The sequence below is a fragment of the Heteronotia binoei genome, chromosome 21, assembly GCF_032191835.1.
Source record: "Heteronotia binoei isolate CCM8104 ecotype False Entrance Well chromosome 21, APGP_CSIRO_Hbin_v1, whole genome shotgun sequence".
NCBI classification, from domain to species: domain Eukaryota; kingdom Metazoa; phylum Chordata; class Lepidosauria; order Squamata; family Gekkonidae; genus Heteronotia; species Heteronotia binoei.
Window position 1 is genome coordinate 78,285,467 of NC_083243.1, and position 144,179 is coordinate 78,429,645.

General features: G+C 43.0%; 5 protein-coding genes across 10 annotated transcripts; 3 read left to right on the forward strand and 2 right to left on the reverse strand.

Moving 5' to 3' along the window:
- The first annotated feature begins 3,714 nt into the window (after positions 1-3,714).
- GCHFR (GTP cyclohydrolase I feedback regulator) lies at positions 3,715-25,445 on the forward strand. Its single transcript, XM_060261353.1, has 3 exons — positions 3,715-3,862; positions 8,716-8,810; positions 24,046-25,445. Exons 1-3 carry the CDS (start codon positions 3,827-3,829, stop codon positions 24,224-24,226), a joined length of 312 nt encoding a protein of 103 aa, XP_060117336.1. The 5' UTR covers positions 3,715-3,826; the 3' UTR covers positions 24,227-25,445.
- Positions 25,446-26,142: 697 nt separating this feature from the next.
- On the reverse strand, positions 26,143-60,485 carry DNAJC17 (DnaJ heat shock protein family (Hsp40) member C17). The gene is made up of 11 exons (XM_060262894.1): positions 60,195-60,485; positions 52,586-52,655; positions 50,751-50,809; positions 45,974-46,061; positions 45,666-45,748; positions 45,258-45,354; positions 44,811-44,860; positions 43,938-44,015; positions 43,119-43,199; positions 42,492-42,614; positions 26,143-26,419 (listed from the first exon to the last, which is right to left on the reverse strand). Exons 1-11 carry the CDS (start codon positions 60,270-60,272, stop codon positions 26,300-26,302), a joined length of 927 nt encoding a protein of 308 aa, XP_060118877.1. The 5' UTR covers positions 60,273-60,485; the 3' UTR covers positions 26,143-26,299.
- C21H15orf62 (chromosome 21 C15orf62 homolog) lies at positions 37,581-38,634 on the forward strand. The gene has a single exon (XM_060262895.1). It carries the CDS (start codon positions 37,685-37,687, stop codon positions 38,207-38,209), a length of 525 nt encoding a protein of 174 aa, XP_060118878.1. The 5' UTR covers positions 37,581-37,684; the 3' UTR covers positions 38,210-38,634.
- ZFYVE19 (zinc finger FYVE-type containing 19) lies at positions 60,480-101,530 on the forward strand. Of its 6 annotated transcripts, none has more exons than XM_060262888.1 (13): positions 60,516-60,570; positions 60,720-60,956; positions 68,475-68,609; positions 72,583-72,704; positions 75,142-75,195; positions 76,033-76,193; positions 77,999-78,144; positions 79,211-79,319; positions 81,484-81,690; positions 82,400-82,479; positions 89,606-89,713; positions 99,382-99,536; positions 101,136-101,530. In XM_060262888.1, exons 3-13 carry the CDS (start codon positions 68,556-68,558, stop codon positions 101,206-101,208), a joined length of 1,269 nt encoding a protein of 422 aa, XP_060118871.1. In that variant the 5' UTR covers positions 60,516-60,570; positions 60,720-60,956; positions 68,475-68,555; the 3' UTR covers positions 101,209-101,530. The 6 variants fall into 6 exon arrangements, with proteins under 6 accessions (XP_060118872.1, XP_060118871.1, XP_060118874.1 ...); XM_060262891.1 differs by having other exon boundaries at positions 79,211-79,304; XM_060262889.1 differs by having other exon boundaries at positions 60,480-60,956.
- An 8,409-nt stretch (positions 101,531-109,939) lies between these two features.
- PPP1R14D (protein phosphatase 1 regulatory inhibitor subunit 14D) lies at positions 109,940-134,152 on the reverse strand. Its single transcript, XM_060262223.1, has 4 exons — positions 133,839-134,152; positions 119,960-120,058; positions 118,584-118,616; positions 109,940-110,717 (listed from the first exon to the last, which is right to left on the reverse strand). Exons 1-4 carry the CDS (start codon positions 134,079-134,081, stop codon positions 110,649-110,651), a joined length of 444 nt encoding a protein of 147 aa, XP_060118206.1. The 5' UTR covers positions 134,082-134,152; the 3' UTR covers positions 109,940-110,648.
- Positions 134,153-144,179: the final 10,027 nt, after the last annotated feature.

A 144,179-nucleotide genomic window follows, 5' to 3' on the forward strand; every position in this document is an offset into this window, starting at 1 on the left:
CCTATTCAGGAAGAGGCACATGGCATTCTACTTTTTATATGATTGCAATTATTTTTTAAAAAATAACATTGATTTTCTCCGATCATGCAGTATCATTACAAATCTGCAGCACTATTTTATTCAGAATAAAGTTTTAAGTGAATATGATACATTTTGAAAGGGCTCTTTCAAGAAAACTCTTAAACTTCCCTGTCACATTACATTAATGTAAACTGGTTATCTATAAAGATTTATTTATTTATACCCCACTTTTCTTCCCAATGGGCCCAAATTGGTTTAATTCTTTCACCTCTATCCTATTTTATCCTGTGAGATAGGTTACACTGAGATACTATGAACATATGAACCAACGGCACCCAGCAAGCTTCCATTGTAAGTTTAGAGAAAAATCTCCCTTCTCTCAACATGGGCCCTATCCAATCAGTAGATTTAAATATCTGCAGATGGGGCCACATCAATGATAATATCTTGTATGACTGTCAGTGGAAAAACTTATACATTGTAAAGGCATATAACTACTGCAAATAAATATTTTGTTACATTTTCAGAACTTACAACATTGTTTAGGCTAAGCAGAGCTATCTACTGGGAAATACAGTACTCTGATTAGCAAAATATTAGAGACAGATAGAGCAGAGACAGATGAAAAAGACCATTTTCTCACGTCTTCTATTTCAGTAGCATTTTTTTTTTTGGCCAGCAAAGTCATTTGGATTTTCTTATTACTGTCAGCTTTGCAACTACTTATCAAAGGTTTTGATGCTTCAAGCAGATAATAAGGTAATATCCATTGAACAAAGAAAATTACAATTTCTGGTTGCACTGGCTTATGTTTTCTAATGGTGCATGTTTTATACTTTAGTTTTTAATTGTGAGCTGCCTCAAGCAGGACTCTGATGAGGCAGCATAGATATATTCTAAACAAACAAATAAATCTTTTGTAACTTTTTCTCATTACTAAAAAAAAAAACACCCCCCCCCCCAATTTGTTGCTTGGATAATTATTATTCTCCAGTACAGGGGTGGCCAAACTGCAGCTTGAGAGCCACATGTGGCTCTTTCACACATATTGTGTGGCTTTGAAGCCCCCACTGCCCTTGAAAAGGCATTTGTCTCTTTAAGCCAAGCCAGCCAGTGGCTTGAAGAATGCATTTAAAGTTGCTTTCTTCCTACTTCTGTATTCCTCCTCCCATCTATTTGCCTTCTTTCCTTCTTGTGACTCTCAAAATCTGAGATTTATTGTTTGGGGCTCTTACATTAAGCAAGTTTGGCCACTCCTGCTCTAGTACATAGCCCCACCTCCTGGTTAAAAAGCAAAAAGACAGAGAGACTTTTGCATTTAATAACAAAGTGTTTAATTTATTGAAGATTCACAGTTCAATCCTATACAAAGTTACTAGTCTAAGCCCACTGAAATGAATGGGCCTATATCAGAGTAACTTTGCATGCATAGGATTCAAGCAAGTTACTTGAAAGATATATCATTGGTTCTGTGGCAGCCATGTCAGCCACAGTGACTTTCCTTGTCAGTCTTAACATTACAAACACGAGATGTTTAAATGACCTGCTAAGAACAGCTTTGAGAAGGAGTATCTTTGATTTTTGTAAATACAACCAGCAGGTCTTGGGACCTAAATGTTACTTAGAAGGCTGAAGCATTTGAGGTAGCATTTTTGAACCTACTAATTGTTCCACAATCCACATCAGCTACACAACAGACTTAGAGAGAACCAAACAAGCTCCAGAAAAGAGACAGCTCAAGGTCATTGGTTTGACCAAATAAGCCTCCTAAGGCCTATCGTCATCCTTCCCCACATAGTAGCTGATCAGATGTCTCCAAAAAGCCCACAAAGAAGGTATTAAGTCAACAGTCCTCCCCCATTCTTGTCCTCTAAAGTCTAACTGGTAATCAGAATAACCTGGAGTCTAGTGGCACCTTAAAGAATACCTGGACCATCAGGTGTAGATCAGAATAATTTCACCACATGCATTTGATGCACATATGTCAGGGGTGGCCAACGGTAGCTCTCCAGATGTTTTTTGTCTACAACTCCCATCAGCCCCAGCTATCAGCCATGCAGGGTGATGAAGTGGGCTCTAATCCACAGACACTTAAATTTTTTTTCTATCCATTTTTTCTATATTCTGCTCATTTTTAAAAATAAAAGTTTGGGGTATTTGTGGAAATCAAAAACACCACCTGTAGGCGCACAGGAAGAAAGCAGATTCATTTGGGCAATCCTCATTAGGAGCTCTTTAATGAAACAGCAGACCATCTGGACTGGGTGGCCAAACTTGCTTAGCGTAAGAGCCACATAGAATAAACATCAGATGTTTGAAAGTTGTAAGACAGGAAGGGATGGAGAGAGGCAAATAGATGGAGGGGAGGTCTGAAAAGAAAGCAACCTTTAACTTCAAATGTATTTTCCAAGCTGCTGGCTGGCTTGGTAAAGCGATTTAAAGAGAGAAATGCCTTCTCTAAGTTGGCTGACAGGGGGATGGGGGTTTAAAGAGCCACACAGATATGCGTTAAAGAGCTGCATGTGGCTCCCAAGCTGCAGTTTGGCCACCCCTGATCTGGACTGTTAGCCTAACCAAAGTGAAAATGTCAGCAGTGATTCACGAAAACTCATACCCTAACAAAAGACACGTTGAACAAAGCAGGAGTCATGTGGCACTTTTAAGACCAACCAAGTTTTATTCAGAATGTAAGCTTTCGTGTGCTCTCTAAGCAGACTTCATCAGACGAGGGGATCAGGTATTGTGGGCTGAAATACATGCAGTTTGTTGATTAAGAGAACAAACTGGCTGTGATCACATGGTGAAACAGTATGGCTTGGCCGTTTGGTCTGGATATCCATATTTCCTAGGAAATACATGTCCTTTTGTGATCTACCTAGATTTGCAGGAACACCAACTGGCAGGAAACTGTATTACCTTTTATGGCTATCCGGACCAAATGGCCAAGCCACAGTGTTTCACCATGTGATCACAGCCAGTTTGCCCTCTTAATTAACAAACTACATGTATTTCAACCCACAATACCTGATCCCCTCATCTGATGAAGTGTGCTTAGAGCGCACATGAAAGCTTACGTTCTGAATAAAATTTGGTTGGTCTTAAAGGTACAACTTGACCCCTGCTTTGTTCAACTGCTTCAGACCAACACGGCTGCCCACTTGGATCTATCTATTCTACATAAAAGACATGTTGTTAGTCTTTCGGTGCTAGCGGATTCTTGCTCTTTTCTACTGCCAAAAAAGCGCCGGGCGGTATTTCTTCTGAAACAGAGAGAAGAGATAGACTGCAGGCGGCGAGTTGAAATGCAGCAAGAGGCAAAATTAACACGGTGAGAAATGAATATCTTGTGAATTATGCCAAAGCCCAATCTAGCAGCTAAACTCCTGAACACAGTTTTAAAAACCACAACTTCATCTCAAGAATTCACGGGACTGTCAAAGTATAAGAAGTCCTGAGGCACAACAAAGTTTGAGCTCGGGGACTCCCTTCAGACCAACAAGTTTCGTCAAGGTAAAAGCTAGGCAGTAACTTTACTTCGGGCTATCCCACCGAGCCACAAACAGCGCTAGCCACGCGCGCAAACACTAACCTTACCTGCCCCCCGCGACGCCCTCCCGCCCCTACTGAACCCCCGGACGCCAATTCCACAGGAACACCGCCCTGAAGTAGCGCCATCGTGGATTGGCTGCTCCCGAAGAGGGCGTGGTCCTCGGTTTCAGGATGTCACGTGTGGACTGAGCTGGGAAGGCAGAGTGAGCTGCAACAGCGGCCACCTTGGGGACCCTAGCGGGCGCAGGTTGGAATCATGCCGTATGTCCTCATCAGTACTCAGATCCGCATGGTGAGCAGTGCCAGTCAGGGGAGCGTGGATTCACTAGCCTTGAACGCCAGGAAGGGATGGTGCTGAATATACTGTATGTATGCGTGCCCTAGTGGCTCAGGATGGCTGTTGTCGGAGCGCTGTTTTGGTAGAAAGGGTGCTTGGAAATATTTGGCCCGGTCTCCTAAAGCAAAACCTGCGTACTGTTTTTTTTCGTTGGCATGCATGCCCCCAAATACTTCACGCTGCCTGCTTGGTTCGTACCGAGAGTGGCGGGTTGGGAATTGGGGTTCCTGAAAAACGTTTTAAAATAAAATAGAAAGGACGCTGTGGTTTAAGGATTTTTTTTTTTTTGCGCGTTTAAACACAGCTGGATGTTTCCTGGTTTTCCTTCTTTTTTGGGGATTGCAGAGACAGCTGTGCAACAGCTGAGCTGATGCCTGCCTCAAATTCCATTCTGTGTACTTTAGTATGAACTCAAGTGCATCTCTCAGAGCAGCCAGAAACAGGTGGAAGGTGCTATGCATGTACTTTGGGGAAACAACTGGTGTATTTGGAAGTAAGGTGCAGTTTAAGATTTTCCCTTAGCCTGGCTGGTGTTTCTGTTTTGTTTTCAAGAAACTTCAGCAAAAGGCCAAAATTGCAGGAGGCAGCTATTTCTGTCAAAGGATATGAGAGCCTTCTGGGAGTTCTGTTTAGAGATAGAAGTGTAATATTTGATTGTTGAAAAAGCTTCTCATGTGTCAGCTCATGGTAACAACCCTGCGAGGTTGGACAGTATTCCATATTGCACAGGGGAGGCTTCTGTGGCCTGGTGAGTTTGGCAGAGGTAAGGATGGAGGCAGAGCTTTCCATTTCTAAGCCACTGCCCTCTTTTCAGAATGTGCAGTAGGAGGAGGTTTTCACTGCACTGTGCCCAGATGTGTGAGTCTGTTAGTGTATGTTGAAGAAACCAACAAAGTATACTTAGAGTAGCTTCATCTATTATGGTTTGGATCCCAAGCAAAGTGAGTGGAGGAAGACAACTTCCCTGTCTTCCCACCTATCGCTGCAGCTGTCTGTCTTTCCTCCTCATTGTACTGTTGCAGGTTAGTGGACCTGAAGAAACACTGTGGAGAGCAAAGTGAGAGGCGGGGAGGGAGTCCTGCAAAAAAATGTTGTGCCCCTCCACTGCAGGCAGAAAAGCTGTTCAGTAACAGGAGATGCTGTGCTGAGAGAAAGTCACCTAAGGATCCAAGCCTACAGTTTAGCGTGTACCATAACAAATGTAATATGGCCCACAACACATTTACCCCTAGGTGTAGCATATGAGTGCACATGCTAGGGAGCTGAGAGCAGCAGCAGCTCTCTATCTTGTGTACAGACTTTAGTAAAAGATTGTGGGAAATACCCCTTGTCTATCATATTAAGTGTGAACCATTCCTTAGACAGCAGCCAGATGACTCTTTGAGGGTTGCACCATGTCATGCTTGAAGACCCTGGTTCCTTCAGAATCCATGCACAATGTGTGCCAGGGCTTTAAAAAAAATCATTGTCTGCACCAATGTTCCCTCTGAGCTGTGGAGTCTTGTGAGCAAAAATTCTACTTTGTGAGCTACTGGTATTAAAGTTGTGAATGAGAGATTTGACTATTGCATAAATTAGTTTGCTCTGGGGCCATCCTTCCTGAGCTGGAGTGAAATGTGTGAGCTGGAGGCTAAGAAACCTGTGAGCTAGCTCACACTAACTCAGCCTAGGGAACACTGGTCTACTCTAAGCCTGTGCCAAGACAAGTTGGATTCCACAATCTATATAAATAATTCTAATTAAGCAACTGTTGATATATTTTTGCTTGTTTTACATCATTTCTCTAGTTTGTACAAGTTGTGGGGTTGGACAAGAAACTGAACAGAAGACCCATTTCCTGGCTTGCTGAAATAATACTTATATTTATGTCTGATGTCATAGTGCAGGAGCCCTTGACCTCTTTGAGCCTGTGGGCACCTTTGAAATTCTGACACAGGGAGGTGGGCACAATCACAAAATGACTGCCAAGAGAAGACCACAACTTGTCAGGGAGTGTTATATGTAATTCTTAAAGTAACAACTTGACATTTCAGGCAAAAGCTCTGTTTAACAGGATGCCTTTTTTTGGAGCCAATCAGAAACCCTGCTAAGCAAATGACTCACCTAGCCCCTCTCACTTTCAAAAAGTACTTGCCAGGCACCAGGAAAATTGTTGGTGGGCGCCACGGTGCCCTTGGGCACCATGTTGGGGACCCCCATGATTTGGAGTCAAAAGGTTGGGGGAAAGGCAAATGTGAAAGATAAGATTTGAAAAAAAGCTGAATTCTAAGCCAGGGTATTACTCTCTGCACTTCTTTGGAATTGTAGAATACAGACAGCCCTGTCTTTGATGGCACGTAAGGGTCAAGGCTGTATTGTTTGTTGGCTCATAGCCTCACAGTGCCATTCTAAGCAGTAGTCTCACCCTATAAGTTCATTGACTGTCAGAAATAACTGGCAGATAGGTCTTGCCTTCCCCATCCACAAGATCATAATGTGACCAGGAGACCAAAACCAAGACCTAGTGACTGTGTGTATGATTTTATTGAGTTCTGCAAATCAGCCACAACAGTGCCCTGTGCACACACAATCAGAATCCTGTTACATCACTCAGCCAAATGCTGATCCTCCTTCCAGTATAAGGAGCATTTTCCAGCACAGGAAGGCTCTGCATTTAGTTGCGACAGGATCTAACCCATGCTTTTGAAATGGATTTTTTTTTTGTCAGCTAATGGTCTGAAAATAAGAAAGCTAGCGGCTCTTTTAACATTTTCTTCTATATAATATAATTATGTTCCTGTTCATTGGTTTCTGCAACAACACATGATAGCTGTAGAATAACTATTGACAAAATACAATGGCACACTCACCCACCTGCTTTATATGAGCAGTCAACCTGGATGTGACAAAATCACACATGCTTAGATCTTCTGTATTGTTATTCTTTTTTATGCTGGCACAGGCAGCTAGAGGGGCAAAGAAGTGAAGGAGAAGCCGGCAGCTAGCTCTTGTAGCTGTTTTATATGCCAAGAACAGCATAATTCTGGGCAGACAAAGGCAGGGACTGTACTAATGCATTGCCCTGTAGACACATGACCTTTGAATCTAATGCAGTTTCCACCAGAGGGTCCTGTGCCAGACAGACCTGAGAATCAAGCTTTCCAAGAGGGATGACATAAATGCAAGGTCAGGAAAGAAAAGAAGGCATTGAGAACTGAGCAGTAAACCAAAGAGTAGTGATGGGGGAGAGATCTCAGCAAGGAGAAAATGCCAGTCATGTTGATCAATAGGCCTAGGACAGTGGCACAGAGAACCTAATTGTGCTGAAAATGCTAGCTCCCTTCTGAACAGAAATGGATGCTGTGTGTAATTTATTTTCACTTATTTGGTAAGGATGAGCTGAGTATGAACTGTAGTAAATGTTCCCATCGTGTCTTACACCTCTGGATGATAAGTATTAGATGACATCCTGTTTTAAATAGGGCTGTCACTCAAGATATTTTAATTCAGTAAATGTCAGTGGTTTAATCATTAATAGACTGATTACATGTGTACCAGTTTCTATATTAATAATGCCTAAATTTGTAACAAAACATAACTTTCTCCCAAAAAATGGTATGCCAAATCTGCCAGGAAAGAAAAACAAAACCCTTCTTTTAGGTGCAGCTATGTTGTTCCTGAGACTCGTTACCCTGCAGTCCTTTCAGCTAAGCACAGCAGTATTTTGATCCGTGGGTCAAGAACTGTTGCTTCCTTACAATTGATGAGAGTTCATGTGTTTTACAGTATTTTCTGACTGCAGAGTTAAAGGGTTTTTGAAAGCATCTCAGTGGTTTATAACTCACCCCTCAGCAATCAGACAGGCATTTTTTGTACATTATTTATTATTATTTTATTTATACATGGGAAGGGAGTTGGTAATTGTTTCTTTCAGACTGTGGGTGAGACAGAAATGACTTTTGGTGGTATGGGTAGACAGGTGAGCTAATTAAGTCTGATGTGACCTGCTGATCTTCATGGCAATTAACAGTGCAATCCTAAACAGAGTTTTGTCCACTGAATTCAGTGGGCTTAGAAAGGTTTAATTCTGTTTGGGATTGCACTGGCAGGCTCGTTTTTAAGGCTGCTTCAGCCTCTAGTTTCATAAGGTAATTCAGATCATTTAGGTGTTTTTTAAAAATCCATTACCACATTTCTCCTCAATGATGTTGGGAACAAAGCTTGTTAAGTAATGCAATAGGTTTAGGCAGGGAGGCATGTTGGTCTGAATCAGCAGAACAACGTTTGAGTTCAGTGGCACCTTTAAGACCAGCAAAATTTTATTCAAGGTGTAAGTTTTCATGTGCAAATGCACTCCTTCAGATACAGTGAAACAGAAGTCACCAGCCACTACATATAGGCAGAGGGTGAGGAGTGAGTTGCCAAGATGGGCTAAGTCAAGGCAAGATGAATAAATAATAGATACTTTTGGAATCTGTCTCTGATTCAGCCTGTAGGGGGAGCTCTTCTCTTGGCCTTCCTGAGCCATTCCAGAGATCTGCCTTCCGCCTTTGCTGTGTTCTAAAGGGGTGGTAAATGACTGCATTGGTCTCTCCTGTCCAGGTTAGACAGTGTGGTGCTGTCCAAATGCCCCTTGGAGTAGTCGCCTTTTCATGAAAATATATTGAAAGTTTTTGTGAATTTTCTTCAAGTGAAATGTGTCATTTGTTGTCAATTAAACATTTTTTTTCTTAAGTATTGTATATATTGTGCCTCTTAAATAAACTAAGCAGGTAGAATGAAAGATAATTTGTTTTTTCAGGAACAGAACTGATTTTTTTTCTTTGCAGGAGGTTGGACCCACAATGGTTGGTGATGAGCATTCTGATCCAAACTTGATGCTCTATCTAGGGGCCACTAAAAGAAACATGCTGGGGAACCATTTGTGAGTATATTTGTGGGGATTTTGATTCCCCTTCTTCCATCATTCCATCTTATCACTATTCAGTTTCTCCCCCTTATAACCAACTATGCTTCTCTCTTACTCCTACTGTTTTGACTAATATGCATGCCTTGCAGACAAACCAAAGAGTAATTTTCATGTGCATATTCATCATACCTGCAATAGCCAGTAAATCAGCTATCACAGATCAAACATCCACAGGGCAGACTTCCTATCTTTTGGTGTAATTCCTGTCAAAATACCTTATCTAAGCCCAGGCTAAGAACTTTTGGTAAGGGAGTGTTGCTACTAAACAAAGTTACAGAATACCAGAGAAAGACTGCTCTCACTCTACTTTTGGTAGGTGCAGGGCTGGCTCACCCATTAGGCAAACTAGGTGGTTGCCTAGGGCGCTGGGAGGAGGGGGCACCAAAATAGGCTTCTCCCCTCCTGGTGCCCATGACAACCGCCTAGTTTGCCCGCTTAGTTTGCCCCACCGCCACCTGCCTTTCCTCCCTCCCCAGCACTGCAGTGCAGCTGTGCTCCATCACCCCCCCTCCTCAGAGGCGTGCTGAGCTGCGCTGAGCAGAAGTTGGACCCTACTGGCTTTGATGTGGCCAGCACACCATCTAACACTTTGCTCCCCCTCACTTCCGGTTCCAGGAAGGAGGGAAGCGAAGCCTTCTCTCGCGTGGGCTTCAAAGTGTTAGATGACGCACCAGCTGCATCAAAGCCAGTAGGGTCCAGCATGGCTTGGCACACCTCTGAGGAGGAGGGGGGGGTGATGGAGCATGGCTCCATTGCAGTGCCGGGGAGGGAGGGAAGGCGGATGGCGGGGGGGGGGGGGGAGCCGAGCCTCATGTGTGGGGGGGGGGGCGGCGGCAGAGCATGGTGCTTCGTTGCGGCGCTGCAAGGGCCAGGGGGTAGCTGGAGGGGGCAGCAGACAGGAAGCTGCCTAGGGCGCTGTGCACCATCGGGTCAGCACTGGGTAGGTGCAACCAGTCCTTTCTGTCTATCCCAACAGCTCAGGAGGGAAAGGACAAGTCTCTTAGCTTTTCAGGGAGTTAACAAGAAAAGTCAGCCATTCACAGTAGGACTGCAGACTGAGTTTTCAAATGCAAAAGATTGCCTGGTAGGATGGTCAGTAGTCAAGGTTTATGGGAAAAGCCTTTGAGGTCAGTGAAGGCAAAAATCCACTAGATAAAAAACCATGAAGAGACAAAGTAACAAACTCCATGCTTATCTAGCTTAGCTAGTACAGTAAAGCAAAGTTCCAGGTTAACAGATGTAAATCCAAAGGCTGACACGTTCAGCAGCAAAGTGGCTCTTGTCTACAGAGACACATAGCCCACACAAGCAGCAACCAGGACCGCCCTGAGTCCGCTTGCGGAGAGGGCGGCATATAAGTCGAACGTAATAAATAAATAAATTCAAGATGTATACCAGGAGCAAAGTAACTACTTGGTAGAGAAGTCACTTTGAGCTAAGAAGCTACTGAATGGCAAACACTAACTGACTTTATGGCAAGGGTCTCAAATTGGCTAGAGGCCTGTTTAGCCAACCAGCAACCTGTGAAGTGATGTAACTCTCTGAATGTTGCTAGGCATGTGATATATGGGGTGATTGACCAAGTGGAGAAGAAAAAAACTTTCATTCCCACAGGTGAAAACTATAGCTCCTTCTCTTGGAATGTGTCAATTGACTATTTAGGGTAAGATGGTACTCCCTTCCACTTCACACAGGCATGGCTGCATGTTATCTTACTAGTAGGGTCATGCTAACTCTGGTGTCTAACCATCTCTGGGAATGTATGTATAGGCCTCACTGCAACCTGAACCAAAATTTTTTACACAGACAAAAATTTGCAAAGGAACAATTTCCTTTACAATTCAGTCCCACACTTTTAACCAAAAACTGTGCAATTACCTAGCGTAGAAAAGTGGCATATGTGCATATGAGAAGCAGGCCTTACCTTTCCTTGATTATGTTTGTTGAAGGAATATCCACTCCCCACCGCTATCCATCAAAAGTGATGTGTGAGGATCAGTACTGGAATAAGGCTCTGGACCTTTCATATTTTAAGACCTTTAAAATTTTGAACAAAATTTACCATTTCCCTCCTTCCTTAGTGCAGGCATCCTACAGGTTGAAGGTGAAAAAGGAAGTGAACTTTGCAATCTTCTTGGAGGGTCAGGATTTTAAAACAAGTAATGATGATGTGGTGGCCAGGTAATGGAGAGAGGTAGGGCAGGGTGTATACCACCGGGTACATTACAGGCCAAACAAGGTAAGACAAGAGCATTATATTAGAGAGAGAGAGAGAGAGAGAGACCTTTGCACTGCAGTTGCTGTGCAACCTTGATAACCACTGTGAATCCATATTTTTTTTCCAAATGCTGGGATGACATCTTTGGGTGAAGGAGTAAAAAAAGAATGCAATAGCTTGGGAAGCACATTAGACAGTCATAAATAAATGATTGAGTCAAGGTGGCACTTCCATAGAAAATGACCAGTGAGGAATCCTTACTATGGAATGGAATCTTTGTGATATTTCAGTGACTCATGATAATAGTTTGCACTGGTTGGATGGGAGATGAATAGCAAGCATAATTTAAAATTGCTTTCTAGGGAAGTCTTTTTTGTCTAAATTTAGATAAGAGTTATTTTCAGACCCTAATCCATTCTTCTGAGTGGAATGGCTGATAACAGATTATCTGTTATTTCTCCATACTTTAGCTGGTCTTATTGTACTTTGTTAGAGAAGGTCTTGGGATTTTTGACCCGTGAGATGTATTAAGCATTTTTTAAAAAAATATAGTTTGGGGTTTCCCCACCCAGTACAGGTCCTCACTAGCTTAGCATAACTAGTGAATGGTCTCTATATTTTTCCTGGCCCCTTGACTATACTGTTTGGTTTGCCATACCCTCCTACATAAAATAATCTGCTGTGACTTCGACAAACCGAATATCTGCCTGTGACTCTGTTGCCTCTGAAGAGTTGGGCTCTCAATGGGCTTGTGTTGGAATAAAATGTTAGTCTTTAAGATGTCCAGGACTCCAGTTTATTTTTGCTGCAACAGACTAACATGAATGATCTATTATTTTGTCTCCCATTAGTAGCATCCTCCTCCTCTCTCATATTTGCTCATGGCCTTGGTTTTCCCCGGAACCTTTCCTCTCCTTTGCTCCTCATATTCTGTCTTCTTCCAAATAAAATCTCTTCTCCGTTTACAACACTGTCCAAATCAGTCTCTTTCTGTCCATAGCCGTGGATAGCTCTGGTGCACCCTCTTGTATCACCATGCCCTCACTCCTAAGTCTTTTTTGGCCTTCCTGTGTCACACTTTAGTCCTCTCAATTCTGTCTGGAACTCTGCTGGTGCTAAAATAAGTCACCTCTCTTGTTGTTCAGGCCACGCGATGCCCCCCCTTTTAGCATTACACTGGCTTCTCTTCTTAGCATTATACTGGCTTCCCATCTTCTTTCACATCATCTCCTTCTGTTTAAAACTCTTCTTGGTTTTGCCCCCACCTTATATTTCTGCCCTTATCCCTTCTCAGGGTGTTTTCTCATCTAACAGTGCAATTTGAAGCAGAGTTACACCCTTCTAAGTCCATTTGTCGAAGGGTGTAGATAGATGGGTGTAATTCTTCTATGTAAGATGGCACAGTTAGCTATCTGCCTAAGATTCAAATGATACATCTTAGTCACACATGTAGCTTTTTCCTCCAAGCTTTTCACTTTCTTCAGCTAAAGATGCTTCCCCAGGATACAGTCTACAGGGGGAAACTGGGTGGGGCATTTTAATCCTTTCTTCTGCATCGTTTTTCCTCACTCAAAATGCCCCAACGACTAAGTATCACAGGAAGGGGAGGTGACCATGGAGGCTGCAACTCCAAACAGGACTACAGCTGCTAAGTGGTAGTGGAACTGAATGGGCTTGCAGGATGATGACATCACCTGCTGGCAACTGAATCCATGACACGTTCAGCATCTGTGCGCCTGCATAGAGCTGTTGCCATGACTCCAGCAGCTTTGTCGCCTCCTCCTGATGCATGTTGGTAAGGGCATCACTTCACCCACCATCTTCAGCAGTGCTCAGTCATGGTTGCTGGGATATTTTTGTCTGATACACTCTGCAAGCTGATGCTGTTAGAAGCTGCCTTTTCCCCTCCAAAACTTTCCTCATTAAGTAGTCTCGATTCAAGTATATGATATCACACAGTGTTCTTAATTAGGCACATTTTTTCCATCCTTTGGTTTTTAATTGTCACTGTTTCTAAGCAGGAAAAGAAATAATGTATTATACTGCATGACTGAATTCTGAAATTTGATGGGAAGCATCAAAATATCTTAAGATTTGCAAAATAAAAAACAGACAACTGGTTCCTTATCTCTCCTTCCAGGATTTGGCTACAGTGACCCATGCAATGGTCACTTCCAGATTAGATTACTGTAACTTTTTTTACATGGGTTTATCCTTGAATCTGATCCAGAAACTCCAGCTAGTGCAAAATGTGGTAGTGTGCCTGCTGATTGCAACATCTGTGTGGGCATGCATCAAGCCAATGCTACACCAATTGCACTGTCTACCAATCAAGTACTGGATCTGTTTCAGGGTGATGGTATTAACCTTTAAAGCCCTGAGCAGCCTGGGACCAACATATCTAAGGAACCATTTCTTCCCGTATGTTCCTCAGAGAGCCTTACGCTCTGCTGACAAACATCTGCTGGCTGTCCCTGGCTTGAAGGCCATCCACTTAGCCTCAACCAGAGTCAGGGCCTTTTCCATCCTGGCTCCTTCCTGGTGGAATATGCTCCTGCTGGGGGGTTAAGGCCCTGCGAGTCTTACTGCAGTTTTGCACAGCCTGTAAAATGGAGCTGTTCCACCAGGCCTTTGGTTGAGGCAGCAGACCCCAATCATCTGGCTTCCCTTGCTGAAAACTGTCCTATTACATCTGCCCATGCAAAAATATCTTGCTATCTTTCTGTTATGACTCTTGCTTGTTATCTAATAGCACTGCTGGAATTCTTATAAATAATGTATGTTTTGCCATCTTTTAAAATGCTGTTAAGTGATTTATTGTAATAATTGTTTTTTTTAACATTTATGTAGTAGTAGTAGTATCAGTAGTATCAACCTTTAATGGCATATATGTAAAATTTCCTGTTGTTACCCACCCTGAGCCCACTTGGGGGAGGGTGGGATATAAATCTAACAAAATAAATAAAATATCTAACCATGCTGTAAATGCCTTCAAGGTTTGCAGACTATTGACTAGGTAGAGAAAGCTCAGTTGCTCACATTCCTAGCAGATAATAATAATAATAATAATAATAATAATAATAATAATAATAATAACAACAACTTTATTTTTATATCCCGCCCTCCCCCGCCAAAGGCGGGCTCAGGGCGGCTCACAGACATGTGAGGCTTGTGTGCCTGGACTCCCAACAAGGAATTATTTCTGGGCTTGTTAGCAGAAATTTCACTTACCCTGTCAACAGCACTTGCACTTCTTTCTGGCTGATGTGTCTGTAAACATTTCATTTACTGTCCACCCCCATTTTACAGGGATGGGAGGTGTAGGGAGTGTTTTATTTCTTCTTACTGTGGAGAGAAACTATTAAATCCCCTCCCTTGGCAATTGAACAAGAGGAGGACAGGAGCAGGTAACAAAACAGCTGCTCTGAAATGCAGGAAGTTAACCGGGCCTTCTGTAGGCATGAAGTTCTGCATTGCAGTGTAATTAGCAAAAAGGAACAGGTTCAGAGACCAAAGTTAAGATAACACAACTGAAGGAGGCCCTTTTCATATAATGAATGTATCATAAAATGCAAACTTAGTCTTCAGGAAAAATTGAGCTGCACATACGGATTCCTTTTGTTTGCAGTGACGACGCCCTTTAGGTTGTAAAAGCAATCTAATACCTCTTTGATCTACCTGCTCAAGATTATCTGTGTTGATCTTTATTACCAAGCTCCGGGTGCATCTAGTGCTCAAGAAGATAATTGCTTAGGAAAACTTTTGCTTTGTTACTAAAATTGTTTCATTTAGTCTTGAATATGCCACCAGTCTTTCACTGTAAGCCTGAAAATCTTCAACCGTAATAAAGTTTTTAAATAGCCTCAGAAACTGCAAGTTACAATTTTTCTTAATGCAACTATAAAGAATGTTCAAAGAATTTCACCAGTCCTTAAGAATTTTGGAGTCAAGTTAGCGAGTATTATTTATAAATGTAGTGCCTTTCTAAATAGTTATGCCTCTGGTTGCTAACTGACCTGGAAAAAAAAGTCCTGCCCCTTTAATAGAGGCTTACATGGATGTTTATTTACCAGTGATATAATTTACCTCCATGCTATGAAGAGCTTTACCTGCCCATTTCCCATACATTAAGCCTTTTTTTAAAAGTAGAGGACACTTTCCCCCTAGATGGTTGGCAACCCTTTCCCCTGAGAAATGTGGAATTGTTATTTTTTAAAAATATATAAAACAGTTATGTGATTAAAACATCATTAGCATTACCTCCTTTCAGGTGTGAGATATGGACTGACAGAAAATGTCTGAAGCTGTGCAGTAGGATCACAATTGAACTGCATTTCAACCATTAGCTGATAGCTTCTTGCAGTACCTTCCTAAGCATAGTAGCACCCTTAACATCAATGGATTTAGAAGGGTGTAATTCTACTTTGGATGGCACTGTTTGTTACCTGGCTGTACTACCTCTCAGAAGTGCTAAGAGGAAGAAGAATCCCATTTGACTCTGATGTTACACAGTCTGTTCCAGTAATGATAGTTCAGATTCCAGATTCATTTTCAATTACATACTAAGAAAGGAACGGATTGTCCAGGAATGCCCTGTTCTGGCAGTGGCATGTTTCAGCTCATCATCTTGAGGACCAGCTGCTTTGTTAGGGAAAACTGGGATACTGGTTTCACATAAACTGAAGGGGAAATCTGGTGTGTGCATGGCTTTTTTTGAGCAGGAATGCGGTTCCAGCTGGATTGGCAACAGGAGCTGTGGCCTAATATGCAAATGCGTTCCTGCTGAGCTTTTTCTACATAAAAAGCCCTGGGTCTTTTGTACTGACCATTACTGGGAGGTAGTGAGATGGAGGGCAAGATGAGCAGCACTGTGATGGCATGTGGTTGCTGAATGTCTAGCAGCACCATGTGTGGCCAGAGATGTTCTTGACCTGTGAGTATCATGCCATGCTACTTGGTTTATGAAATGGTGTATTACATGAGCTGTGCTGCATGTTAGTAGTGGTCATGCCAACTCATAACATGTACAGATGAAGTCTCACCATTGGTCCATCTAGCCCATGCCTGCATTGCCCAGCAGTAGTTCTCTGAGATCTGAAGCAGGGTCTTTCCTGACCCTGCCTCCTGCTAATCTTTTGACCTTAAGATTTTTTCACCCTCCCCTTATCTTGTTGTTTGCTGAGCAGCCCCTTTTTCCTTTTCTTTGTTTTTCTCTCTAGCTGTCCCATCTAGGCCCTTGAATGTATTTTTAAAAATGCTGACCTAGCCTAGGGAACTGAAGGGAGAGACTAAAATCATTCTTATGTTCTGGTTTGAAAATGGCACACAAGAGGCTGATGGTAGTTCAAAAATAAAACATTTTATTAATTTTGAAAGGAAATGGTCAGGTATGAATAAAGTATAGGACTTAAGAGGTGAACAGATAACAGGAATGCTGTAACTGTATACAAATGAATGCCAGATAATTTGTCACAAACAAGTAACTTTCAGACTGGCCTTTAAAACTTGAGAGAGATTTCTTGGTAGTCTCTGCTTAAATACACAAGCATAAGCTTCTTTGTCTTTCAGACACTTAGGCTGGTGAAGGCAGGAACATCCAAACAAGTTCCAGTTTCCTTCCTTATCCACTAACTAGGGATCACTCCCTTCTTTTAGGACTTATTTCCCTCAGACTTGTTAGGGATGGGCTAAGTTTCTCACTTCCCTAACTTATGATCCTCTCTTTCAGACTGGAAAGGGATCACACACCCCTTTCTAGCAGCTGTTTCCCTCAGGCTTGAATGGGAATCCTTCTTGATCCTCTCATTCCCTTAGCCTTCTGTCCAGGTTAACTATCAGTTCCTAACTGTCACTCCTAACTCCCAACTGACACACTCAACTGGAGAATTTCATTTTAATTCCCTGTCATTCAGAGTTCTCAGACCAGGTTACAGCATTAACCATTTACTGTTTGTCACAGACCTCCTTCTAGTTCTGTGGTGCCTTAGGGAAAAGAAAGAGCCAGACCAGTGCAGGGTTACTAACCTCAAGGTGGGACATGGAGTTCTCCCAGTTCTCATCTCTGGATTACAACTCTCCTGAAGGAACTGGCAGCTTTATACAGTGGTCTCTATGGTATTACATTATCACTGAGCTCTCTGCCCTTCTCAAACTGCTCTTCCTGGACACTGCCCCCAAATCTCAAGGAATTTCCCAATTTGAAGTTGGTAACTCTAGGCTAGTGAGTTTGGGAAGAGAGATTATCCTTTACTGTAGGGGCTGCCACTTGCTGACCTTTGTTTTTTAAAATGAGAGCTAGTTCCAAATAATGAAATATATCCCAAGCTGCTCCCTACCCCAACCCTGGTATGTTACTAAGCTTTTGTTATTTCCAAGAACCAGAACATGGTCTAGGAAGAAAACCAGAAAGTAAGCTTTCAGATAAGCAGCACAAAGAGAAATCCTGTGAATTAAAAGCTTATTATTATTTTAAATCAAGCCTAGACCAGATCTTATTAAGACCTTGCTTTGGATCTTCTAAGGGGTACATGAGCTACTCAGCATCTGGCAACCTTCTGGAACCTTTGGAAAATTCCTGCTTTATTGAGTTGGCTAAAGTAAGAAGGAACATTTTAGTAGCAGAGTTACAGTTGAGAATCAATCTGGAGCCTTAATTTTATAATCTGTTATATTCCTAAATTGTTTATTACTTATTTGGCTTCTTCATTACACAGTGGGTATGTTTAAGTGCTTCTGTATATGACCCCTCCCCCCCAACTGCAGGTCTGGGGCAGAGGAAGCTTCTGCACAGAAGATCTCATAACCTAGCTCAGCCTCGGTCTCTTATTTCCAGTGGGCATGATAGCTCCATTTCTTAACCTTGTGGTTAACCACCTATCTCTCACAGTAGCTAAGAGGTCAAACCATTGTGTTTTACTCTATGATGTTACTCTTACTTTAAACTAATGACAGCTTAAATTGCAAATTCATTTTCATTACGTGCTGAAAAAGGATCACATTGGAGAGTAATGCCCTGTTCTGCAAGTGATACATTTCTGTTCATAACCTTAAAGACCAACTGCTCGGTAATTAAACTCTATTAATTCATGAAGATAGTTTCAGAGAGTAAACTATTGGTCTGCTGAAGAACAGTTAGATTTGAGTCCAGGAACACTTAAGACCAACAGAAGTTTCTGGCTATAAGCTTTCAAGAGTCAAAGCTCAGGAACTCCAGTCACCCTTCCCTCCCCCCCTCCCCGCCAAAAAAAATCAAGTAAAGATGATCTGTTTCTTATATCAGTTAGGTTTCCACTGGAAGAACATCAGTGTAATTGTAAGAGGTTTTAAACCCTGAGTTTTAAGAAATTGCAGGGGTGAATTTTATATTGAATGTGCTTTGCCAGGGGCAAACACCTGGATTAGCCTGATTTTTTTTTAATTATCACAGAACTGAGTTTTTGGCAGTATTCCAATACTCTACAGAGTATGATAAAGCCTAAAGTTCCACAATGAAGAATGAAATAACGGCAAAAAATGTGGAAAAATATCGAAAGAATCCTGAAAACACTTAACACTTCAACAATGTATATTCAATAGAAATTCAGCACTGTTACAATACAATTCGTTATACTTCTACAAAAGTTCATTCTATTCTACAAAAATTCATACAATGCTAATACAATGTGCAAAGACAGAATTAAAGTTCATACTAAGACTCTCAACTTGTGTGTGTCAATTTCTTGACTTTAAAGTGCTCATAGACATTCACCCGACTCTGCGGGAAGAATAAAATGCTAGTTCAGTCCGAATTTTGAATGCAGACAATTTAAATTCTGGAAATTCCTTCAATCTTGCATTTGTTAAATTGAAACTTTCATCAATTATGAAATTGTTGAAAATAGTGGGTCAAAATAAGCCTCGACAGTAAAGCTGCCTGTGATACTGTTTCAGATTCCTTTGTCTAAGAGACTGTTCCCACATTCCATCATCCAACGAAATGTTTCTTACAGCACTAGCTCTGGAGAAAACTCTCCACATTTTTTGCTGTTCCACATTTTTTGCTGTTATTTCATTCAGTATTCCAATACTGTCTGGAAATACTGTCTGATTTTCTACAGAAGGTAAATATTAATCTCTTATTCATTACTTCAGATGATAAACTTTGCTGCACATTGTATCTGCATGCGGCTTATGGAGGTTGTACTTCATGATCTTGAAGATAGCATAGGTCTGTAGAGATGGTGTAGTGCAGGGGTTCCCAATGTGGTGCCCGCTAACACCTTTCCAGGCACCTGCCAACTGTTTTTAGAAAGTCAATGAGACCAGGTAGGGCTTTTGCCCCCACAGGGCTTCTGATTGCCTATTAGAGATTTGATTGGCCGTACAGATTTTTAAAAAACATTGTTTGGGCAGTAGTTGCCACCATAGCACTAGGGTGCTCACAATGTGACTGGAAGTAAGATGTGGCAGCCGTTTTGTGGCTGGCTATACCTCCTGCAGAAGCTATTTTGTGGCAGCCATTTGTGACTGCATGCACCACACTGTGTCAGTATTCCAAAAAGCTTGGGGACCCCTGGTGTAATCATATTGCATGGAGATCTCCCCCTCCCCAGCATAATCACAAAGGCATTTTGAACACATGCACATGAAGCTGCTTTATGCTGGATGAGGCTTGTCAAGGTCAGTATTATCTACTCTGACACTGGCTTTCCAGGGTCTTAGGAGGAGTTCTTTCACATCTGTAGCCACAGAACTCTAGGACAGGAAGTTGTCAGATAGTAGAGCAAAGGACAAAGTTTCAAAGGTTGGATTATGCTGGCCCCGAAGGTAAAGGCAGAAAGGGAGCAGATGAAGCCAAAACCAGAGGGCGTACTGCAAATCTCACAAAGACTGGTGTGGCAGGTGTGGCCAGAGACCAGTAATGTGAAGTAGTTTTGAATGGCTGTAGCAGCCTCTAATGGGGGACATGGCATTCCTTAGAGTTACACGAGGCATGGGATCCAAGGGAGAGTGGCCTAAAACCTGGGGGGGGTGGGGTCTGGATGTTAGGGAGGGCAAGGGCAAACCTCGGATGGACAAGGGAAGGAGAAGGATGGCAGTGAAGGAACTCCCTGCTGAGGACAACTGAAGGAGGAAGCAAGGGAATAGGGTGAAGGGAAAGGCAATTTGTACATGGCCAGTGCTAATAAAAGCTTTAACTCTGCACTTGTGGTGTCCAGGCAAGTCTGTGCAGGAACCATGGGCTACCACTCCATCCCAAGTTTGCTGGGCGCCTTCCTACTGTAGGGTCCCCAGGTGCCAGTGAGCCTGCATACGGTATCACTTCCTACCTGATCCTTCTAACTGGAACTGGCAGAGGTTGAATCTGGGACCTTCTGTATACAAAGCAGGTGCTCTGTCACTGAGCCATGGCCTTTCTCCCCAAAGGCAGTGTGGTCAAACTCAATAAGGAACTCCAGTTCCTGTTTCCTGTGCTATCTATCTTAGGAGAAGAATGAAAAAGCCACAAGACTGGGAGCACAGCTGCTTAAGTACAAATGTTATCACACATGCTTGGCAAATTACATCATTAACATGTCCTGTTTTTGTTGTTCACTGATACCAAAGAATCTTTGTTAGACTTTTGAGCTGGATCCAGTGAAAAACTTATAGAGTTTTGTTCACAAGGACCCCCTCCCCCAGGTGTCATAAAGGTTTTTTGGAGACAGGCTGCTGAGGAAAGGGAAGGTGGGAAAATAACTGTTTTGTCACCTTCCTCTATGGACTTTTCCCCCAATGAAGCCAATCCTTTGACTTAGCCCTATTAAGACCAAACTTCACACTATGTAGAAGATTCATTGCTTGATTGCCAGCCTTTCCCCGCCTTCAAATTGAAATGCAGCCATAGAGAACATACCATAAGAGAAGCCATGTTGGATCATTCCAGTGGCCCATCCAGTCCAGCACTCTGTGTCACACAGTGGGCAAAACCCAGGTGCCATCAGGAGATCCACCAGCAGGACCAGAACTTGATAAGCCCTCCCAATGTTGCCCCCTAAGCACTAAGAATACAGAGCATCACTGCCCCAGACAGTGTTCCATCTATACCCTGTGGCTAATAGCCACCCATGAACCTCTGCTCCATGTGTTTCTATATTTCATGTTTGTTCTGTTGCTTCAGACCAAAATGGCTGCACCTGGCTCTCTCTGCTCCATATGTTCATCCAGTCCTCTCTTTGAGATGTCTATGCTTGTAGCTGCCAACACTTCCTGTGAATTACACGTTAAATTACTCTTTGGGTGAAGAAATACTGCTAATTAATTTAATTGAGTACCCATGAGTTCTGGTATTATGAGAAAGGGAGAAAAGCACTTCTGTCTTCTCTATCCCATGCATAATTTTGTAAACCACTATCATATCACCCCTCAATTATAATTTCTCCAAGCTAAAGAGCCTTAATCTCTAACCTTTCTTCCTAGGGAAGGTGTTCCATTCCCTTAATCATTTTAGTTGCTCTTTTCTGTACCTTTTCCAGTACTATATCTTAACCAGAACAGTATACAGTATTCCAAATGAAGCTGCACCATTGTGATGGTGGCTGATTTGTTTTCACTCCCCTTCCTAATACTCCCCAATACAGCATTTGCCTTTTCTTTTGTAGTTGCACACAGAGTTGACATCTTCAGTGAGTTATCTACTGTGAATCCAAGATCTCTATCCTGTGACCCCCCCCCCCACCGCCCCCCGTTTGGACTTCATCAACATATATTGATATCTAGGATTTTTGTCTCTAATGTGTATTACTTCACACTTCCCCATGCCAAACTTCATTTGCTATGTTGATGCCCACTCACCATCCTTGGCAGATCCCTCTGGAGCTCCTCTCAGTCAACCCTGGTTCTCACCACTCTGAACAACTTAGTGCCATCTGCAAACTTAGCCATTTCACTGCTTACTTCCAACTCCAAATCATTAATGAACCAGCTGGAATCATTAATGAACAAGTACTCCACTGCTTATCACCTTCCACTCTGAAAATTGCTCATTTACACGCACTCTGTTTCCTGTTAATTAACCAATTTTTAATCTGCAAGAAGACTGCAAGCAGTATCATCCTCTAACCTTTGATCTGGTTTGATTTGATAAGAAACTCCCAAGTTAAGCTTCCTTTTGGGCCCAATGTTTCCACCCATAACATTTCTGTAAGTGAGTCTACTTCACTCAGTCTCAGTTTTACTGGACTGTATACCTTCTTTGACATACAGAGAGACTCCACCTCCAACCTTTCTCTCCCTATCCTTCTGATATAATATATATCCAGGAATCACTGTATCCTACTGGTTATCCTCATCCCATCAAGTTTCTGAAATGCCCACAGCAGGGCTGGATTAACAATTAGGCCAACTAGTCACTGGCCTATGCCCCCCCATACCTTTAGGGGCTTTCCCCCCAGTTTTCCCCTGCTTGCAGCTCTCCCAGTCTGCCTGCACAGCCAGCAACTGAGCTGCTGTTTGCCTGACTTGCCTGTTGCAGCTGCTACTGCCGTCATTGCCAAGTTTGCCTCTCTCTGCCTCTCCCACAGTTTTGTCAAAGGGGCTTTTGAGAAGGTGCCTGCAGGCTGCAGTGGGGGTCATGGGCAGAGGGGCGGGCACCCTGACTCAGTGATAATTTGGGGCCCCAAGATTTTGACTGCCTGGAGACCTCCACAGCGTTTAATCTGGCACTGGCTAGTGTCTGTGTTCACCTTTTACACTAAGCATCCCAACTCCCCTTTTACCTCAGACACTTCTAGTATTTGCATATAAGCATCTATCATTCCCCAGACATGTTAGATCTGCAATCTTCCTCCTGTGGCCTCTAGACATTTTCAGGCAGTCAGTATTGTTTGTCATCCTCTTGGTGGCCAGTCCTAAACCACTTCCCCCTAGAACAGTAACAGCTACCCATTCATCTCTTAGAGATGAGTGAATGTATTCATGACAGCAGCAGTGTATGCATATATGTTCAACACTTCCAATATGTTATGTTTTCATGACCAATACACACACAAAAGAAGACACTTTATCTCTTAGCATTGCTGCCTTGAAGAATTTAGTAGCTTCTGCAGCTGCATCCCAGTTGAGCAGGAAGGTGGAGTTCTAATCATGGATTTCCTGTATTATGCATAGGTTGTCCTTTAGTTGTCATCCACAACTAACCTAATGTACACACAGCTGTATAAAAGACTAATGCTGGTCTTTTCACCCCTTTACAAACTGACCATATGATTTCAACCTGAGTTTGTGTCAGTTGTCATCCACAACTAACTTTATGTAAGTGTAACTGCATTAGTGCACATACTTCTTGCTTAGACTTTGCCTTCCTCTCTTTCCATTGTTGAAATTTACATTATAAGTTGTGGGGAGGATTTTTTTTTAAATTGTTCTTGCCTACAGTACTGCATAAAGCACCATGGTGCTGTGTTGGTAATAAGGATGATGAAACATGTCAAATGTGGACAATTAAATATCAAGATCGCTTGCACTTCTTTTCTAAAGATGAAAAGAGCATGGTATTTGGTTTCCTCAATAAATACAGTAATAACTGTTCATCTGCAAGGCCATATTCTCATTGTTAAAGCGCTAGCTTTTAAAAATGTAACTGAAGTGTTCATTTCAAAACACCACAAAATCCCAAACACTAGTGCTGGCTTTTTAACCCTTTGCAAAACAGACCATGTGACTCAATTAACAGCTGATTTTGTGTCCCGTCTAAAGCCTTGAAAATTTGGAATGGTAAAAATTCTACCTGGGCATAGGTAGGTTAGTATTACTCTTAATAACCCAGATCCATATAGCCAAGGCTGTTTACAATGCCTCTTTTCAGTTACTTTCTAATGTTCATAGCTTGAGTTGTTAGAACCTAAGGATGTCCCACAATCTGAATATGTTTCCTGTCATTGTGGCACTTGAGGTTCTTTTTGAGTTGTTTGTAGAACTTGCTCTTCTCACCTTTCTACATCTTGCTTACAACAGCTGGGAGTACTACGTTAATGATGCCCCCCGGATTGTCTTGGACAAGCTGGAGAAGCAAGGCTATCGAGTCATCAGCATGACAGGAGTGGGGCAGACACTGGTGTGGTGTCTCCACAAAGAAAGTACAGAGAATTCCAACATTCTTCCTGGCCAAGACATTGCTGTAAATCTCCCAGCATAAGACTGGCCTTGTTTCTCTGATGAGTGGTTATATGTTGTTTTCAGACATCATGAAGTAAAATCTAGTCAACATTCTACATTGTGAAAAATAGCCACTGGTACTACAAGCTCACTAAGGGAGGAATGGTGCTCCAGTTAGCTTCAAGGATTGGGAGACCAAAACTTTTCTAGAAAGGTGAATCCCTCTTGAGTATTAATTTGAATCCAATTGAGAACTGCTACTACTGAAATGTTTATCTTCTCTATTTGTTACTGTTGAACAAAATCACCCTGGCACATAGTTTGCTGCTTAAGTAACAGTTTTAAGCTGGAAAGGGCAAGCAAAATTAATTATAAGATGACCAAACCATTTCTGGGTAAGGAAAAAAATAGACTGCCACAAAGCAACACAGTTACTATTAAACACAGTGCTTTTTTTCTTGAAAGCAGACTAAACTTTTGCAATTCAAGTATGAATGTAGTTGGAGTTATGCAACTATGATGCGCCTTTTGAACCATCCACTGACAAGTATATTGCAAATATTTCACCGTGAGTTTTGTACCAGTTGCCTTTTCATTGCTGGGATTACTTAGAAAACTGTGCATACCAAATCATATTACCAAATACCAAGTCAGTGGTAATAATAGAAAAGACATCATCTACAACTTAATTTTCTGTGAAGAACCACTGGAACAAGCAGTTTAACTGATAAGAATAAAGAAATAACCCCTAAGAAATAAAGATTGGCAAAAGCAAAGTCTGCAGAAGTGGTGCACAAGTACCCTTGAAAACGGGGAAATTGCTAGAGTGCCAGAGAGCAGATCAAGATGGCTCTGTGCAGCCTTCTGTCTGCTTCAGAAAGCTGTACAGACATGAGAGTTCCCCATGGCATTAATGCTGTAGTGCTAAATCAGAAGTGTCACAAAGGTTCCTTTTGTTCAAAAGGGTACATTTGAGTCAACAATCAAAACTGCAGAGATTGTGGTAAAGACTGCACAACAGACACTGATATGTGGCTGAGTTCCTTCTGTGGCATGAATTTCCACAGTACTAGCTATTGTATGTCTGTAAGCAACAGGCTTTGGAAGTACAGGAAATGCACTGTTGAACCCTTTTGCAAAAACTTGTGAATATGCTGGAAGCTTTATTCAGAAACCATATTTTATTGTTGAACTCTTAACATAACATGCCTAGGCCAGAAATGAAAACTTTGTTAATAAATGCTGCATTTAAACCTTTATTTGTGAAGCTTTCTTTATTTCACAAAGTCCATTCCTGAATACTACTTGAAATTCTCTCTCACAGGAGTTTAGCAATGGAAATCTATCACCTTTATATGAAAGGTGTTAATATGAAAAAATTAAAAATGAATGGGGAGGGATGGTGGCTCAGTGGTAGAGCATCTGTTTGGTAAGCAGAAGGTCCAAGGTTCAATCTCCAACTAAAAAGGGTCCAGGTAATAGGTGTGAAAAACCTCAGCTTGAGACTCTGGAGAGCCACTGCCAGTCTGAGTAGACAATACTGACTTCGATGGACCAAGGGTCTGATTCAGTATAAAGCAGTTTTATATGTTTAATGTGGTAAGCATTTCTATAAGTCGCTGCACAGTTTAACTGCCAAGCAATCTCTGGCAGATCCCACATGACTAGAATTATGTATAAACTGGCTCACATTTTGTCACTGGGAGGCGGAATGTGGCTGACAAGGAACTGGACAAATAGATCTTTAGCCCAGGCAGACTACCTGTTGCCAGAGAGGGTTGGATCCTGGTGTATTCCTCTGGCACAAGGAACTTTCCTCTGGCACAAGGAAGCAGCTCTTATGATGGAGGAGATCATGCCAACACTGGTGGAATTGCCTTGTATGTGCCCTGAGCCTGCCTCGGCAGGGAGGGTGAGGTATAAATCGAATAAATAAATAGTAAGATCCAATCAATCTTAAAGCCGTATATCAAGATTTTTTATTTCCACACTAGATATATTAGCTTTACCAGTTTATTTACTCAAGAACACTATAACAGTTTTTTAAATGGGTATTTATTGACTTAATTTAAGCAGTCAGTGGAAGTGAAAAAGACTTCTGTTCTTCTCTATATTATGCACAAGACTCCTCATCTTCTTGTTTCATCTGCTCGATCAGTTTCTGTCTCTCAGCGGCTTGGCGCATCCGCATCATCACAAGACTTTCATAATCTCGCTCAGAAACCACAGAACCCTGACAAATAAATGACAGCAGTCAATATTTAGGTGGATTCACTGTTTGCATGTTTAGAAATCTTTTCTGGTAATACTCAAAAGGGGAGGGGGGAAGCCCCATCACAACAGCACACAAAGAAAGTGGCAACACTTCACACAGCAATGCGCAGAATCTAAAGGGTCAGCTCTAACTGCTACCTCATGACTTCTGCCAGTAAAATTTGTTCCACAGCATGCTAAGGATTCATTTCTTGACTAGTAAGCAGAACTAAAACAGTACAAGTGTAATCACTGATAATCTGAACTCTGTTAACCTAGTAGCAGTGAGCAGGCTGCATCCTTCATTTTCTGTTAATACTAAAGTGCTAGAAATCATGACGAATTGGTCTTTTTTAAAAAACAAAACACAAGTCACTTTGAACCATTTTCTATGACTTTTTAAAATATAAAAAGCCTAACACTTGAAACACCCAGATTCTTAACAGTGACTTGGATGAATGGAATAAATGGTCCTGTCAGGTTAAATGGTTGCATTCAAAAAATATGCAGAGTAGTGGAGTTCATTAGATATGTACTCTGTTTTGGTGCTCAAGAATGTGATGTAGAAAATATGTAATATCTTGAGAGGATCAGTTCCTGCCAGTGATCAGCTGTCCAAGTCCATAAAAATCATACAAATAAAACAATCAAACTTAAAACACTTTAAAATCAGATGGCGATAATCCCAGTTCAGACTGCTAGCTACTTTGCACGCAGGGGGAGGAGGCAAAATGCATCTAGAGAATGGAGAAGGGTGCCAGCTAAGATGGTAACCATCACTGTCCTCAACTGAAAGCCCGGCAGAACATCTCTGCCTTACAGGTCCTGTGGAAGTGCATAAGGTCCTGCAAGCAGGGCCGGCGCATGGGAGTAAGCCAAGTAGGTGGCCGCTTAGGGCGCCACTCCCTGTGCCTGCTGCCATCCGCCTCCCTGTGCCTGCTGCCATCCTGCACTTGCTGCCATCACAAGGGGGAGGGTGTGGCAGCAAGCATGCTCAGAGCCGGCTCTTAGTGCGCTCATTGCCTTTTAGACTGCTGAGGCTTCCCGAGGCTCAGGAGGCCTCTGCAAAGTCTGGGGAGGGGATGTGCAGCGAGTGTGCTGCCTTCCAGACTCTGCTGAGGCTTGGGGCATGGCAGTGATGTCATTATGACGTCATCGGGGCACACATGGAAATATCAATAGGGGGTGGAGTATTGGGGTTCGGCCTAGGGGCGCAGGCACCCCTAGCACCGGGCCTGACTGCAAGGCCATTATGAAATCCGGCAGAGAGTTCTTTAGGGCCAGAGGTCACCAGCAAATTGCTGTCTAAGGAGCATTGAGCTCTCCCAGGGACACAACGGTCCTGTAGGTACATTGGCCTCAAGGCCTTGTAGGTTAATACCAAAACCTTGAACTTGACTTGGTTGCTCCACTGTGAGCCAGTGTAGCTGGTGCAGCACAAGTTATAAATGTGCCATCTGTGGTGTTCCCACCACATTCTGGACCATTTGGAGCTTCCAAGTCAGTCTCAAGGATAAGCTGGTGTACAGTGAGTTACTGTAGTCTAGCCTGGAGGTGACCATTGCATGGATTACTATGGCGCAACAGGAAAGAGGCCAATTGCTAGACTTTGTGCAGATGAAAGAATGCCAGACTGGCAGTGTGCATGACTTGGGCCTCCATATTCAAGGAGGGATCTAAGATCACTCCCAAACTCTTAACAGATTGTGCTGGTGTCAGTGGTATCCCATCAAGAGTGGGCAACCTATCCCCCAATCCCAAAGGCACCTCCCCCTGCCACCACCGAAGCTCTGTCTTGGCTGGATTCCTATTCCATCTAACCAGCAGCCAAATTTTGTGAGGTGGTATCCAGGTGACCATCCAGTAACAGATACACCTGGGTGTCATCAGCATATTGATTGTGCCCAAGCCTGAACTTCCACACCAGCTGGGCAAGGGGGTACATACAGATGTTAAACAATACTAGGGAGAGTAGTGCCCCCTGAGAGACCCCACATATTAAGGCGTGTCTGGATGACAATGGAGAAAAAAATATTTGGAAAAGGAGCAGCAACAGCAGAAATGCCTTCTGAAGCTGTGCATGTAATGGGGGGAAAGCAAAGGTTACAGAGCATGAATCACTGTATCAGGACAGTTAAACTTCAGGAATAAGATCATTGTTCCTTAATGGGAAGTGAGGCAAAAGACTGATGGGAAACCACCTGTAGTAAATAACGTAGAAGCACAGTGGGAAAACAGTCTGTGCGCTAAGCAAGGCAACCATCTTTTTCTTCTCTTGAGGCCTACGCATAAACTGTCTGTATCTTATTGTCAAAAACTCAAGAATGCTGAAAGAAGCCTGGGTATTTGCCAGATCTCCAATTCCAAATTCAAGGCTTTCCTTTTTGAATCTGAGATGTCTGAGCCAAGAGAGAGATCTTGGGGTTGTGGTAGATAACTCACTGAAAATGTCAAGACAGTGTGCGTCTGCAATAAAAAAGGCCAACGCCATGCTGGGAATTATTAGGAAGGGAATTGAAAACAAATCAGCCAGTATCATAATGCCCCTGTATAAATCGATGGTGCGGTCTCATTTGGAGTACTGTGTGCAGTTCTGGTCGCCGCACCTCAAAAAGGATATTATAGCATTGGAGAAAGTCCAGAGAAGGGCAACTAGAATGATTAAAGGGCTGGAGCACTTTCCCTATGAAGAAAGGTTGAGACGCTTGGGACTCTTTAGCTTGGAGAAACGTCGACTGCGGGGTGACATGATCGAGGTTTACAAGATAATGCATGGGATGGAGAAAGTGGAGAAAGAATACTTTTCTCCCTTTCTCACAATACAAGAACTCGTGGGCATTCGATGAAATTGCTGAGCAGACAGGTTAAAACGGATAAAAGGAAGTACTTCTTCACCCAAAGGGTGATTAACATGTGGAATTCACTGCCACAGGAGGTGGTGGCGGCCACAAGTATAGCCACCTTCAAGAAGGGTTTAGATAAATATATGGAGCACAGGTCCATCAGTGGCTATTAGCCACAGTGTGTGTGTGTATATAAAATTTTTTGCCACTGTGTGACACAGAGTGTTGGACTTGATGGGCCGTTGGACTGATCCAACATGGCTTCTCTTATGTTCTTATGAAGTGCCATAGAACAGATAGTCATGGGAAGATAAAAGAAATAGGGATACAGCCACATGAAGCTAAAATTTTGTGAACATTGTTAGAATTAGTGACAGTCAGTGTATAATGGTTAGACTGTTGGATCGAGAAGACCCAGGTTCAAATCCCACTCTCCTATTAAGGACACTGGGTGATCTTGGCCCTTTCACTGTCTCCTAGCCTAATATAGCTCACAGGAATGTCAACATAAAACAGTGGAGGGAAGAATTATGTAGACTGCTCTGGGTTCCTTGAAGGATAAACATAATAATAATATAATAATAAAATTTTATTTATACCCCGCCCTCCCCGCCGGGGCAGGCTCAGGGCGGCTTACAGGGTGTGGCAAAAGCCATGTTAAACAATAAAACAATTATACATAGTAGTTGTCTTTTCAAATTGCTGGGGCCCACAGAGATGGTTTATTGGCAATTCAACAATCGAGCAAACAAAAAATTTTAAATACTTGGGGATCACTTTTAACCACAAGTTAAGCTGGGTTTCACATCGTAACAACACCATCAACTTGGCTAAGTGTTCAGCTGCTCAAATTAAACAGTTTTTCTTTGCAAGGGGCAACCAATTAGTTCCAGCAGCTATTAAAGTATTCAAAGCCAAAACGCTTGCCCAAATCCTCTATGGTATCCCTATATGGATCTCAGCTTTTACCAGGAAAGTGGAGGGCATTCAAGCCTCATTCTTTAGACAAATTCTTGGTTTGCCAAAATGTGTGTCCTACTTTGCTCTCTGCTCTGAAGTGGGTCAGTCTTTGGTGGAGACAAAAGCCTGGATTGCAGTGTTTAAATTCTGGCTCAAAATTCATTTTAGAACAGATCCCAACAGCCTTCTTGATTGTATGAAAAGAGACCCATATATTTCGTCCTGGACAGCAGTGCTTCTGTCTAAACTCAATCAATTGGGGTTAGAGGTAGATGATTTTTCTACCTCTGAAGAGTCATATATCTTCAGATGTATTAAACTGAGACTGTGGGAATTGGAGGAAACGAAATTACGGCCAACTCTCCCTTATACTTGCTCTCCAGCTTCCTTAGGTCTTTATGCTTTTTGTGGCAAAATGCCCAATTATCTATCAGACCTAACCACTCCAAGTCATCGCAGGGCATTTATGTTGGCCAGACTAAACGCGTTTCCCTCCAAAGTTTTACAAGGGAGATATCAGCGAGTCCCTTTAGCCGACAGACTTTGCTCCTGTGGAGCGAATACCCCTGACTCAATCCAGCATATATTGCTTGATTGTTCTTTTTACCATAACCTCCGTAAAGATTTATTTGGCAAGCTTTCTTTTTCTCCAGATTTGTCTATTCTGCCACCCTGTTATTATTTATTGAGTGATACTGAGGGGGTGGTTAGTGAGGCTGTGGCAAAATTTCTGGCTGACATCCTTAAATTTAATTCTGACCATGTTTGAATGTATCTGTAAGCTCGGTTTTATTTTGATTTTATCTCCAATGTTTAAATTTTTATATTCTGTGTATTTTTATCTGAATCTATTATGCCATTAAAGGTTTGGTATGGTATGGTAATTATACATTTCTATACCATTTAAAATTTACCATTAAGTTTAACATAATATAAAAGTCTAAAATCAATCTAAAATAATCTCATCTCATTGCTATCTCAGTTATTTTGATGTTAGTGATGCCATGATGTTTATTTCAGGTTCCATCTTGGAAGGCTAGCCAGAAGAGGGCGGTTTTGCAAGCCCTACGGAATTGGCTAATGTCCCGTAGGGCCCACACCTCTTCCAGCTGGTTCCACCATTGGGGTGCTTTTATAGAGAAGGCCTGTTCTCTAGTTATTTTTAGTTTGGCCTCCTTTGGCCCAGGTACTTCCAGAAGGTTTTGTGAGCTGGATCGCAGTGCTCTCTGGGGAACATATGGAGAGAGGCGGTCCCTAAGGTAAACAGGTCCTCGGCCATATAGGGCTTTAAAGGTAATAACCAGCACCTTGTAACGAACTCGGTAAACAACTGGCAGCCAATGCAGCTCCCGCAGCCCAGCCCACACATGTTCCCACCGAGGTAGGCCCAATAGCAGTCTGGCTGCTGCATTCTGCACTAGCTGCAGTTTCCGGGTTCAGCACAGGGGCAGCCCCATGTAGAGGGCATTACAGTAATCTAGCCTCGAGGTGACCGTTGCATGGATCACTGTTGCCAGGTCATTGCGCTCCAGGAAGGGAGCCAACTGCCTCGCCCGCCTAAGGTGGAAAAAGGCGGATTTGGCAGTGGCTGCTATCTGGGCCTCCATTGTCAAGGAAGACTCCAGTAGCACTCCCAAGCTCCTGACCCTGCGCGCTGGTATCAGTGATGCACCGTCAAAAGTTGGAAGGGAGATCCCTCCCTCCGGACCACCGCGCCCTAGACAAAGGACCTCTGTCTTTGCTGAGTTCAGCTTCAGCCCACTCGACCTGATCCAATCTGCCATGGCTTGCAGCGCCCGGTCCAAATTTATAGGAACATCGGCAGCCCGGCCGTCCATCAATAGATAGAGCTGGGTGTCATCCACGTACTGGTGACAACGCAGCCCATATCTCCGGGCAATCTGGGCAAGGGGGCGCATGTAGATGTTAAATAACATCGGGGAGAGAACTGCTCCCTGAGGCACCCCACAATTAAGTAGGTGCCACAATTAAGTAGGTGCTCCCCCCCAATTGCCACCCTTTGTCCCCGACCCTCCAGGAAAGAGGAAAGCCATTGCAAGGCTAGCCCCTGAATCCCTGCATCGGCGAGGCGGCGGGCCAGCAGCCGGTGGTCGACCATATCGAATGCGGCCGAAAGGTCTAACAGCAGCAATACTGCCACACCGCCTCGGTCCAGGTGTCGCCGGAGATCATCCATGAGGGCGACCAGAACCGTCTCTGTCCCATGGCCTGGGCGGAAGCCGGACTGGAATGGATCCAAAGTGGAAGCGTCATCCAGGAAGCTCTGTAACTGCAACGCCACAGCCCTCTCTGTAACCTTGCCCAAAAAGGGCAAGTTTGAGACTGGCCGGTAATGAGCCAATTCGGCCGGGTCTGATGTAGCTTTTTTCAGGAGGGGGCGGACCACTGCCTCCTTCAGAGGGGTTGGAACATGTATTAACAGAAACACATTAAAGCTGCAACAGATCTCTCATTATAGATGGAATTCATTACCACATGGAGATGACAGCCACCTTAAGCCAGCAAGGGCAGGTCTTTCAGTGGCTATGAGCCATTAAATCCAAAAGGAATCTTCATTTCAAAGGCGGTGCACTTTGAGTAGCAGATATTTGGGAGAAACAACAACCACCACTGATGGTCATTATCACATTCTGTTTGCTTCCATAGTCAGTCAGCTGGCTACTGCTAAAAACAAAAAGCTTACCTCAAGGAGTTTGATCTGATCCAGCAAGACATTTTCCATACTCTGTAAGATATGTAGTTCTTTGCCCTATGCCTTCACACCATTTGTGACATACCACATGAACAATGAAGTTGGGGTGCACTATGATGCACAGTACAGATTCCAAAGGGGTAGCTTTTGTAGAGTATGGCTCACTTCCCTGAAGCCTATCAGAGGAAGTGAGCTGTGACTCAAAAGCTCACCTTGAAACACAAGTTGTTAGTCTTTAAGGTGCCACTGAACTGTCATTTCATTCAGGGCAGATTACCTTGTGTCTTTAAAATGTGCAACAAAAAAAGTACTGTTCTCACTGTACTCTCACACAGATAGCTCTATGGTTTTACTCTGTTGTATCCAACTCCTATTTTCCACCAATAATGTTTACTTTTCTTGGAAAAGGGAGTGGAGGTAGGAAAGATTTTAACTTTGCTCCCTGAGCTGTTTAAGGATCCCTTGAACTCCTGAAACTGAATTATGGGCAATTCCATGGATAATCTGGAAAGTCCTGTCCTGAGAGCTGCACTCTGCTTGCAGTTCATTGGATGTGTAACATTAGTACTGAAGAGCTAACATAACTTCATGAGTCAACCACTGTGATCAAGTTTCATTATGGAATTCATATAGTTTAAAAGGGCTAGATAATAATTGAGAATATTGGTTATACTTTTTTGCTGGATAATAAGTGAATCTGTGCCCAGCAATCACTTTCCCAAGAATAGATGTATTTCCCAAGAACAGATACTTTCAGGAATAAGCATTGATCTTAACTTCTTAGCATGAGAAAGGCACAGTTATAATACTGGAACCAGATCTAGATGAATTCTGCAAGATGTAATTTGCCCTTGCTAGAGGAAATCAGTTTGATACTCTTGTGTTATACTAAGTTAACAGGCAGTATAAAGTGTATAATACAAGATCAATGACAAGCTTAATCAGTATTGCTTATGATGCCAGATGATACCTCATCCTTCCCCTAAGGAGCACAAGGCAGTGTTGCATCTCTCCCCCCCGCCCCACATCTTCATAATCCTTTGAAATAAAGAGCAACCATCAAGGTCAAGGGGGGATGTGAGGCTGATCTCCTTAGTTCTCATCCAACACACTCTCAACAAATATCACACTGGCTCTCATCCGATACTCCCTCTAAGCTGTGGAGTCTTGTGAGCAAAAATTCTACTTTGTGAGTGATTGAATTTAAAGTTGTGAGCTACTGAGTTTGCTCTGGGGCTGTTTTTCCTGAGCCAAGACAAAAATGTGTGAGCTAGAGGCTAAAAAACTGTGAGCTAGCTGACACTAACTCAGTTTAGAGAGAACACTGCTTTCATCATCAACATATTCAGGACAAGTAAATGCAAACTAATTATTTGCATGAGTTCAGGAGGAAACACATCACTGGACAAGGGACACACAGATTCACCTTAATACTCTACACATTGGGGCCAAGAATCCCAGCTACAAATACAAGTTGATGGGGTGTGAACTGGCAGAGACTGACCAAGAGAGAGATCTTGGGGTCGTGGTAGATAACTCACTGAAAATGTCAAGACAGTGTGCGTTTGCAATAAAAAAGGCCAACGCCATGCTGGGAATTATTAGGAAGGGAATTGAAAACAAATCAGCCAGTATCATAATGCCCCTGTATAAATCAATGGTGCGGTCTCATTTGGAGTACTGTGTGCAGTTCTGGTCACCGCACCTCAAAAAGGATATTATAGCATTGGAGAAAGTCCAGAAAAGGGCAACTAGAATGATTAAAGGGCTGGAGCACTTTCCCTATGAAGAAAGGTTGAGACGCTTGGGACTCTTTAGCTTGGAGAAACGTCGACTGCGGGGTGACATGATCGAGGTTTACAAGATAATGCATGGGATGGAGAAAGTAGAGAAAGAGGTACTTTTCTCCCTTTCTAACAATACAAGAACTCGTGGGCATTCGATGAAATTGCTGAGCAGACAGGTTAAAACGGATAAAAGGAAGTACTTCTTCACCCAAAGGGTGATTAACATGTGGAATTCACTGCCACAGGAATGTGGTGGTGGCCACAAGCATGGCCACCTTCAAGAGGGGTTTAGATAAAAATATGGAGCAGAGGTCCATCAGTGGCTATTAGCCACAGTGTGTGTGTGTGTGTGTCTATATATAAAATTTTTTTGGCCACTGTGTGACACAGAGTGTTGGACTGGATGGGCCATTGGCCTAATCCAACATGGCTTCTCTTATGTTCTCTATAGAATCTTGAAAAAAAAAAAGACTGCATGGAGGGCTCATTACATATAAAGGAGGAGGCTTTAATGCGTACACAAGAGACTGCACTAATTTACACCATCAGATGCACACACCTTTAAAAATGTTCAAAATAGTAACACAAGTCACAGTTATAGAATCCAAGTCTATATTTTAGATATCATGAGAAAGAAGAGGCAAAATTCAGCAGCCAAGTCAGTCACATTAAAATAGTAACATTCAACACAAGTGCAGTCCAATGATGGCTCTTTAGAGCTCTTAAGACATCGAGCCTACAAACATGCTGTCATGTTGCTTCATGGTGAGTCATGACTGCTAGAATTCTCTTATCACCTGACATGCTTCATTTCAACATTATGGAAAAAGAAATCTACCACTTCCAACTACAACTAAAAATTACATGAACTTACTTGAACTTGTTAGAAATAAACCCTACTAGGTATTATTCCCTATCTTTTTCCTCCTACAGTAGTCACTTTGAAGCATAATATGAAAAAAAGTTCAAATATCCCACAGAAGTCTAGCTTCTCCCGAGGCTCTGTAGCAAGGGTTGGTGTTTCACAGCTCTGCACACACCTACTTCCTGCAATCTCAGCAATTAACTAATAGTGTAAATCCCAGCCTCTGACGTGATTGAGTCAGCAAGGGCTTGGCATAGAACGCACACAAGGGAACTTCAGCCTGAAAAAAAACAACAACGAGGAACTGAGGAGAGACAAGTGGAGAGCAAAGAACAACGCTGAAGGAAAGGTGACCAAGAAGAGTGGAGGAGACACAGCCACTGTCCCAAGGCAGGAAGCCACTGACACCTGCACGCTGATTGTGCTTCCTTCACAAATCTACTCTTGGCTCCTTTTGTGGTCTACTATCTCACAGTAAGTAATAACCTCCACATTATTCTCTTTCTTCTAAGCTTCCTTAATATTTCAATGTATAAGGCTTTTGAGATTATCTTTGGGTAACAGGCCATTCTCTTAATGATGGGCCGATAGTGATCTGTTTACCACAGAATATTAAAATGTCCCCACTGCTGTTTAATGCTCTGGAAGAGGAATAAAACTGATTCATACAGCGACATAACAATGCCGATCTTCACTTATTTGATTTAACAGTCAGGCTCAACAATTCCTTTCTGTGTCAAAAGGATCAATACTGGTAAAAGTGGTCTAAAGGCCTAAACAGGGATGGGCAACTGCCAAGCCACTGCTTATAATCTACATTAAGTGGAACAGACAGGTGGAGTGAGAGGTCAAGCACTGGCAAATCAGTAGTGAGAAAGTCTGGAGGCAGTGAATATACAGATAAGGTAGGTTATGAGAGATGGTGCAGAGAAATTTGATCTTACGGAGAGACATTAAGAAAAGGAAATTACCTGATGAATAGAAAAAAGGAACAACAGAGGAGAAAAAGATGCCATGGGCAATATACATATGTGGGATAGATTTATGATCTGGTAGAAAACAGTGTGGAAGAAGGGGTGCCTTTCCCACTCAGCCATTTTACTGCACCAAAGGTCACTGAAATGCATTAAAGAAACTATGTAAAAGAAGAGAAAGGAAAACTGGCTGCAGGATTACAGAATTTGGGGTGATGGGTGTAGTTCCAGTGGATATGAAGATGGCTGGCAGCAGTGATAAAAATGATCTGCAGATATGACATAGGGATGGCGAGTAGTCACTAAGCTCACTCACCTCTTCGCATTCAGCAACTAAAATTGAACCCATCACTGTGATGGACTGGATCAGGGGTTTGGCAGCGAGTTAACCCCTTAAACCATGGTTGCTGCAGCAGTGTAAGGGTCAAGTATGAAACCTCTCCTCTCTGACTGTCCTATCCATTTATGTGTGTTGTTTAACTGTTGTATGTATGCATGTATTTCTAAAGCTAATTTTAATATTTCAAATTGTTTCCTGCCTTGGGAACTCTAAGTTGGGTAGAAAGGCAGCACAAAAATCGTTTAAACAAATAAACAAACAAACCCCATTCTGTGCATAGCAAACATTCATTCTGCTGTATCTCAGCAGGCTGGGATGACAGAGCCATGCACTTCCTTCTTTCAAATGCTTAAATTATGATTTATGTTCTAAAAACTATCACTGGCTTTAAGATTCATGGAAGTTGAGGCCCATTTTGTATGTATCTTCCAGCATTTGGAAGGGAGTGATGCATGCATACAGTGCTATCTTGGGAACCAAGATAGTTTACTAACCATACTTTGGAGGCTAGGAAGATTACCTTCAAACACATTCTAGTGTATTCATTACATAGTGACTCATTGAATAGAGCTGGCACCATGAGCCAGGATGTTCTTTTAGTGAAGCCAGTCTGTTGTTGCTGTTTTCCCCTTCTCTTCTCCAGGAACGGCTAAGAAAGGAGATGCTCCTGACTTTTAGAACCTCATGTCAGCCTGAGACCAAGGCGTGAGGCCTCCTTCACCCTGAGGTTGCCAGCCACCAGTCTTTTACTATTTCCCTCACCATGGACACTTGGCAGAGAGGATCCATCAGGTCCTCAGGCTTCTTCAAGCGTCTATCACTCCGGAGAAATAAGAAACTGGGCAGTCAAGTCCTTATCTTGAATCAGAACAGCCAAACGCTAGATTCTAATGGACAATACAACAAAAGGGAGCTCCTCAGAGACCTGAAAGGGCAGCCGAACTACTTGTCATGTCAGAGTGAACAAAACCTAGCCACCAAGATGCAGCCGCCTCCCAAACCACCGCGGCTGTACCTGGACACTGCCAGCTGCCCCAATATAATAGACCACACTGATTTGCCCTCAGCAGAAAATTCATTTCGAAGTCACTCCCATAAGGCCACTCAGACGCAGTCAGATCTTTTTTGCAAGAACCAAACTATGGACTGGTGCTACTCTGAAACCATCTCATGGCATGGCACACCTGATCCACTGGACTCTTTCTTTTCTTTCAAACTTGACTTGGGCCCCTCGCTCCTTGAAGACATTCTGCAGACACTCAAAACCAAAAACTTGCTATTGAATTAACTGCCGTTTTAGTGGTTCCAGCTGAAACCAAGGAATTAATAATCCTCCTGAACTACTGGTTCTCCTTCACTGTCAGTATACACCCAAAGACCATTCTAGGTGGACCATTCCCACTGAACCTTTTATAGTACACTAATCAGGAAAAAGCATAACCCTGTTTTGGGTATCACTGGAACTGCTGCCATTCCTCTCATATTTGCAATCATTTCTCCTTTCTGTCTCAGTCTGTTTCAGTCTGGTGTGCAGGGAATACACCTGTACCCTTGAGCCATTTCAGAGTCTAAAGCAAATATGCATGCGCAGGAAGAGTAGGTGGTTATGGCACAATGAGGAATTCACAGATTTGTTTGTTTGAACATCATCTCCACAACCTCAGCTAGATATATCTCAAAACCAAAACTCTGCCATAAAAGACTTGTTCAGAAGCAGAAAGAAGAGCCTTGAAATCAGAGGCAATTCAGAATATAAAGATTGTCCTTTATTCTAGTGCATATTTGTCTTCATCAGTACTAATTAATGGGTACATTAAAGCAACTGGAGATTCCCTGTAATTATTTCACTTTGTAGTCATCACAGGAGAAAGGAATTTTTAACAATTGCGTCTACAAGTCGTTTGTAAAAAAATGAGCAAGAGAATGTATATTCCTGTCCTTATTAAAACTATTCACTTGGTCTTTTTTGTGCTACCTTCAATCTCTATCAGCAGTGTGACTGGGGCAGCCTTGAATATTTAATCTGTCCCATGCAAGAGGCCTTGAAGGAAAGTAATACAGCTATTGCTCTACTATTCCCTTAAAGCAAGAGCCAGCCACACTGGTCCACAAGGCTTGCTTATTTGATCAGCTGGTTCCATGGCTATGTTGGAAGTTACTGATTTAGAGTTACCACCTTGAGCCGACCACTCTTGTTTACATGTACAGGGAACCCCAGCCACATACCTTTACTCACAGATCAGTCTCAGTAGAAAGCATGCTTGAATTGAATTTTGAACCCCACCCATTTTTGCATAGCTGAGATGATGATGTCATCTTTTAAGGCTAAAGCAAGCCAAGAGTTCCTAATTAACCTGCAACTCTTGCCCTTGAAGCAAAAAGGATAAACAAATTGGAGACAGAAGTCAAGGTTTATTTTATCAGATTAATAATTTGGCTGAGCAGTTTAACAGCAATGTTAAGCTTTCCTGGTATGGAACTGTACAGCAACACAACTTCTCAGCAAACATACCAAGTGATTCCTGCCTTAGTGGAGGAAAATGATAGCAATCTTATCAAGTTGTTAGATGCAACAAGCCAGAAGGTATTTGCTTTATTTGGATCTCTTCATCTTTGTAGAAAATGATTTTCATCTCATTCTTCTGACACAATATGCATCATAAAATACAAAATACAGAAGACGCTGCTGCATTTTCATAAACTGTAATTTTTTTGTGGATTAGATTGTTAATGGCTTTATTAATTGTAAACAATCTTGAAGACTGAGTAGCAGAAAAGTGGGATATCAGCATTTTAGAAGCATGCCAATCAATAATGCCACTGAATTTTACCTTCCAGAAGCACCAGGATTGCAGTATACACAAAACAGGGTGCATGTGTGCTTGCTGGGTGGACAGATGTTAACTAGAAAACTAATAATCACATGAAAAATACAAAACACAAAAACAATCCCAGGGCGGGTAGGACAAGATCTAGGGGTTTTGTACTTTGTAAATACTGTGGGCATATGAGGTGAATATTAAAATTTATAAATAGGTAAAATGGCATACAGCTTGAAGAGACTATGGAAGATAAGTTTGGTTAAGAGGGCAACGTGGAGAACAAGATCAAGTTACTAACACACAGTCCTAATTTCTGGCAACCAAAATCCATTTTGGGAATGTCAGTGGAAAGCAGTGAGGTGCTGAAGAGGAGGACTCTTCTACAGAAACAGGGTGGGGAGGGATCCATCACAGGCATGGAATACCTAAAGTGTTGGGCTGCACTGGAACAATTGTTCAAGTTGTTGGTCATAGGAAAAGGATCCAAAAGACAGTGCCCGCAGTCCACATATGATTCATGAGATACTCTTTTGACTGGTTAGGATTTTTGTGCAGAGGCCAGGATTTGAGAATTTACTTAAACAATCTACACTGTAATAAAACAATGGACTACAGTTTGGGTTCTGCAGGCAGGGCTGTAATTTTGAAGAATTGTGCGACACTAGAAGCTCCGAGAGTATTTGTTTCATTTGTATAATTTATACAGGTTTCAAAATGCAGTTTTTTTGGCTGTTAATTACACTTACTTTTTTAGTTCAGAATTCAGCAGATCATTTTGAGGTTTAAGTCAATCTCATCACTTTAGGCAACTAATGACACTTTTGAACATTTGGTATTGGCAGCACTCTTGTTTTCCCAACTGTTTTAGTTTTATCACCCTTGGGTGCTACTGGTTTCAAGAAAAAAACCAAGGGCTTCTGACCTGATTTTGCCTGAATGATGTATCCATCTAGATTACCTCTAGTTGGGAACACACTGAAACATCACTGTTGAATATACAAACTTGCTAGAAGTACTTCAGGAGGATGTTCTGTTTAGTTGCTGGAGGGTGTGAAGCAAAAAGCTTACTAGTGGATACCCTAATAGCTGGAGCACTCATGACAGAAGGGGCCAACCTGTGCCAGTCTGTTTGAGTACTGCAGCTCTCTCACTCCAAGTTATCACCCGAAACACAGCTCCCAGCTTGTTTTACCCTTCAGCTCAGACAAGCTAATCCTTTGCAGCAGGCCAACTACAGCCTCCCAGTAACAATAATTTGTTTTGGAAACAAGCCTAGTCTGAAGTCAAAGGTTTCTCAAGAAATAGTATGCAAAGCCAGAATACTAGGGTTAGCCTACAGAATCTAGAAGAGAGTCTAGATGGAAGGGTGTGTGTGTTATCTGTTGCTTTTCTAAAAAGGGGCTCAGAGAGACAGTGGCGACTGATATGGGCCAGTGACAGAAACCACTATTTTGTTAAGAAATTCTACCTTAGTTCAAAACAGTCTGCAGCTTCTGCTTGATTCCATCCAATTACACTCCTGTTCTCTACTATGCTTCAGGTATGAATACCTATAGTTGAGGCAGGAAAGATGCCCTTTGCTAAAAGAGCCCTAAGTGTACCTTTGACAGAACAGGAGCAGGCCCAAACAATACCCAGGGAGGGAGGGTTAAGAAGCAGCTTCTCAGGAATAATTATTTGGAATTAACCACAGAAAAACCTGCTGGCAAATGAAGGGAAGGAGCATATAACAGCTGCCAGAACACTTGCTTAATAACGACACAACTTCTATTTTGTCACCTACACAATGTTGGGAAAGGTTTCCAGGCCATGTGTAGAAAGAAGAGAACAGACTGTGTCCATGAGTCCTCTATGGGTTTGGGGTCTGTTTATGCAAAGAACAAAAAGAGCCATGTGTAGATGTGTGGCTGGGAGAAAGGTGGGGAGAACCTTCCACAGTCCTACTTATACAAGAACTCTCGCTTGACAGATATCATTCAGATCAATATTTTTAAATTCTGTTTGCCTAATTCCCACTTCCTCCACCACCCTCCCAGTTACATTTGTCCAGTGCGTTTCATTTGTGAACTCTTTAAAGAACACACGCATTTATTTTTCTTTCACAAATATTGTTAGCTGCCTAAAAAGGAAAGGCCAGAATAAACTGTCTGTTTACAAATGCTATTATAGAGGTACTACAAGCCAAATGTAGATGTGAAGAGGATACAACTAAGTTCTAAAAATATCCCCCCTCTTATAAGTGATGCGGTTTTAGACATATTTTCTCATTGGCTTGTTTTACACAGCAGACGTAGAAAGAGTCCAATGCATATACAGGTCCCCCTATGAATAGTGAGGCTTACTGTCAGTACAATGAGAACTTCCCTGGACAAAATACTTATACCACTAACTTCTTTTTCTGAAAAGACGTTAACGTACATCTCTTCCCAAGGCTTGTGTTTCTTCAGCTGCGCATCCAGTGACCCAACCATAATATGATAGACATTGCCACAGTCCCCCTCTACACATTTTAGTTAGTAATAATTTAGTTAGTGCCTCATTAAAGCATGTCTACACAAACTTACATCCAGATTTATATGTTTTAATTAAAACCAACTCACAAATTTTAAAAACCAACACTTTTCAATGTCACAGAGTTACTCAGTGAGCATCTACCACAGAGAACAGTAACATTTTGCTACTACCCATACTAGGTATAGTCAGAATAGATAGATCAAAAATTTAAGTAGGATCTTGCATTTCTCTTACCTCGGCTATCCGTGGATGGATGGTACCATCAGAAAACACTGTGCTGTTCTGTGGCTGGCCCTCTAGCCAGGAGATCTTTAGAGGATTGTTGATCAGGCCAACTTCATTCTTTACTGCCATCTCCTACCAAATAAACACAGTGTGCCATTGCAACCTCTTTTCCTTTCACTGATCCGTGCTCTCCAATCAAGCTCCAGGAAACAAAAAAATATCCAAAAGCCAAGAAATTAAATTGTTGAACTAGGTGAAACACAAAAGCCTTTTATTTCAAAACTTTTGCAGGGCCCTCCTTTCCAACTCCTGTCTGAAAGCTTGAACATAATGACTGGACTTAATACAACAACAGGAGGGACAAGGATGCACAACACAGACCCTCTTTTTGGTCCCATACCTCTCAGGAGGCTCCCCTGACCCAGGGTTTAGAAGGCTACAGTGGAAGGAGAACACAGCAAACTCCTGCTTTACAAGTTATGTTCCACTTGCATAATCATGTAGGATCTAAGCCGTTACATTCCACAGTTAACAAGCTAACCTAGCCTCTTTCCTACATATCAGTAGATACCTCCTACATTACCCCAACCACTCTGGTGCACCAAGAAATCATTAGTCTTTAGTCAAAACACTTACAGCAGCTTTCACTGTGGCAAATTCCACAACTGCACTCCCGGTCTTCTTGCTTGAGATCACTAAATTCAGAACTTCACCATACTGTCAGACGTCAAGAAAAGTACAATCAGATATAGATCTAGGGGAGAAAGTTCTAAACTGTGAAAACCAAAGTTCTTGCTGAAGTTTACATAAAGTACACATAGCAAAAGTACTGTAACAGGATCAGGGACAATACTGGAATGGAAAGTACTAATCATATTTTTCTTGAAAGAATCTTAGATCCTTTCACAGATATTACTACAATGGTCAGTGACACAAAAGAGATCACTGTTAAAAAAGAATTAAAATACAGCACAGCTATTAAAAGCCCCACATACCATACATCACTCTTCTCATAGGTCCACTCAAGATCATGGCAAACAACACATTATATTAGAATTCAGTCTAGTTCTCAATTATTTTTCAGCAAAAACAAAAACATTTATTCTCAGAGATGAACAAAGGTCTATCCAATCTGCCTACTGGTTGTTTAGGACATTTTAGCAATCACAAAGGAAGTGATCATTTACGGTAAGTCACTCTACTTAGAAGCCATTTAGGAACCTTTCTACAAGAATATTAGCTATAGGAAGCCACTATAGGAATTATAGGAACTATAGCTATAGAAATTTCTAATGGTGCTCCTCCTTATTAAAAACAAGGAATGAAAGGACGTATAACAACCGAAGTGGGAGCCATATAGCTTTGTTTGTGCAGAAATTGACATCACGCTTCTTTGCTTAATCACACAGTATATTAGGCAAAATCAAAAAAAGATATAACAATGTGGAACAAGACCTTCTGTAAGATTTGCAGAAGAACTTCTTTTGAATAGCCTCCTTTTGTCTCATCTTCTTTCTTGCACTTCCATCGTAGCTGAGGGGGGGGGGAGGGGAGTTTACATGATTAGTTTTGCCCACTCCAATACACCAGATCTAGCATCCAGCAGAATCTTTCAATTGTTTTGACACCTATGTTATTATATAAAAGACTATATATTCAGATGTCATTGTACAAAATGATCCACAAAGTAACCTGGACGAATTATTAGGGACTGTGGTCTACTCTATAGAGTTTGCTGTAAATTGAATCCTACTATGTAGTCCTGCATAATTTAACATGTCATGTTAACATTCATACTTTGCTTCAGTTGTTTTTTTTTAATTTCTGGTTTGTTCTAAAACTCAAATCCTATTTCATTGTTTACTGAATATCTTAACCAGTTGATTGCATTGACTCTGTGTAATCTGCCTTGAGCCCCAGTGAGAAAGGCAGACTATCAATAATGTAAATAAAATAAATAAACATTTTTGTAAATATACTGAAGGGGTTATCTATGTGCAGATAAACAGATACAAGCCTAGGAAAGACTTCACATTTCAGAACATCTGAAAATTACTACATACATCAAGTAGCATCTGCAACCTGTCAATATCCCAAGTCACTGACACTTAATGTCTAATTACCTTCATCCTAGTGCCTAGATTCTAGATTAAAGTGCAAGGAACACATTAAGGTGAGGTAAGTGACAACTCCAGTAAGCAGCGAGGATGCCAGAGGCAGTCCAGCTTTCTGGGAGGCTGGAGGCGATTCACGTGGCTTCTACTGATGAAAGATAAGTTATAGTTGGCTCATCTCTCTTCATAGCTCAAGTTTTTTTGAATGTCTTACTTTGAGCTTGGGGGTTCCTTTGCCTTTCTCTCCATACACATCTTGTTTGCCTCAAAAAAGAAGAAAACAAAAGGAAAACTTCAGTGTCAACTATTCCAAAGCTAAACCACAACCTCCATTTTAGAAAATTAAAACATTCAAATAGTTGTGTTCTGGATCGCCACACTTTGATTTAATCCCACTGAACATTCATTAATCCTCAACACCCGCCTCTTCTGAAAGGGGATACAAAGATTCAAGAGGGGTGTCAACTGCCAGATGTTACACAGGGAATCAAGGGCACAGCCTGGAAAAAATTTCTGACTTGAAGCTTCACAGTAAGAAAGACAAGAAATGAGTGATTTTTCTATAAGAGTATGTGTAACAACAAGCTTCTTTGAGCATCAGATAAGACCACGTTCCAATCCCAGACAAACAGAACATACAGAGGTTCTTGTCTGGCTTTACCTTGTAGTCGCTGCTCTCTCTCAAGTTGAATTTGCTCCTGGATGAGTTTTTGCTGCTCCTCCAATTGGCGGGATCCCTCTTCACGTAGCCGCAGGATCTGGGAAGAGAGGCAGAAGGCAAAAATGGTGGCTATGTTGCCCCCAAAATGACTAACTTTTTTCAATGAAGACTATTTATAGCAATAAGGGAAATGGTTGTGAAAGCTAAGTGACTCAGCATTCTTTCTCTTCAACCGCTAAATCCCTTTATGCTGCCTCTTCACATAGCCTGAAGCCCACAGAGCCCCAGCTTCTTTTATTCCATATATCTTATCATTGGCTTTCTGCTCATCAACTGGGCTGTATACACAAATGTTTCCATACCCATTTCTACCTTAATAGAATATTGTACTTGGCATGCCAGTTTTACCTCTTCTTCCAATGTCCTGGTTATTCGGATCTCCTCCTCCTTGCTAACTTGGGTCTGGGCTTGTCTTTCCCGGGCTTCAAGGTCTGGAAAAAAAAATCACACAAACTCAGCAAAACCAAAAACAGTCCAAATTTCTGCTAATAGCAGGGGCATTTCACAGAATCTGTTGCATGTAACTCTTACCATCTCAATTTATGTAAAAAAAGGAATTTTAATGGAATTTATGGAAAAGTTATGATTTATAAAACTCAATGGGGGGGAGTAACAGCAATTTGGTCTTTACTCCTCATGTAGTCTCCATAACATACCAAGCTTGACTTTTTTTCTCCTTTCATCAAGTTTTTGAGTCCTTTCAGCTGCCTGTTTTTTTGCTTTTCTCACTTTATCGTATGCTGCCTGTTGAAATAACAAAAAGACCAAAAATAAATAATATATGAGAAATGGTAAAATCAAACAAAGGAATTCTTCTAGCTGGCATTCAAAACCTGTGCATATTTAACACTAAGAGGATACTGGCTTGCTTTTTTCTACTCCCAAGAATCTCAGTCTTGGTATCTGGAGTGGGGGAAGGAAAGGTAGTCCAAGGAGACATTAGGGCTTGCATCCTAAACCCATTCAAGTGGAATAAGTACCACTGAAATGCAGCTTATTGCCAGGTAAGCTTTATTTTTTTTGGGGGGGGGGCTGCATTGTTTATTAGATAGGAAGCATAGCAATACTTTGCATACTGCAAAATGAGATGTGATAAAAATGGTTTGAAATACTTTCAATACAGCTGGCTCAATTGTGGATCACTATAGACAGCATGTAGGACTGGTCAGAGATGAGGAATAACTAAGTTATCAACTAAATTAATTATTAAAATTATTTGATTTAACTGTTGACAACAGTTGTACGATTTTAATTAAATATGGCATGACTCAGATTCAAAGAATGGATGTGCACATGCTCATAACAGCTCTGGTTGATCCTTCTCCAACAGCCATTCCTACTATAGTTTGAGCCAGTTTGGTGTAGTGGTTAAGTGTAAGGACTCTTATCTGGGAGAACTGAGTTTGATTCCCCACTCCTCCACTTGCACCTGCTGGAATGGCCTTGGGTTAGCCATAGCTCTGGCAGAGGTTGTCCTTGAAAGTGCAGCTGCTGTGAGAGCCCTCTCAGCCCCACCCACCTCACAGGGTGTCTGTTGTGGGGGAGAAGATATAGGAGATTGTAAACCGCTCTGAGTCTCTGATTCAGAGAGAAGGGCAGGGTATAAATCTGCAATTCTTCTATAGAAGAAACAAAGTTACTGAAAAAATCATAGTATAGAGTTGGAAGAGACCTCCAGGGTCATCTAAATGTTCAACCTCCTTTGGGTTTCCAAGTGTTAAGAGGTTTTGTGTGTGTTTGTGTGTGTGTTTTAGTGAAGGATTTTTTTTTTAAACCAAGGAAGTTTTACCTAAGGAAAACAATGAGTGAAACACAAAACCAACAAGATCCCAAAACGAAGAAATCTGTTTGATAACAAATCTTTCTGGCACCAATTATTATCCCTATTTAATCATTCTGCTGTTTAGTAATGATGTCTGTTAATTTTTTAGCCATTCTTTTATAAAATCAGCTTCTGAAACAGAATTGTCTAGCATGCCCCATGTTAACAAAGATCCCTCATCTGCAAGCACTCCCTGGCTTGTAGAGGTATGCAAATGAATTTTCTCTTGCTATGACGGCAAGTAGGGAGTGTCATTATAATCAAAGCCAAGCAGTTTCTATGCACATGCTGGAAAAGTGAAAGTAACAGAACTGCCAGGTAGATCATCTAAGTGACAGAAGGTGGCTGGTTGCCAGATTGCATCAGCCTGGACAATGTCAGCATGACTCGGCAGCAAGCTGATTGGTTACCTGGGTGGATGGTGTGTATAAATGTACAAAGACACTTTACTGTGTGTGGGATATGTATGGTGGAGTTGCAACGGAGCATTCTGTCGGTTTGGAGAGTGGAGGTGTAAATAAATTGTATATAGTGGTTTTATCACTGCTGTGTGCAAGCCTTCATTCTTTGCGTCACTAAAGACCACCCTCACTAAGCACAGGTGCATCAACAGGGTTATGGGCCCAGCACGCTTCCGCTGTGCCTGTAAGCTCTGAGAGAGGTGGTGAAGAAGGACGCTGAGGTGCTCCAGAAGCTGTCTTGGAGGAGACGACCAGCAGTGGCTGAACGTCGGCGGCTGAGCAGGATGGCTACAGCAGCAGCTACTGTGCTGGTGGATAAACTGACTACCACCAACTATAATACCTGGTCGTTGAGGCTTGAGCATTTCCTGAAGCGAGAGGGGCTATGGGACTGTGTGTCTGCTCCTCCCGAGGATCCCACGCCAGCAGAGACTGTTCAGGACCAGAAGGCTCTTGCCACAATCATCTTGAGTGTGTCTGACGACCAGCTGGTGCATGTTCGAGGGCACCAGAAAGCGAAGGAGGCTTTGGAAGCCCTCAAGGCCGTGTATGTCCAGAAATCAGCAGGCTCGCTGATATCTCTAACTCGGAAGCTGTACAGGAAACGAATGCTGGCCGGGGAGTCAATGAGGGACCACCTTGACGGTATGTCTGTGTGTTTCCAGGCGTTAGAACATTGGGGGAAACCTGTGCCTGATGAGGACAAAGTCTATTTAATTCTCAGCTCTCTTCATGAGAGATTTGACATGCTTTTAATGGCATTTGAGGGCCAGGATTCACATAAGCTGACTTTGCCATATATAACGGGAAAGCTCCTGGCTGAAGACCAGAGGCGGCTGGAATGCAAAGAGCAGGGTGAATGCGACTGCCGGGAGAAGCAGAAGCCTGGGGGAGTCGTTTCCAGCTGGCAGGCAGAGCTAGAGGAGAGAGCTTTACAAGTAAAAAAGAAAAGATGTTACGTCTGCAACCAAGCCGGGCACCTGCGGAGGAGTTGTCCCCAGCAGAGGAGAGGCTGGCAGCCGTCTTCAAGGACACAGCAAGCAACACTAGTGAGAACTGGCTCAGGGCTACAGAGTGTGCTGTGGATTAAAGACTCTGGAGAAACGCAGATGTTTTGCTGCAAGGAGGAGCTGTTGCAGGACACCAAGCTGGCCAGTCAAAAAACTGTAAGCCTAGCTGACGGCCGGGAGGCTGACGTGCTTTGCCAAGGCACGGTGCATTTTCTGGGACTAAACTATACCTTTGATAATGTACTTTGTGTGCCAGCTTTGGAGACGAGCCTGCTAAGCGTCTCAATATTAGCAACAGCTGGTTTCACGGTATCTTTTGATGTTAATGGCTGTAAGATACTGAAAAAAGGTAAACTGTTGGCAAAGGGTGTGTTAAAGGAAAATGTTTGTGTGTTAGAGCAGACGGTGGGAAAGGCACAGACAGTGTAGAATAAGCAACCCCACAGTAGGTGCATTCATCGATTGCACAGATGTCTGGGACACGCAAGCTACAATACCATTAATAAAACACTGGCTATATTGCAAGGGAATAAGGTTGATAAATGTGATGTGTTCCTAGATTGCAATATATGCAAAGAGGCAAACTCTAAAGCGTTTCCAGTAGCTAAAAAGAGTGACCAGGTGTCAGTAAGACCACTTCAATTAGTGCATGCAGATGTAGTGGGGCCGTATGCACATGCTGGAAAAGTGAAAGTAACAGAACTGCCAGGTAGATCATCTAAGTGACAGAAGGTGGCTGGTTGCCAGATTGCATCAGCCTGGACAATGTCAGCATGACTCCGTAGCAAGCTGATTGGTTACCTATGTACAAAGATACTTTACTGTGTGTGGGATATGTATGGTGGAGTTGCAGCGGAGCATTCTGTCGGTTTGGAGAGTGGAGGTGTAAATAAATTGTATATAGTGGTTTTATCACTGCTGTGTGCAAGCCTTCATTCTTTGCGTCACTACAGACCACCCTCACTAAGCACAGGTGCATCAACAGGGAGAGCCTGTACCTTCAATTCAATATTATAGGGAGGTATTTTTTCACTGTATGCCCTATGCAATGGCTCTTAAAAGCAGTTCTTAAAAACCTGCTCTGACTGAAATACTGACATGACGGGCTATTGGGACCACAGAGGAACTACTAGAAGCACAACAGAAAACCTCTCTCCATGTAAAAATTCCAAAGCAACTAGACCAATATATGTCAACACTCTATATTCAGTATAAATTCAAAATTCAATATAAATAGTGTGTCCATACAAATAATGAGAAATCATACAAAAACATCATCATCCATGACAAGCCACTTTCATTCCTACTGACTCTATGGTGAACAATGTCCACAATAATTGATGGTCTTAGCTGAAGTCCGACTCTCATAAAAACCGGCCCTTAAGTTGTTTTGAGGCTTAAAGCTCTTCTTCCAAGGACCATCTGTTGTCTGCATACTGTACAGTAGGTAAATGGTGTCAAGGTACACCTTCCAATATTCTGTATGTCTCAATTCATTTTGCCTTTTTCATTCATTCATAATGCATTATGCTGAAATATCTCTACTAATTTCATTCACATCTGATTTGAAGCAATTCATTCACATTGAACGAAGCAGTTTGGAGAACAGATGTGAATGAAATTAGTAGAGATACTGGTCCCTGGAAGAAGAGCTTTAAGCCTCAAAACAATTTAAGGACTGGTTTTTATGAGTGTCGGACTTCAGCTATGACCATCAATTATTGTGGACGTTGCTCACCATAGAGTCAGTAGGAATGAAAGTGGCTTGTTGTGGATAATGATGTTTTTGTATGATTTCTCATTATTTGTATGGACACACTATATTCAGTATAAATTTAAAATTCAATATAAATAGAGTGTTGACATATATTGGTCTAGTTGCTTTGGAATTTTTACATGGAGAGAGGTTTTCTGTTGTGCCTGACTGAAATATTGTCAGTAGCACAGTTTGGTTGCTACACAAGTGAGACATGGCATTATTCAGAATGGACTTTGTCTCTAAGGAAAAGAGAACATTTCTACTCAAAAACAAGAATAGCTGGTAACAACTTGTAAACCCCTTCCGGTCCACAACTTAGTAGCTGGAAGAAGGGCCTTATGTGCAGTACAATTCTTATTGTTGTGAAACAGAACAACTCACCCTTGCTGCTGCATCTGTTAGAACTGCCAATGCCTGAGACAACTGATGAAAGAGCTCAGCTGGGAAAAAGAAAATTAAGTCATTAAATACTACTGTGTAGGAAAGCTCATCTAATTCCAGATTATGCAAATGAAACAGAAAACTCCCTTTGCTACTGGATTCTCCCTTTGGAAAAAATTTCATAGAGCTACTTTTTATGACGTCTTCCAGACAGCCTCATTTGCTGCATTCTGGATGCCTTTGTTAATCGGATTATTTCAGAGCTTCCTGACACCTGTTGCTTATCCCTTGCTGAGCCAGTTTTCTCTTGGGCCTTCCCCAATGTTTCTGAAACTCCTTTGTGTCAATGTTTTCCTCTGATACACATCAACAACAGATTTCTGTCTCTCTGAAAAATCTACACTGTTTCAACTGACTTGAGTCAGCACTCCCCCCGCTTCCACACCTCAGCTCCATTTTGTGGAACTCAGGAGCAGCTACACAGCTACCCCTTTTGAATGACTACAAAAGAAGAGAAATAAGTTGTCATTTCCATTCTAATGTCATTGTATGTCATTCCCAATTTCTAATCCAAAGGAAAGATGGTATTTTTTTGATGTACCGGGAAGGCACAGCCTGGATACATAGCATGGAAATTATATATTTAAAAAGTAAATCCATCAACCTTTGGAGAATACAATTAGGCAGTGACACGGATGGGGGGATGAGGTTGCCACAACATAACAGCACCTGGATTGGAAATTGACCCCACTGATGAGTGAGGATCAAGATCTGCAGAGGCAAGCCAGGTCGCAGCCTTGGGAAGAAGGGAGGTTTAAAGGTGGGGATGGAAGATAGCAAATATGGTTTGTCTGTTATTCTGGAAAGGAAGCCCAACTGATGGAAATTCATTTGGGTCTGTGAGGAATTTGAAACATGTTTGTTCTCCTTCCTCCAGACATGCAAAGCCCCTCTTCCCAGGGCTCTGCATCCAACCCCAGACACTGCTCTTGGTCTCTTTTTCTGTCTTTCTTCCTCTCTATGGGCACTGGAATCAGTCAAACTCATCATTGCCCACAGAGGGAAGGGAGAAGCATTCTGCACCAGCACACAAGCTATTTTTAAAAATTTGCATTCCAGTTAAATAGCACTACAGTGCACACATGCCTGCATATACACACAAATGCTCTGAGTCGAAGAAAATGTGCACAGGAAAACAGGAAACAAACACAGGGAAAGGGTGGGGGGGGGGAAGCTGTATGGATGCCACAGTTACAGTGTGCTATGTTGGGAGCTGACCAGAAAACCACAGGCCAGTGTTACAGCCAATTTATCATCTGCTACAAAGAAAAGAATCAAACCACACACTACAATTTAAATATCTCTTTAAAGAGCAGTGCTTGCACCTTATTGCAACAAAAACGCTTAAAGTACGCATAAGAAAATAAGAAGACCCTGCTGGATCAGAACACCGAGGGTCCATCTAGTCCAGCATCCTGTCTCATAAAGTAGTCAACCAAATCCTTTGAAGAGCTGACAATAGGGCATCAAAGCCAAGGCCTTCCCCTGATGTTGCCTCCCTCTTCAAAGTACGAATGACTTCTAGATCATAAATCAGAAATGAAAGCAAATTAAGAAGCTCTCTTGGGACAAATTAATCTCACATATAATCCTATGGAAGCTGCCAAATGGGCTTCTGAAATGCTCTCTACAATGTATGTCTTTTCCTTTCTAATGCAACTGCCTATAAATAAATGCACAGAAACTGCCATGCTGTCGTAGACAAATCTATATACTCCTAGTGGCCACACATGAGAAAAACAGGAAATGATACACACTTTATGCACTGCTCATACCTGCTTTGGGATTATCTGGATTTTTATCCGGATGGCAAGTCAATGCCTTCTGTCTGTAGGCTTTCTTAATCTGTAGAAGACAGAACCAAGATTTAACAAAGTGAACAGGAGACTGAGGCAGCATTCAAAATAATGTACACAAGAAAATGTCAACAAAGGAATCAGAAAAGGTTTGAAACACTTGTAAGACTGGCAACATAGTAAATGGGAACGTATAGCTAATACAGGAACATCTTTTAATTTATAATAGCAGCATTAAATTTTTGCCGCAGCAAACTGCAATGCAGTTGGGACCAAAACATTTCTTAGATTTTAACATCTGAGGCAAAACAGAAATAAGATGAAAAGGTCTTCACTACCAGATACAGGCAGCTATGGGAAACAGTCTTGGCAAAACACAGATAGACATGTTGTGACTGAGGGCCATTTCACATGACATAAGTAAACAGAAAGGATATGGAAAACAAACTGTGTCCCTAAACACTCAGTGAACAAATGCCAGGTGAGCCGGAACTGGTCAGGGCTCTCTAGTGCATTTCCCCAATTATTTTTATAAGAAAGACAGCATATGTAGTGGTTTTAGTTGGACAAGGAACTGGGAGACCCATCTTGGAATCCCCACTCTACCATAGGAACTTGGTACATGCCCTTAGACCCATAACATACTATCAGACTGACCTACCACAAGGGGTTGTTGTGAGGATAAAATGGAGAAGGGAAAAATGTTGTAAGCCACTGTGGGTCCCCACTGCAGAGAAAGGCTGGGTTAAAAGGAAATAAACAAAACAGGAAGATGTGCCTGCTCTTAATGCTTTAGAGGATTGCAGAAGTGCACATAGGCATGATTGCTGGATGCAGCATCACATCCTTGATTGCTCAAAACACAGTAATTAAAGAGAGATGACATTTTACTCGACAAAGTTAACACTTTGACAGCTACTGAATAATATGCACAAACCAAAGAGGAACAAGAATAGAAAGGCAGTAAAACATAGACCAAAACTGCACAATTTCATGTAGGTTTGGAACATAGATGTCATTTCTTCATCGGAGATTTCTGCTGATTTTGCATTTTGAAAAATCAAAAGTTCTAATCTATCAACCAGTTTTCATAAATGGCTAGTCAGATGTCCCTAAACAAGGCAAGAAGTCAAAAGTTCTTACCCACTGTATGTCCCCAGCTTCTGGTAGAGTTATTTTGACCCTGAACAGAGTACCCTTTTAGTAAATTATCCTGGAGGTTAATTAATCTCTCTCTCTCGGCTTGGCTTCACGAACGAAGATTTAAGAAGGGTGCAATAGTCCACGTCTGCTGCAGGCTCGCTGGTGGCTGACAAGACCAGTGTGGGACAGGCAGGTCCGGCCACTTCTTTAAAGTTACTGAATTGTATTGGGCAACAGCACAATACTGAATATTTTGCCTGAAATAGTACTTTCTTTTGTCTGTTATGAATGTACCATCTCTCAGTTTCATTAGGTAATTCTGAGCTCTAGTAATATCAGTGTGGGGGGAATCATCCGTTCTCTTCAAACCATACATAGCTTAACAAATGTCCACACACATCTTTACCATATATAAGTTTACAAGCATCCATGATTATTTGGGTTTTCCTTTCCTTCTCTGCCAGCATTAAGAAATTCATTTTGAGACAGAACCATATGCACTGTTTCACATATGGTTGCACTACAGTTTTCTCTAAAAGCACCAGATTATTGGACGTTTTTATTCTCAAACAAATTGTCAAGTTTGCCTTTTTCATTGCCACTGTACACTGACATGACATTTTAAGTTACCACACCTCCAAGAGCTTTCCTGGGTAATCATAGCCATTTCGGATTGAATCAGTGTCTATGCAATGACAGTGCGTTTTGCCACAACTTGCATCACTACTCTGATCATTCATGAATAGGTTAATAAGAACCAATTCTACTAAAGATCCTTTAGGGAATTCACGGCTTACTTTTTCTGCTGAAAGACTGTCCATTAACTGTCTACCATTCTGTGGTGGTGATGGAAAGTGACATCAAGTTCCAGCTGACTTATGGAGACCCCATAGTTTTTTTTTTTCAAAGCAAGAGACATTCAGAGGTTGTTTACCATTGCCTGCCTCTCTATAATGACCCTAGTCTTCCTTGGTGGCCTCCTATCCAAATAACAACTAGGGGAAACACTGCTTGTTTCTGAGATCTGACATGATTGGGCTTGCCTGGACCATCCAGGTCAGGATTCTACCACTCTACTTCTTCTCTTTACCTATCAATGTAAACTTTTGGTGAGGGACTTTTCAAAAGCTTTCTAGCAGTCCAAATATATTATGTCTATTAGATCTCCTCTAGTTATATGCTTGTTGAAAATGGCCAATTTAACTAAATGCCACATTGGGAAATCAGGAAAGACACAATCCTTTTATAAGAATCACTCTGGAAGTTTAATTTTATCCTGTATTATGAGGCAAAGCTCACCAGCTTCAGCCATCTAAATGTTCTAATAAACTAGAGTCCATTCCCTGAAGGAATTCTGGAATTATGCGACTGTTATCCTTTCTGTCCTCAAAGATTCTGCACTGCATTGGAGTTATGCTCCTCCTTTTTCTAGCCCATACCAGTCCAGGCAGGCAAGTCCAGGGAATCTAGAATGTAGATACTACAGCAATTCACTTATCACCAGTGCTTTTTTCCCAGCTGGACAACTGAAGGCATCAGCTCAGATCATTTTTAGGGGCAGAAAAAAATCATGCGAGCACAAAGCCAAACATTTATGATTAAGTTATAATTCTATAGAAAGAAGTTTTAACTTCATCTAGCTTTAAAGAACCCTCTCCATACCAGCCTGTCTGCTGATGAGCCTCTGCATATTTCAGAGAAGAATTCTGGGAAATGCTCAAAGGTCCTGACTCAGGCTGTCCACCCATAATGGTCCTCCAGTTGAGGAATTCCAGAGTGCCCTGATGCACGGCTCAGAAACCACTGTGCCACCCTGCTACAGATGTGCAGTCTTTCCTCTGAAACTCTTGCTGGTCTCTAAGGTGCTACTGGATTATAATCAAACTGCACTACTGCAGACCAACATGGCTACCATCTGAAACTATCCCCCTCTTTCATGCTGATGGACCAACTGATTTCACATTCTTGCCAGATCTACAAGGCAATATGTCTTTATAAACAAATTATAAATTATGTAGTTAAGAGATCTGAATACCTAAAATAATTAAGAAAAATATGAAACATGAAGTCATTTCATTTTGTTAATGGTAATACTCTTTAGTAGGAAATAGCTGTTGTATGTAAGAAAACAAAGAACTTATTCTGAGATGGGAAGTTAAATATTCTGCTTTTGGCTAGAAACACATGGCATTGGTGCATCACCTAGTGGGCAAAAGGAAATAGCAAACACTTAATTTGTAAACCTATTTAAATCAGTGCTTCTGGAAAATACTTGCTGTTTAGTGCTATTTGATTAAAATGTTTCATGTACATTTTTTGATAGGTTTTACAACAGGCTTTCAAACACACATTTGCCGAGTAACTGTACAAGTAAAAACTTCCTCCTCCTGACAAAGCAGGGAATCTTTATAGTCCCGAAAAAGCTACTTTATTAAAGTCCCAAAAAAGCTACTATGCTACAATTATTTTTATTAAAAGGCAGTTTTACAACCACCACCACTACCTATACAAAGTAGGACAGCAATTAGCTCCATATCACAGGAAGAGGGGTACTAAGGCTCAGAAAATAAGTTCCCCACTCAATGCACAGCAGCCAAGAAGGTCAGAACGCCTGCTCCGGCTGCAACGCCACTGAGGATGTTCTCTGCAGCTGAGAACGAAACGTCTGGAAGGAAAACTTTCTCCAGTAGAACACGGCACTTGAGCCCGAAAGATTCTACAAACCCTAAAGAAAATAAGTTGTTTGCCAAAAGCCACCTACTGTTGAAGTCTGAGATTTGACATTTATTTATTTAGAAAATTGTATGCTGCCTCTCCAGGAACCTTCCCGGGGGCTTACAAAATAAAAATAATAAAGACAAAGCACCCCACAAAATATATTAATTAAAATTCAGCTTTACAAACCCAGCCTAGCAAAAAAAAATTATTTAGTTATGATATTTCTATGCCACCTTTCCAAGAGTTCTGCTCGAGGTGGCTTACTATTATTCATCACAACATAATATATAAGCCATTAAACAAGCAGCATAAACACTATCCATTATTTTATTTAGTAAACACAAGCAGAATATTAAAAAGGTGGTACAATAAAAATCCTGGAGAAAAATATATGTTTTGGCCTGGCACCGAAAAGAAAGTAAAGTAGGCCCTACGTGAGCCTCATTGGGGAAGGCATTCTGGAAGCAAGGTGCCACCACAGAAAACGCCCTGACTTTGGTCGCCATTTGCCTCACCTCTGAAGACAGGGGCACCAAGAGGCAGATCTTAACTGATGAGTTGGATAGTATGGGAGAAGATGGCTTCAGGTACTCCAGCTCCAAGCTATTTAGTGTGTTAAAGGTAAGAACCTGTGCTTTGAATTGAGCCTGGGTAACTAATGTAGATCTTTCAGCACAGGGGTAATATGATCCCTGGTTGCAGCATTTTGGACCAACTAAAATTTCTGAATTGTTTTCAAAGGCAGCCCCACATAGAGTACTTTACAGTAGTCTAACTTGGATCCAATGAGAGTATGGAGCATTGTAGCCAGATAATGTTTTTTTAATGAACTGGCATAGCTGCTGAAGCAGCTGCAGCTGATAAAAGGTGCTACATGCCATGGAGGAGACCTGAGTCTCCAATCATAAACCAGGATAGCATAAACCCTCAAGCTATGAACCTATTTGGGGGAGTGCATTCTCCTCCAAAACACAGTCTTAGAGCAGCTTCTCCATTAACCAACAGCACTTCAGTCTTGTCTGGATTTTCAGTTTATTCAACCTCATCCATCTCATTACCGTTCCCAGACACCTACTCCAGACTTCCATAGGCCCCCCTGGCTTAGCTGCTAAGGAGAAACAGAGCTGAGTCTCAGCCAGATATTGGTGACACTTCTCTCCAAATCATAACACTGACAGCTTAAAATAAGTTTCCAAACTAAAATAGTGTTAATAGATCAACCTCTTAATAAAAAGCCTCAGTGAACAGAAACATTTTGGCTTGGGGCCCAGAAGAAAACCATGTAGGCACCACCACAAACAGAAGGAACAAAAACATATCAAGTGGGGACACTGCCAAAAATTTAACCCTTACATACTACCCACATAAGTATAAAAACAAAATAGTCATGATTCTGTTTTTGTTGCCAGATCCATCCCTTGTACAACTCTTGACCATAATGAGTTTAATCTAGATACAGCACTTTTCTTTTCTGTAAGCTGTCTTTCTCTGTGCACTTGCCTGCTCAGGAACACATTAGCCTCATGCAGACCAAATGAAATCTAGCAATAATCAACACACAATATAGGATTGTGCCTACTGGCACCACTCCATACCACAACAAACTGACTGGATCTTCTGCACAGATCGTACATATATATAGTTTATCTGCACAGTAAATGACCTGACTAATCAGTGCATGGCATCTGGGAGGCAGCAAGAAGGTCTAAGATCCTGTCCATAAATATTGCCCTGACGTGAGCTCATTATTATTGGGTTCATGTCATCTGCACAAGGCAGGACTACTATGGCATCAGAAAAATAGATTCTCTATAAGTGGCAAGTTCTTTTATTTTCATTTAAGACAAAAATATATTTATTTTTATTTCATTCAATTTATACCCCACCCTTCCTGCAAAGCAGGCTCAGGACAGGTTCCATCAAAAGATTAAACATTAAAACAACACTAAAATTCACAGTACAAAACCAGCTAAAATACAGACTTAAAAATACTGCCTCAACAGTTATGATCAATCAAGTCCCAAGGTTCATCAGATCCCAAGATCACTGGAGAGGGGGAGGCCTAACAGAGGGCAATGTCCATTGCCTCAGCTGAAGGTCCAGCAGAAGAGCTTTGTTTTGTAGGCCCTGTGGAATGGCAACAGGTCCACACAGGGCCCTGATCTCCAAAGGAAGCTCATTCTACCAAGCATGGGCCAGGGCTGAAGAAGCATTTGCAAAAATATAACTACAACCTAAATTTCTAGCCAGGTTTGGCACTCCAGTCAATTGCCTATGATTAAATATTCCATGAAAACAAGAAAGCCACTGGCCAGTCACTGCTTATCATTTCATGATGGCATTATTTATTAGCAAAGGCAGGAGTCCCAGGGCTGCTGCTTGTCCCCAACCCTGCAGCTGTCAAGAGCAAACTTAACAGTATAGCAATGCTTCTGCTACTATAATTGCAGGTATTATCAAACAGACTTTTGCTGTCTATCAACTGCTGCTTTGGGGCTAACTGGCCTGTTTTCTTTTTTCTGCTCTTTTCTACTTTCGTTTTTAAATGTTGCAACTATAGGCTGTCCCTGGTGTTTCAAGATAAAATTACTTTCCACTTAACTGTTTACATTTGTAAAAAATTTACCTAGCTTTATGAAGTTACAATAATGTACTTGAAAATCATTGCTTCATAACAGTTATGCTAACTGCAAAAATAAAGTATCAAACATGACACCAAAGCATCTTTTTTTTGTCCTAATGTATGAATGTTTAAGATAATAAAAAAAATTACTGACCAAATGTTCAAACTAGTTATGTTATTGCTACAGAAAGCATGGACAGAAAAGACAAGTTAAAAATCTAAAAAGTCAAAAGCTAAACATAAGTTTAAAATATAGATTTTGCAGACTTGGAAGAAAAAAATTACAAGTTTTGTTAATATTTATTGAGAGTGTAATTTGAGCTGAGGTATCCTAATTGAATTTTCAGTTCTTGAAATACACAAAACAATGGAAAGATTCTGGTGATGTACAAAGTGTCTTTTTTTCATTACTATGTAACCATCAGTCCCTTTGGGTAGCTGGTGGGGGGGATTTTTTTTTTTACGAAGTTCCTTTAACCAACAGTGTAAGATAGAAGGGAAGTGTCTCCTGAATCAATTTCTTCCAAAGAACAACTTAAGTATTACAGTCGGGCAGTTATATAAAACAGAAGTCCAATGGTGCATTAAAGACTAAAAACTTCAAAGAAGCTGTGTGCTTCAGTTGCTGCTGGAGATGAGTCTCCTGATTCAAAACCCTTTGGGCCTTAACAAACGGATTTCTGCCATCTGTGAAGTCTCCTTTTATAACCATTCCTTTAATAGAAACGATATTGTTTTTATTGGGACTTTCACTCCGGCTGCGGTTGCCAACTTCAGGTTGGGAAATACCTGGAAATTTTGGGGCGGAGGAAGGGGGGGCGGAGTTTGGGGAAAGATATAGTTCTACATAGTCCATCTTTGGAAGCTGCCATTTTCTTCACCGGAACTGATCTCTGTAGCCTGGAAATCACCTGCAATTCCGGGAGATCTTCAATCCCCATCTGGAGACTGGCAGCACCCCTGCGCATTACTCTAGCTGAACCCAAATCCAGTAACGTGGGAATCCCGAGTTTAAACATTCAGGGCCTCCAAAGCCAGCCCTCTTCCCCACTTAAGATCCGCACAGCGCTAAGAAATAAGACCCCGGCCAACGGCCTTCCTGACCTCTTTATCCACCGCCTTCTCACCAACGCCCAACAACGCGTACAAATCCAGCTCCAGCAGTTCTTTATCCACCGCCATTTCTCCTCACGGTCGCTTTCTTCTCCGCAGGTTAAACACACTTATCTCCAGGCCGGACACCACTATCTCTCCCAGCACTTTTTCACAGAGCCTTTCACTTCCCGTGGGCTGACGGGAAGTGTAGTCTTTCCCCCTGCAAATTTACGCTCGCTCTACACAACTGTTTTCTTGCGTGAACTACAATTTCCGCCATGCCGCGGTAAACCTGATGCCGGATTTCTTGAGCAGGGTGGGGGTACAAATAACAAATATTCCCAGCACACACCGCGCAAGGGAGAAAAGAAAGTTGTTGGGAAAGGTAGTTTTCTATGGTAAAGTAATTCTAGTAGGGAACGAGATGTGCTATAGAGCGGTGCTGCCATTGACACAGTAAATATTATCGGACGATTAAAGAGGATAGCAAAGTTTCCTTCTTGCTGACCTAATTCGCGTTCCCTTAATTTACAGTGTCAAAAGCTTGCCTTGTGCAGGAGGAGAGATTGTTTCGCCGGCAGTGGTTGTGCACTGACACCATTGTAATGATGATTGTCTCAACTGCGTGAGCACTTTGACGTTTGATTTCCAGAATCCAGATTGTGACCCCCAAACTGTCGAGTGTACGTTATTATTTGGCTCGTCTGTAGTAAGAAAAGTGGAGATTGGTGCAAGGGATTGGTCTTCAACTGGCGCCCAGTTCAACCAAGGGTAAGTCGTAGGAGTGGCATGGCCCTCGTCCCATTTGTTTCTTAGAAAAAAGAGAGAGGTGGGGGTGCGGAGGTAGCCTTGGACGTTAAAAGTCGAATATATTTATGATAAAATTTAAAACTGAATCCTCTGTTGAGAATAGCAGGATTTAAAGGGCTGAGGAATTTTTTACAGTGAGTGGAGCTGGAGTTGGGAAGGCTGAATAATAATAATAATAATTTATTTGTAAATTGCCCAATCCTTGCTACTCAATTTAAATTTGGTTCTATTTTACACAGTCCTAATTTACACAGGCTGGAGTTGATAGAATGAATAATGAATTATGCCAATTCATATTTCAGGTGGGAGATTCTAGCTTTGAATTCATTTTTAGTAAAACACATACACACACAACACTGAATCTGAAATCAGAAAACTAGCTTAGAAGGGAGAAAGTTTCTGCTATGCTAGCTTTCTGTTTGTAGGAAATGTTTAACTTACGGAGTTTCGGAATCTGACTCTTGTTCTGCTGTAGGAGTGCAGTTTATTTACGGGAAAAGGGTAAAAGTCGGATCTACACGGATCTTCATGAATTCATATGATTTTTACATTGAAATGAAATAAAACCAGTATTATTCTGTAGATCCTGTCTTAGGCTATAGGCAGGACTACAAAAATCATACCTCCATGAATTCGTGGCGCCTCAGCAGTGCAAAAATAGGGTTCTAAAGCACGGATCCTCATGAATTCATATGATTTTTATGGTGCAATGAAATCAAACCAACATCATGTTGTAGATCCTCTCTTAGACTATAGGCAGCACCAGAAAAATCATGCCTCCACTAATTTGTGGCACCACAGCACTGAAAAAACATGTTTCCAAACCACGGATCCTCATGGATCCACATGATTTTTGCTTTGGATCCCCCCAGCCTCACCATCTATTATTATATGTCCATGGGCAGAGTTTGCACCACAGAAATTGTGGATCCACAGCTTGGTGGCAGCACCAGGGACAAAAAATTGGTTTTGGACCATGGATCCACATGATCTTTCCTTTGGATCCCCCCAAGCCCTCCATCCAGTCACATATCATGTCCATGGGCAGAGTTTGCACCGTAGAAATCTACACTCCAGCTCCAACCCCGGTCCCCCCAGCCACAGAACCTCCATCTTTGAGTGGTTCAGTTTCAACCTCCTCTGCTTCAGTGAGCCCACCATGGCCTCCAAACCCACAGCCAAGGATGACGGGATTGAGGCCAATTGGTCACCGAACAGCAAATACAGCTGAGTGTCATCTGCATAGTGATGACACCCTATTTATTTATTTATTTATTTAATGTTTTATATCCCGCCCTTCCTACCAAGTGGCTCAGGGCGGCTTACAACATAGGATTCCACATAAATAGGGTTTAAGCATTTAAACAATTTAAACAATTAAAATAATTAAACATTTAAAACATTTAAAACAATAAAACATTAGAAGCAGCAGAAGTCTAATAAAACCACACTTAGTATCTTGTGCCGGTTAGTTATAGACCAGCCGGAAGAGGGTTGTCTTACAGGCCCTGCGGAACTGAGCAAGGTCCCGCAGGGCCCTCACCAGGAAGGGGCCATAGCAGAAAAGGCCCGGTCCCTGGTAGACTTTAGACGGGCTTCTTTTGGCCCGGGGATAACAAGGAGGTTTTGAGTTCCCGATCTCAGTACTCTCTGGGGAACATGTGGGGAGAGACAGTCCTTCAGGTAGGCAGGTCCTAGGCCATATAGGGCTTTAAAGGTAATAACCAGCACCTTGTACCGGACTCGGTGAGTTATTGGCAGCCAGTGCAGATCGCGGAGCCCCGGCCGGATGTGCTCCCTTCTTGGGAGCCCTAACAGCCGGGCCGCAGCATTCTGCACTAGCTGCAACTTCCGAGTTCGACACAAAGGCAGCCCCATGTAGAGAGCATTGCAGTAGTCCAACCTCGAGGTGACCGTGGCATGGATCACTGTTGCTAAATCGTCACGCTCCAGGAAGGGAGCCAACTGCTTTGCCTGCCTAAGATGAAAAACTCCATACCAGCTGGGCAAGGGGAGAGGAGTGCCCCTTGAGGAACCCAACAAACCAGGGGGTGTCATGAGGACACATCCTCTCCTTGCACCACCCTTTGTCCTTGTCCGTGGAGAAAAGAGGAGAGCCATTGTAAGGCCAAGCCACGTATTCCCATGTCATCAAGGTGGTGAGTCAACAGATCATAGTCGGCTGTATCAAACTTGGCAGGGAGGGCAGGATATAAATAAAAATCTATTATTATTATTATTAAACACTGCTGTGAGATCCAATAATAACAGCAGTGCCAACCTGCCTTGATCCAGCTGCATTCAGAGGTCATCTGATTAGAGCAACCAGAACAATCTCAGTCCTGTGACCAGGGTGGAAACCCAACTGGAATGGATCTAGCACCGATGTGTCCTCCAGGAAGCCCTGGAGCTGCTCAGCTACTGCTCTCAGTTACCTTTCCCAGAAATGATAGATTTGATACTGAGTGGTAACTGGCCAGATCCACAGGATCTAACGATGGCTTCTTTAAGAATGGCATAAGCACTGCTTCTTTTAGGCCCTCTGGAAACATCCCAGTTTCTAGGGACAGGTTGATAATTTCCTTCATGGCCCTGGATCCTCATATCACCAGCCCTAACCAGCCACAAGCGACATGGGTCTAGTAAGCAAGTGGTAGGTCTAACAGCTCCCAGGACCCTGTCAACATCAGCAGAAGAGAGCAAGTTGAAAGAGCCACATACTGAACCCAAAGATGGCCAAGGGGCCTCCAGTTCATTCACTGTATCGAAATTGGCAGGTAGTCATTGCAGAGCAACAAGACTTTATCCGTGAAAAAGCTCATGAACGCCTCAGAACGAATAGCCAAATTATTTCCTCTCTTTGAGCCTCTAGTTGTGAGGGATCATAGTGACCAAATTATTTTAAACATTTGAGCTTGGTGTGAGTAGGCCTGCCAAGTTCCCATGGGGAGCGGGGGATCCCCCGGCCTGGAAGGCCCCAACATGACCACAGGAAGCAGGTTGCTGGAGGGATCCCTGCACCCAAAGAACCCTGTCATCATGTGCTGTCCCTGGCATGATGTCATCACCCAGAAGTTATGTCATCACGCCGGAAACATTGCGCTAGGGACGCTCTAGGAGTCGCAGCAAAAACTATAGCGCCATAGTGTTTTACCACAAATTCTAGAGCGTTTCCATTGTGACTCTTTCTGGTTTCTGGCTGTGACTCTTTTAACTTGTTCTATGGTACCATAGAGTTTTACCACAACTTCTAGAGCGTCCCCAGCGCAACGCCCCCAGCCAATGATGTCACTGCCAGCGGCGGAGTGGATGCAATGGAGGCTGAATAGAACTCCCTCTTCGCAGCCTTAACTGCCATCTATTAGGACTTCACCAACATCCTGAGTTGTTCAAGCTGACTCGTCACAAGTACGCTGTCAAGCTCGCTCTAGTTGTCGGTGCTCCTGTTTCATCCCCTGGATTTCCTCTGTATACCAGGAGGATGATTTTGCACAGGAGCACAGAGAACATCGGGGTGCAATCTCTTCCATGGCTTCAGTGAGATGGGAATTCCAGTCCCCTACCAGCTCATTTAAGGAGGTGCATGAGGGTTGTGGATCCTGCAGAGTGTTCTGGAACCCAATAGGGTCCATAAGTCTCCGCAGGCAAGCAAAAACCGGCTCGTCACTCAGACAGGGAAGAGCGGAAATGTCCAGCCAGGCCTTCAAAACCAAATAGTTCGACCATGGCACATCTTTCTTTGAGACTAGGTCGACATTCAACCCCATACTAAAGATCAAATCCAATGTGTGGAATGCCTGGTGTGTGGCCCGAGATGATTTTTTTGAGTCCCAGTGCTGCCATGGAAGACATTAGTTCCGTAGCCTGAACAGAAGTGGCAGGCTTGTCTGCATGGACATTGAAATCTCCCAAGATCAATAGCTGTGGGAACTCCAAGGCCCACCCGGCCACCATCTCCAGCAGGCTCAGAAGGCCATTCGCTGGTGAGCTAGGCAGTTGGTACACCACACAGATGGCCAGAATCACCTCTGACTCCCACACCAGGCCAGCACATTCAATTCCAGTGATTTTCGGGATGGAGAGTGGTTGGAAGGAAAAAACCTCATGGATGAGCAAAGCCACCTGCACCCTGTATTCGAATTGTTTTCTATGGCCCCGGAAGGTAGGACCAGAACCAGTGGGTTGAAATTAAATCAAAAGAGTTTCCGGCTCAACATTAGGAAGAACTTCCTGACCGTTAGAGCGATTCCTCAGTGGAACAGGCTTTCTTGGGAGGTAGGCTAAGGGAAGGCCTGGATATAAATTTGATAAAATAAGTTTTTCAAAGTTTGCCTTTCTGAAGTCCAACCTATAAGTCTGACTACATATAGCTTTTCCCTTCTCTAAGACTGTAAATTCCAAAATCACATGGTCACTACTGCCCAGGGTGTCCATTATTTCCACTTCTTCAATCCATTCTTCCTTGTTGGTGAGAATCAAGTCCAAGATAGCAGATCCCCTTGTTTCTTTCTTCACTTTCCAGAAAAGGAAGTTGTCAGCACGACAAGTCAGGAATCTATTTGACTTTTCATTTTTAGCAGAGTTGGACTTCCAACAGATGTCTGGGTAACTGAAATCTCCCATGATCACTGTGTCCCTTCTCTTGGAGAACTTTGCAATCTGTTGTAGGAGTATCTCATTCAAGTCCTCTGCCTGGCTTGGTGGTCTATAGCAGACCCCCACCATAATATCACTGTTTTTTTCTTACTCCTTTTATTTTTACCCAGAGACTCTCAACTGAGCTACCATGTTCAGATTCACATATTTCCTCACAAGTATATACCTCCTTCGCATATAATGCTACGTCTCTGCCCTTTCTCATTTGTTTGTCCCTTTTAAATAAGTTGTACCCCTGAATCCTAATATTCCAGTTGTGAGTGTCATCCCACCAAGTTTCAGTAAGGCCTATTATGTCAAAGTCTCCTTCCTGTATTAGGTCTTCCAATTCCTCCTGTTGTTTCCCATACTCTGTGCATTAGTGTAGAGACATCGGAATCCATGTTATATGCATCCCGAGGGTTTATTTTCCATACAAACCTGCAAGTTCACATCATCTAGTGTATGTGCCACTCTCTGCAAATCTTTAATGTTCTTATCCCCAGTTTCTGGCATCATACGAGGCTTTGAATTATTGTCTCGCTCCCCCATACAATTTAGTTTAAAGCCCTCCTTATTAGGTTAGCAAGGCTGTTACCAAACACCCTTTTCCCTACCGTCGTAACGTGCAAACCATCTCCTGATTGATGACCCTGGAGGTCCCTTTCAATTCAATGATTCTAATAGCCCAATTTGATTAATAAAAGAATAATATAAAGATAATCCAATCAATCAATCAATCAATCAATCAATCGAAATCCATAATGTAATCAAGAGGTATTTAATTAATTAATTCACTATCTCCTATACAGAATTAAAATACAATTTGGGGGGCCACTATGTGATTTAATGGTGTATTTCTTCTGAACCAGTGCAAACATCATAAGGATCCATAAGGATTCATGGTCTGGAACCATGCATTTGTTCCATGGTGTTGTTGTTAAGCCATAGAGCAAGCTATGCCCATGGACATCATATCTTATGATGTGTTTTATGGTATGTTTGGGTGACTGAATGCAAAGACTTTGAGGATCCAAGAGGATCTGTGCTTCAGTACCATCTTTTGGCAGCATGGTGTTATCATGAACTCTTGGATCCGAGACATTTCTGATGTAAACCATGACCATCGTCATATGTAATATGATGGGGGTATTGGGGTCATCCAACGCAAAAACTCCAAAGATCAATGAGAATCCATGGTAAAACATGTTTTTACAGCATGGCTTCTCAAAGAAAGTGTGGATGTATGATTTCTGTGGCGCAAGTTGTGCCATGGATATGATACGATATTTGATGGTGATGTTGTGGTGACTCCAAGTAAAACCCCAGAGGATCCATCGGGATCCATGTTTCAAAACCATATTTTGGCTCCATGTTGACAAGAAGCTGTGGATCCACGAATTATATGGTGCAAACTCTGCCCATGGACATGATATGTGACTGGATGGTGAGCTTGGGGTGATGCAAAGCAAAACTCATGAGGATCCATGAGAAAACATGCTTCAAAACCATGGTTTGGCTCACTGGTGTTGCCACAAAGCCATCCATCCGTGATTTCTGTGGTGCAAGCTGTGCGACGGCCCAAAGCAAAAATCATTAGGTCTGGTCTGGAACCATTTTTTTGGGACAAGGTGCTGCCATGAAGTCGTAGATCCATGATCTCTGTGGTGCAAACTCTGTCCATAAACAGGATTTGTGATTTGATGGTAATGCTAGGGTGACCCAAAGCAAATATCATGAGGATCCATGGTTCAGAACCTTGTTTTTGCTCTGTGGTTTTGCCACATGGATCCATGATTTCTGTTGTGTGAGCTCTGCCCATGGACATTATATCTGATTTGATTGTGAATTTGGCTGGACCCAAAGCAGAAATCATGAGGAACCAGCAGGATCCGTGGTCCAAAAACAAGTTTTTGGTCCTTGGTACTGCCATGAAGCCGTGGATCCACGATTTCTCTGGTGCAAACTCTGCCCATGGACATGATATGTGACTGGATGGTGATCTTGGGGGAATCCAAGGCAAAAATCATGTGGATCCAAGAGGATCCATGGTCCAAAACCAAGTTTTTGTCCCTGGCACTGCCATGAAGCCATGGATCCACGATTCCTGTGGTGCAAACTCTGCTCATGGACATGATAAAAGAATAGATGGTGAGACATATAGTCCACACTTCATTTCCTTTAATTTGTGAACCAACTATTCTGATCTGTGGTACTGTAAGTTTCTTGTCATTGTTACACATCTACTAAATTGCTTCTCAATTTAGAAAAAAAGTGTTTTGAAGGTAAGATGATCCACTGCAGGCCTCCCTAAAGCACTTGGTATAGGGCAGCATAAGTAGCAGATTGCCTTCAAAGTGCTCTCCTGAAGAGGGAAATGGGCAGCTCCCTTCCTCTTACAATCCTTTACACTGCAGGTGACTGTGTCTTGCCACCCATTATTTATGATGGAAACTAATGGAGCAATGCATTACCCAGAGATCTGTCAGGAGTTTGCTATCTTCTGAAAGGGAGTGTTTTAGGGGAAATTCAAACTGTAGCCTAAGACTATGGCTTTGGGGAGAATCAAACGTGTTTTCCTTTAAACTAGGGAGGCTCTACAAGATAAAGTGTAAGGTCCCTTGAAAAAGGATCTTCATAATGTCTTCAAATGGCATAAGTCATTAATTCATTAAATCAATACTAACTACTGCTGTTATTGAAGATGCTTTTATTCAAAACAAAGAAAAGATAATCAATCTCTCATTTGATTGAATGAGCCTAAAGTTGTAGTTTTCAGAGAAAGTGATCTGTCTCCAGTGTTTCTCAATTGTACATCTTTTACTGTTCATCCCATCTCTGAAGGACGAAGAAAACTTGGGTAGCTGTGTACTGTCAGAAAAGGATTAGGTGTCTCCAACTGTCTATGCTTCCACATCTGTAACAATGGATAGTAGATGTTATGGCTGTGCATCTAAGTTTACTGTCTTCAAGAAACGGGCAAGTTTTTCTGCATTTAAAATAATTTCTGTATCAGCAATATAGCCATCAAAATCGACTTCACATTTGATTTGAGATGTTGAATTTACTGTTCTCATCTGAAAATGGTCCGTTGAAGCCTACACCATTGTTTGTGAATGGGTCTCTGTTTAGAAAGCCATTTGTTTTCATTAATATTCATGATTTTAGACATTATAGAACTCCACTGCCTCCCCTGTTATCATTGATTTCCTGGAGGAAGGTGAATCTTGAACTAGTCATTTCCCTGTTTATGTTGCTGTAATAATAATAATATATTGGTGCTCATGATTTGAATGCACATCCTCTGTTCTAAAGCCTATGAGCTCTAATGCTTTGTTGGGAAATGTTACCCAGGTTATGATTAGAAGAAGAAGAACTGCAGATTTATACCCCGCCCTTCTCTCTGAATCAGAGACTTAGAGTGGTTTACAATTTCCTTTATCTTCTTCCCCCACAACAGACACCCTGTGAGGTGGGTGGGGCTGAGAGGGTTCTCACAGCAGCTACCCTTTCAAGGACAACTTCTGCTATAGCTATGACTGACCTAAGGCCATTCCAGCTGGTGCAAGTGGAGGAGTGGGGAATCAAACCCAGTTCTCCCAGATAAGAGTCCACATACTTAACCACCACACCAACCTGGCAAAGAGGGCATATGGGACAGCAGCATTGCTGAAGATCAACAGATATAGGTCTAGTCAGTGCCTAGATGGGAAACCTCTTGGGAATCCTAAGCAGCCTTGGGTTCCACAAAGGAAGAAAGGCAAGATATAAATGCAGTAATAGCTCAGGGCCCCTCAATTTTGTTGAACCTGTGGACACTTCTGAAATCTTGAAACAGGCAGTAAGTGGTACCACAAAATGGCTGCCATGCAGAGTGTGACCACTCACACAATGGCTGCCAAAAGGACTTGGTCTGATCTCAACTCTTCTGAAGTACTTTTTACAAAACTAATATTTTATTGCAGGGATGGCCAAACTGCAGCTCAGGAGCCACATGCGGCTCTTTCACACATATTGTATGGTTTTCAAAGCCCCCACTGCCCTGTTGGCTGGCTTGGAAAAGACATTTGTCTCTTTAAATCACTTCTCCAAGATTGCAATTAAAGCTAAAGTTGCTTTCTTTCCACCTCTCCTCCCCTCATCTCCTCCCTCCCTCCTCTCAAACACCTGACATTTATTCTATGTGGCTCTTAGGTTAAGCAAGTTTGCCCACCCCTGCTTTATTGCTTTTCCATGAAAGATATAAAAATAAATCAAGCAGTCATACAGTACACATTATAAGATCTAAATGCAAGAAATTACAACACAGATGAACAAAACAAAAGGAAATTAAATATCTCAGTAATATAATAATACAGAAATATAGAAATATCAAATAAAAATTAGATTTTAAGTTTTACCAGAGACATAGTTCATCAAATAGTTTAGGGATTTCTTGCTGAGTTACTAAATATTCCAAAATAGGAAACCAGATTGAAGTAAAGTTAGAGGTTGAAATGTGTTTGTCGGAGTGGGTTAGATTATCTGTTAGTTTAGCTAGAAGTGGAAGAATGCCATGATTGGCTCTTTGGCCTGGGAACAAATGGGTTCCAGGAAACATTGGCAGGAACCATGCCTAGGGTTGCCAGGTCTGGGTTGGGAAATACCTGGAGATTTTTGAGTGGAACCTGGGGAGGGCAGAGTTTGGAGAGGGGAGGGACATCAGCAGGGTCTTAATACCATAGAGTCCACCCTCCAAAGTAGCCATTTTCTATAGGGGAATTGATTAGCCAGAGAGCCAGTTTGGTGTAGTGGTTAAGTGAGTGGACTCTTATCTGGGAGAACCGGGTTTGATTCCCCACTCCTCCACTTGCACCTGCTGGCATGGCTTTGGGTCAGCCATAGCTCTGGCAGAGGTTGTCCTTGAAAGGGCAGCTGCTGTGAGAGCCCTCTCCAGCCCCACCCTCCTCCCAGGGTGTCTGTTGTGGGGGAGGAAGGTAAAGGAGATTGTGAGCCTCTCTGAGACTCTTCGGAGTGGAGGGCGGGATATAAATCCAATTATGGTCATCTGGAGATCCATTGTAATAGAAGGGTATCTCCAGATGCCACCTGGTGGTTGGCAACCCTATGGCACCAATAGGCTCTGAATGGGGAGCAGTAATTTACATAGATGATAAATTGCATAGAAATCGCACATATACTGTTATAGGTTCTGTAGACTAGGAAAGATGAAATACAGATTTCTTTGAAAAAAGACTTTATTGGATTGTGTATAAGAGTGATAAAATTCTGTGCACACTAAAACTGATTATTTTTAATCATCATAGTGGGGAAAACATTAAAAAAGATGGACTGGTTTAGGACTGCATTAAGTCCCTCCATCACAGCCCATCTTATGAATTTGTTTGTTTGCAAATTTGAGAACGTGTTTGGGAGCTCTTGAATGCTTCTTCACTATATACTAATGTTGCAGGACATTAAGAACATAAGAGAAGCCATGTTGGATCAGACCAATGGCCCATCCAGACCAACACTCTGTGTCACCAAAAAAACCAAATGCCATCAGGAGGTCCACCAGTGGGGCTAGGACATTAATTTATACATTGCTAAATGAAGAATTACTTAGAACAGAGCTTTCAACTATGATGAACTTTAAGATATTCTTTTGCATAATTTTAAAGGAAGAAATTCACTTTACTCTTCCATGAAGGGGTGGAGGAGAGGAAAGACTTTTTCATGAGGGTCAGCAGCTTGAGAGATCTAAGTTGATGAGTGATCAACACATTTTGTACTCCAAAACTGAAGAATTTTAGGATCTCACTGAAGTTCTCCGTTAACAGATTTCATTAACAAAAGCTAGTGTAATAATACCATTTTTTTTTAAAAAAATCCTCTTTTTGGGTCATGTATCTTGCAAATATCTTATTTTGCTTATATATGGAAAACTCAGAATTCAGTGTGTGTTTATGGTGTCTTAAACCATCATTTAGTCTAACAGACTTTTGGGAACTAGAGCTCGCACAACAGATGAAATTGGCTGTGTTTAGTCTTTTAGGTGCCGCCAGAACTCTACTGGGTTGTGGCTGCAGCAAACTAACATGACTACCCCTTTTCAATGTATGTTTGGCACAGGTTGGTATGCGGGGCTTTTTTTGTAGCAGGAAGTCTTTGCATATTAGGCCACACCCCCTGATGCAACCAATCCTCCAAGAGCTTACAGGGCTCTTAGTACAGGGCCTGCTGTAAGCTCCAGGTAGGGTTGCCAACCCCCAGGTAGGGGCAGGGGATCCTCCGGTTTGGAGACCCTCCCCCCGCTTCAGGGTCAGCAGAAAGCGGGGGGGGGGGATGAGGGAAATGTCTGCTGGGAACTCTATTATTTTCTAGGGAGATTTATTCCCATAGAAAATAATGGAGAATTGATCCGCAGGTATCTGGGGCTCTGGGGGGCTGTTTTTTGAGGTAGAGACACCAAATTTTCAGTATAGCATCTAGTGCCTCTCCCCAAAATACCCACCAAGTTTCAAAAAGTTTGGACCAGGGGGTCCAATTTTATGAGCCCCCAAAGAAGATGCCCCTATCCTTCATTATTTCCTATGGAAGGAAGGCATTGAAAAGGTGTGCCATCCCTTTAAATGTGATGGCCAGAACTCCCTTTGGAGTTCAATTATGCTTGTCACAGCCTTGATCTTGGCTCCACCCCTAATGTCTCCTGGCTCCAACCCCAAAGTCTCCTGGCTCCACCCCCAAAGTCCCCAGGTATTTCTTAAATTGGACTTGGCAACCCTAGCTCCAGGAGGATTGGCTACATCAATTTGCAAAGGACTTCCTGCTACAAAAAAATGCCCTGTTGGTATGGAAGCATTTTCTTTGTGATTCATGCTCAAAAATTGACAATAATGATTTTTCAGCATTTGTACACCCAGCTTTTAAGGAGGCTTGCTTCCTTTGTTTCCCCCTTTTCTGCCTCTCTCAGTTTGGATGCAAGAATTGTGGCCGAGCATTCTGTTCTGGCTGCCTTGGATTCAGTGCAAATGTTCCCCGTTGTGGAAACACTCAACAGAAGGTGTGCAAGCAATGCCACAAGGAATTAACCAGGTGAGAACACAGCTGTGGCTCAGACTGATTTGTCTGTACAGGTTTCTTTTCCTTCATGTCCTTTGTTAAGGTATAGGAACTGGCTTATGTGAATTGGCCTATGTGGTGCTAGCTGGATAAAAAGACATTTGTTCCTTCTGTAACTGCAAACAAACAAAAGAGCAGCTTTATTCCATTTTACTGCATTTTATGTAGGCTGCTTCTTGGTGTCTGTAAGAATGTAAATTTTTAAAAAACTTACTGTTAAAAAGCACAATTAAGAAACTTATTTTAAAAAAGCAGTAATCACTGAGCATATGAAAAGTACATAAATATATCCAGAACTAAAAATACATGAAGATGTTTCAGATATTAAGCAGGTGCAGTAAAAGAGCATTACACAGACCTAGGCTTGGGTGAAAACATAGCTCTTGAAACAAAAATGATAGAGATCAATTTAAAACTCTAGAAAAATATGCAGCTAAGCTGCAAAATTCTATAACCAGACCAGTTCCCACAGCACAGAGCTTCAGAGAGAAAAGCCTGATGGTCTGGTTCAGTTTTTGTCATATGAGAGAACAGTTGGAGGCTTTCATCTAACCCATGAGGGACCAAAGCCATCAGTCTCAAAATCTATTCTGCCTCTTTTTCCAGTAGCACTTTATCCTAGAGGCATTCTCATCTGAAAATAGCCCAAAATTTAAAGTCCATTGGACCCATGCCTATGCTCTAGAAAGTACTGAGTCAAAGGGGTACTTGTTCTTTCTAAAGATGAATATTACATTGTTTTCTGCAATACATATTTTTCTCAAGGTCTTGTCAACTTCCAGCTTTTCAAAAGCTCAGCTAACATAATATACTACCCCAGACCTATTGTGCACATGGGCATCTTTATTATTATTATTATTATTATTATTATTATTATTATTATTATTATTATTATTATTATTATTATTATTATTATTTTACTTATTTATTTATTTGATTTATATCCCGCCCTCCCTTCCAAGGCAGGATCGGGGCAGAATGCTGGTACAGGGTTGACCTTTGTTTAGGGTTTGGCCTTTTTTTGCTCTGTCTTTAGTATGGCTATCTTCTCCTGTACTTCTTCAACTGCATATTTTCTGGACAATGCTGCTGTTGTCTGGAAAGACTCTCAGATGTAGTAACTTAAACCAAGTATCACACAGCCAGAAGCTACAAACTAGTCTTCTGAGGCTCAAGTATAAATGCAGTCAATATTCTTTGCACTTAAGGTGACTATATTAGACTTCTAATGAATTGTAGTTCTTAGAATGATCAGGTGGAGAGAAAAGTGAATCTGGGAGTCCCAAATTGTTCACATCTTGTCTCCCCACAATGAACAAATATACCTCTTCTGAGTTTGTTACATTTCAGCAGCAGGCAGGAGATGGTGGGTGATTTCCACTTCTCCCTCTCTGGGGAAGTTACAGTTCTGGGAAACTCATGGGGAACTCACTGCCCCTCAATAAATAAGTTACCCTCTGCCAGGTTCAAGGCTCCATGTCAGGGCTAGGCTCTGGGTGATTTCCCACCCCCACACACACCTTTCTGTGCTAATTACTGGCACTAGGGGACATGTAAAATTGCTGTAGTTGCGTAGCAGTGCTACTATGACATTATAGAGATAAAACTGGTGATATAATGGATAGGTGGAGGATGGGGAATGTTCCTTACATTCTATTTGTTAATCCTTCCTTTGCAGTCCCCTATTGCTCTTTATTCTTAATAGTCAGATCTGCACAATATAACAGACATAGTGCAATCGTGTTGTTCTACATTAATTTTTTTTTAAAAACAGCATATTTAGAAAAGTCTAAGTACAGCTGTCCCTTCCCCTGCAGTTGTGACTTCTCAATGAAACTGAGATTTTTAAGAAGCAAAAAATCCTAGTAAACAGGGAGGAAAGGGCAAGGAGATGGTCCTTTTTACTGAAACCGAAAATGTGCTCTCCATTCTGGACACAACGAAAAGAATACCCTAGCAATGTGATGCAGGGAAAATCTCCCCCCCCCCCCCCTAGGTTTTAGTAAAGGATTCCTTTTAGAGAAAAAAATGAGCTGCCCGCAGCCAGGGCATGAATGCAGGACAATGTCTTGCAGAAACAAAAAACTGCATAAGTTGTGTGGCTGAAATGAGGAAAGTGTTCCATGTGAAAGCAACCCTGGACAGCTTTCTGCGTGGAGGAAGGGGTGAATTTGTTCATTTTATATGATGGAAGATTCAGTCATATGATCCTGTTACCCTTAGTCTGAAGGGCACATTTAAGAAGCGGTTCACCATGTGATCTGTTGTTTGTGAGGGCTAGACTTGAAAATATCGTACTGCTGTTTTCAGGGCTTCTAAGAAGACTGAAGACAAAGACAAGATATTTCCTGCCACTGTAAAGAAAACATTCCATATTCTGCCCTTGTGACCTTTCTGATTTGTTTTTTAGTGGACCACCTCAGTCCAATGCAGCTAAATGGTCCCCACCAGAGAACTATAAAAAGTGAGTCCAAGTTGGCTTAATTCCATATCCTTGTGTGTGTGTATATCTGTGTCCCTACCTCAATGTTCTGTGTCTGTTTAGATCAGATTGAAACCAATAGTTCTGACCATTAAACCACTGACTATAAAACCATCTATTGGCAGCAGAATTCCTAACATACAGTACAAGGAAAAGATTCAGAAAGCTTTCAGAGTCTGATCTACAGACTCTGCTAAAGTAGCAGAAGTAGCTGCTGAAGTAGCAGTTCTCATTTCATAATGGATTAGCCATGTTTCCTGGCCCCAAAACATATTGAAGCTCAAGAAAAATAGTTTTCCATGTAATAGCTGGCTAAAGTGCATGTCTCTTACGTTCAGTTTTCATGTCCATTACTTTATTACTCAACATGATTCCAGCTGAACGGTTGGGCCAATTTAGAAAAGATGACTGTGAGGTATTGGTGATATGAAAACTCTGCTCTGGTGTTTGATCTGTGATTGTTAACTCATGCCTATAAGCCCTAATTTGAAGCTGCAGTCATTGAGTTATCAGGTTTTAGAAGACTGATGGGCTTTTAGAATTCTGCTTCAGGTCTCCTGCTCTAACATATACCACTGTAGTTAATAGGTAGTCTAGGCCTACAGAGATGCAAGTTTAAATCCCTACTTTGCCATGAAACTCACAAGGTGATTTTGGGACAATCACACTTTCTCAGCCTAATCTTTCTGATAGGCTTTTATTGTGAGAACAAAATGAGAAAGGATAAATGCATGTATACCACCCTGAGCTCCTTGGAGTAAGGACGGGATGAAGATGTGATGGAAGAGCAGAAAGCTTATGCTGGTGTTCTTTTTGCAGGCGTGTAGCTGCCCTTGAAGCCAAGCAGAACCAGCCGCAGGGCCCTCAGAAGGGCTTGGTGAAATCCCAAAGTCAAATGGACTCCAGGTATCGAGGGCTATCCAAAGAGGATCGAGCTCTAGCAGAGAGACTGGAGAGGCTTAAGAGGGAATCAAAATCCAGTGAGTCTAGTTATACTTCCTTCCTGCCAGACATTACGGTATATTAAACAGAGTTCAAAATATGAAAGTGGGCTGTTTGATGAGTTCCCAGCATTGTTTCTATACATGAACAAGAAGAAAAGTTGGTAGTTGTGGTCAGCCCCAGTGTACATTCTTGAAAAAACATTAGAATATGGAATAGGACCAGGGTTTGGACTCAACCTTATTCTTGGTTCAGTGAGTAAATCTCAGGTGCACAAACAAATGATGGGACTCCAGCAGGGCCTCATGCAGAACAAGGTCTCTCTTCCAGGACCTGTGATGTGAGACCCTTCTTTTCCTGCTTCCTTTGCTGCTGCAGGGGGCTCAGTTTGATCCGTTTGTTTGAAGGTGCTGAAGGAAAGAAGCCAGAGAGAAACAGCCTTCTATCTTCAGGCCCTAATTCATGGGTCCCCAACACCCTGCCAAGACCTTTCTTGGTACCCAGCAAAAGTTTTTAGGAAGTGGCTGCTGTCAAGTCGGCTGATTCAATAACGAGACCTTCTTGATAAAAAGTTTCTAGTTTATTGATATCATTGTTCTCGACTACTCAGAGAGATGGAAAGACTGAAGACCATACAGTACAGTGTAATCATATAAGGTATACTTCAAAGGGATTCTTTAGGGAGGGGGTACTATGCAGGGCACATTCACACATTGATGTTACAAATTCGTTCTCAGGCCTGTTGGCCTTGGGCGAGAAACCTCCCCCGGTGCCCAGCCTGAGAAGGCACCATAATCTCTTTCACATATTCCCATTTCAAAGCAGAACTACATAACAAAGGAAGGGAGGGGGGAAAGGAGAGCTCGAGCTAGCAGCATTGGCATACAGTGTGGCTTTTACCCAGAATGCTTCCCCCTGAACCAGAGATGGAATACAGACTTGACCAGAGTTGAAGCAGACTTGACAGCTGTGGGCAGGCAGGGCTCTTACTCAGAAAGACTTCTGTTTGGTTACTGGAAATCTGGTTGGCTGCACAGTTTAAAGTAAAATTGTTTCAGCAGCAGCAGCTGCCACCACAGTGTTGTTTATATTCTCTCTCATTCCTCGAATGTATTTTGAAAAGTACCCCTCTTCTCCTCTGCACTTGTCGGTGGCTCTGCCCCTGCAACAGCCATTTTGTGGCTGGCTTTACTTCACGCGGCGGTGTTTTGTGGTATCAGAATTTCAAGGGTGCTCCAAAAGATTGGGGATCCCTGCCCTGATTCAAGCTTGAGTGTTTACCAGCTTGCATTAGGAAAACTAGCAGAAGTGTCAAAATTCATCAAGGATTATGAATTCAGAATTCATCGATTATGGGAAGCATTCTTTTCTTGTCTTTCCCTTAAAGCTAGTTCTTAGCCTTCAGGTTGCAGAGGCTTAGCTTGCTTGTTGTGTAGGCAGTCTGTTGAAATGTGAATTCTGCTATCTGAATGATGGAAAAGAGTTATTCATAATACTTAAGCTCCCTCTGCTGTTCACCGAAAAGCTTGCAAAGTTAGCAAGTTTTTTGGTGATCAGCAGGGGGAACTTAAGCATTCTGAATAACTCTGCCTTGCAAATTGTTGTCCAGTTCTCTGGCATCATTCAGACAGCAGAACTCAGATATGAGAGTATGGAACACACAGAGACATGGGCATGGAGATGAATGTCCGATGCCAGTATGCCATATGGTTTTCAGTATCCTTGAGCTCTGTTCGTTCTGGGTACGTATTGCATTAAGATTTATTGTGTAAGAATGAAAGCAAATGAAGAGACATAGTTCATTTTGGTCATTGTTAATAAACCGCTTTGCTCTTCAATGCAGAGTCCATTCCCTCACAGTCTGAAATAGAGTCCAGGCTGGCAGCCTTGAAAGATGACCCTGTGAAACCCATTCCGTCCACCCAAGAGATGGAGGACCGTCTGGCAGCCTTGCAAGACAGACCTCATCCCTCTGCAGCTCCCAGGCCAGTAAGATCCTCCTCCTTTTGTAAATAATTAGCAGAGACTGTTTCCTAGTGGCAACAAAAGACTAGGGATAGCTGTCACTTCTTTTTCATAGATCCAGGAGTTGGATCTTGTGTCACAGCTTGCAGAAGCATCTTCTTGGCAGAGGGGAAGGCAGAGAAGGATCTTTCCCTGCCTTTCCCATCCTCAGGGCAACTCAGTGTTGCTTTGAAAACCCTCTCTGAGGATCTGGAGAACCTTGCAAATCTAAACACACTGTAGTGAATGGGGTGCTGCAACAATAAGGTGGAATCAGGAAAAATCATCTCCTCCTGCTTCTATGGGTGTCAGCAGAAGAAGAGAAAAGAGGCTGTTTTATCAGATTTCCTTTTGTTACTTCAGTACTATATGCCATGGTACATTTTGTTTGCAATGCTCTCCCAATGATCAGAAGGGAAAGATCCATTCTGCCCATCTTCTTTTACAAACCTTCCGTTAGATCCAATCCCATCTTTTTCAAACTTTTATTCCTTAGAAATACCTTCATAGTCTCCTGGGTGACGACTTCTACTGCAAAATACATGTCATAATGTGGATTCCTTACTTAGGTGAAAGCAATGTCTACTTTGTCTCTAGAGCAAAAAACATCTTTGAGACTTGAGGAAAAGATATTAGTAAAACTTGTAGCTTGTTTTGTGCTCTTCTGATAAAATACCTTACTGAGGTTATGACAATAACTCACAATATAAGAATCTTGTGGTATTTTTCCTTTCTGCCATGGGCTCTCAGTTTAGACCTTTTTCCTCCCCTTCCACCTGCCCCTAAAGATTAGGCACCCACAGGATGTTGTGGAGAATTATTGCTTTACTCTGTAAGCCAGTTTACAGACTCTCTAAGGACCAAACTAGGCAATACTGGATCCTTGAGTCCACTATGGGGATGCAGCACCAGTTTAGAGCTCATTTTTTTTAACTTTTCAAAATGCTTGGTGTTGTTCACTGTCTGATAACTGTAGCCTTAACTCTTGACTGTGGCTCACTGGATGCCTTTTATTGCTCATCTAACTCTGTATCTCTCTCACTCTTGCCAGGGTTACCAGGACACTCTTGCCAGGACACAAGTTGAGCAGTCAGATGACTTGCTTAACCAGATGGCTGAAGAAGTTACTATAGATCAGAGTTCAGGTGTTCTACCTCAAGGTTCTTATTCTGTTTCATTTTGCCTCAGTCTCATCGTGTAATGACTTCTACAATACTATAACTTCCACAATTTTTTAAAAAAGAGAACTTACTTTTTATCACACCAACCAAATGTTGCAGTAAAGTTTCAGAGAATCCTAAAGACAAGGCAGATATAATGTTTAAAGAGCAGTCTTCACTTGTGGTATGAGCTTGACTTCACAATTTGAGTGACAAATGTAAAAAAGGTTAAGGTAGTCCCCCTGTGCAAGCACTGAGTTGTTACCAACCCATGGGGTGACATCATATCATGATGTTTTCTTGGCAGACTTTTTGTTATGAGGTGATTTGCCATTGCCTTCCCTGGTCATCTACACTTTACCCCCAGCAAGCTGGGTACTCATTTTACTGACCTCAGAAGGATGAAAGGCTGAGTTAACCTTGAGCCGGCTACCTGAACCCAGCTTCCTCAGGGATCGAACTCAGGTCGTGAGCAGAGCTTGGACTGCAGTACTGCAGCTTTACCGCCCTGTGCCATGTGACAAGTGTACATTTCAATAATTCACTCATTCATCCTTTGGCAGGGAGGGGCTGTTTATTTTTATTACTTGTTACAAAGTGGCACATGTACATTTATAATCTTATCCCTTATCTTTTTTTTTAAGTAACATTTTAAATATAGTTGCAGAACTGTTGCCAGGATTTAACCTAGTCACGCATGAAGGAGTCCATGTACCTTTTACCATCCATTTCCTTATGTGAGTCAGTCCTGCACTGGGGTTGAGAGACCATGGAGAAGTGGTAGTGTGACCGCCAAGTGGTTTTGGATGTTTAAGGAAGTCAGCTTGAGGAAATGCAAAGGTGCTTCACATTTAGGTTTGATTTATTGCAAGGAAGAGTAGAACCACAGCACAGTGGCTGCTGCTTCCACAGCCAGAACCATGCAAAAAAAGTTTGCTGTAGAAGCTGGAAATGCTGGTTGAAGGAATCTCAGATTGCCATCATGACTGTGCAGCTTTTGTTATATTAAGTGCCCTGTACTTTCTTCCTTAATTCCCTGTGTAGTAAGATCAGCGCAGTAACACTTTCCTTAATTCTGTGTTAACATATTTCGTATGCTGATCGACAGTGCTTGAATGCCCACCAGTTAGACTCAGATCATGTTCTCTAATCGCAAATGAGGAATGGATTTTTTTTATGATTGGTCCAACTGTTCCTGAGCACATTCATGGCTGTCGGACAGGCTGTTTCACTGTATTTCTTCCAGGTAGTGTTAATAGAATATAATTGACTGTTCCTACAGCAGTGGCCACCATTTCCCCTGCCATGCCATCAGAAGGCTTTTGGGAGATTAAAAGAAAATCAGTAATTCTTATTGTGATCTAGCTTCCTAAGAGCATATTGCCATGGTCATTTTTTTTACAAAGTCTCTAACTCCTTCCATTGCAGTTATAAGGGGAGTGGTGCAGGCATCACATTATATCTCTGCAATAGCAGGGGTTAGGGACTTCAAATACAATTTATGGTGACCCTGTGGAGTTTTCAAGGTAAGAGATGTTCAGAGGTTGTTTGCCATTGCCTACTTCTGTGTAATGACCCTGCTGTGTCTTGGTGGTCTCCCATCCAAATACTAACCAGGTCCGAACCTTTTTAGCTTCCAAGATCTGAAAAGATCAAGCTAGCCTGGGCTATCCAGGTCAGGGCACAAGAGTAATTACTGATTTAAAAACCTCCAGAATCCTTCTGGTGTCATGGCAGACAAAAACCCAGGGAAAACAGTGGATCACTGAGTGGAGGTAGCCCCAAATTATATAAATCAGTTTATCTAAGTAGTCTTTAGTTAATGGCAGCCAGCCTGCTTGGATTAGTAACACTTTGTACAAATACAGGGTTTTTTTTGGGGGGGGGAACAGTGTACACCTGTTCAGCAGGTATTTGAGTTTTTTATTGCAGTTGATTAGACCTGATGATTGGCTCACATCTGATAATCTCATCTGAAGATGGAAGTTGGACTGCCGAACATGTTCAACACAAAATTTGTGGCATCCCTAGCTCTGATAAACATTTTGTCTCATCCTTGATGGACTTACAGATAAATGTTGCACTGAAATTCTAGGAGATATTAACATCTGTGATGTGTCTTTATCATGCATGTGTGAATTCACTCTAAGTTTCTGCTCTCCAGAAATCGACACACAGAATTTGAATGACTTAAATCGAACTGATGGGATCACCAGCATTGCTGATCTGGATCCTAAACAATTGGAAGAGGAAAAGAATAGACTTCTAACAGAGGCTGCTGCTGAGCTGAGGGAGGAGAACACCAGGCAGGAGAAGATTCTAGAAGTGGCCAAGCGATTGGCCATACTCAGAGGCCAAGACCCTGAGCAAGGTATGCAAGACTGTTCTTAGGAACAGAGACTTATTTCTTTGGGAAAAGTTAATCTTTATTTACTGACTAATGGGAATTAGTCCAAGATGCAAAACAAGAACATGACTGTTCCTTGTTCCCAGGATTGTGGTTATTTAGAAGCAAATAATAAAAATGAGTGGAGTGCTCAAGGCACAGTGGTAATGTAAGAACTCTTATTATTCATGGTTTTCTCAAGCAAAACCATGAAAACACTATTCTTTCTTCTAGCCTCAAGACAAATTCAAGACAAGCTTTTGTCTTCTGTTATTAATTCATCAATCCTCTTCTTTCTGGGCCAGCTACTCCTTTTCTCTAAAATACATATAATATCCCTTCAGGAAAGTTCATGTGTTTTGTTGAAATTTTTCACAGTGTGGAGATAAGCATTGGTCAGCCACTAATGTTAGCATGGCAAGCTGTAAGATGAAGGCACACTTACAGTAACCCCTTGAAAAACTGTCATCCTGGTACCAACAGCAAACCTTGCCTACCCCAACAGTGGGAGATTCAGTTTCTTGACACATCTGCAAGGACTAGAAAAAGACTGATCAGGTATAAAAACTGCTCAACCCCTTTAGGTAGAATCTGCTTAAGCACGGTGTCTCTGAAAACATGGAATGATGAGAATCTGATTTTTATATATCTGTATCTTCACTGGATTGTCAATTTCATAATCTTTCTTTTATAGTTACTCTGAATGACTACAAACTCCCTGACAGTGATGAAGAAATGGAAGAGGAGGAGGCCATTCAAAGAGTTTTGAAACAGGTCTATAGTACTTGCCAGCCATTACTTTTGTGGTATTGCTGCAGTTGATTCCTCTCTAATGTACCTGGTTAAAACAAGCAACTGAGGGTTTCATCACATCTGGGTTACCTTTATGATAATTCTGTCTGTGGAGCGTGCTCTCAGAGATTTCCCCAGAATGATCCATAAGTCTTGCAGTATTTTAAAATTTATTTTAGCTTGACAGAAGGAAGGAGAAAACTCTTAAAATCTTGTTGATGCTTTAGTGTTCATCAGCACTTTTTGTAATATTGCTCAGTGTAAGATAATAATAATAATAATAAACTTTTATTTATATCCCGCCCTCCCCGCCAAGGCAGGCTCAGAGTGGCTAACAAGACATGATGGATAACCATCATAGTGGATAACCATCATAGTAGAAAAGAGCAAGAGTCCAGTAGTACCTGAGAGACTAACACAATATGTGGCAGGGTAGGAACTTTCGTGAGTCTCTGCTCACTTCTTCAGATGAAGAATATTCAGAATTTCAGATGAAGAATTTCCCGAGAATGCATGATCTTCTTCGTGGTCTCTGTGCAGTCACACACATGGGTTTTCCTGCTGGAACGAACCCGACCTCGGAGAATTCAAAGCTAGCCTTAAGCGTTATTTTTGGCGCGCACTTCCTCCCGCCCTGGGGAGCAGGCATCCACTGCGCATGCCTGGAGCGGGGGGAAGGCGCTCCACCCACCAGTTTCTTTCCGACCGCCGCCCGGGATAGTCCTTCCTCGTTGCGTCTCCTCTCAACTAGCCTCCTCAACCGTTTTTTCCTACCGCTACCGCTAACGTTTTTTCTTCACTTTTCTGCTCCGCTTACTTCTGTCTGGTATAGTATAAAAAAAAAAAAAGAGTTCTTTATATATCCTCCTTTTCCCTTTATCTCTCCCCTTTTCCTTCTTCCCCCCCTTCCCCCCGGGCGTATGGAAGGAAAAGAAGTTAAAATCACTTTTAAAAAGTGTATCCATTGTGGGACTAAGATCCCCTCCTCAGACGGCCACGCTTTGTGCTTGATTTGCCTGGGTGAAACTCACAGGATTGACGCTTGTGCTCACTGTGCCCAGTTCGGCAAACAAGCTAGAAAGAACCGCGCCGCCAGATTGAACAGTCACCTACTGACGAAATCTCTGCGTCCGGCTATGTCTCAATCTTCTGATCCTCAGAAGTCACCACCTTCCCACACACCTCAGAGGGTCGGTACGGCCCAGGCAGCTTCTGTGGCTCTGACTCCCAGGAAGCTTAAGCCCTCAAAACACCCGAAGAAGCACCACGATTCCAAGAAAAAACATGGTGACTCGACGGGAAAAGAGAAATCTTCTTCGCCACACCAGTCGGCTTCGGATGCGAAAGCCGCCTTAGCGGTCTCTTCACTCCGAGTGCTCACGGCTCCAACGCCGCCTCCAGTCCTGACTCCGGTAGATGCTATCGAATCCGAGGTCATCCGGATTGGCTCTCGTTCGCCTTCGATACAGGAATTTCTGCCGGAGGAGCTTTTGGCGAAGGAACCTACTCAGCCATCTTCACAGCTACAACAACAGCAACAGCTTCTCCAACAGCAGCAACTACAAAACCAGCTCGACCTTGATTCCTTCCGGGACGTTACTGTCCCTCGTACCTACAAGGACGCTATGGTGTCTCCCCTCCGCTTCGACTCTCCACGCCATCGAGACCACGCACCCGATAGGCGTCACGGAAGATCACTCTCTAGGGACAGACATCTTGCGTCCCCCATCAACAGGGACAGAATGAAGCACCGGTACCAGACATCCCCATACCGGGAGAAGACCACACGATACCGTGAGCGATCCTTCAGTAGAGACGAAGGGAGTCGGTACCATAGCAGATCACGCTCTCCATCCCGATGCTCCTACCCGCGCTATACACCGTCAAGATCCCCTTCTATAGAATCTTACCGCACCCGTAGGCACCGTGACCCACGGTACCAGGATGTGGGACATCGAGAACGGTACCACGACCGGTATCAACGACATGACTCGACCAGGTACCAACAACAGGACCCGGCACGGTACCAACAGCAGAAGGACTTGGGCCGATACCAACCACAGGATTCAGCACGGTACCAACAACAGCACAGCCCAGCACGGTACCAACAACAGCAAAGTCCAGCACGGTACCAACAACAGCAAAGTCCAGCACGGTACCAACGCCACCTGTCATCCCGCTCTGAACATGCAGTATCGCCTTGCCATCGGGTTCCAGTCTCTCCTACGCCGTCAACATCTAAGCAAACTAAACCGCCCTTACCACCGGATCCAGAGGACCCACGGGACGAAGACGAGTCGGACCTTGAGGCTTCAGACTCTTCACAGTCCTTATCTCAGCCGGCCTCCCCAGCCTCCGACATAGTCAAGCCTGCAGATCTCTCTCCATCAGAAGGGGCCAAGTCCTATTTGGACCTCATAACCGACATGGCCACAGCTTTGAACATTAAGTTAACCACCGACCTTCCTAAGGTTACCGACGTCGTCCACGATCTGATCAATGCAGACCTACCTGCTACCTTATCATTGCCCATGCTTCCGGTCCATCTAGAGGCACTAAAGGAGGCTTGGGATAAGCCAGCCTCTATACCACCAACGTCCAAACGTGTTGAGTCACTGTACAAAATTCACGCTCCAGAGTCAAAAATTTTATTTAATCATCCAGCACCTAACTCTATGATTGTGCATTTGTCGTCAAAAACTAAGCAAACACGCCACCCTGTACCACCAGAGAAAGAGGGGCGTAAATTGGATACACTAGGGAGAAAGCTTTATTCAATCTCCACAGCATCAGCAAAAATTAATAATTACATGGCTCATTTTGCGGCATATGCACACAATATTGCAGCACAACTCACCACTCTGGTGCCATCGCTACCTGAAACATCACAACGACAGGCCACCAAACTGCTAAGAGAGCTCAATCGTCTTAGCAAGCAACAAATCAACACTGTTCGCCACTCAGTTGGATGCACATCCAGATCGATGGCGACTGCAATAGCTCTTAGGAGACACGCCTGGCTTCGCTCGTCCTCCTTACAACAGGACATTAAGTACAAGATAGAAGAACTCCCATTTGATGGGCAGGGCCTATTTAATGCCACCACGGATGACATCCTTACCACCGTGGATGACAGTAGGAAAAGAGCGAAGCGACTGGGGGTAACCCAACAGCAACCTCAAGGCAACAGGCAGAGACCTTGGAAAACCCCCTTCTACAAGCGCACTAGATCTCCAAAGCAATCTGATTACTGGAGAAGGAGGGCACCCCCTGCAAAGCAGCCCTTCCAGCAACGCCAAAGACCGCAACCTTCAAAAAAGACCACTCCTCCAAACAAGCAGTCTCTTTGACTTCACCCCCTCCACTCCCAGACTCCTCCCCTTCCTACCGACGTGGCAGTCCATAACATCGGACTCTTGGGTACTGCAAATTGTGAAGAAGGGCTACTTCATAGAGTTCACTTCACAACCAAAGAACTCGCACTTCATCGTAACCCCCCCCCCCCTCACAGGCTCTACAAGATGAAATCGACATCCTTCTGGCCAAACAGGCCATAGAGCCAATCCCCCCCAATACCATCGCACGGGGTTCTACTCAAGGTACTTTCTGGTGCCGAAGAGAGACGGGGGTCAGCGCCCAATCCTGGACTTACGCAGACTGAACAAATACATACGTCCCACAAAATTCCGCATGATTACCCTACAGTCCACACTGCCACTCATTCCCAAGGACGCATGGATGGCGCTGATAGACCTGCAGGACGCGTACTTCCACATTACCATCAACAGCTGCCACAGAAGATTCCTGAGGTTCGCCATAGGGGATGCCCACTACCAATTCCGGGCACTTCCCTTCGGCCTCTCAACCGCCCCAAGGGTCTTCACAAAATGTATGGCAGTGGTAGCAGCGTTCCTCCGTCAACGGGGCATAGCCCTTTACCCCTATATAGACGATTGGTTGATGGTGGGAACCTCGGAAGAGCAGCTCAGGGAACACATCCAAATAACCCTTCACCTCCTCGCTACTCTAGGGTTGCAGGTCAACCAGCAAAAGTCTCAACTCTCCCCCTCGCAGACAATACAATTCATCGGGGCATATTTATCCACCACAGACCATATGGCATACTTACCCATAGACAGGGTTACGAATATCCAAACCCTGGCCAACAATATAATCTCCCATCCGACACAGACAGCTCTCGTGTTTCAGCGCATGCTGGGTCTGATGGCAGCAACAACCGCCGCTCTCTCATATGCTCGGCTCCACATGCGGCCTCTACAACTGTGGTTTGTCAGAACCTTTCACCCACAGAGGCAATCACAACGGACGCTACTTTCAGTTCCCAACCACATTCTGCCGTCCCTACAGTGGTGGACAAACCAGCACAATCTTCTACTAGGAATGCCATTCCTGAAACAATCACCTTCAACTGTTGTCACCACAGATGCGTCGAGGTGGGGGTGGGGAGCTCACCTCGATTCTCTGATGGTCCAAGGTCAGTGGACAGCGAACGAAAAGCTCCTGCATATCAACTGTCTCGAGCTCCTTGCTGTTCACAGGTCACTGAAATCCTTCCTGCCATCTCTGCACGGTCGCCACATACAAATAACATCAGACAATGTGGCGACTGTGTTTTATATCAATCGGCAAGGAGGGACTGCGTCCTCCCGTCTCTGCAAGATGGCACTACGCTTGTGGCATTGGAGCATCGCTCACAAAATCCATCTGACTGCAGTGCACCTACCAGGGGTGCAGAATACGCAAGCAGATACTCTGAGCAGGATGTCAGTAAACGATCACGAATGGTCAATCAACAGGAACTATCTCCTCCCTGTCTTCACTATGTTTGGTGCCCCAACCATAGATGTCTTTGCGTCCCCGGACAACGCTCAATGCGACATTTTCTACATGAGAGGCCCCCCATCCTCCCTGTCACCGGGGGATGCGTTCCTACAAACGTGGAACGGCCCACTTCATTTCCTTTTCCCACCGATTCCGCTCATAACAAGAACAATTCAAAAGTTGCAGTTGGACCACACGAACTGTATCTTGATCACTCCCTGGTGGCCGCGCCAGGTGTGGTTCACCACTCTACTCCTCCTATCGAACAAGACTTATCACTGCTTCCCGCAGGTACAGGATCTTCTGTCACAACAGAAGGGCAGGGTCCTACACCACAATCCCTCAGTCCTCAAATTAACGGCTTGGAGGATCAGTTTTTAGGCTTTCCTGACGACGTCAGACACATCCTTTTAAACGCCAGGAATCCTTCTACTAGGAAATCCTACACAGCTAAATGGAAACGCTTTACCCAATATGCCATGCGCAATAATTTCCACCCTGCGTCCTCCTCCATCTCGCAGATCCTTACTTATACCGTCTCTCTCTCGGAATCTGGTCTCACTTACTCCTCACTTAAGGTGCATCTGGCAGCCATCTCTGCCTTCCACCAGAGCATAGAGGGCCGTACAGTATTCGCACATCCTGTTACAAAATCTTTCTTGAAGGGAATTCTCCACCTTAAACCTCCGACTAGGCAACTCTACCCTACATGGAGTCTATCTGTCGTGCTCAGTCAATTGATGAAGCCCCCCTTCGAACCGATGGCGTCTATCCCCTTGCACCTTTTATCGTGGAAAACAGCCCTGCTAGTTGCACTCACCTCAGCTAAAAGAGCCAGTGACATTTGCGCTTTCCGATCTGATCCGCCCTACACTGTCTTTCATCATGACAGAGTGGTTCTGAGGCCGGACCCAACTTTCTTACCTAAAGTGGTGTCACCCTTCCACCTCCAAAGTGTAACCACTTTGCCATCCTTTTTTCAACATCCCTCGGATTCGGGACAGAAATCCCTCCATAACCTCGACGTGCGTCGGGCCCTTGCCTTCTATTTGGACAGGACTGCTGCATTCCGCAAAGATACCGCATTGTTTGTTTCCTACGGAACCCACAAGAAGGGACAAAAACTCTCTATACAGAGACTGTCTAAGTGGCTGGTTGAAGCTATATCACTTTGTTACAAGTTAGCTAAACAACCAGTTCCAGAACCTCTAAGGGGACATTCTACTAGGGCACTAGCCACATCCTCCGCCTTTGCAAGGGGCATACCCGTTGAAGACATCTGTGCAGCAGCAGTATGGTCTTCATCGTCCACCTTCGCCACGCATTATGCCATGGACATTCATGCAAGGCGAGATGCTTCCTTCGGGCAAGCCGTACTCCGCTCCATCTTCAACTGAGCTGCCATGCTCTCCAATGGTAAGTGGGAGTACCTTACTGATCTGTTATGTATAACCTAACTTCTGAAATTTTTTCTTTCAGAAACAGCACCCACCTCCGTGCAGGTTAGCTCATCAGTCACCCATGTGTGGGACTGCACAGAGACCACGAAGAAGATAAACAGGTTGCTTACCTGTAACTTATGATCTTCGAGTGGTCATCTGTGCAGTCACACACGCCCACCCATCCGTCCCCGCTGCTGTTTCTGTGATTCTACATCCCTTAGACTCTGTGGCACTTAACAGCGGCTGGAAAGAAACTGGTGGGTGGAGCGCCTTCCCCCCGCTCCAGGCATGCGCAGTGGATGCCTGCTCCCCAGGGCGGGAGGAAGTGCGCGCCAAAAATAACGCTTAAGGCTAGCTTTGAATTCTCCGAGGTCGGGTTCGTTCCAGCAGGAAAACCCATGTGTGTGACTGCACAGATGACCACTCGAAGATCATAAGTTACAGGTAAGCAACCTGTTTTTTTTTAAAGCTTCACATACAGACTTCAAACAAAGTCCCCCAACAATAAATGATCCTTTCTACTTCTCTGATACTAGAACATTCAGGTGCCAGACTTGAAACATTGAATAGTAAAGGAAATGTATATTTCACACCAGCCTGGCCTGATTAAGACTGATGGTGTTGTTATCTATCAATGGCCTTATCTATCTTGAAACTAATAGAAGCATCAAATAACCTCAACTGCAACTGTTTACATTATCTTAGCTTGTTGCAAGTCTGCTTGCTAAATGAAAGATTAAGGAAGTAAAAGAAAGTTATTTTTAAAAGGGGACTTTTATATGAAAAAAGTCTCGTTTCCAAAGCTTTTTCTTATTTACTATCAGCTTACTGAGGAGGCAGCTCTGGATGAAGCAAGTGGCTTCAATATTACCCCAGATCGATCCACCCAGACAGAAACTGCACAGCAGAAAAAAGTCAAGAAGCCCAAACAGGTGAGCAGCTGGTCTAAGCTTCTGTGGGGCATCTGCAACTCTTACACCTGTGATTTTCTTTGAGTTTAGCTGAGTACATTAAGCACTATCCCAGTGATGCCCCAGTGGGGCACCCATAGACACCATGGTACCTGCTAGTAATTTCCTGGTGGCCATTTGCTTCATCAATGAAGTCTTGAATTTCTTCCATTTAACTGAAGCAGGCGGTGCTTCAGAAAACCCAGAAGGTATTACCTTTGTGCTTGCATGGATCACCCATTCAGAAATGGCTGCCTGCATTGTAGAGGGATGCTTGGCTTGCAGCCTCCCAAGAGTTTTTGATTGTCCTTGTCACCCAATGGCAGCTATGATGTGGCAGTGTGCTCCTCATTCTCAAAAGTGCATAAACTCTGCATTCTCAAAATTGCAAAATTATCTACAGGCTGAACAAGACTGGGGACCCTTGCATTATCCCTTTGTATCTGTTGACCTTGCATTCCAATTGCAGCGAGTTCAAAAACAATCTGTTGATCTAACTGTTAGGCTGAGGACCAAACTATGTATTGAACAGGAGATGTCTGATGTGGAGGGGAGTGTGGGATTGAGAGAGAGGTTGCCCCTTACCCTGATGCTGTTTTCCTGATCATAATAGTTCCTGTGAAGTTGCTGTTAGCTGTACTGGGGCAAAAAAAGACAACTGCAATATTGGTGTGTGTTTGCCTTACCTCCACTCACAGAAACTTACAGTTCATGGATGATTGCCTTCATTTCCTTCAGTCTTTTGTAACTTGTGCCTTGGAAGCATCAGCAGAGTTTCTCAGGGTTGTCTAGCAACCCCCAGAGTGGTCACCAAGATCTCAGTGGCATTTAAAGAAGCTCACACTGCTTCTGGTGTTTTCAGGAGTTCAGACCTAGCTGCTTTATTTTTAAATTTTTTTTTACACTTTGATTTTTTCCGCAAATCTGGGGAATTCCCCAGTCTTGTAGAAAAATACTTCCTGTATGTATGTGGCTTTATTTTATCAATGTTTTGATCAATGTTTTGTTTTATTTTTACTGTTTTTATTATAACAGAACAACACATCAACAAAATAACATACAATACAACAAAACATATAGTGGAGTTAAAGAATACACATCTTATTCCATTCTACCTATTCTCGTATACTTTTGACCAATCATATAATGGTTTTCAAGTTTCTTTCCATTTTTGTAGGTTCCCTTCTTTCAACTTAGTTGTTAAAAAATCCATTTTAGCAGCTTCATACAATTTTTGAAGGAATTCCTCCCTTTCTGGTATCTGTTGGGTTTTCCAGTGTCTAGCATATACCAGTCTTGCTACAGTTACAACATGTAATACAATTTTTAAAATTACTTTGGGCATATTGTTCAGACACATATTCAACAGATATAATTCAGGTGAATGCAGGATATTTGTTTTAAATACTTTTTGAATCCATACATTTATCTGCCCCCAATATTTCTTAGCCTTATCACACTGCCACCAAATGTGGTACAAAGTTCTTTTTACATTTCCAGCATTTATTGGTTGTGTTAGGATATATTTTAGCTAGCTTCTCTGGTGTAAAGTACCATCAATATAAAGATTTTCTTTAAATAATGAAGATTTTGTTAACTGTAAATTTTCTCTCCATATTTTCTCCCACTACCAGTTCTGTTATGTCCAGTATCTTGCATCCACCTTATCCAACTTTCTTTAACTATCTCATCTTGCTTTTTAATCTCCAACAACCAATTATAGATTTTTGTAATCAATTTCTCTTCATTTCCTAAGGTTATATTATCAAATTCATTCATCTTTTAACAAATCCAATTTCTTTATCACTTTTATATTTAGATTTAATTTTGTCCACCAATCTAGCTGTACATTTTCTTCTAATTTTAAATTTCCTCTGTCATCTAATAAAAATTCATCCCATTGAAATAGATTTGGATCTACCGAGGCTTCCACTGGCGATAGCCATTTAGGAGTATAATTATAAATCTGTGGTTTTATTCCCGTCCAAATTTTATATATTGATTTTCTAATTTCATTTCTAAAAAATATGCTATTTTTTTAGGTGCTTGGTACCATATGTAAGAATGCCATCCTCTAGTAAGACCTGCTCCTTCCAATACCAGTAATCTTTTATCCTACAACAACAACCAATCTTTTGCCCACATAAGAATACACGCTTTATAATATGTTTGCCACTCTGGTAACGCAAAACCACCTCTTTGTTTGCTATTTTGCAAGATCTTCAATTTGATCCGTTTATTTTGCCATATAAATTTGGTTATGATCTTATTTAACTACTGGAAAAAAAAATTACAGGCAATACAATTGGGATCATTTGAAATAGAAATAAAATTCTAGGTAGTACATTTATTTTAACTGATGCTATTCTTCATAATAATGAAAATTGTAGGTCTTACCATCTCTCTAAATCTGTTTTTATTTCTTTCAAGATTTTATCATAGTTATCATTTTTCAGGGTTTTCAATTCCATTATAAAATAAATTCCCAAATATTTTGCCCTTTTTTAATATCCAAATCCAGATTTTCCCTCTAATTCAATAATTTGCTCTTTTGTCATATTTTTTGCTAGGAATTTAGTTTTTTGGGAATTCATTTTAAAACCTGTTACATCTCCAAATTATTTCAACCTTTCCTTTAACTTATCAATTGAGCTAGCTGAATCTTCTAATATAAACAGCAAGTCATTAGCAAAAGCTTGTACTTTAAAAACGTCACCCTTTATCTTTGTTCCTCTGGTCTCTTGGTCTTCTCGGATCGAATTAATAAAAAATTCTAGTGTCAAAACAAAAGAGTATTGGGGAAAGTGGACATCCTTGTCTTGTACCTTGTTCTATAGCTATGAATTCTGAGACTTCTCCGTTAATATTAATTCTAGCTTTTTGGTTAGAGTAAATAGCTTTCCCCAAGCTTCTGAAATAGTTTCCACATCCAATGGCCTCTAGACATTTTAAAATAAAATCTCAGTTTACGTTATCAACTGCTTTTTCTGCATCTAACATAATACACGCGATTTGTTTCTCTGGATGTTCCCGATAAAACGCCAAAATATTCAAAATAGTTCTTATATTTTGTCTCATCTGCCTTTTAGGAATAAAACATGTTTGATCTTCATGTATCACCTCTGAGATGACTTTCTTCAATCTGGATGCCAAGATGATAGCAAAAGTTTTATAGTCTGAGTTCAGAAGGGATATTGGTCTATAATTCCTAACGTCTGTTGGTTCAGATCCCTCTTTGTAAATCAATGAAATTAATGCTTCATTCCATGAATCTGGGACCTTGGATGTGTATTTTATCCCCTCTATCACTTTTTTATATGGAATCAGTAACACTTCTTCAAAACACTTAAAAAATTCCGCTGGCAATCCATCTGGCCCTGGGGTTTTATTCTTCTGTATTCTTATCGTGTTCCACTATTTCTTGTATTGTTATGGGGCTATCTAAGATTTTTTGTTGTTCTCTCGATATTTGGTTAATACTAGCTCATTTGATATATTCTTCTTGTTATGATTCTAATTTCCCTTGTTTTTTTATAGAGTTTTTGGTAAAAGTTTCTAATAATTTCTTCAGTTTGTTCCCTTTCTGTTACCTCCTCCAGGTTTTCATTTTTCAGAGACCTTATTATTTTCTTTTCTCTTTCCTTCCTCAATCTGTATGCCAACCATCTACTAACTTTATTGGCGTTTTCAAAAAAGTTTGGACCATTTCAATTTTTTCTCCAATTCCTCATTCAGCAGTAGATTTATCTGATGTAGTATATTTTGAATTTTCATTTTAATTTCTTTTGTATTCTCTTTTTGTATTTTCTCCTGTATATTGAATTTTTCTATTAATTGGTTATAAGTTTTTATTCTTTCTCCTTGAAGTATATCTAATTGCAGTTCCCCTAAAAAAGGCCTTAAAGGCATCCCATATTATTTAGATAGCGGTATCTTTTTCCAAATTTTGGTTAAAAAACATTTTTATTTTTATTTTTGGCTTCTTCCACAAATACTTCTTCTTTTAAAATCTGAAGGTTTAGGGTCCATCGAGAACTTTTTCTCAAGTTTTGAAATGAAATCTGTAATGGGTTATGGTCTGCAAATGTCTTCGGTAGTATAGCTGTTTCTTCCAATAGCAGTGCCAAAGAGGTTGAGATCCAACATGTCTATTCTGGACCAAGAGTCATGTACAACTAAATGATAGGTAAAATCTCTGTCCATAGAGATGGACTCCATCTCTATGGACCAAATGATAGGTTTGAGGATTTTTCATTCTCCAAGCATCTATTAAACTTAGTTCGTCTGCCATCTTAAAAAAAGTTGGCTACGCGATTTTTTAGAATTCTTTTTCCCAGATTTCTTATTCTTTTCTACATCAAAGACTGCATTATAATCGCCAATGATACAATGATTTTGATATTCGAACTCGGTAATTTTCTGATGAATGATCTTATAAAATTCTTCTTACTTTTCATTTGGGGCATATATGTTCCCCAGTAAAATTTTTCTCCCATTATGTTCTATTTCTATCAACAATATCCTACTGTTATCATTATATAACAGTCTTGATTCTATCTGTTCTTTGATGTATATCACAACCCCCCTCTTTCTCTTATGATCTGCAGATACGTACAGTTGACCTAGCTTTTTATTTTGGAGGTATTTTATATCTTTTTTTTATGTGTGTCTCCTGTAAACATATTATGTCAGATCTTAATTTTTTCAGTTGTAGGAAAATCTTACTCCTTTTTTGTGGTGTGTTTAATCCATTAACATTTACTGAAGTAATTTGTAGTCCTGTTTTGTCCATTATTTCATCAATATCTATGATCTTCCCTTGTTCTTTCTGTGTCTGCAATCTTGTCTTCATTCTCTCTCTCTTTTTTCTTTTGGGGGGTTTCTTCTCTGTCTCTATTTGGGCTCCCTTCTTTTTCTTCTTGACCTTCTTCCACCTCTGATTCTTGACTATCCTCTTCTTCTATATATCTACACCAAAATTCTTGTATCTTTGCCAGTAAAGTAATATTAAAATTTTTACTTTGAAATATAAAATAAATACCCTCTAGAGCCAACCATCTGAATTGGATAGACTTTTCAATTAACCAATATGTCATTTTTTTATAACCACTTCTTCTCTGTCTTATACTCCAGGGTATTTCTTTTAAGATTTTTATTTTATTGTCTTCCCATTTTAAATCAATTTCTCTAATAGCTTTCAAGATTGTTTCACAAGTTAAAACTTTCATAAATTTCACATGAATTTCTCTTGGTAGATTAAATTTTTTAGTATAAGTTGAGGCAACTCTTTTGACCCAATCTATCTCTTGTCTTACATCTTTTACTATTTCCTCTTTGCCCAATGTCAATATGTCATTAATTTTACTATATATATCTTTTCCCCTCTCTTCTGGCAAATTTTGAATTCTTAGAATATATGCTGCTTTATCCATTTCCAGTTTGGCCATCCTGTCCTCAATATCTAAACATTTGGCCTTATACTCTTGTAATGTGACATCCATTACAGCCACTTTTTCATCCAATATATCCACCTTTGCTGACAATTTATGTGTTTGTTGGCTATTAATTAACAATTGCTGCTGGAATTCATCAACTTTTTCATTTGTCTTTCTGATTTCCTCTTTAAGTTCTAGTTTAATCTCTTCCAGACCCTCCTGGTTTTGCTTAAAGCCTGTCTTCATTATATTCTGCAATTTCTCTATTGCGTCCTGATTTAGTGTGGTTGCTATTGATTTACTCACTCCTGGTGAGGTACCCTGAACTGAATTTTTAATTTTAGTATCCACCTTTCCCCCTTCTTCTCCCTGTTATCTTCACAAATTGTCCAAAGCCCAGTAAATTCCCCTTATACCACTATCAATGTCTAGAAATACTTAACTCTTGTTTACTTGTCACCTCTAAGTTATACTTCACTTAAATTATTTCACTCTATCCAGTTATATATCTTTACTTTAAGCTAGATTAAATTAATTTCATTATTTCAATTAATTAGTAAATATTAATAAAATACTATCCAGTCAATTTCTTACTTGCTTTCTAATAGTCAGTGTTTGTTTGCTTCCTCCACACCAGTAAGTACTGTACAGAGCATCCCCAACCGTTCTATCTTGTTGCTCTTTCTTTCTTTCTTTCTTTCTTTCTTTCTTTCTTTCTTTCTTTCTTTCTTTCTTTCTTTCTTTCTTTCTTTCTTTCTTTCTTTCTTTCTTTCTTTCTTTCTTTCTTTCTTTCTTCTTCTTCCTTCTTCTTCCCACAAGCCTTTGCAACTCAATTCCAGAAGCTATCTCCCAGCGCCATTTTAAACCACCTCAGCTCCGTCAATCTCACCATTCACAGTTATAATGTCAAGGTCTATTGTTTCTCGGGGATCAGGTTTCCACTCCCAAAGCGACGCTCCAATCTCCCACCCCTTTCTTCAAGAAAGAGGCAGCTGCGACGACACGAAAAACCACCTCTTCCCCCTTTATCTCTCCAGCTAGCTCCTCTTCGAAGTAGCCTCCTACTCTCTCTCTCAGTTTCTTTGTGTCTCTCTTCTTTTCCCTCCTTTTACTATCATCTGGTTCTTCCCTCTCATTTTAATTATTATCTCTGTCCATTCGATCCGTTCTCTCACCAAGTTCTCTCCCCCAGCTCCTGCTCCCGATCTCTCTTTCTTTCCTCTTTCCTTCTCTCTCTCTTCCGCCACGCTCAATCTCCCACCAACATCAATATCCCGTCTTCTTATTTCTTTTTTCTCAACCTCCCCAGCTCATGTCCTTACTCTTTTCCGCTGTTCCACTTACTTTGCAAACTCTTTATCTGCTTAAATCTGTATTCTTTCACCGTCTTCACTCACTGCCCTCCACCATCGCTCCTCTCTGCTCCACGCCGCTTCCACTCTAGTCAAGTCCAGTAAGTCTAGTTTTATTTTTCTTCTACTTAACAATTCTTCTCCTGTTAAGAACATAAGAACATAAGAGAAGCCAGGTTAGATCAGGCCAGTGGCCCATCCAGTCCAACACTCTGTGTCACACAGTAGCCAAAAAAAATTATATATATATATATACACATACACACACACACATACACATATACACACTGTGGCTAATAGCCACTGATGGACCTCTGCTCCATATTTTTATCTAACCCCCTCTTGAAGGTGGCTATGCTTGTGGCCGCCACCACCTCCTGTGGCAGTGAATTCCACATGTTAATCACCCTTTGGGTGAAGAAGTACTTCCTTTTATCCGTTTTAACCTGTCTGCTCAGCAATTTCATCAAATGCCCACGAGTTCTTGTATTGTGAGAAAGGGAGAAAAGTACTTCTTTCTCTACTTTCTCCATCCCATGCATTATCTTGTAAACCTCTATCATGTCACCCCGCAGTCGACGTTTCTCCAAGCTAAAGAGCCCCAAGCGTTTCAACCTTTCTTCATAGGGAAAGTGTTCCAGCCCTTTAATCATTCTAGTTGCCCTTTTCTGGACTTTCTCCAATGCTATAATATCCTTTTTGAGGTGCGGTGACCAGAACTGCACACAGTACTCCAAATGAGACTGCACCATCGATTTATACAGGGGCATTATGTCACATGCGCCCTTCCAGCTGTGGCCCTTCCTGGACAGAAAAGAGCTTTCCACTATAGTATGTGCCCTAGTGACGTCTAGATTAGGTTACTGCAATGTGCTGTAAGTGGGGCTTCTCCTGAAGCCTGTCTGGAAGCTGCGGTTGGTACAGAATGCTGTGGCCAGAGTGTCAACTGGAGTGGGTCATAGGGAATGTATCATTCCAATTTTGTCTCATCTACACTGGTTTCCAGTTTGCTTCTCAACCCAACTTGGGACCAACATACCATGAGGACCACCTTCTCCCATATGAACCTATCTGTTCTCTCTGGTCATCCTTGGAAACCCTGCTTTGGTTGCTTCCACCCTCTGAGACTAGATGAATGGTGACTCAAGAAAGGGCTTTCTCAGGCATATTATGCATGGATGTTTTCCCCTTGCTTTCATCATGCATGTCCATCACGTTTTCTTTCTCTGAGCCACATGGACCTTCTGCAAACCACCCAACTTAAGAATCACTTGGGATTGATTCATTTAGAGGACAGAGTGCAATACACAGGACAGACTTTTAAAGAAAACTGCCAAGATCACAATCAGCATGCAGGATCAAATTAGAGAATCACAGAGAATATTGCAAGGAAGGGCAAAAAATTAGTGTTGCTCTGCATCTGTGCTAGTGCATCAGCAAAAATACACTCAATTTTTTTCAGTTTAATGGCATGAGACTAAAAAAGCTCTCCAGAGTGTCTGCTAGAGGACTCCTCCCCATACAAATTGCAGCCCTGTGCCAAGTGTAGTGGAGTTGCTGACGACTTTACACACACATGTTGCCAGTTATGACAGCTTGCAATGCCAGTGTCAGTGGGTTCTACTATGCATTCTTGTACACTCAACATGTTTCCCTATATTATGAGATCCTATGACTCTCCTATTTTTCACAGTGGCCAGTAACACAGCAGAGAATCCTCTAGTGCTTGGCAATATGGAAAACATGGCTTCATAGCTACTTATCAGTTTTTTTAAAATCTGGTCAGTTTCAGCATCAGGTTTTTCCGCCTTTGCTTGCCTGCCTTTCTGTTCCCTTTAATTCAACAAATTAACGCTAAAATGCACGTGCAAAACCTGAACCAGGAGGATGGGGTTTGCTGGATGTTACTGTGCAGCTGCAATAGGGCAATTGTGTAAATTAATAAAAAACTTTGGATACCACCCCCCACATTTTATTTATTTATTTATTATTATTATTATTATTATTATTATTATTATTATTATTATTATTATTATTATTATTATTATTATTATTATTATTTGTATCCCGCCCTTCCCACAAAGATGGCTCAGGGCGGACAAAGATCGCAAGTAATGTTCCACCCTGATTTAGAAAAGTGCATTGTTTTAATTGTAGCTGCAGAATAAATTCACTGGAAGAAAAAGAATGGTGTCTAAGGCAGGCACAGAATCTGAAGTCAAGATTAAAGGCTTACTGCTCTGAAAATCTGCAGTAAGATGTGCATGCATAATAGGCCTCAGTCAAGGTACCAAAACTTTGGAGCTCCCTCCCCTGGGAAATTTGTCTGTATCCTTCTATCCATGTCTTTGGCCAGCATGTTGAAGACTTTTGTTCTGTTTGGCATGCTCCCAGTAATGGTTACTAGTCCTTCTTCCTGGTTCTGTTTGTGTTTTTACTGAATTGTTTTATATGTTAAAATGTTGTTTTTAATTATTCAGATGTTTTTCAACAAATACAAATCAGTTCAACAAATCAGTTCAACAAACCCATACACAAGAGAGTTCCACAGGATCACTGAGGGAATGCCAAAGAAAAGGGAAAAGTCTTCACCCTCTGGGAGAAGACAGTAATGGTGGGGAGATAAATATCTCTCCCTGGGGAGAAAACAACATACTTTTGTTGTCAAAGCTGAGAAGGCCTGTTCTCTGGTTGTCATCCATCTAACCTCAGGTGGCAGAGATATCTGAAGCAGGACCTCCAACAATGACCATGAGGGTCGGAGAGGTTCATAGCCATGCTTATTTTCCACAGCTTCTCTTTGAGGTAAGAAGGCACTCTTCTTTGTCTGTGATCGTCTTGTATTTGTCTTCCCCACCATTAGGCACAAGCTTCAACATCAACTAAAGCCCCCTTCTTGCCTGCTAAAGCAGTAGACAGTGAGGAGGAAGAGTTACCCTGGTGCTGCATCTGCAATGGAGATGCCACCCTGCGCTGCCATGGCTGCGATGATGACCTCTATTGCCAGCGATGCTTCCGGTAAGTGCAACAAAATTCAGCCTTATTTGCTGTGAATTTAGGGTGAGCTTCCAATGAAGTTGTAGGAAGAAGAGTTGGAAGTAGTCATGATATGTAAGGATGTCACTGAGTAAAGTATCTAGCATCATTAGTAAACTATATAACATGACTGCTACAAACTCTGTTTGCTTTTGATATTAATTTATAGTTCACCCTTTAAAAAAATCTTTAACTGATTTTTTAGAAATGGGCTAATGATGTAAATATATATCATTTAGATTTCATAATTATGGTCTTAGAATCTGGAGCTGCTTCTGAACAACAGTATGAAAACATGCCCTTAAAACAGCAGCAGCAGCAGGTGGCATAGGGATGAGTGGGAAAGGCAGCCACACACACCATTCCTATGCCATTTACTCTGCTGCCATCCATCCTGTCATACCTGCATGTTGTGCAGGGTCCCTCTACAGCCCACAAAACCACTTTTCTACCCTTTAAAAGTAAAGGTAGTCTCCTGTGCAAGCACTGAGTTGTTACTGACCCATGGGATTTGCCATTGCCTTCCCCAGTCATCTACATCTTACCCCCAGCAAGCTGAGTACTCATTTTACCGAAGGATGGAAGGCTGAGTCAACCTTGAACTGGCTACTTGAACTCAACTTCTGCTGGGATCGAACTCAGGTCGTGAGCAGAGTTTGGACTGCAGTAGTACAGCTTACCACTCTGCACCACAGGGCTTTTCTTTTTTCCCAGCTGTGCTGTGTTGCTATAGCATTCTACCTTCAAAACAGCAGAACTAAATGCTATGTTTCCTTTGTGTTTTCATCCATTTAGAGGCTGTGTACAACTTTGTAAAGAAAAAGGCCCTTTGAAGAGTCTTTAAGGAGGGATAAAAGTGGTGCTTATTTTTGCCATTTTGAAGGTGATCTTAGCTCCACCACCTCTCTGGTGATGGCTACGGGGTTCAGTTCTACCTGCAGCCCACCCGGCTGTTTCTCTTTTACTTCAGAGAAAATAAAGTTTATGTTTTCTTTGGGGTGAAGGGAGAAGGAAACAGGAGTCAGATGAGTTGTCTCTATGCTCCCCTTTATGCTGAGGCTTGCGGGGGGAGGTGAGGGAAGAAGCCGGTTTGGAAGCAGCCTTGATGCAGCATTGGAATGGCAACAAGATTAGACCCCCACCTGTAAAAAAGAAAGAGTACTGGGCATAATTCAGTGGAAGATTTTCCTGTGTACATCCTTTTGACATGGGTGGAAACCATGGGTACATATTTGTAGTGTCTGTACATTTCAGTGGGGCTTGCTTAGGAGGAGATTGTACCTTTGATGATGCCACCCCCTCCTGCAGTGGCACAATCCAGCTGTGATGGCATCCTGACCACTGCTACTTTTTCTCAGAGTTGAAGCCCTCCTTGTTTGTCAGCTGCACCCATCGGAGTGAAAATTTTCCTCTTAATTATTCAAAGTTTGTAAGACCTTGTGTTTCAGATGGACGAGGAGCTTATATAGTTCCTTTACAACATTTTCTTTGGGCTTTGGCTGGGTGAGCTATTGTGGACTGTTATGATTGGCCTGATCTCTTTTTAATTAAGAGCGTCTGCACTTCCTGTTTGGCTTTCAGGGAAGGCCATGATGAGTTTGATCAGAAGGAGCACCGAACTTCAAGTTTTCACCCTCCTCAGAAGAAAAAATGACAGTGTAGAAGGTGAGAAGAGAAAGGGATATCAAAGGAGTGAAGGAAGAATTGCTGTTGAAGTGGAACATGTCCAGGATGGGTGGACATTGCAGACTCAGCTGTTAGCTCTCTGGACAATGCAGTGCTGACAAGTCCAGAGTGAAAGCACTTGTCCCTGACGAACTCAAGGCTGCCACTGTGGAGCTTAATGATACACAACATCTGTCCACAGGTAGTTTTGTAAGTAAATCTATAATGCTAGAGAGGTGAAGAATATTATGTTTTTAAAAGTTAGTTGTGTTGCACAAAGTGACTCTGTAGCGGGATGAGATGTACAACAAGAATGTTGCATAGGTAATAAATTATATGCAAGAAAAAAGTGTGATGAATTTTCTTTTGAGAATGGATGATAATCACTGTAGTATTCTAGAATCTGAGAATTTAATACCGTACCACTCATCTCAAATGCAATCCTAAACCTTGTTCACCGTTTTCAACCCACTGACATTTCAAAAGCATGCCACTCTGTTTAAGATTACACAGTAAATCTTAACTCTTTACTGTGAGGCAACAGACTCTGTGACATCCTAGGCTGAAGTCCTTCATTGATGGAGGTAACTGTGCTGCTGATCTTGTAACAGCTGGATTTGTGTCTGCAGTTTTGCCACAAGGTTTCTCATTAGAGTAGGCAAGCTAGGAGGAACAGATGAGTACCCGGATCTTCTCTCTCTTACTCTGGCTTTCCCCCCAGTCCAAAAACAAATTCTTTCATGGATGAAGCTTCCTTCAAGATTGGCAAAAGAAAATACTATCCTATACAATGCATTCTTAAACTATGGGATTTGTTAGAATTGAGATGGCCACTAGCTCAAATGGCTTTGAAAGGGAACTATGCAAGGCAATCGAGGATAGATTTATATACAGGGATTTTTAAAATCCTGCTTTTATTCCCAATGAAGACCCAGAACAGATTACAAAAATACAATTTAAATGAACAAACAGGAAAAAATGTCCTATAAACTACATTATAAACTCATGATGCTGCCTTTTAGTGACTCAGGCCTCTGATCTCTCCAAGTCAACATTGTCTCCTCTGACTGACAGTGGCTTTCTCAGGTCAGGATTTTTTTTACTTTGTCATTTGCTTGATCCTTCCAACTGGAGATTCTAGGGAATGAAGCTATGGCCTTCTGCATGTGGATCAAATACTTGATCACTGAATCATGTGGCCCCCTCCTCAAGCTGTCATCCTGGACTGTCCCTGAATCCACTGGGCCAGCTTATTCCACAGTGATTATTAGACATGACAGCAAAATACAACCACTGTAGTTAGAGGTAGTCTCAGATTACCAGATGCATGGCTCCTGCAAAAGAGGATAGCTATCTCTACCTTGCTTGCTAAAGGCCCTTTTGATAGTGTAGAGCCAGTGGCCACCATTGGGTATTGTACTATTGCCTTCCAAGTTTAAATCCTCAGCTGTGTTTGCACAGCTTTATTTGAAGCACAATCAGTTTCCATCAGAATAAAGGTTTTGCTTCTTAGGGTGTGCCTGGACATGGTGGATTTTATTTAGCACCTAGTATGAAATGGAAGCTGCAAGAAATGGAGGCAGGGACATTTCTTCTCCCACTAAGAATACTGCATGACATGACTTACACTGTTCCTGGAAAATATGTGCATGGTAAACAGGTATGAGCTAAGCAGGGTTAGCATGATGGCATGTATGAAGAAATGATGTGTTATGACGTTATAGGTTTTCACATGTTGTAGGTTTTCAGTGGCTATTGGCCATTGGTGACATGCCACCATAGTGGAAGACACAGAACCACCAGACAATGAAGAGTTACTACTAAACACATTTTCTGACAAGCCATACTATTGGGACTTGAGCTTTACTAAAACCAGTTAAAATGGTACTGACTCTTCTGGGATAGAAAGTCAAGTTGCTGCAGATGAAATATGTTTGACTTGGCTAAAAAAGCAAAACTAATAGTTACTATTTTATCTTGGATTCTCAGCTAGCTTTGGGAATGAAAATGTTTCTCAGCCTCTGTTACCCATTTGCAAAATAGGCCTGTTAGTTCAGCCCAGATGATCCTCTTTCTATGACTGAAACACAGGTGTGAGTATGCTTTCCCTGCTATGCATAGCCGAAATGTGTAGGGTTGCCAGCTCTGGGTTGGGAAATACCTGGAAATTTGGGGGCTGGGGCCTCAGGGCGATAGGCTTTGGGGCATAATGCCATTTTCCCTTGGTGAACTTATCTCTGTTTCCTGGAGATCAGTTGTAATAGCAGGAGATTTCTCTCCAGCCACCACCTGGAGGTTAGTAGCCCTACTAATGTGTAATCTGGGTGCTCCACTTGCACTGCTGTGCACATGGCTCCTGCTTCTGATGTTTCATTAAATCCTTGATAGAGTGGGATGGGAAGAAGATAATCCATTGGGAAAGCTAGAACTTTCCTGTCATCAACGGCTGTCAAGAGAAGCAAGACAAACATTCTAAACACTTTCTGCTATTTCATTTTCATTTACACTATTAATGGCTTTGACCATCTGTCCCAAAAACATCAGAACAGGATCTCCATAATGCCTTTTATTAGAACCAACTAAGTAACACACAACAGTGTGCAAACTATCAAGTTCACTAGAATGCTTCTTTAGGCTAGGTATTATATAAAAAAAAATCCAAATTACAAAAATGTATATTTGTAGTATCTGATCATGTAATGTCAGCTCACAAAGTAAGTCCAGTGTGTAGCTTGCAGATATAACCATTTTTACTGCTAAGTTTGGAGTTGGTACTTCTAGACTGCTCCGCTCTGTTTTAGCCCTATTTGCTCCAAAATGATAATATGCTTGACACCACATTTATTCTTTTGTGGTTGTTTCTATAACCTGTTTTTCAAGTTTTATTTTTAACTATTATGTGCCTTGCCCCTTAGCTAAAAGCTTTTTTCAGGTCAATCTTTGTGCATAGTCTCATTTTTGACTGTACTCTGATAAGGAAGGGGAGGAGATGAACTAACAGAATTGCAGAACTCTCAACGCAGAGGCAGGTTTTATTAACAAGGTTTCCAGACTCCAGAAAAATGCACACAATACTAAAACTTGCCACCTTGAACTAAATAAAAATTAATACAGAAAGTTTACATTGCAATTCATTTCAGTTATTTAGCTTTATATTTTCTCCTTATTACTTTGAACATTTCTATGTCAACGTTCTATGTCTTTATGTTATTTGCTTGATCACTTGGTATACTATAGCATTGTAAAAGGAGTGCATGCTGGGCACGATAAGGAAGGTGACCCAAGCATTTCTATAAAACCAAGTTTAGCACAGTATTTGGCTAGCTCAGGCTTTTTCCACAACTGTAAAACAAGAGGTGGTCTTTGTAACACCTGTAACTACTGCATCAGTACAGTATGTGTTTGATTTACCCTTGCCAACCATTTTTCTCAGGTAGTATTGTAACGCAGTATATGTAGCCGCATTGTTCTCCTTTACCCTGCAGGCTGTATTTCACTTGCTGGTAACCCAATGATTTTTTTCTACAATTATTTTGCTGATGAAGAGAGAAAAAAGTGAACTAGATATCCTGAGACCTGCATTTGTGTATCAGAGTGAAAGACAGCACAATCCACCAGACCAAGAATGTGATCATGAACTTCTTGAATCTCTATCAATACTTGCTTTGTGATTTTGGGCAAGTCTTTACAATGCAAGGAGATACTTAATATTAAGTGAGGTTCAGGGATACATTCTATTAATTTTGGCTGCAAATGGCTTTCTTAACTGAACCTACTAGTTGAGAGCTTTCATGTAGGGAAGCCCAAAATGAACTAGGGATACTGAGTGGCAGAGCTTGACAAAGGTGCAAATGCCCTCATCTTAGAGGCAAGCCACTGAGTCCCCTCTTCCCATGGCTAATTGCTATACATGAATTTGTCTTAGCTCCAGTTCCCAATCTGCAAACCAGGAATATGCATAAACCAGCATTACATGGTTGTTGAGAGGGCAAATTAAAATTATTTTGTGGATTAAAAAGTACATTCATGCATTACAAGGAGGGGTCTTCAACCCTTCTGAGCCTGTGAGCATATTTGGAATTCTGACATGGGATGGTGGGTGCAGCAACAGAGGCAGAGCCAGTCACAGCATGATTGCCACAGTGTAACTTCAGTCACACAGTGAAGATCCTTGTGCTGTGGTGGAAGCCACTGCTAAAGCAGCATTTCTAAAAAAAATCTGTACAGCTAATCAAATCTCCAGTAGTCACTCAGAAACCTTGCTTAAAAAACACTTGGCAGGCACCAGAAAAGGCGTTGTGGGCATCATGGTTAGGGACCCCTTCATTACAGCCAGTGTACAATACAAGCCGCACTGGAGGCAACCTGGATTTCAGGGCTCGACAGAGGTTGTGAAATTGGTCTCATTTTTATCCTACTGTTCCTTTAAGAACCTCAAGGCAGCACACATTATTCTTATCCTCCCAGCAGCCCTATGAGATAGATGGCAGGAGCGGCTATCCCAAGGTGAGCTTCATGACCTAATGCTTCTCCAACACCCTAGCCACTAATACAGGGTCTGACAATCATGACTATGCAGAATTCTCTTCATATTAGGAAAAATCCCCTTCCTTGATGTACAACAGATCATGCCTTTGGTGTCTTCTCTGTTCTTGTTTGTTGTTGTATCCCTCTGCTTTCCAGCGTGCCTGGATGGCAGTGAGTTTTATCAGCTGAATCAGCAGGATCCTACCCTGAAGACATTATTTCAACAGCTGTACCTGATGGAGGTTGCCTTTGCTTATACAATTTGGCACCAATTTTTTTTGTTAGGACTCTGCCAAACTCAGTTGTTTAGAATCCTTGTTATTGCTCCAGTGCCAATTCACACCTGCTGGGTATAGAAATAAACACTATGGCCAAACCTATAGTTACTGCCAAAAATAGCAACCCTGTCTCTTCCCATCATCTCTAAAGATAACTGCTGGTCTTCTGCTTCGCTTCATCAGTTCTTGTTTACAGGGCTGGGGTAATTTTTAGTTGTTACTTCATAGTATTCAATATGTTTTATTTTTTCTAGACATATCGGGGAGAGGGGTGGGGGGGAGAAGTTGCTCAGGGCTGCAGCTTTCAGTGGCAGCTGTGTGTTCCCATAATAATTAAGGAGCTGGCCAAAGAAATGTAGCTGCTAATTTCAAATTGAAAAATTTGTCTCCTTTATATAATTCACTTATCCAATGGATGCTTGAGATGTGGTTTGTTTGAAATATGGAACAACTGCTCACAATACTTGCCTTAATGAGCCACCTCTGGCTCATGGGGAAAACTATAGCATCATCCAACTTAGGGAGGATGTGCCACAATTATCATTATATCCTTGAGCAGTCTTAAAACCCATTATTTTAGCCTAACATGTGAGACAGACTGACAAGGCTCTAAGTAGGCACACTTGATTTTCATAGCAGTAGTGAACAATCTTTTAGCAACGATGTCCTCAGTCAAGTTCAAAGTATTAAAGTGCCCTAGAATGGCACTACATTATGTATACAGACCTTTTGTTTTTACCTTGCTTTGGCATAGAGATGACAGCCTACATGTGGTACCTGGGGATCCCCCCAGGAATTGTCACCTCCAGACAATTCCCCTGGAGAAAATGGATGCTTTGGAGGGTAGACTCTAGGGCATTGTACCCCTCTGAGGTCCTTCCTCTCCCCAAGCTCCATCCCCAAATCTCCAGGAGTTTCCCAAGCTGGATCTGACAACCCTATCCCCCCCCCAAACCTCTGCCAGGGGCTAGGTGCGATTTTGCATCTCATGTGAGCAAGGAAGCAAACAGCTGTGCAACTCAGATAAAAAGGCAAGTTTGTCTCTGTGTTGTAGTTAGACCCGTCTAGAAACACCACAAGCCTCTACTACTTTTGTAATGCTTGTCAGCCACTCACAACCCTGGGATATTTCACCTTATAATATGCTGAACATGAACGATCAAGAGGTGGAGCATTTATTGGCTGGACACAACCATTTGTCTTATGGTTAGCATTTGAAATAACATTTCCAGAGCAGATAAAGTGGATCTCTGATTATTATGGAACCTGAAGATAATACAGACAGTGGTTGAAATGAAATGCTATTTCTTTTAATGTTAATTCCTCAGAAATCCCTAATTACAAGCCTCTTAAGCATGGACTGAAATGGTAATCTTTGGAAGACTGCATTACATGTGTATACCTCTCCTGTTACAGTGGCAGAGCTGGATGTAGACAGAGCAAAGCCGTTTAGGAAAGACACTCCTACTGCTAAAAAAAAGAGTCATCATCTGTGCAAACCTTTAGTCATCCCTGTCTACTCCTCTGATAGGAAATAAGGGGGACAGGAAACCCCACCTTGTAATTACTGACAGAGAAGGGATATGTGCAACAAATGTAAAGACATACATATCTATGACAGCTCAGGTTTTTCCACTTTTTTTCTGACTTTGAACTGCTACAAACTTCTGTATTTTAATTACTGAATTGTACCATCTCTATAAATGAGACCGTGTATAAATACCCTAAAATATTTATTCCTGAAACATTTAAAAAACAGTCAGTGTGGTGTAGTGATTAAGGTGCTGGACCTTGACTGGAAGCTGAGGAGACCCAGGGTCAAAGCTACATGCAACCATGAAGCTCACTGGGTGACCTTAGTCCCATCATTCTTATACTGACCAATCTCACAAGGTTGTTGTGAGGATAAAATGGAAGAAGGAAAACCCATTAGGCCCTTGGAGGAAGAATAGGTTAATCATGCGATACATAATGTCAATTAAGCTAAACTGAAACTATTTAACCACAATTGACTTTTTTCTTTGTTATAGAAAACTGTGCCTTCCCCAGTTCTGCTCATTAGTTGCCAGTACTCTGAAAGTGCTTGTCTGTGTTCATCTATATTTTGAATGGTCTAGCTGTTCCCATCACCACCCACTTGTTCTGGAATTACACACTACAACATGGGAGTCTATGATGTCATTATGGTGCTGACATCACCTCCCATCACACCCTTCTCTGCAGCATATGGGTACATAGAGGCATGTGATTTCAAGAAACCAGCAAATCAGCTTTGGCAGGGAAAATGCAAGACTTGCCCAACTGATACCATGAAAAGTCATGGGTCAGCAACTAATAATGGGGGGATCCTGAATTAGAAAGCATAATGTTAAGTTGAAAACATCTTCCCCTCCCCCACAGCAACCAGAGTAACAAATTTGCCTAGAAATTCTTCCCTTTTGAAATAGCCTTTTTGAAATGAAAATGCAAGCCTGAACAGTCTGCCCAGGCTTGATTTTAACACTTCATTAACAACACAGGATAAACTCCTTCATGCAGACAGGACAGCCTGTTTCAATTTGTTTCACTCACTACTGGAAGAGTATTCCCATGGCATATTTCAGTAGTTTCTGTGAATCAGTGATTAGGTAATCAAATGATGCAAGAAAAATAATGGACATGTACAGTACTGCTAAACATGGCAAACTTTGACATTCGTTTAGTTTTATTGCTCCGCATGTCACAACAGTTCAAGGGGGCAAAGTTAATACACTCTTATGAAGGCTATATATATATATATATATATATATATATATATATATATATATATATATATATATATATATATATATATATATATATATCACACATACATACACACAAGCTACTTTCATAGTGTTTTCTGTAGAGGAATAGAAATGTTGCTTTGAAGCATATTTGTGTGGCTGGTCTCCCTCATTTAATAGCTCTTTGTTCTATGAAAAAAATACAATTTTGTATAGTTTGTTCTTCAGTAGAATGTTAAGTTGAAAACATCCTCCCCTTCCCCACAGCAATGATTGTTGTAGTTTGTCATTTTTGTTAACATTCAAATATCAGTCCTGCTATGGCTAACAGTGAGACAGAAGACAATCTTTGAAGACGGTGTTTTCTGCCTGCCTTTTCACAAACAAGGGATATTTCAGATATAAGAAACAGCCTTTTTGAATTTATTGTAATTCACAAGCAGAGTCCAAAAACAATAAAGCAAATGTATGTAAAATTTAGACATACATAGCAATACGTGACAAGCCCTGCTGGATCATTTTTTTGTAGAAAAAGCCCAGCATGAACTCATTTGCATATTAGGCCACACCCCTGACACCAAGCCAGCTGGAACTGCTTTCCTGTGTGTTCCTGCTTAAAAAAACCCCAACCTTTTCCATCTAGTCAAGCAACCTCTATAGCGGCCAAGCAGTTGCCCAAGAGATTTAACAAACAGGGCATAGAGGCCAAGTATTCCCCCGATGTTGCCTCCTAACTAGGGGCTGCCAGCCTCAATGTTTATCAAGGCACCAGCCTCAACTTAAGTACGAAAATCATTCAAAAATTCCTATGGCTCAGTAAACATTGTTTGTGGATTGCATTAGAAAATACCAGTCTGATGAAGATTTTGCATGAAACGATGGTCAGATCTGGAAGCAGCATCATGACTGTTTGATTCATCTTTTATTAGAACCTTAGACATTACAGCAAGTCTGGGCAGCTGATGGAATTGTGTTTGTTTTGGTAACAAGCCCTGTGAACTGCTAGTTTGATCTTCACAAGGTTCTGTAGGATTTATGCTTCTATGCTATAGACTTTGAAATATGTACTTTGGGACAGTTTCCTAATAGTGGTTAATGTGCTGAAGTTCATTGACTTGTACTACATTATATACGAGAGAAAACAGACATGTTGGTTGAAATCACTTTATTGTATATTTATATATTTTCTTTATTTCTCTGTGCCACACATGGTTGTTTATTGCTGTTTAAAGCCAAGAATGGGCCGGGGAAGAGAGAGTGCTGAATCCTTTCTTCTTCTGTATTTCCCACCCCCCTGCCATAACTTCCCCTTTACTTCAACCAGCTTTTTCCACAGAGGAGCTTACTTCTGATATCTGAGAGTGGGCAAAAGGGAGCAGCTGTAGGGACATAATTGGAGGGTGGGGGTGCACGAGTGAAGGAAGGATTCAGAATCCCTTTCCCACTTGTGTCTTCTGTGCATGACACCTCCCATTTCATATTCAGCTGACTATAACTCATATGTTAAAATATGGGGCTGTTACCATCATGCCTATCTTGACCCCCCATCACTGAGTCTTTCCTTTTGCTCTCTAGCCCAGTGTTCTACACTGCCTGGCAGTGGCTCTATAAGACTTCAGGTGATAGTCTTCCCCAGTGTTGCTATATGCAAGCCTTTCATGGCAGGCTCAAGGATCTGATGAAGCACATGGTCTTCTCCTCTTCAAATAGACTTCATTGCCTGTAGATAGAAATCCAAAGTAACAATGGGGATGGAAGTTTTGAAATATGCACCACATTGGACAAAGCTTGCAATTCCATATCCTGATAATTCTCTTCTGCAGCACGCTGTGTTTTCCCCTTGGGTTTGCCATTAAGAGTCATTTCCTCTGAGGATTGACAATTTTCCTAAGACCTCTCAATCGATCAAGCAGTTCTGCAACAAAGTCCTGAATCAAAAGTTAGAAAAGAAGATTTTAATCCATACAGTTATTGTTACAAATGCGTGCCTCTTTGTTCACCATGCTTCTTCCCCCTTCCCACATTTCCCTTCTCTTCAACTGATAAGAGCTGGGTCAGAGCTGCCTCTGATCACACACATTTGGGTTATTTGTCCCAAGTTCAATGCTTTAGAAAAGTGGGGGGTTTTTTTCTTGTTCCCCCACAACATCATGGTGCATTCCTCAGGGTTCCCCCCCTTTTTTCTAACATTTTTCAAACCTGCTTTGCTCCAAAGTTTAGATAAAGGTTGCAGTAAAGCCTGGATAGCTGCTGTCTGGGTGGGTAAATTCAGATTTTCTGGCCCAAGTGGCAGTCATTTTCCCTAACCATGTCCTTGCAGGGAGGGAGGAAAATAGATGGAGGAGGGAGGGAGAGGTGGAAAGAAAACAACTTTAAATGCATTCTCCAAGCCACTGGCTGGTTTGGCTTGGATAAGTGATTTAAAGAGACAAATGCCTTCTCCAAGCTGGCCAACGGGGGTGGGGCTTCTAGAGGCACAATGTGTGTGAAAGAGCCACATGTGGCTCCTGAACCGCAGTTTGGCCACCCCTGGTATATAACAACATTCTTGTGCTGATTTTTAAATAGAAGTTGCAAAAGCCCTGTGGCCCAGGGGGCACTTCAGCGGGGAAACAGCCATGAAGCCTGCCATGTGGAAGCCCAATGGCCACTGTGCTTTTTCTGCAGCTGCACCAGCAGAAAGGGAAAGACAAAATCTTGTCCCTATGTGGAAGACCCCAGTGTATCAAAGGTCAGCCAGAAATATAAGACAGTTCATGGTAAAGAAGGTGATATGCAAGATGCAGCACAGGACAGAACTCCTATGCTTTTAGTAGTTGTTTAGAAGAGGAAGCTTCCTGGATTTAATTCTTCTCACTAAGAGATGAATAATACACCCACGGATGTTTCTCCTTCTACATGACTTTTCAAGACATGGAAGTCTGATCCTACACTGCATCTGATTGTCCATTTCAAGATTATAGAGTTAGGGCTAACAAATCCTAGTCAACACACCACTGAGATTCTTCCCCCAACTTCTGTTCTCTGAAGAGCACTATAAGAACATTTATATTTATAAACAGGTAAGTATTTAGCAAATAATATAAGACATTTAACTTGTACTTAACAGAGGTGTTGTCTCAGTCTGCTAAAACAAGGCATTTTGCAGGAAGATCTTGAGAGATGGTTATGTATGTAAGTGTTGGCAAGTTGCAACAGACTTATAGTGACCCCAGCAAGGGGCTTTCAAGGCATGTGAGAAGCAGAGAGGTGGTTTGCCATTGCATGCCCCTGCAGAGTATTCTTTGGTGGTCCCCGGTCCAAGTACTGACCCTGCTTAGTTTCCAAGATCTGATGATACTGGGCTATACCATGCCACCATCCTTCCCTGAGAGAGGGCTGGAGAGCCATTCTTAATCTGTTTGAGCATCCAGTTTAGGATACCAGTTTAGATAAATGATGATGGATCAAGATCATCTTCCAGAAACAACGGTATATAAATACTAAGTGGAAAGGGGCAAATATTGCTTCTTACAAAGGTCTCTTACAACGCCAATAGTCAAGTGTCCTGTTCAACGGGGACAGATTAGTGAGAATAGAAACGGCGCAGGTAGTGCATATTTCAGGAATGCAGAATATTCCAGAGGATAGGTATGACCATATAAAGGAGGTGATAGTAGAGATCTTGACACCAGTTCTTGGTAGGAAGAAAAAGGAATTGGAGAAAGATATAGAAAATGGCTATAGAGCTTGCCTTATTTATTTCAAGGAACACCGCCTGCTGAGAGAGGTTTATATAAGGTGTATTAGGAGGAAAATGAAGGAATTGGTCTGCCAGACGATGAGAGACAAATCATTAAAGTTATATCGTTGGCATATTACACCAATTAAAGAAAATGTATTTCGAAATTGCTGGTTGCTTTGTTGCAGGGAAACAAATTGATACCATGCAATTCACAAACAAAGTAAGATGATTTGAAATGCCAATGTTTTTTTTTTCTTCTTTTTTGGACCACAGTGTAGGAGAAAGAAAGTTTTCTTTTTTGTTAGTTCTAGACTTAGCTGAGGTAGATACTCTGATGGAGATACTAAGAGAAGAAATTAACAAATAGATAGAAGGAAAACAGAACTTATTGTATGAAAGTGTATTCCAAACTTGCTGGGTTTTTTTGTTGTTGTTGTTGCAGGGAATTAAATTGATACTGTGTAATTTATAAATAAAGTAAGATGACTTGAAATGCCAAATGTTCTTTTGGATCACAGTGTAGAAGAAAGAAAATATTTTTGGTTGGTTCTAGACTGAGCTGAGGTAGATACTCTGATGGAGATATTAAGAGAAGAAATAACAAATAGACAAATAGAAGGGAAATGGAACTTATTGTATGAATGGTTATGGGGGAAAGATAATAAGAATATAGTGTAAAAAGGGGTTAACTGTAGAATGTATGATTTGGTGTAGGTTAAAACAAAGGATTTGTATTCTAATGATATAAGTATATAATGCATCCCGCGGTCTACATCCCTAAGTTTATGTTTTGTGTGTGTATATATATATATATATATATATTGTTATTATTGTTGTTAAATGTAATAAAAAGTTAAAAACTTTAAAAAAAAAGTGTCCTGTTCAACAGGCCATCTGTTACAGTTTAGAACCATTAATTCTAAGATAAAAATACAGGTGGGGATAGGGTTGCTAATTCTTTGTTGGGAATTTCCTGTAGAACTGGGAATGGATCCTGGGGAAGGCAGGGTTTGAGGAGGGAAGGGACCTCAGTGGTATATAGTGCTGTAGAGTCCATCCTCCAAGGCAGCCATTTTCTCCAGGTTAACTGATATCAGTTGTAATTCTGGGAGAACTCCAGCCCCCCTCCTCAGAGGCTGGCAACCTTAACAGAGGCATGCAGAATACAGACCTGAAGTTAACAGAGAGTTCTGAGAGAGGGCAGAGAAGCTCTGTGATAAGCTAAGACAGCTGGGGAAGCTGCTGAGAATTTCTGAGTTTGTGTGACTGCTGAAAATTCTGAGTTTGTGGTTGCTTGGGAACTGCTGTTTGCTTGGTTGAGTGGGCTGAAGGTGAAGGTGATTGTTGCTGATTGATTGATTAGAAGTGTCTGTGTTCCCCACCCTCTTTGCATTTTAAGCTGCGCCTTGCCAGAGAGCTAAAGGGCTCTTGGCATTAGCCTGGGGGCTCTGTAAGGACCAGGAACCCAGATTCCTTGTGCTCCCAATAAGGTAAGCTGACCCTCCAGAAGGAGAGCCACACAAACAAACAGGATTTAAAAGGGGACTGTATATTTTAAAAAAGCTATCATGAAGGTAGAATGCCAGCAGGGGGGTGGAGGCTTTCCAGTGTTTTGCACTGAGTGTTACATGTATGACTATCTGCCCACAGGACAGAAGCCTTGGGTTAATGCATGGAGCTCCTGGTCCTTAGGGAACGAGTTCGTACCCTTGAGACCGAGGTGACTGACCTGGAGAAGCAGAGACAGTCAGTTAGGCACTCGGAGAAGAATCTTGGGGATGTCTTAGATGAGCCTCGCTCTGAACGTGGCAGCCCCATTGCTGCCAGGGAGCATGAGGGTCGAGAGGAAACAGGGCACCGTGCTGAGGGTAAGCTGAATGCGCCCTCAGAAGGGACCTCTTCTTCAGTTGGTGAGCAGGTATCCTTTCGTGCCAAGGAACCATCACTGGGCAGGGAGAGGGGGGTGGTCTTGGTAGTTGGTGATTCGATCCTTTGGCAAGTAGACAGCTGGGTGGCAAAACTGCGTACTGACCGTATGGTGACTTGCCTGCCTGGTACGAAGGTAGCACACATTATGCGTGTAGCAGATAGGCTGATAGACAGTGCTGGGGAGGAGCCAGTGGTCGTGGTGCATGTTGGCACCAACGATGTGGAGAAATGCAGTCGTGAGGTCCTGGAGGAAAAATTTAGGCTGCTAGGCAGGAGACTTAAGGCCAGGACCTCCAAGGTAGCCTTCTCAGAAGTGCTACCTGTTCCACATGCAGGGCAGGAGAGACACAAATTAGAAGTCTCAATGTGTGGATGAGACGATGGTGTAAGGAAGAAGGGTTTAAGTTTGTTAGGCACTGGGATGTTTTCTGGAACAAGTGGGAGCTGTACAAAAGAGATGGTCTCCACTTGTCCCCAGATGGAACCAGGCTGCTGGCACTTAAAATCAAAAAGGTGGCAGCAGTTTTTAAACTAAATCTTGGGGGAAAGCCAACAGAAGATGAAATGACTCTGGTTCGGGAGGACTCATCTCAAAGAGATGAAGGGTTAGCTGTTACTTTTCTACCGGGTAATGGATCAGAGTTGTCCACTGAGATGGTGACAAACAATATGGACCGTCTGCCAAAGTCTTGAGGCGGCAGGAGGAAGGTTGTGGGCTTAGCTTGCCTGGGAAATTATAGATGTTTGTATGACACTGCTAGAAGTATCGAAGCAAAATTGGTGAGTTGGAATGTTTAGTGTTGGGAGAAAACGTAGATATTGTGGGAATTTCAGAAACTTGGTGGAATGAGGAGAATCAGTGGGACACGGTGATTCCTGGATATAAGTTATATCGGAAGGATAGGGAGGGAAGGGTTGGAGGTGGGGTGGCTCTGTATGTCAGAGAGAGTATACGGTCCAGTAAGACTGAGGTCAGAGAATTATATTCCCTTTGGATTGAAATAGAGGGCCCAAAAGGAAATTTAACTATGGGAGTTTGTTATCGCCCACCAAATCAAAAGATAGAGGATGATTATAATATGATAGAAGGATTAAAGATAGCGGCTAAATGTAAAAACTGTGTCGTAATAGGTGATTTTAACTACCCGCAGATTGATTGGGTCAATATGTGTTCAGGTCGAGAGAAAGAGATTGAGTTTCTTGACGCTCTCAACGACTGTGCTATGGAGCAGATGGTCTCAGAACCTACCAGGGGTGGGGCAATCCTGGATTTGGTCCTAAGTAATACCCAAGACTTGGTGAGAGATGTAAAAGTGATCGCACCGCTGGGGAGCAGTGACCATAACGTTATTGATTTCACCATTTGTATAAATAGAGAGTTGCCCCAAAAGACCGACACAACCACGTTTAACTTTAAAAGGGGTAAATTCTCTGAGATGAGGAGGCATGTGAAGAGGAAACTGAAAGGAAAGGTAAATACAGTCAAAATCCTTGGGGAAACTTGGAGGCTATTTAAAACTACAATCCTAGAAGCTCAGATAAAATATATACCACAAGTTAGGAAAGGCACAAACAGGTATAAAAAAAGGCCTGCATGGTTAACAAACAAAGTAATGGAAGCTGTAAAAGGAAAGAAGGACTCCTTTAAGCGGTGGAAAGCTAGTCCAAGTGAGATTAATAAAAAAGAACACAGGTTGTGGCAAATCAAATGCAAGACTGTGATCAGGCAGGCAAAAAGGGACTATGAGGAGCATATTGCAAAAAACATAAAGACCAACAATAAAAATTTCTTCAAATATATTAGAAGCAGGAAACCAGCCAGGGAGGCAGTGGGGCCCTTGGATGACCAAGGGGTCAAAGGATTACTGAAGGAGGATAGGGAAATGGCTGAGAAGCTGAATGCATTTTTTGCCTCCGTTTTCACTGTGGAAGGCAAGAAGTGTTTGCCCGCTCCAGAACCACTAATTTTGGAAGGGGTGTTGAAAGACCTGAGTCAGATTGAGGTGACAAGAGAGGAGGTCCTTCAACTGATAGACAAATTAAAAACTAATAAGTCACCAGGTCTGAATGGCATACATCCAAGAGTTCTAAAAGAACTCAAAGTTGAACTTGTGGATCTTCTGACAAAAATATGTACTATTTCATTGAAATCTGCCTCTGTTCCTGAGGACTGGAAGGTAGCAAATGTCACCCCCATCTTTAAAAAGGATTCCAAAGGAGATCCGGGAAATTACAGGCCAGTCAGTCTGACTTCAATACCGGGAAAGTTGGTAGAAACCATTATCAAGGACAGAATGAGTAGGCACACTGATGAACACAGGTTATTGAGGAAGACTCAGCATAGGTTCTGTAAGGGAAGATCTTGCCTCACTAACCTGTTACAGTTCTTTGAGGGGGTGAACAAACATGTGGACAAAGGAGGCCCAATAGATATTGTTTACCTTGACTTCCAGAAAGCTTTTGATAAAGTTCCTCACCAAAGGCTCCATAGAAAGCTCGAGAGTCATGGAGTAAAAGGACAGATCCTCTTGTGAATAAAGAACTGGCTAATTAATAGGAAGCAAAGAGTGAGCATAAATGGGCGGTCTTCGCAATGGAGGACAGTAAGCAGTAGGGTGCTGCAGGGCTCAGTACTGGGTCCCATGCTCTTTAACTTATTCATAAATGATTTGGAGTTGGGAGTGATCAGTGAAGTGGCCAAGTTTGCAGATGGCACTAAATTGTTCAGGGTGCTGAGAACCAGAGAGGATTGTGAGGCACTCCAAAGGGATCTGTTGAGGCTGGGTGAGTCGGCGTCAATGCGGCAGATGAGGTTCAATGTGGCCAAGTGCAAAGTAATGCACATTGGGGCCAACAATCCAAGCTACAAATACAAGTTGATGGGGTGTGAACTGGCAGAGACTGATCAAGAGAGAGATCTTGGGGTCATGGTAGATAACTCACTGAAAATGTCAAGACAGTGTGCGATTGTAATAAAAAAGGCCAACGCCATGCTGGGAATTATTAGGAAGGGAATTGAAAACAAATCAGCCAGTATCATAATGCCCCTGTATATATCGATGGTGCAGTCTCATTTGGAATACTGTGTGCAATTCTGGTCACCGCACCTCAAAAAGGATATTATAGCATTGGAAAAAGTCCAGAAAAGGTCAACTAGAATGATTAAAGGGTTGGGGCACTTTCCCTATGAAGAAAGGTTAAAACGCTTGGGGCTCTTTAGCTTGGAGAAACGTCAACTGCAGGGTGATATGATAGAGGTTTACAAGATAATGCATGGGATGGAGAAAGTAGAGAAAGAAGTACTTTTCTCCCTTTCTCACAATACAAGAACTTGTGGGCATTCTATGAAATTGCTGAGCAGTCAGGTTAAAATGAATAAGTTTCACCCAAAAGGGTGATTAACATGTGGAATTCACTGCCACAGGAGGTGGTGGTGGCTACAAGCATAGACAGCTTCAAGAGGGGGTTAGATAAAAATATGAAGCAGAGGTCCATCAGTGGCTATTAGCCACAGTGTGTGTGTGTATATATATATTTTTGGCCACTGTGTGACACTGAGTGTTGGACTGGATGGGCCATTGGCCTGATCCAACATGGCTTTTCTTATGTTCTTATGTTCTTAGAAGTACAATCCAGTCAGAACCCTCTGTAAGGCAATGAACATGCATCCTTAGTGCAACACTCCAAATAAAGGAATCCCTAATGCAACACTCCAAATAAAGGAAGTATACTGACAAATTTAAAAGGGAGATTCCCATACACAGAACAACTCTGTACATGGGAAATAACCCCGTACTGTGGAACTTTATCATGCCACAAGACATTTAAAAATCAAAACTTCCATTATTTAAATGTCATAATCCAAATTCTTTGTACTTTCTCTCTCTAATTTTATACCATTTTATGGAAATATTATTTCCTGCCTATCCGCATTTCTGGACTATCCAAGTGTTATGCAGAATCTGAAGGTCATTTAATTGAAGAATTTATTCTGCTTCTGCTGTGCAATAAATATCTGAGCTAAACTAAACAAACCTGATGCTATAAGACTCAAAACAGAGAACCAGCCATTTCTGTCTACTGAAACGACCTTTTTGCTGTATAACTATGTGATATGAAGTCTGTGACAAATTCTACTCACCTCTGTAGGTCGGGAACACTTGTGAAGAATTTCCTACAAGTCAAGGCAAAACATTTATGTGTGTATTACCTTCATGCTACTCTCCCTGTTAGATTCTTTGATGCCATGTACCATACTATAAACAAATGTGCATGAACAGCTATAACACAACTTTGTACATCTTGCAAAGGAACACAAAGAGACACTTTCTATCTGGGAAATTAATTGAGGTTAGATACAGACCTCACTGCACAGCCTTTCCAGAAATAATTAGCACACAATTAAAACTGCAAGCTTTAATCAGTATAACAGGAAGATTAATCAACTACAGGTTTACTTGGTTTAATTAAGACAAATTCAGCCAGCAAGAGAAAATTGTAATAGGTGAGTCTGCAAATTAATGATACATTTTTGTGGGGGACATTTTTCATTCTAGGATGCTATTCCCTGTGACAGTGAAAACTTTTACCTTAGCAATCAATGGTAGATTTTACTTATTCAACTGTAAAGTAGCTGATTAATCAGTTATGTTTCCTTTAATGTCTCATAAAGTAATTTGCTACAGCAAATAAAGTAATTCTGAAGTAGTTTGCTACAGTAACCTATTTGCATCCATCATTCCTCCTTTGCCTGCGAGGCAGGAGAATGTTTTTCTCCTCCTCTGTATCATGAGAATGACAGGAAGCCAGGGTGCACCAGAAACTTCCCTGGGAGTCCATGCCACATAACATCTCTTTCAAGCCAACTGTAGTAGCTTACCTGCTGCTGGGGTTGCAGCAGAGAAGGCAAGAAGTCAGCGGTACTCTGTGACCCACTCCTGGCCATCATTGCTTCTCCTTTCTCACTAAGAAGACAGTTTAATTTTTAGCACCTGTGTGGCTACCACCACAGCCACCTTGCTCACCAGTCACTGCTTATTTTGTGCAAAGAGGTGAGGAAGAGGCCACTGTGTTTGCACCTGGATTGCCGTCCTTTCATGAAAGAAAAGGTATGCATGTGTATGTGTGTGTGTGTGTGTGTGGGGTAAACCAAGTCCCAGATGTGCTGGCAAGCATGGACTGACTCTTTAAACCTCAAGCAGAAGCACTGCTTCTGGCCCACCAGTGATAAATTAAAAGTTCAGTCTGCCCCTGTCAGGAAAGCATATTTCTAAAATGATTGCACCACACAAGACAGAGCTCCAAAATGAACATATGTCACTGGGAGGTCATTTGTGTAATATGTCATGCATCATGGGAGGGGCAAGGGTAGCACTGTAATAATTCACAACAAGGGAGCCAAGTATTAGTGGACTTCCCATTTGACTTTTTCATGGCCTATTTGGCTCTACCCCTCTTCTGCTGTCCCAGACTTCTAGTTTTGAAAAGCAGAATAATGTTTGTTGTCCCTCTGTTTACCTGTAGTCTTGATTTCTGTTCCTCATTAGAGACTTCAAGAAGATCTTCAATGTCAATTTCAGGCTCTGGGGCAGCTGTTGCTTCTGTCTCCTCCTGGAACTAGAGAAGAATAACACTTTTAACATCTTTTCTATTATACTGCAGATACCACATTGCAGAAAGTCAAGAGAGCCTCCTGGATTGGATCCTTCAAGCTTTTCTGATCAGCATCACTTGTTTCTCCTCCTTAGGGCAGGTGTGAATTTTCTCTGCATGGGTCTCATAATCCCTGGCCTGGCCTTTTGGGGTGTTTTAAAAGGGGCCTTCCTCTTGGGAATGAAAGATCCAAATACATATGCTTTGTGGGTATCTATGGACACCTCAGGAGAAAATGAGCAGACGATCTTGGAAGAGAAATTGTTCAGAAACAGAGCAATAGTTTCTCTTGGTGTGAATTGAAGATGGGTCATAGGGTTCCCATAAATCAGAAGCAACTGGATGGCACTTAACATACCTGCATACAGGGAGAACTTTGGAGAAGTGGAGAAGGGAATGATTTAATTGGGCGGGGTGACCAAATTTATAAAGACCATTTAAGGACTAAGAATAGAAGAACAATCAGCATATAAGAGAGATAAGAACCCCAGTCAAGGATCTAGCTCAGATCAAAGTAAGAGAAAAAAGATGAGGTGGAACAAGGGATCAGTTGTCATCTCTTTCCCAGTGGTCTTTGATGCATCTTGAAACCTGTTTTGTTGCCAGCACCACAATCTAACTTAGGCAGGATTTAAACATGATACTGGTGGAATAAAAGAATTTACCTGTATAACTGTGCACGTACTTAGAGGCTCATTTAAGCCAGGGCCTTATTCACTACATACATAATTCTAGGAATCTGTAGCCCAGATAGGTGTTGTGCTGGCATCCTAATGCAGCAGTTGTAGAAGCACTGTGCATGTAGTGGTCCAGTTTAAAGAAGTAATTGGACACCTGCATTGTCATGCAGGTAAGTTCTTACAATTTAATGCAGGCTAAATCAGCAACACCTCCTTGTCTTCAATGCAGGATGGTTACTATAGGAAGACCTTAGGGGGGTTTTTTGGCCTATGCCTTGAAATATTGGGGGGGACCTTTTCTTATTTTGAGGAACTCAAAAGTTTGGTCACAGCTTTGTGACCATTTGGTTAGTTCATCAGGGATGGTCTCAGAAGCAGAACTCTGAAGAAGTGACATAGAAATATTCTAAATAAATCAGATCAAATATAGCAAAACATAAATAATAAAAACATCATTAAAATAGCCAGATCTAAAACTACTTATCATATTCAAACATTTTGCCCTTCAGATACAGCGTTTGCTTCTGTTTTCTTGGCTACCAAGGTAAACAACAAGATGGTATGAAATGTGTGAATTGGTATTTGAGAGAAGGAAATCTGGTTCTAGGCTTTGTGTAAAGCAGGCAGGACGGAATATAATGGGGTAAATCCTTCAGAACTGGAGCTCCGCATGTACAAAGTGCAAGCAATTTTTTTTTAGTAGTGCCCATCAAGCTAAGCTTTTTGTATGGTCTGGAGCTAAACAGATGTAAAGGATAATTACAAAGGGTGTTTTCGCACTCACGTTTTACTGGCGCCACGACCCTCCTCACGCCGGCGAATCTGCATGGATTTCGCACCAGAAGCGCCGGCGCACCCAGAAGCGCCGGCTACTTCCGTCGCTAAGCCAGCGCAAACGTTTTCCTGCATCTTTGCGATTTCCGTTTGCGCTGGCTTAGCGACGGAAGTAGCCGGCGCTTCTGGGTGCGCCGGCGCTTCTGGTGCGAAATCCATGCAGATTCGCCGGCGTGAGGAGGGTCGTGGCGCCAGTAAAACGTGAGTGCGAAAACGGCCATAGAGTACTATTAGCTAAGTAGGAGGCTCTGATAGGGTTCCTTTTAATCAGTTTAAACCAGAGTAGAAGTTAGAGCTGGATCCTGATTGTCTATCTGTAACTGCATCACACTTGAACACCCAGTGCTGAATACTGGTACCAGCCATAAAGACACCCTGGGTATCATCCAATATGGAACAGCAGTGGAGATACTGTTGTAGCAAGCTACTAAAGTAGCATCTTTCTGAATTATCACAAGACACTGCCTACACAGTTGACTCGTAGTGTCATTTCTTTGCTTCCTCCAGAATCTAAGCATGATTACATGTACATGGGCCCTGACTAGGCTGCCAACAGAGGGATTTCCCTTGTGCATGCTTTGCATGTGCAGCATGATGACATGACCTGGAAGTGACATAATCACGCTAGGCATGTTGTGTGGGGACAATCTAGCATTTTGGTATAAAACTCTATGGTGCCCTAGAGAGTTTTTTTTTTACCAAAATGCTAGAGCATCCCCATGTGACATGCCTGGGGCGATTATGTCACTTCCAGGTGATGTCATTGCGGCAGGCACATCAGGCACTGACAGAGCTCTTTGGGAGTGGGGCTCCCCCATTGGCCAACCCTGTGCTAACATATTGGAGGCCCCGAAACCAAGGGAACCCTGATCCCCAATAGGAGGCTGGGAACCCTAGCCCTGACTGAAGGCAAACCAAGTTGGGACCATATTAGAGCTGCTAGTGTGCCTCTGGGAAGGGCTAAAAATCACTTTAGTAAGAAATTCTGGATGGATTTCAACTTTGTGACCAGGGGTGCGGTCACACCTACCATTAAAAGCAGGTGTGTAGTGCTCAAATCTGAACTGCTGAATATTGAATCGATGCAGGGCAGTTCAGATGAGCATCCAAGAATGCGATTCATTCTGTTGTTGCGTGATCAAACATCCAATACTATCACACTTTTTTCTTGGAGCATGCGTAATCAGATGATGATTTCTGGGAGGGGGGGGGGTCCATTGAACATGCGTCCAACTGTTTGGAGCTGGGAAATCAAACATTGCTTCAGAAGCAGGGGGGAAGGGGGAAAGTTTCCAGAATTAATGTTGCCGATCCAAACCAAGGAACTGCCAGGAATTATCTTCCTAGAAATTGGCAGTGACAATGATATCTTGAAATCCTCCACATTGAAAAAAAAGAATTTTTTCCTATTCTGAATAGTGGGATAACATCCCCCCCCCCCCCGATCCTGTGTTGATTGGAGAAGCAGAAGCGTCACCTCAGATTCCCAGATGATCTGGCAATGCACATGTCTGCTGGGGCTTTTTTTTTTTTTTTTAAAGGTGGGAGGCAGTATCGCGCGTGAGCTGTCCAAACAGCAAAAAGCCGATCTTGTGCCGCTGTTTTGAAAAAGGGCGGGACTTTCTGTGCTGTCAAATTAATGCGCCATTCATGCGTAGCAAGCCTGGATGACCCTGGATGATGCTCGATTGCCAGATGTGGATGTCTGAATGAACACATTTAATCCGTCAGCCAGACGGAGCTGTGTCGTCACTAATGGTACGTGTGACCGCACCCCAGGTGAACATTCCAAACCAAAACCTTTACTTCCTACAGAAGTTGTGAAGCAGCCTTACTCTGGTCTAAGTTCAGAGCTGGCTCTATCAAGAAATCTCCCTGCTGTAGAATTTCAGAATAGTGCCTACTGTTCTTAAAATTGTAGATCTGGTGATTGCCAAATGAGCCATCCAAGACAGAGTTTCACTAAAGGTTACTCTGTGATATTTATTTATTTATCTATATAGCTAATTCCCAACTGTGCCTCCTATGCGCAGATATTTATTTCTGCAGATAGGGGGCACAAGGAGGGTAGAGAGATTTTTCTGCACACTTGGAGCACTCCCCAGGTGTGCAGAAAAATCTGAAAATTAAAAAAAATACTCTGGGATGTTAAAAGCACCCTTCCTCCACTTAAAGTAGTGTTCTCTGTGCAAGTATAGAGAACACAGGTCAGTGGTTGGCAGAGGGACAGGGAAGCTGTGCTGGGTTTGGAAGTGATGGGGGTGCCAAGAGCCCTGCTGGCAACTGCTCAGACACAGCCGCTGTGGCAGAGGATGCCAGCTCCTGCTCCAGGCCTGGAAGCAGTCTGAACGGAAGGGGAGGAAGGATGCCTCCATGAACTCACCTGGAGCAGTTCCAGATGAGTCTCAGAGAGAGGGAAGGAAGCTTCAGCGAACCCACCTGAAGCAGCTCTGGAAGAGCCACCAGGAGAAGGAAAGGGTGAAGGAAGCCTCAGTGAGCCTGCCCAGAGCAATTCTGGATGAACCACCAAGAGAGGGAAGTGGGGAAAGGAAGCCTTGGCAAGCCCCTCTGGAAGCAGCTCCAAACAAGCCACCAAGAACGGGGTGGGGGGTCAGTGGGTCTGGCAGCTGCAGAGGAGCCTGGGGAGAAAGTGTGTGTGGGAGATGAAATTTCCTCTTGCGAGTATCATGGGCAAGCCCCACTTATATATTTATAATTTAGATTTATGGATTGCCCAGTCTCTGAGTTCATAAGGATCTGGGTGATAAACAACAGTAGGATTAAAAATATTATAAACATAGTTAAAATCATATAAATAAATTACTCATGTTCTTAAAAACAGTCCCTCGATAGCATGTAACTTTATCTTAAACCAGTTCTGGGCTGTGTTGCTGCCTCATGGGAAGGACAAGAAGGAGGCAAAAAACAAATAAAAGATGGGAGAGACGAGGAGGGTGCCAGCCATAGTTAAGCCTATTGCAGTCTTTAACCCAAAGCCTGGCAGAACATATCTGCCTTGCAGGCCCTGTGGAATTGCACTAAGGCCTGCAGGGCCCTGATGTCATTTGGCAGAGTTCCACCAGGTCAAAGTCAAGGACAGCCAGATGTCTTTGGGACCAGGAATCACCCATAGATTGTTCTTAGCAAAGCGTAATGCTCTTTGGGGAATGTACCAGAGGAAATGCTGCTGCATTTATCTACTGGGGTGCCATCTATGGTTCATTAAAAAAAAATTCCAGACCTTTTCCTAAATTTTGGTCTTAGCATAGTTAATATTTAAGGCCTTTTCTCTGCAGAAATTGTCTAACTTTTGTAGTATCTGTTTAAGGCCATTGCATGGAAGAAACACCAGAACCATATCATCAGCATATATTGATATTTTATGGGAATTTAAAGAGGATGGAACAAACTCAGGTCCTGATAACCTTGTAATGATGTCATTGAAAATCAGTGGGGCCAAAGCACACCCCTTTACCCCTCTGGTCATTGGGATAATTAGGCAGCTTGAGGTGTCCATCTTTATTTTAGTGAAATAAATACTGTTGGTCTGGAGTTTCCATGTTTGTACCTGCCAATTTCAACCAAAGCTATTTTGTATTAATTGAATCAAAGGCAGCTGTTAGATCTGCAAAAGCTGCATACAAAGATCCTTGGTGATTTCTAATAAACAATAGTGATTTTCTTCTCTTCTTGTTTGAATGGTGTTCATGTTGCAAATAATAATAAATAATTCTGGACATTTATTTATTTTATTTTGTGGATTTCTAGTCCGCCCTTTCCCAAGTTGGGCTCAGGGCAGATTACAACATGCACTTATGAATCCAATATAGTAACTAAGACTGCTAATTAGACACAAGGCTGCTGAGAGAGGAATGAAGAGGACAAAGTTCCAGGGCCCTGGTCATCCTGAGGCTCCAGAGAACCAAGTAAGTTTGATGACTTGCTTTCATATGTTTTCCTAGGTTCAGGCACTGTGAACGGCATTCTTTGTCTGTGTGCCCTGTGCAGTCCTGCCTAGCCAGAATGGTTTGTAAGTGACATAATGAATGAGCATGCACTTGTCTTCTGGGTTTTTTGTCTCCTCTTTCACTCAGTACTTGTCAGCAGGCAAATTTTTATATTTCCATACTTTAAACTAGGATGTACAGACACTGAACAACTTATTTTACCTTTGTACCATTCTCAACAGCAATCCACTAACATAGTGGGTGTTTGTGTGTGGTCAATTCCATGTTGCATGCTTTGGGCAAAACTGAAGAATAAACATCTGCACATTATCTTAATGAATCCCTTTAAATTGTAATTGTTAGGCCTTGAGGAGTGTAGAATAACTTACTGCTCTTTACTTGCCTTTGATAAGCACGGTAATATTCATACTGCAAAGAAAACATGAGACAAGTTGTATCAGGAAGACAATCTCTGGAATTTAGATTGAAGGGTAGGGCCATCACAAAGTTCCTGTATGGAAACAGGTTTGAACAGCCTTCATAGGTGACCCTCACTGTAAAGGGCATATCAGAACTGGTTTAATTTTTAAAGAGCTTGCTCACCTTACTTCATTGCTTTTCCAAATACAGTTTTTATGTACTTCATAGTTTCCTCTTAAAGAGCAAAAGCATAGCAGACACAGGAGGTGTGCAAAATGCAGAACAAAAGACATTTCAAGCATGTCAAGCATGCACACCTCCAGAGCAGTTCTGTCTGCCTTTCTATAAAAATTTTCATGCATGTGTATAGGTGTTTATTGGAACTTTTATAAACCCTGCTGGCATCATTACACAGCAGCAGGGAGAATTATCTCAACAACTCTTGAATGGTGGGTGAGCTACTGCCTTTCACTGAAGGAGTTGCTAGCCCCTGCAGTCTGGAAAATGGGGCAGAACCGCAGTATATAGACCAGTGCATATGAACTGAGGCATTGGCTGTGTGCCCAGAGAGGCTTTTCCCAGGATTTTTGTTACCAGATGATCACTGCTGCTATAGTGGTTAGAGCGCTGAACTATGACAGGGGAGAGACAGGTTCAAGTTCTGACTCAGGCATAATGCCAGCTTGGGCCACACTCTCTCAGTCTAATCAACCATTATTGTGAGGACAAAACAGAGGAGAGAACCACATACACTGCCCTATGCTCCTTGGATTGGATTAAAATTTGGCAGTTATTTGGTAGATGGTTATGTGGCATGTTAGCTCCTAGAACTGGGCTCATCAAAGTGGCAGTTACAGTATCTTCTGCTGTAATCCAACTAAATAGGGGGAGGACTCTGTGTTCATATGAAAGAAAAATTGGCAGAGTGTTTATGTGCAAAGACCTACAAAGCAGGAAATAACAGAAGGAGCAATGGTATGCCACAGGTGGAGGGGATATTCCGTGGAAATAGTAGACCTCTTTTTGCGCTAGTAGTTGGAACCAACACTTTAGATGCTCCTACTTAGAGATTTATATTCACAAGTTAAAAAAATTAATCTTTACTAATATAGGCCCATCAGGAGGAGTGTTTTTACATCTTTATTGGCTTCCTGTCCTGTTCTAGTTTTAATATGCAGGTTAAGGCCTGACAGGCTACAGAGCAGGTGGGTACAACTTGTGAGTTACCAAGCTGAGGACTGCTTTGGCGAGACTTTAGCTGCTGCACCAGAGAATTGGAGGTGCCTTGAAGTTGAAGCATTCTTGTCATGTCCTGATTTTTTGAAGTATTAAGGTGGAATATGCATCAGTGAAATGGGAGCTATTGAGTGCCATCCTCTCGCACCAAGGATTCATTTGTTCATAGCTGCACACTGAGGATATATTTATGAGGACTTTGTTTTAGTATTTATATTTATTGTTGAAAACACTGGATTGTTTACATTTGAGGTATTTATGATTTTGTCTGTGAAATTGGTTCTTGTTTCATCCAATGGTTTCCCAATCTGAATGTTTATTTGTGAATACGTATTTCAGAGTTGAATACAAACAAATTTAATTCTTATTATTGTGTTATCAGTTCTATTGGCCTTAATATATTGAAGGCTGGTGTATCACAGAACCTGGGGTTCTCCTACTCTCTTTTACATAAGGAAGCATTAAAAATCTGACTTTTCCCACTTGCAGTTTGAAGTAACACAACCCATTCTACCTCCTCATTCTGCTGTGTAGACCAGGCCTAAATCCTGGTTTAATCCTGGTCAAAGGTTCTTATTACTAGAGGGGAAAAGCAATGTTCAGTTTGTTAAGGTACCTGCATTCCAACGTCATGACAAACTGTGAGGGGAAGATTCTGTGAGGATTCTGTGAATCTGACAACAATGAACCATACTCACACTTGTAACGAAATCCGCTTTTAAAATGATATCTGAATGCAGCATTAAAGTGTGCATTTATGGGTATCACTGTTTGTGATACTGACAAGCTGGAATGGAGCCAGAGGAAGCAGGAAGAAGAAGCAGTAGGAAAAAGAAGCAGAAGAAGCAGCAGAAGAGGAGGAGTGTTGTGTCTTGCAATTCAGTCCAGAAGTTACTGCGTAGGAAACGCTACAGAAGGTGACCAGAGGAAGTCCACTGGTCACTGGGTGTAGCACGCGAAACTACTCTGCCAATCAAGATCTGTGGCGGGAAGTTGAACAGGCCAGGATTGGACCTGGCCAGACTGAAGGTTGTTCCAGGGGGTTGTACATATAGTGGGACCCGGCCCACATTTCCCTCTCTTGTGATGTACTGCTAATAAAGTATGTTGCCTTCAACACGTCTCGTCACTCAGTACATTACACTGGCGACGAAGGTGGGATCTAGCCAGGTAACTCCCCGAGCGAGAAGTCGCTGACCTGGCTGGAGACGAGGAAGGTACGCAGCTGAGAGAGATGGAAGCGCCCGCTGCTGCCACGGCGAACCTGAATGTAACGACGGGCCACCTTGCTGAGTTCGACCCCGCCAACCCCGAGAGGTGGGAGACCTACACGGAGCGGGTCGAATGCTACCTATGCGCAAACATGATTACCAATGACAGCCGCATGAGAGACGTACTCCTGAGTGTCTGCAGGGAGGCCACCTTCGAGATCGCCAAAGGGCTCTTGGCCCCTGCGAAGATCACCGAGAAAGCGTACGGGTAGATCGTCAGACTCCTCACCGGGCATTTCTTGCCCCAGCCCTCAATCATCACCCACCGATTTTTCTTCCACAAAAGAGATCAAGGGGCAGGAGAAACGGCAGCCATCTACCTGGCCGCTCTCCGCCAGTTTGCTGGGAACTGTGGATTCGACAAACGGGAGGAAGCCCTGAGAGACCGATTCGTCTGGGGCCTCCAAGACGAAAGGCTACAGTGAAAGCTCTTCACGAAGGAGGAGCTCACCCTTCAACAAGCTTTCAACAAAGCGACCGCATTCGAGAGAACCACCAAAGCGTACAACAACCCGCAAGGAGACGCAGTCCACCAGAAAGAGATGGCACTGGGCGACCCAGAGAACAAAGAGGCTCACCAGCTCTGCCACCAACAAGGAATAGGACCGAGAGCAACCACGCGGCAACGAGCAACAGAAAGACCGGCCAACAGCAAGTGTGCCAGCTGTGGGGATCCCCATGAGAGATGGGACTGTCCCTATCGCAACATGGACTGCAGGAACTCCAGAAAGGTGGGCCACATTGTGCGGGCTTGCCGGGCCAAGGCCAATCGCAGACGCCAGACCGCTCACTAGGACTCGACTGATGCCCATACGACAGCATCAACCAGCCTACAGGTAATGAACTTGCCCCTTACTGCCCCCGACAAGGTCACACTGTCGGTCCTTATCGAGGGCGCTCCATGCCAAATGGAGTTGGACTCGGGCTCCTCCATCTCTATAATTTTGGAGGAGACCCTAAGAAAACTGTGCCCCCGGTGCTGGCTCAATTTGAGACTGGCTGATTTTATACTACGGTACTTCCAGAAAAACCCCGTGCACGTGTTGGGCTGGGCCACGGTACGGGTAGAGCGTAAGAACTTCAGGGGGCCACTGGACATTCTTGTTGTAAAGTGCCAGCTCACCACATTACTGGGGCTGGCCTGGTTTCGACCGCTAGGTATTCAAATAGTGGGGGTGCAGCAGATGCAAACGAATAACTTCGAGAACGTGTGCCGGGAATTCCCTGAAGTGTTTGATGGGTCCCTGGGGAGTTACAAGGGGCCGCCCATCACCCTACCTCTCGATCCCCTCGTTAGACCAATAAGACTGAAGGCCAGACGAGTTCCGTTCGCGCTAAAACCTAAAATAGAAGTGGAGCTGGACTGACTCATGGCCCAGGGAGTGCTGAAACCAGTAGCCTAGGCTGCCTGGGAAACACCCATAGTCACGCCCGTGAAGCCGAACGGGGATGTGCGAATATATGCTGACTATAAGTGCACTATCAATAAAGCACTCCAGGACAATCCATACCCTGTTCCAGTGGTCAGCCATGTCCTGGCGGCCCTAGCTGGCTCCAAGGTTTTTTGAAAACTAGACCTGGCCCAGGCATACCAGCAACTCCTGGTAGACATCAAGACAGCAGAGGCTCAAACTATTGTGACCCACAGGGCAGCTGTTCGGGTGCGGCGGTTGCAATTTGGGGTTAATGTAGCTCCGGGGATCTTTCAGAGCATAACGGACTCTTTTCCCAAAGGGATCCCCGGAGTGCAACCGTTCTTTGATGATCTTCTGATCGCTGCCCCGGACGCGGAGGAGTTCAGCAGCCGCCTGAGACAGGTACTCCACCGCTTCCAGACGGCGGGTCTGAAAGTAAAAAAGGAAAAGTGTTCACTAGGGGTGCTGAGGGTGGAGTTCTTGGGCTTTGCGGTAGATGCCACGGGAATCCACCCGACAGAGGACAAGACCAGGGCCATAGTCCATGCCCTGACCCCCACGTGCAAGGTGGAGCTACAAAGTTTCTTGGGATTATTAAATTTTTATCATTCGTTTTTGCCCCATGAAGTGGCCATAGCGGAACCCCTCCACAGGCTGCTCGATAAACACGCCCCGTGGGTCTGGGGAAAGCAGCAGGCTGCCGCTTTTCAGGCAGTCAAAGACCACCTTGTTTCCAACGCGGTGCTTCACCATTTTGATGAAGCCCTACCACTGATTTTGACTTGCGATGCTTCCTCGTATGGGGTGGGCGCAGTCCTGGGGCACCTCCCGACGGGAGGGAGGTTTTCGTGACCTATTATTCGAGAACCCTGACTCCTGCAGAGCGCAACTACGCTCAGATCGATAAGGAGGCGTTGGCAATTGTGGCGGGCGTGCATAAATTCAATGACTACTTGTATGGTAGGCATTTCACGATTGCCACGGACCACAAGCCGCTCCTGGGCCTCCTCGCCCCAGACTGCCAGACCCCGCAAATTTTGTCACAGCGCGTCCTGAGGTGGAACCAGTTTCTAAACTCGTGCACATACACCCTGGTTCACCGCCGGGCAAAGCTATGGGGCACACTGACGCCTTCAGCCACCTGCCGCTACCCTCGATGGACCCAGATCCCGCCCCTGCCCACCATATGATGCTTATGGAGACTCTGCCCGAGCGGCCCCTCCACACCGCTGAGGTGGCTCGGGCCACGGGGAGGGACCATATACTTGCATGTGTTTTGGACTGGGTGGGAAGGGAGTGGCCCATGGGCAAACTGGACACAGAATTCAGGGCGTTCGCATCGCGCAGAGACGAGCTGTCAACACACAAGGGGTGCATACTCTGGGGTAGCAGGGTAGTGGTTCCCCCCGCACTGCGGAAGCAAGTGTTAGAAGCTTTACACAAAACACACCCGGGGATAGTGCAGATGAAGGCCCTGGCACGCAGTTACGTATGGTGGCCAGGTATGGATGACGAGATAGAGGGGTGGGCGAGAAGGTGCCAACCCTGCCAAGAGTCCCGGCCCGATCTGCCTAGCACCCCCGTCCACCGCTGGGAGTCCAACCGGAGGCCGTGGTCCCGGCTTCACTTAGATTTTGCGGGACCATATCAGGGCCAAATATTCTTCATCTTGGTCGATGCATACACCAAGTGGTTAGAGGTGATCCCCGTAGCTTCCACCTCCACAGCAGCAGGGTCTTTTGCACACACGGAATCCCCAATACCCTGGTCACAGACAATGGGACCGCTTTCACCTTCCGGGAATTCCGGGAGTTCTTGAATAGATATCTCATTCAGTACATTCGGTCTGCCCCCTTCCATCCGGCCACCAATGACCAAGCAGAGCACATGGTGCGCACCACCAAAGAGGCCCTGGGTCGCATCATACAGGGCGACTGGGACCACCGCCTGGCAGCCCTCCTATTTGATAACAGGATCACCCCCAACCCCGTCACCGGGTCAAGCCCTGCCGAATTACTAATGGGGAGGAAATTGATCACGAGTTTAGACAGGCTACATCCCGACAGGGCTACCGACTTCCGCAGTTCCCCCGACGTCAGGGAAGCTGCGCGGGGATTCTTTCCAGGGGATCCAATCTATGCAAAGAATTTCGCAAGCGGCCCGGAGTGGGTTGCCGGCCGGGTCAGATCCTAAGAAGGCATATTGACCAGCTGCACCACCGCACCTTGCTGGAAGAACCAACAGCGATTGGGGAAGCAGCGAGCGGGGGAGAGGTAGCTTCAACACCCCCAGAAGTGGCTCAGAGGGCACCAATCCTGCCGACCACGCGAGTGGAAGAGCAACACAGCGGAGGGCGTGACCCGCCAAGAACGGAGGTTCCAGAACAGCAACAAGAGTCGGACCGCCCTCTGCCGGTGTCAAGTCTCCAAGAGGAAACTCCATCACCGGCGGCTGCTCCAACGCCCCAAATAACCCCGATGAGGTCAACCAGGGAGCGCAGTGCGCCAGCTTACTTGAAAGACTATGTGTCTTGAACTAGGGGGGGAGGAGTGTTGTGTCTTGCAATTCAGTCCAGAAGTTACTGCGCAGGAAACGCTACAGAAGGTGACCAGAGGAAGTCCACTGGTCACTGGGTGTAACGCGCGAAACTACTCCGCCAATCAAGATCTGTGGCGGGAAGTTTAACTGGCCAGGATTGGACCTGGCCAGACTGAAGGTTGTTCCGGGGGTTTGTATATATAGCGGGACCCGGCCCGCATTTCCCTCTCTTGTGATGTACCGCTAATAAAGTATGTTGCCTTCAACACATCTCGTCACTCAGTACATTACAAGGAGATTGGATTTATACCCTGCCCTTCACTACCCAAAGAAGTCTCAGAGTGACTTACAATCTCCTTCCCCTTCCCCTCCCCACAACAGGCACCCTGTGAAGTAGGTGGGGCTGAGAGAGCATTCCACGAACTGCTCTTGAGCAGAACAGCTCTGAGAGAGTTATGTGTGACCCAAAGATCACTCCAGCAGTTGCATGTGAAGGAGTGGGAAATCCAACTCAGTTCTCCCAGGTAAGAGTCCGTGCACTTAACCACTATGCCAAACTGGCTCTCAAATCCACTGGCTTTTGATTCACACCAAAAGTGTGGATAAAATAGCTAGCATTAGTTTTGGATACATAGAAGTAAGGTTCAAATCTAGCTATGAAACTCACCGAGGCGACTGTAGACTTCAGTCATTGAGGTGACTGTGACTGTATTTCTCAGCTTATCCTACAGTCACAAGGTTGTTGTGATATTAAAATGCTCTTAGAGGATGGTGAGGATACATATTCCTCTTTACGTAGAGGAAAGGCAGGACACAGTTTGATAGAATAAATTTAAATAAATTAATAAAATATCCCCTAAATAAACCAAGTAAAGCTATGATGAAATTCTAGAGGAAGCTATCTACATTGATAAGGAATATACTCAGCACTATACAAACATTTATAAAGATCTCAGAAAACAAAAGGGTGGAAAAGTAATTCATTTTTTCCATTGAGGACAGGCAAAAAGCAATGGTGTTAAGTTACAAGAGGTAGATTTAGATTAAAAATTAGAAACCAGTTTCTGATTGCCATTCCACAGATGAACAGGTTATCAAAGAAAACTGTGAAATCTACTTCCTGAATTTTTTCAAGGAAAAATGGCCCAGCATTTGCCAGAGATGTTTTTGATAGAACTTATCTTTTTATCAAGATAGAGGGGTGAATGAGATTTGTCTCTCCCCCCTCCTTTATATTCCTCCATTATCCCTGCCCCTTTGGTTTATAGACAGAACAGAAATGGGTCAAAGAAACTCATTCCCTTTCCATCACAGCAGACCTTGCACCATGATTTTACAAACAATATGTTGTGGCATAGATAGGATCATATGGACGTGGCACAGGTGAGATTCAGCCTACCCACCTGATACTGATACAGCTCCTGAAGTTGGGCATCAATCCATTCCTCCAGGTCTCTCCACCTCTGAAGGTCTTTCCGATTATACTTGGTTGTTAATTTGGCCAGCTTTCTGTGGCATGATTCTTCCTCAAGCTTCTCTGGAGTGTTGAAAGTGACCCGAGGGAGGGCACCTGACCCCTGGGCTAGGCTCACTAATCTTTCCACTTCCTCTGTAGTCTCTGGTGACAATGTTCTCTCTTCCAACATGTTTCTTTTCCCTTCCTTCCTCAAAAAATTGCCATTGATTCAGTCACAGAATAAGCTGCCTATGACACCCCAAGCTGGTCACTAGATGAAAGAGAGCAAGAGAGAAAAGTAGCAAGACTCGGAGCAATCAGTCAGCTGCTATAGGAAAAAGCTTCTTCAATTACACTGTTAGTGAGACTGACAAAAGCAGTGTGGGAGGGAGAGTAGTTGTAATAACATCTGTTGTCAGAAAAGGCTGAGCACATCACAGAATTGGCAGACAAAGTTCATGAAAGTTTTATGCAATCTACTTCCTGAAAAGAATAGGCTAAGTGAAGATTATTGAAAGTGAGGGAAAGGAAAGCAGGCACTATTCAATTTCTGTTTTTTCTAAATATATGGACATGTACCCCAGGTGCATTTCAGTTCTGTACATTGAGCATTCTGGGTTTTAGAGTACAGGGTTTTTTTTAATATTCTAACCTTTAGGAACGTAACTAATCTGGCTTTATAAACTAACAACATGTAGAAAAGTCTGCAACATTTACAATTGGCCATTGTTGTGGCAGGTAGTTGTGTGCGTTAAAGTTCAAGAAGATCAAAAGCTAGTGTCTCACCACTAGGCCATATTCCCTGGGTCATCCTGTGCCAGTCACTCTATCTAATTTACTCATAGGGTTTTTGTGAGGATTAACTATATGAGAATTATGTACTGACCCTAAACTCCCAGAGGAAAATAGGCTGAATGATGAGAGAGTAACTAAGTTAATATGCAAGTGAAAGATATCTTTACCAATTAGTAGTTACTCCCAGATTTTGGCCCCAAAGAGATGCACTGGCAGGTGGTGGGTTGGTGGGCTTGATTTGATTCTATGTAACTCCTGGTTTGTTTGTTTGTTTTGTATTCTGCTCTCTTCCAGGCTGCATTTGCTAGGCACAGCCCCTCGCCCCCACCCCAGCAGATAGACAGCAGCACTGCACATTGGGGAGAATGGAGGCAAGTGACACCCTTTTGGCCATACTGACATTATCCAGACTGAGCCAAAACATTTTGCTAGCATACATCGGCACATAGACAAGAAGCACAGCAAGTGGTGGCAGAATAGAGAACAATGCCATACTGTCCTGGCCCTCCTGGCAAGAGGCGCTGTTTGCCTGCCATTTTAACAACCATGCACTACAATCAGTAACTGAAAAAGAAAAAGCAAGAGACAAACTAGAGCTCAAACAGATGATATTTGAGAGATCAGTGATGACACTGGACCTGTGAAACCTCAATTGATTATTGTATTGGATTAGTAGATTGCAGTCATTACTGTCAGGTTCTAGCCAATGGGATCACATCTTGCCTGTTTTAAAACAGCTAAATGGGCTAGCAGTTTGTTTCTGAGTTCAATTTAAGGCAGAGTGGTAAAGCAGCAGTACTGCGGTACTATGATTTGAACTCTCTGCTCATGACCTAAGTTCGATTCCAACAGAAGCTGGATTCAGGTAGCCGGCCCAAGGTTGACTCAGCCTTCCATCCTTCCGAGGTTGGTAAAATGAGTACTCAGCTTGCGGGGGAAGTGTAAAAGACTGAGGAAGGCAATGGCAAACCACCCCGTAAAAAGCCTGCCGTGAAAACGTGAAAGCAATGTCACCCCGGAGTCGGAAACAACTGTTGCTTGCACAGGGGACCTTTCCTATGACCTTTAAAGCCCTCTATGGCCTGGGACTTATAAATCTAAAGGACCATCTTCCCCTCTAACTCCCTGTAGGCCAATAACAATCCTCCTGTTGTCAACTATTGGCTGTTTCCCTGCTTAAGATATTAACCGCAGTTGTGTTTTTTCTATTCTAGCTCTTTCTCTATGGAATGGACTCCCTGAGGCTTTTCAGAAGCACTGCATTTTATTTGCTGGGGATGCTTTTCGTGGAGAGAACATATGAAAATAAGAACATAAGAAGAGCTCTGCTGCATCACACCAATACAGCCCAGCATCCTGTCTCACATAGTGGCCAACCAGTTACTCTGGAGGGTCAACAACACAGCATCGAGGCCAAGGCTTCCCCCTGATGTTGCCTCCTGGTTTAATGCCTCTGAATGTGGAATATATAATCCCTTTTAAAAGCTATTTATTCCTGTGGCCATCACTACATCCTCTGGCAGCAAATTCCACATTTTAATCACTCTCTGTATAAAGTAGTATTTCCTTTTGTTCATTCTGAACCTACTGCTCATCAGCTTCATCGGTTGCCCTCAAGCGCTAGCGTTTTGGAAGGGGGAGAAAAAGTTCTCTTTGTCCACTCTTTCCACCCTATGCATAATTTTATGTTTGTTTGTTTGATTCATTAGGCTTCTATACCTCCCTCCCTGCAAGCAAGTTCAGGGCAGTGCACAGAAAATTCATATAAAATACATACATTAAACAGTCTAAAATCCTAATCCATAGAAAACCTAACATCTGTATGGTGCCATAATACACATTTCTGAACACTCCCCCCCCATTTACATCAGCATGGGGGGGAGGGGTGAAAAGCAGTTAAAAGACAGATAGTTGTTAAAATGGTTAAGAAACCATTAAAAACCATTGTTGTCCTCAACCATGTGCTTTGCGGAACCTCTCTGCCTTGGAGGCAGAATTGTAACAAGTTCCGCAGGGTCCTGATGTTGGTAGGTAGAGAGTTCCACCAAGAAAGCCCTGGCTCCGATTGAGGACATGTCCCCCCCTTAGTCGTCTTGTTTCTAGACTGAAAAGTCCTAGACTCTTCAGCCTTTCTATCAACTGTCATGGGAGCAGAAGAGCAGGAGACACTGTTGCATAAGCAAGATAGGCAGCAGATGCTGCACTGAAGTTGGCAGGACCCCTGCCCCACACTGCTTCTCCAGCCAAAGTGGCAGGAAAGGGATGGGAGAATGTTGGTAGGGAATGGGAACTGGCAGAAAACCACAGCAGAAACAGAAAAACAGAAAAGGACAGCAGTTGGGAGCCAGGCTGTTGGAATGGAATGAGAGGCAAGTGAGCCCCATCCCCTGTGTGTTTCTTCTGGGTCCCTGTGGAAGGGAATGAGCAAGAGGACAAGGGCAGATGGGGAAGCAAAAGAAGGGGGTAAGAATGGAACCCCCTACAAGTCTCACAGGTCCCTCATTGGTACCATTTGTAATTAATAACAGATTTAGTGTTTACAATTAATGACACTGTCTGACTTCAGACTCCACTGAAGTCTGAGTTGCCATGATCTGCATACCACACAAACAAGCTTCACATGTCATACATGTTCTTCAAATGGTTTTTGGAAGGCATCTAGACTACCATGCTCTTCTCTGGAAGCTACTGAACTACATCAAGTTCTCTGTCAATATTAACAACAGTTACCTGCATTAAATAATTTAGAAGGTCTTGTGTCACTTTTCTAAAGATAATCAGGTCACTGTGGAGTTGACAGCTGCACTACAAAACTCATGTGGACCGACTTCAAGTCTCCAGGTACTTTCAATATATCTACTTCCTCCGTTCTAAGAAGCCAATTTGTATAGTAGTTAGGTTGCTGGACAAAAATTGGGAGGCTCAGGTTAAAATTCCTATCTGTCCATGAAGATCACTGGATGACCTTGTCTAGCCATTCTCTCTCAGCCTAACTTAACACACAGGGGTGTTCTGATTTTAAAATTGAGCAAGGCAAGAACAACATATACCATCTTTAGCTCCTCGGTATGAGGACAAGATAATAATGATACAAAACTTTCAGAGGATGGAAGTTAATATAGGGTATGGTGGGGAGTGTAGTTCGAACCCACAAGGAATCCCCCAGAGTTTGTGCTGAATATCCTTTTGAAGAGAAAAATCAAAAGGTCTCCATGGGTGCGGTCAGACGTCCAAAAAACCCCGCTACGGGCATGAGTTGAGCCCGCACGCATGTCGGATTTTACCCGGACGTTCACACGTCCGCATCTGTGAAGTGTGCTTAGCCCGTGCCCGTCCCACGCTGATGCGCCTTGCTCGCGGATTAATTTGCTACCGCTTTTAATCCGGAACAAGACGCTTCCTGAACGCTTCCTGAGCGCTCTAGAGCATCTGAACGGGCAATCGTTGCTGAGTCGCAACGGCGCTTCCCGCTTCCAGCTTCCCGCCACAAACAAAATGCATATCACTGCGCGATGGAAGGGAGGAACTCGAAAAAACTGCTTATTAGCGGCTGTATTCCTAAGCTGAAGTGATTTTTCAAAGATAGATGTTAACAGCATTGACTAGGGATTTGAGCAGTTTAGAAAGGTATGAAGATTTTCCCGTATGTGAGGCGATCTTTTCTGAAAGTAGTGCAAACGGAGAAACACATCTGTAACACTTTGTGTGAATCGCCACGTTCTCTCGGAAAGCAACGCACAAAGCAGCATGGCAATGAGACCCACGTCATTTGATACCATTTGCAGTGGCGGGGTTTCCGGCTATTTAAACCTCCCCCCCCGGCTGGTCTATCGATATATCGATATATCGTTGTATCGTCGTATCGTGATGGCACCCGAAATGGAATGTGATGGCCTTGGCATTAGCGTGCGCAGTATGAAATGCCATGCTATTTCGGGTGCCATCACGATACGACGATACAACGATATATCGATAGACCAGCCGGGGGGGGGGAAGGTTTAAATAGCCGGAAACCCCGCCGATGCAAATGCGCATGCGCTCAGCAGAAACGAATTCCGAACCCTCCTGTTAGCGCCCAGCACTGCGCCTGCGCTAATGCGGATTGCCGCCATCTGAAAAAAGTCCCGGTAGGGCGCTGTGTGATCGAGCAGGGATGGGATCAACACGGCATGGCATCGGAACTCCATGCTGTCTGATCGGGAAACAGGATGCGGCGGATTATCTGAGATACGAAATAACGGCGCTTTAAAGATGGGTTGCTGATGGATTTAATGTAAGTGTGACCGCACCCCATTCTTCTTTTTTAATGACGGGTGATGACTGGGAGCAAGGAAGACGTTCCCCTTCACCTTCTGCTGCCTGGAATGACTGCATCAAGGTAAGGCTGGCCTGCTTGCCATAGCAGTTTGCAGGCATGGGTTTTCATTCAGTGAATGGAACATCTTCCCCACCCAGACACTGGTGGGCCTGCAGCTTATTGGTGATTTGGGACTAGTTATTCTCTCTCAGACTAACCTGCCACATAGAATTGTTACTGTGATGAGGAAAATAGAGGAGAAAGAACCTGTGTATGCAGCCCTGAGCTCTTTGGGAAAAGGGTGAGGTGAAAATGCCCAATAGAGAAGAACATAAGAACCTATGTATACCTTGCTGGAACGGATCACTGGTCTGTCTAGTAAAGCATACTGTTCAACACAGTGGCCAATCAGTCATCCTGCAGGGCTAAACAAACAGAGCACAGAGGCCAAGGCATTCCTCTAATGTGCCTCCTAGTGCTGGTATTCCTGTATATGCTGCCTCTGTATATGGAAGCTTCCATCAATCACTATAGCTAGTATTCATTAATAGATCTTTTCTCCACAAACTTGTCTAGCCCCCTTTAAAAGCCATCTACGCTCGTGGCTATCACTGTCTAATCAACTGGCAGCGAATTCCACAGTTTAATTACCCAAGGAAGCATTTCCTTTTGTCTGTCCTGAAGGGATTTCCCAACAACTTTTTTAGGTGCTCCTGAATTCTGGTATTATGGGAGAGGGTGAAAAAAGCTCCCTCTATCTAATTTCTCTCCCTTCTGCATAATTTTCTAACATATCATGTCTCCTCTTCCTTAGCCATCTTGGTTCTATACCTGGAGGGCAAAGACTCTCCTTCTAGGAAAAGTGTTTCAAACCCTTAATAATCCTGGTTGTCCTCCTCTGCACTTTCCCCAGCTCTACAATATCCCTTTAGAGATACGGTGATGACCAGAGGCCACACCTTAGCTCTAAACAAAAGCATGACTATTGTATAGCAGGTTCTATGCATTGAGGAGTCTCAGGATCAGTGATAACAAGCTCTTTAATAGGAGTAGCATAGTATAAGGCTATATTACAAGGCTGGCAACTGGACCCACAGGCCCAACTTATATACATCTTTGGGTTCCCGCGCAAGCACGTTATTGGGTCATTCAAACCAGTGGGGGCTTGTGATTGGTTCAAGGCTGCAGAGATTTGTATCCTGCAGCCCATTGTTCCCAAGTCCCCAAGCCCAGTTCGTATGGCTCCAATGAGCCAGGCAGGAACACCCAAAGTTTTCTCTTGAGTCCACATACATAACATCCCTCCCCCCTTAGTTTGCAAGCCCCCAGTGGACATAGTCTTTTAGGTACACTGGCTTGTGGTGCTCTCGCGTCAACTGCCTGAGCACTGGAGTGGGCAGTGACATGGTTGTGGTTTCAGATGTGACGAGCGGAGAGTCAGATGCTGAGGAGAGCTCAGCCAGCTGGACCAGGTCCCCCGAGGTCTCTGGCACCGATGGTAGTCCCAGTAGTTCTTCCATCTCTGGTGCTGGCAGGGGTGTGGCTGCCAGCCTCTCTGCTTCCTCCGGCTCATGGGTCTTTGCATCAGGTGCGGCCACTGGACTTGCTGGGCTCCTGTCTTCACCTTCATCCTTGGGCGCCTCGAATGACCATAATTGGTCAATGTGCTGCCTCATCATGAACCCCCCCTCTCAGAGGTGACCTCATACACCTCTGGATATGCCTGCTGGTATCCACGCTGCCCCCCCCCAATTTTTTGTGAACACTAAGTCCCCTGTATTGAAACCCCGGGGAGCCCGGACCACCTCTGGTACTTCTTGTAGGTCTGGGGCATGGGCCGGGTGCATGCGGTCAAATAGGGTCATCAGCTGCCAGCCCTTGAGAAGCTCGGCTGGACTGCAGCCGGTGACGGTGCTGGGGGTGGAATGTTGTGCCAGGAGGCACTCCACGAGGCGGGCTTCCCACTCCCCATGGATGATACAGCAGAGCATTTCCTTTGTAGCCTGCACCATCCTTTCTGCTTGGCTGCTAGTGGCTGGGTGAAAGAGGGCCGACCTTATGTGCTTTATTAAGTTCAGCTGCAGAAATATTGGAACTCGGCCAAGGTGAAGGTCATTGTCTGATACCAGCGTGTCAGGGAGGCCGTGTGTAGCGAAAACTCTGTGAAGAGCCCCTAACGCTGCCTGGGAGGATGTGGACGCTACCAGTACTACCTCCAACCACTTAGAGTAGGAGTCCACAATAAGAAAGAATATATACCCCTGCAAAGGCCCCATGAAGGTGAGGTGCAGGCAGGACTAGGGGTTGCGAGTGGAGTCCCACTGTTGGACTGGGGCGTGGGGCAGTGCTGGACAGGTCTCCTGGCATGGCTGACATCGGGCCACCCAGGACTCAATGGCGTCCTCTATTCCCAGTCACCAGACATTGCTGCAGGCCAGCGTCTTCATGTGCACAATCCCCGGATGGGTTTCATGCAGTGCTGTTAGGACTCACTGCCGCAGTACTGGGGGCACCACCACTCTGCTTCCCCACAACAGACACCATTTCTGTACAGACAATTCATCCCAGTGGGATGCAAATGCCGAGAATTCCGAGCCCACCCAGCCCTCAGGCCACCCCCTCCACACCCAGTCCAAAACCTGGGAGAGGGTTTTGTCCTTTGAGGAACAGCGGGCAATGTCCTTGGCGTGAACCGGGCAGTATGGAAGGGACTCCAGCGACATGATCTGGAATGCCGGGGCTGGATCATGGCCCATTGAGGGCAGCGGCAGACGGCTCAGAGCACCTTCCCTGGGTGATACTTGAGGTCATACTGGTACCCCACAAGAAAGGTGAAGCATCTGGGGAGTTTGGTGGTTGGGGGGCAAACTGGTCCAGCAGGGGCTTATGGTCCGTCAGGATGGTGAAGGGCCGGCCGTAAAGGTAATCGTGGAATTTTATAACCCCCGCCATGATGGCCAGGACCTCTTTGTCAATCTGAGCGTAGTTTCGCTCCGGCTTTTGCAGAGTTTTTGAATAATACGCTACCGGAACCTCGTGGCCATCCTGTAACACGTGGGCCAACACGGCGCCCACTCCATATGGCGAAGCATCACATGCCAGAACGACAGGCAGCCATTCATCGAAGTGCACCAGCAAACTGTTTGAAGACAAAATGTCCTTTACTGCCTGGAAGGCAGTAGCTTGCCGGTGACCCCAAACCCACGGCACCCTTTTGTCCAACAGTCTGTGTAGGGGCTCTGCTACCGCTGCCTTGTGAAGAAGGAAGGCATGGTAGAAGTTGAGGAGTCCCAAGAAGAATTGTAGTTCCGCCTTGTGGTGGGGGCAGGCCTTTATTTTGTCTTAGGCCAAGTGATGCCATTAGCGTCCACCATGTACCCCAGAAAGTCTATGGTGGGCACCCCAACACACATTTCTTCTGTTTTACCTTAAACCCTGCCCCATCAAAACGCTGCAACACCGTCGGAGGTGGCTGGCAAATTCTTCTTTGGTGGCCGCTGCTATCAGCACATCGTCGAAGAATGGCTGGACCCTGGGAATACCTTTAAGAAGGGAGTCCATCAAGTTCTAGAAGATCCCAGGGGCCATGCTGACCCCGAACTGCAAGCGCTTAATTCTGAATGACCCCAGGTGTGTTACAATGGTTTAAGCTTCCGCTGTGGCGGCGTCCACAGGGAGCTGTTGTTATGTCTATGCCAAATCCAGTTTCCCAAAATTTTTTGCCCCCGCTAATGATGCTAGAATGTGGCTTACCACCAGGAACAGGTATGCATGGCCTTGTAGTGCCTTATTAATTGTACACTTGCAATCAGCACAAATGCGGATGCTGCCATTTGGTTTGATCGGGCTGACAATGGGATTCTCCCACTTTGCATTAATGACTGGCTCCAGAACCTCTTGGGCCACGAGGCAGTCTAGCTGTTCCTCAGTCTTGGGTCTCAGAGCTAGGGGCATGCGCCTGGCCTTCAGCCATATGGGCTGCACATTGGGGTTCAATTGTAATACTACTGGGGCCCTGGTGTATGTTCCCAAGGTGCCATCGAACACAGCAGGGATTTCTTCGCACACCTTCTGAAAGTCGCTTTGGGAGGGGGCGTGATGGATACCCATTACACAGATTCCCAGGGCCTTGAACCAGGACCGCCCCAGTAGGCTACACAGATCCCCTTCCACAACGATTAGGGGAAGCTTGCCCTTGAACTTCCCGTATGTAACGTGGACTGGCCCCACCCCCAGGATAGCAACCTCCTGCTTTTGAAAATCGCAGACTATGGATGGGGATGGGTATAACTGGGATTCCCCGCCCCCAGGCACAACTTCCTGAACGTGTGGGCCGAAATGACTGTCTGGCCTGCCCCAGAGTCTACCTCCATTTTGCAGGGCTTGAACACGGTCACTTGATATTTGTCCAGGGAGGGCAGGGGCAGCTGGCATACCTGGGTCCCCGTAGTGGTGAGTGCCTGGATGTCGTCCATGAGAGCGACCTCATGGTGGCAGCCGTTTTGTTAGTGTGGAGGTCTCCCTTGGCGCACTGCCGATGATCGGCATACACATGCCAGATACCTGGTCTTTCAGCATGTGTGGCAAGTTGTGTTCCGGAACCTGCAGGTGCATTACTCATGCAGCTCCCTGCAGCTGGCACAGGTCTTTGGGGTGGTCAGTTTTGTTGCCCGTGGCCATGGCTTTTGCTGACCTGCCTGATGCAGCTTGATGCCGTCGTCCCCATTGGAGTCGTCCGATTCTGTGGCCGATTGCAGCTGGTGAGTGCTGGCACCCGGGCGGTGGGCCTTCACATCCTCGGCAGCTGTGGCTATCTGTAGTGCCTTTGCCAGGGTCGGGTCGGTTTCCATCACAATTTTTCAATGTGCCTTCGGTTCCCTGAGGCCGTGAGTGAACTTCACAAGCAGGGCGTCTTCAAGTTGTGCGCTGTACTCCGCCTTCATGCCCATGTCGCACAATATATGTTAGCCAAAATCTGTGGAACTCCCATTTAGGAATTATTGAAATTCAGAAGATACAATATATGGAGAAGGGGCTTTTTATGACTGTAGGCGTACAGACTTACAAAAGGCTGAGACCAAAGTGTCTTGCTCATTAGAAAGCAAATATGGTTTTTTAAAAACAAAATCACATTGCTTAAAACTGCAGTACAGTGTTTGCTCATTGACTCAGAAGCCTGTCATTCTGTCCTTTGTT

Excerpts from the sequence above, each read along its gene's own strand:
- C21H15orf62 (XM_060262895.1), top strand. The coding sequence starts at position 37,685 with ATGGACACTTGGCAGAGAGGATCCATCAGGTCCTCAGGCTTCTTCAAG.
- DNAJC17 (XM_060262894.1), bottom strand. The coding sequence starts at position 60,272 with ATGGCGGTGGATAAAGAACTGCTGGAGCTGGATTTGTACGCGTTGTTG. Across the intron at positions 44,016-44,810 it reads AAGGAACCCCCAAGCTCAAA|CTACGATGGAAGTGCAAGAA; the intron begins GTAAGACATTCA and ends CCCCCCCCTCAG. Across the intron at positions 42,615-43,118 it reads TTGCCACAGTGAAAGCTGCT|GAGATGGCAGTAAAGAATGA; the intron begins GTAAGTGTTTTG and ends TTTATTTGGTAG.
- ZFYVE19 (XM_060262889.1), top strand. The coding sequence starts at position 68,556 with ATGGATAGTAGATGTTATGGCTGTGCATCTAAGTTTACTGTCTTCAAG. Across the intron at positions 79,320-81,483 it reads TTCAGGTGTTCTACCTCAAG|AAATCGACACACAGAATTTG; the intron begins GTTCTTATTCTG and ends TCTGCTCTCCAG. Across the intron at positions 99,537-101,135 it reads TATTGCCAGCGATGCTTCCG|GGAAGGCCATGATGAGTTTG; the intron begins GTAAGTGCAACA and ends TTTGGCTTTCAG.
- PPP1R14D (XM_060262223.1), bottom strand. The coding sequence starts at position 134,081 with ATGTTGGAAGAGAGAACATTGTCACCAGAGACTACAGAGGAAGTGGAA. Across the intron at positions 120,059-133,838 it reads AGGAGCTGTATCAGTATCAG|TTCCAGGAGGAGACAGAAGC; the intron begins GTGGGTAGGCTG and ends ATTCTTCTCTAG. Across the intron at positions 110,718-118,583 it reads AGTGTTCCCGACCTACAGAG|GACTTTGTTGCAGAACTGCT; the intron begins GTGAGTAGAATT and ends CTTTTGATTCAG.
- GCHFR (XM_060261353.1), top strand. The coding sequence starts at position 3,827 with ATGCCGTATGTCCTCATCAGTACTCAGATCCGCATG. Across the intron at positions 3,863-8,715 it reads TCAGTACTCAGATCCGCATG|GAGGTTGGACCCACAATGGT; the intron begins GTGAGCAGTGCC and ends TTTTCTTTGCAG. Across the intron at positions 8,811-24,045 it reads AACATGCTGGGGAACCATTT|CTGGGAGTACTACGTTAATG; the intron begins GTGAGTATATTT and ends TGCTTACAACAG.